The 144,179-nt window shown below is 39.0% G+C and overlaps 1 pseudogene; it reads right to left on the bottom strand.

Moving 5' to 3' along the window:
* Positions 1–31,915: 31,915 nt before the first annotated feature.
* On the bottom strand, positions 31,916–32,855 carry LOC149241315 (17.8 kDa class I heat shock protein pseudogene; annotated as a pseudogene).
* Between the last annotated feature and the right edge of the window lie 111,324 nt (positions 32,856–144,179).

Genomic DNA, 144,179 nt, shown 5'->3' with positions numbered 1-144,179 from the left:
CTTACAACAAGCTAAAACTCAAGAAAATCAGACCTTGTAAAATTTTAAGGAATTTTTCCTCAAATGATTATGAAGTGGAGCTTCCAAGCAATGTTGGTAGTTGACCAATTTTTAATGTTTCTGATTTGTATTCCTTTCAGGGAACATGAAAATTTTCAGATGATGAGTCTTCCAGTGAAGTAGATGATATTTTTGAATGGAAGAAATAACCACTCAAAGAAACTTTAAAGGAAATTGAAGGGCTATTAGATCAAAAAGTGATGAAGAAAACTAGAGGAAAAGAGCAATTTTAGTATTTGGTGAAGTGGAGAAATCAACCATTAGAGGATGCTACTTGGATGATTGTTCAAGAGATGTTCAAGCATTGCACAAATTTTCAAGAGATCGTAGACAATTTATTTCCCGTGCAGGAGCATATTACTCTTGAAATTGGAAAAAAAACAATTGAAATGTGGAAGAAATTAGATTCCTTTATTTTATTAATTAGTTTAAATATCAGAAAGGTTGGGTAGGAATGATGTTAGAAAAAAAAAAAAAAATTTATCCGCTTTTGTTGATATAGATGGAAGTAGTTTTTTAAGTTTAGAAAATAGATTAGATTTGTAGGAGGAAAAAATCTGAAGAAAGCAAAGACTTTTTTGAGAAAAACAGGGAGCTCAGATTCTTTTTGGAAAATTCCAACTCATCCAAATTTTAGTAATTTTTAAAAGATAGAAGAGGAATTAGATATATGATTATCTATGAATGTATGTACTCAATTTTTGCAATTTAGAAGAAAAAATAAAAACATATGTTATAAATTTGTTGGGGACACTATGAATGAGAAATGTAATTTGAAAGTGTAAATGAGTTCATGTTGCTTGTAGACTCTATCCATTAATCTTGTTGAAGGCCAGGTGATCTATTGTTGAATGTTAATTTTTCTGTGCTAATTTCAACTTCATATTTATAAACAAATGCTTGACAGTTGCTTCATGTGCATAGGTTTCCTTAGGGTGTTTGTGAATGCAAACAGGTAAATTTATCAAGTTTTATGTTCAGTTCATGAGAAAAATAACATGAAAAACAAGTTCTGAACAACAAAGATCAAAATGTACAACAAACCATCAATTTGAACACTTAACAAAGTGTTTTGATGTAGGCGTTCACATCTCCTGGGCTACATCTCCTTAGTCCAACTTCCATGCCTTGGGGCTCTGTATTAGCTCAATATGGAAAAAAATGTTGTCTACAATGCTCTATTGCTCTTGAAACCTACTTCAATGTGCTCAAAACATCCAAATTAGCTAGGAACACCATTTCCTGATCTCAATTTTGTCGAATTTTGCTACAATTATGGTCAAAATTGTTTTCCCTAGTAATCCTCCTCCAAAACTGGAGCAATTCTAGTTAACTCCACTAAAATAGAGTTACTTCCGAAAAAGGAGGGTCCACCAAAAAAATCGTCGAATTAAATTGGAGATTAATTAATTGTTAACTATGAATTAATCAAGCACTAATCCAAGATTAGCGCAAATACCGCATGTTTTGCAAAATTGTTAACTTGGAGGTTTATGAAGAGGAGTTCACATGTGATGGTTTAACTGGTGGTTAGGCACATTATCCGCATGGTTTCCTAACCATTAGCTAGTGGTTATGTTATGTGTGTTCACACCTAAATTATATTTTAATTGAGGAAGAATAGCCTCATGTTTATATCCATGTAGTCTATTACAATTTTTACACATGAATGTATGGAGGAAAAAAATATGATAGCCTTAATATCTTTGCGAACAATCTCCTAGAAACTATGGCCAGAGCCTAGCCTCAATACCATATTTTTTAAACATAAAACATAGAGTTTAATAAAGATTCTTGAGACACCATAGGGAAACATAGGTAGTCATACGAACCATGCCATTACAAAGAAGTTTAAATATTTATGCGAACCTAAGATAAAATGAAGTTTTAAACCCTCGCAAGAAATAAACCTCCAGTGAGCCATGATAGAACTCGATGCTCGCTAAGCGTACTTGTGACAAAATCTTAATGAGGTTAGTAATAGAACTAATACCCATATTTTTTTTAGAAAAGAGAAGTAGAATAACAATCATACTCGGATTTAGAAATTAATTGTGAGTAATGATAGTGAAATTTTTCATTCCTTCAATTAAACCCTAGTAAAGAAAAAACAAAATTTAATTAATTATTGATATTGGTGAGAAAGTGGAAGGAAAAGGTCTAAGGCATGTTGAAGTAGAGATATAGTTTCTTAAGAGAAATTTTACCTTGATTTGGCCCACCATAATAGTCTTTATGAAGGGATCAAAACAAACCTTTTTGACCATGATATTAGAGAACCCTCTTCAAGAATAAGAAAATGGTAACTTTTTCAATCAAACCAATAATGAAAAGTAAGGAGGGTACTAGAAATCTACATATGAATTCCTAATGGATCAAAACAAAGAATAATTGAGGTAAAAATTAAGATTTTCTTTCAAAAAATTTATGAGGGAGTAGATTTGGAGTCATACCACCCTCCTTACGATGGAAAACTAAGAAATATCTAGAGAAATTCAACCATTAAACTTGTAGGAAATCCCTCATGAATATTGTTGAATAGTGTTAGGGCTTAAACACAAGAAAAATAAAATAAAATTCAGAGCTTTATTTTTCTCAAGCATTGTAGCACAATGAGACTACAAGAGTGGTATTGGGTAGGGTAGTTACCCTAACCCATGCCCGAGCAATCCCTGCCATCCATTAATAAGGTGTAATCTCAATCGTAGAACTTTACAATTGGAGATAATACCATGAGCATTGTCGGGACCAAAGCCCATGTCAACTTCATGTGAAACTACCTAGTTGGCAACAAGCATGGTAGTAAACATGTGCATTGAATTATAAACAATATAAGCTTCGAAGTGTTAAAAAAATGACTATAAATTTATGAGACCCATTAATAAAAACCTTGCTTATAGGTATACATGGCTCCAAAAGGAATCACTATCGAAATTAAAATGCACTTCCCCCCCGATATATATGTATATATATGTATATATATGTATATATATATATATATATATATATATATATATATATATATATATATATATATATATATATATATATATATATCTTTGAAAGGGTTGTATGCCTATACTTTGATTGGGAAGGAACCTTCCTACTATTGGTGGAGTGTTGATCTTCTTACAACCCATTTGGGCACTTCATGCCCTCTGGTTGTTCTTAAATGTCAAGAGGTTGAATGGATAAGTCCCTCATATCAATGGACACATTCCTATTCAAAAAATCCTAATGTGACCATCAAAAACACAAGAAAGGGAATCTTGTTGTAAGCTCATGAAGGAAAGCACTAGAATATGATTCATAAAACTATGGCGGCGATGCCAAATTTTTATCGCAAGTCCAAGAATTTTCAGAACCACCATATTCGAGCTAGGGTCAAAACCTTTTGCAAACGGCTCATAAAATAGAGTTCGTGAAAAACCTTACCTCATAAACCATGCCTCATGACCATATCGTGCGATTGTGGAAGAATTCTCTTATGCCACAAGAAGGTTGACTTGATATCTAGGTCAATAGCCATATGACTGTAATGCATGATCAAGAGCTAAAGGTAGCATAATCAACCACTAAGGGTAAGTGATAGAAATAAATATCTAAGAGGAGGAATGGGATGTTGTTTCCTAGAGGTTATATTTGCGGAAGACAACAAGAGGTCACACAAGAGAAATATTGGACTGGCGAGGGTTGGGTTAGTATGGATGGGTTGGTAGCATGGAGTAGGCCACGATGATTCAAAGGTCATCCATTAGCTGAAAAAAGAGTTGATTCCCTACAAAAAGCTTATAGTGATGTGAGGAAGTTAAGGAGGGACACATTAGATAGGAAATATTGTAACACTTATTTGGGAAATTTATGTCCGATATTCTATCTCGTGAAGGTAGAAAGGTGCAGTGTTCATGGAAGATCACAGATGACTCAACACCAAGCTACTATGGCTAGATTAAGGCCACAAAAATGTGAAATATGAGGAAGATCTTATGGACCAATCAAAACCATCGACCGCACAGATGTATGGACCTATGATGACATGTAAGCCTATAGGTTAGCCCCGACAATTCAATAAAAAATGGTTTTAAATGGTGTGGAATGACTCAACCCACGACACAACGATTGTTCTAGCCACGTGGTGGTGCACTAGACAATGATTGAGTTATTAAGAGTGATTGTCCAATATTTCTTTTGCTTCTAAGTTAAGAAACCCTTTTTTGTGACTTACAAACCATTCAATTGTTTCCAATCTAAAATGTGAGGTTTTTCTCAAATATAATGCTTCAAAATAGTTACATTGAAAATATTACACATACTATGTAATATTTGTGGTAGAAGAAGCTGATATGCTCCACGTGATTTCTAGTGGTCCCACCAATTATTGGGGATTTTGGATTATTTCTTATACTTTATGGAAATTTTCATGTGTTTACTTGGTAGAAATATGTGATCCCACAAAACATATATACAATCCCTTTTATGCAATTTATTATATTTCTTAGCATGATCTTAAACTTCCTTCAATCTATTTTTAGATAAATATACTTGCTCTTGCATTTCATGCTTGACCTGACAGTGCAGAGGAACTCCTGCGGGGGAGGTGAAGATGTCCTTGTACTCCTCCATGACCTTGTCCATCTATAGTTGTCGAGTGGAAGGGCCCTATCTAGATGTCGTGGCCACCGTCTTCTTATTTCCTTGAGGGCATATCATCAAGAAAACAAATTTTCCGGTTTTGGAAATGAGCTTACTACATTGTTTTGCAGTAACCAAAGAGATGGCGGTAGGCGGTGCTACCTCCGTTATCCTGTACAACTTATTTCCCAAAGTAACAATAACAACACAGGGCCTTGATTCATACATAGCATGTCCCTTCCACAAGTATGGTTGTCCTTATAATACATCACAAACATCAAGGGGTGCAACATCACACAATACCTCATTCGTGAAGGGCTTGATGTTGTATGGAAGGCGAAACTGCTGGCTTACACGAAGATCCTGTCCTTAGTGTAGCCACCAGATGGTGTATGGTTGTGGATGTGCTATGGTTGGTAAGCCCAACCGCTTCACGACCTCTGGCGAAATGAGGTTCTTTTGGCTCCCACTATTGATAATGAACTGTAGCGGGGAGCCCTTTACCCACATCTAAGAGTGGAAGAGACGCTCCTCCTCCTCTAGATATTCGAGTTCCTCCTTCTGGATCTTCGTGGTGGCAACAATGGCATTGGGCTCCGCATCGATAATCTGCTTCCCTTTGTCACTCCCCTTGTTGGGTTCTAACTCAGATTCGGAACATGCATCTGATTTTGAAACCCTTAGCTCGACCACCAGTGACTGCTTGGCCCGACACTCATTTGTGTTGTGAGTGGAGCTCATATGGAACTCACACGACTTTCCTATGTCCTTTTTTAGCTTCGCAGCACTGTACTTTTCTTGCAGCTTTGGTGGGTTGTGCTGGGCTGCACCACCTTGGCTTTGTCCTTTGTTCTACGGTTTGGGGTCACCTTTCCCTTGCTTTGGATTCGTAGATCCAAAGTCTCGCTTCTTCTGTTTAAACTTTTGCTCGACCTTGATAGCATATCGGTATGCCATTCCGAGCGAGGAGATGTTCAAGAATTCTATTTCTTCTTGGATGTACTTGTGCAGGCAACTGCGGTATTTGAGTACCAAATGCTACTCTGAATCCTTGATACCTGACTTTGTGCAAAGGGTATGGAAAATATTGGTAAACTCTGACACGTCTTGGTCCCTTCCCTGCCGCAGCATGGTCCACTTTATGTATTGATCCTCATAGCTTCCGACAGGGTAGTACTTCTCCTTGATGGCAGTCTGGAATGAATTCTAAGTGGGTGCGGCTGAAAATAGTGAGGCCATACTTTCATCCTTCTGCACGCAGTAGGTTTCCCACCAATCCTTGATGTGGGTGCCAGCTTTGAGAAGAGTGAAAGTAATATTTTCCTGGCCGGAAAAGTCATGAATAGAAAAATAACCTTCTAACAGAATTAACCATTTATCTACGATGTTTGTATCTATCTGACCCTCAAATATGGGAATGTCCGTTATGAAACTAGCTAACAAAAGACAGAAAATATAGATCAACGCCTTAGAATTCAGCCTCTTCGAGGGGGCAACCTCCTTTACATTACATAAATAAAAAATTCTTCCATGATACAAATGACAAGACCTCCTTTCTATATATAGGAGTCTAAGGGGTCATAATATAATTAGAGCCGACATAACAATAATAATGTAAGGGCACAATAATAGCAATAGTGGGCTTCTATGGGGCACAATAATAACAATATGGGGACTACATGGGTACAACAATATAATAAGGGGGTTGTACTAATAACAATAAGGGGTTACAATAGTAGTATAGGGGCCTAACATGCCCCTCTCCTTCAAAAAGTGTTGTCCTCAATGCTTGAGTAGTTCTTGATGATTTTGTATAAAATTCTTGTCCTCCCATGTGGAATATTCAGCGGGTAAGTTCTTCCACTTGATGAGATACTCTGAAATTGATCAATTTCCTAGCTATCAGGTTCTTGTTTCTGTGACTGCTCTAAGTTCCAATATGATTTTTCCTTCCTCTTCAAGTTCTGCCAATATTGTTTGAATTGGGATATTCTGCAACTTTTTAATGAGTGGCCACACTTCTTTGTCCTTCTTCCATTCATCCGTTGCTTCGTTTATCCAATCTGGTTGGATAATAGAAATAGCACAAAAAATGCTTCCACATCCTCATCCTTTTTTGAGAGTGCATTTGCAACAAAATTTTGCTTCCATTTTCTATAGATGATGTGACAGTCATAACCCAACATATTTGTGACACATCTTTTCTGTTCTTCTAAAGATAATAGTTGTTCTAAAAAGTATTTAAGACTATCATGATCCATTTTTACCTTGAAGTGTCTTCCCATTTGGTAAGGTCGCCATTTCTTAAGTGCATATAGTATTGCCAACATTTCCTTCTCATAAATAGCTTGCTTGAGATGTAGCAGTAAAAATACCCAATCACCTACATCAAAACATTTTTCACTATGATGTTGATCTACCTATTATTTCATTTGATTTTGCACCAAAGTGGCGTTATCCTTTAAAAGTTGGAGAACTTGTTATTGATGCTCGATGTGATCTCTCACTGCTTGAACATTTTTCTTCTTGATATGTCCTTCTATATTTAAAGTTTTAGGAGTGGTAATTTCTTCCAATCCTTTACAAGATATGGTCGGATTCATTTCTTGATGCTTGATGTGATCTTTCACTTCTTGAACATTTTTCTTCTTGATATGCCTTTCTATATTGATAGTTTGAGGAGTGGTAATTCCAACAAATGAATTACATGATATGGTTGGATTCATTTCTTCTTTCTCGATGTGATATTTCACTTCTTGCACCTTTTTCTTCTTGATACGTCATTTTATCTTGAGAGTTTGAGGAGTGGTAATTCTTGCCAATGCTTTACAAGATATGGTCTGATTCATTTCTTCTTTCTCTAGGGTTGGGTCCTAGCGTATATCCTCTTCTTTTGATGTTTCTTGATCCTTTTCTTCCTCCTTTTCATACTCTATGTAAAATAATTTCTTCTCAGCACACTTATGACCTTTAGTGCATTTGTTATCACAATTGTAACAAAGCCCTTTTTCTCTTTTTTCTTCCAATTGTTGTGGTGTAAGCCTTGTAGGTTGTGGTAGGCTAGGAGAAGAAACACTTCCATAATTATAGTCATGAGTGGGGGTATTCCTTGTTTTCATAATTTCGCTTTCAATTTTTCTTGCCAACTCGAATGCCTCCTCCAATGAATTAGGTTCCCAAAAATGAACCTCATGTTGAACGTTATCCTTTAAAGTCCCTATGAAGACATCAATCTTTTGCTTCTCTAGAATATGATTTACCCTTCTATTCAGGTTTTGAAAGTCTTCAATGTGTTCTTCCATTGAACCCTTTTGTTTGAGATTTACCAATTGGCTAAAGAAGGAGTTTCTCTTTGTATCCTCATAATGTGCTATCATTTCCTCTGTGAAAATTGACCACGTGACAAGTGGTTTACGAGAACAAAGCCCTTTATACCATAAAAATTGATTCAGTTCTAAATAATTAGATGCAATACATACCTTTTGTAATAGTGGTACACCATGTAGATCAAAATATTTCTCCATCTGTAGTATCCAATTTACCAGATCCTTGCCATCAAACTTCCTCATCTCGCTTTTTCTTGATTTTAGGAGCTCGATTTTGAAACAACTATAACTTTGTACTTTCGGAACTTTAAGTTCTGAAATTGTGACCTACAGTAGCCCTCTATGTCCTCTTACCAATGACACCAGCCTGATCGAATTTAGATTCTCCAATAAAGAGTTATGCACAATCTCCCAAGATGACCTGATTATAGACCTTTTCAAAAGAGCTAACTTGTATGAAGTGCCACGTGTCACTATTTTGACCTTCAAGTCTAAAAAATATACACAGGAAACTACAGTCTGTCATTTTTCTGTAACTTCTTACGAAATTTCAATCCGATGCTCAGAGAGAAAGTTATGACGATTTTCCCCATGTCACCTGTTTGAAATGTAATTCAGGAGTCTGCAAAAAGACCAACTTCCTCAGATCATATCTCCGCAAATATGGCGCGAAAATCTTTGAAATTCAGACCCGAGGTTTAGTGCGATTTCGTCTAAAATGGGGTTTTTTTTGCTTGTGAAACGTTGTAGAAAAAAAGTTATAGTGAAAATTCCACGATGACCTATTTGGAGCACCGAAACCCTAGAATTCAAAGCTCTGATTCCAAATGTTATGAAACTAGCTCACAAAAAGATAGAAAAGATAGATCAACGCCTTAGAATTCAGCCTCTTCGAAGGGGCAACCTCCTTTACATTACACAAATGAATGATTCTTTGATGATACAAATGAAAAGACCTCCTTTCTATATATACGAGTCTAAGGGGTCATAATATAATCAGAGCCAACATAACAATAATAATGTAAGGGCACAATAATAAAAATAGTGGGCTTCTATGGGGCACAAGAGTAACAATATGGGCACTACATGGGTACATCAATATAATAAGGGGGTTGTACTAATAAAAATAATGGTTTACACTGGTAGTATAGGTGCCTAACAATGTCAAAGTTAACTTGTACCTTAAAGGGTGTGGTGCTTCTAGAGTAGCTGATGGAAGTAGATGTGTCGCCCCTGGGTAGCCGTTGAAGGATCTGGAAAAAGTTGCCCATCATTGCGTTACTTTGTCAATCAAGGGCCTCTTCAAGCAAGATTTTGATGGGATCTCCTGCCCCCTCGTATTTCTTTTCATCCGCCATGGGAGGCCGTCGGGATTTGCGAGGCTGGTCCTGCAAAGGTTCGACCAGTTCAAGCCCTAACTCCTTATATCCCGACCTCATTGGGGACATGAAAAGAAAGACAGAGAAAGAGCATACCGCTCTGATACCACTAATCCAGATTTAAACTGGAATGCAACAAATTACAGAGATAACCATAAATATAGATATGCAGCGGAAATAATATTTCATTTCATTATTGTAAAATACTGAAATATGCTTACAAACAGAAATTGAAATAAACTAGCTAGGGCGATGGTAGCTTATCTCTGAGAAGAGATGTGGTGGCTACATGCCTCTGAACTATGTTACAATGAGGCTTGAAGGCCTATTTATTGTTGAGAAACAATGGAAAACCTTAAACATCCAAAAACCTAACCCTAGAAGATGAAACGCCAAACTGTGGGCCCCGTTTGGGTAAATTGGTACATTAACTTCCCAGGATCGTAACTTTTGCATACGATCTTTGTTTGACGCGCACAATATCTTGTTAGAAAGATATATCTAAGAAATACAACTTTGGGAAGAGCAAGATCAGTCCATGGACCCATGTTGCTCCCAGTTTTCACAAAAACGTCGTTTAGGGCCTCAAAACGGCTCCGGAAGTTCAGGACCTGAAAAACTGCTAAAAATAGTAAACTATGCTATAATTAAGGAAACTAAAAAGCTGAAAGAAACAATGGTGGGGGTCCAAGTGGACTTGGCGGGTGGCCACCAATATCCACCTAGATCATGTGCGCACACAGATGTAGAGCCTTCCTTCTTACTCTCTGCGCTAATTCTCTAGACTCTTTCCATAGACCAAACTTGTTACTTGTCTTAGACATCCCTAAGACACACCTATTTATACAATTCCATGGTTCGCAGACCATGGGTAGTTCTTCAAAAAGCCGACTTAACTTACATAAAAGAGGGTAAAACCCTTTTTGACTCTTTAATTATCTACGCGCTCTGCGACCACAATTTGCAGAGACTTTACATTTCTTTACATAAAACTTGGGCTTTTGCCCCAAAATTGACCCAGGGGACCCCATCCCAATAGGCCCCCAACACAAAGATCGTGACTCACCCTCGAGTCACTCGGCTGGCGCGAAGATCTTGCTGTGAATATCCCCCAACTCCACTTGTGCAATTGCTACTTTAGCCACACTCTGCGTGGCTGCCTGCTTGATCTATTCTACCAACTACTCTGTGGCTGGTCCTGCACTGTCTTGCTTGATCTTTTGCTGCGTACTTTGCAAGTTCGCCAATTTTTCCTGAATATTGGTGGAGACTATGTAGGCCTCATTAAACCAAGGCCCTAATCTGGCCTTAAGGACTATCTCTTTCTTCTGCGCTTCTTGCACCTATGTAAGCAGCTGCTTAGCCTCCTGCAGCTTGGCGAGTCACTATGTTGTAGCAACGGTGCGCATCGTCGCCCTTACTTCGTCATATTGTTGTTGTAGCTCGTAGACCTCTGTATTTAATACCTGCAGGGTGGGATCTTCCTGTAGGGTAGTCACTACTTCCATGGCCTATTCGAACAACGTAATGCAGTCCACCATCGCGGCATCTATCGCAGCAACTCCATCCCTGACAGTGGCTTCACGCTGTTCCCTTACACCTAGCGAGGTTAAAGGCTGTGACTTCAGCTCCAGTTCCATTATCTTTATGTTTAGATGGAACTGAACTCTGGCCACCTCTCCCTTGGCATCCCACACGCCCGCAACAAGCTTTCTGATCTTTGCCTCTAGTGATTCCTCCTCAGGGATATGCAATTCTGGCACCCTCCTGTGTGCTTCTGCAACCACGACCGCTATTTGGGTGCTTTGTGCCAGAATTTTCTTCTTTGCTTCTAGAGCCTCTGTCTTTTCAAAAACCATTTTCTCATTGTTCACTCGATACTCACTTATGAGGTTAAGTGCGCGTTGTTCCTGTGCTCTTAGCTCCGCTGTCACACTTGACAACAGAGTGTGAAGGTACTCATCGGGGAGCGCAGCCAGGTTGAGGCCGATGTTCTTCAGAGAACTTACGAAGACCTTGTCATCCACTGCCTCCATGCTCAGGGATCCTTCTGGTAAGCGACTACCCAGAGATCTAATTATTAGACTATCTTTTTTTCCTGACTGGTCCCTGTTGCGAAGCTTGTTGGTGCAACGCTTACCTGCCCTGTGCCAACTTGGATCCTCCTAGTCCGGATCTGCATCTCGTGTAGATCCTTCTAAATGGTACTTAGCGCCTGTTGTTGCTACTTTTTGAACTGCTGTAGCAATTCCACTGTGGTATCGCACCTTATCTCCAATCTCATCAAGGTCGCCTTCTATTAGAGTGATTAGATCTAATAATGTCTTTGATGCTTTATAATTCTTACGGGGCCTTCCTTTTGCTAATCCGTGTACCTTTTTATTCGGAAGGCAGTTCTCTGATCCTCCTTACGCCATCGCCTTGCTCTGATTGGTCCTCTTCCTCTGTTTGGGGCGAAGGGGACTTACCACTCCGCTCGAGTCATGCTCTTCTTGTTCAATCTACTTCTTCGTGGCGCGCTTCTTTTCCACCCGGGCCTTCTCCTCGGCCTCTTTTTTATGATTCTCGGCCAACTACTAGACCTTCTGCTTTGTTGCTTCCTTATTTTTCTTGTCCACAGATTTGCTGGTGCCCGCGAACAGATTGGATGGAGTAGGCCAATATGTCGTCGAGTGCTTGATAGTTTCCTGGATAGCGTCATCCCTAGCCAAGTAAGGCAGATCAAACCATTTTTGTTGCGAATCCTTTCACGCCCTGATGTACACATGGTGTAAGTCTGCTTTAAACTCTGCGTATTCTGATAACTGTTCAAAGACATTTGGTGACAACCCTGGCTTCTGGTTGATGGCCATTCATAGGTTCACCTCCATCAGCACCCAAAATAATTTGGTCTCTGTGATGCGCGTGACATCCTTTGCTGTCTAGAGGGATGCAAATTGTGTAGCCTCCAACAATCCCTTATCCATGGGAGGAAACTAACTGTCCTTCGGTAGATCCCAAACGATGAGCACAATGGAGAGCAACAACCATACATAGTGGAATGTTTTGCTCTTGTCCTGAGCCTCGTGACAGTTTGCAAGGAACTCGCTACAGAGGTAGTGCGACTAATTGAACTGCACGCCCTCTTCATACTGTGAAGCCAATGAAATTACTGGCACCGGAACCTCATCCGCACGACATTTTCTCATGACTTTCCCAACTAGGATTTGTGTAGTAATTTTCACTGCGGGGTTGGTGATAGATGTGATAGAGTACCCGCGCGACTTCTTTACTAGCTTTAATTTTTCCTTCATATTCTCTGCGAGGTTGTGCTCACTCGTTTGTCCACCAAAATCCTTGGCCAGATTCAAGCCCGAGTGCGGTAAAAGCATGATGCGATGGATCAATATCTGTAATAGGGATTGGTGTGCCCAGCCACAAGCATCCGTCATGCACCAGGGTCAGAAATTGTTTGATAACAATGAGGTTGATGTTGGAGCGGGGGTAGTGGGGCACCCACAACAGGTTCAGCAACCCTGACTGATTCACTCCATGAATCCACTCCACAGGTTCCAACGCGGTGACATCGAATTCCTTATAATATACCTTCTTCATATAATTCTTTGTTGCAAGGTGGGGGAACCTTTTGTGGTCTACAAAATCCCAGTCTTCTAGCTTTAAATGGGAATCCGCGCCAAGCATGGACCTTCAAAGGTGATGTCTTTTAGCAGTAGTGGCGAATTTAGGAGGAATTTTCCTACATCTGGGTCCTTAGGGACCTTCACATTTTCCTTTCGCGGAGCGATATAATATGACAATTTGGAGATAGGCTCCACCCCCTCAGCATCTATATCCTCTGTGCCCTCTTCGGCCTCCAAATCTACCTCTTTCCCCTTATCCTTCATTGGTTGTTTTTCCTTCTTCTGGGCTTGGGTAGTAGTATGCTTCTTCGGTGACTCGCGCACTGGCATTGGCTTCTTTTGCTTGTATTTATTTGGTTTGGGGACTTCCTGCACCAGTGTAGGTTTCGGCCTAGGCGACCTTGGCGCCGTAGGCATAGTAGCTAGAGCCTCCATGCTCACAACCTCTGGAGCAGCTCCCTCAGAGGCAACAGTTCCCCTAGTGCTTACTGTTTCACCTGGTCCCGACATCGAGCTGAGAATGAACTGTTTGGTATCCTTAGGTAACCTGTCAAACACAGAGCTCGCAACTAAATCTGCAAAAAACTTGAGGATTCATAAACAATGGATAGCACAGTGAAAAAACTCTAAGGATGCGAAGTGTTCTCTACTGGATGGCCATGCTTAATTTATAGGTGAATTTGAATTCAAATTCGATCATTCACCTCAAAATTTGTCCATAAATGTTGATTTGGTGGTAGAGCTCCAAAGATTTCAGCCTTAAATGCCTTAAATGTCGCCTCGCCTCTCCTCTTAACCATCTTCTGGCAGTCAAATCATGAACAATGACTGTAATGGTCATTAACTGGCTTTGCTGCATGGTATCTCCCCTCAGAGCGTAGTTCCCTTCGTGCGCCTTCTAATGCTGTGATATTACCCCTTTTCACGTAGCCCCTCTGTCGCATAGTTCCACCAATTGGGCAGTGTAGTTTATAGTCCCGCGCTTCCTTGCAACTACCTAGAGCACTAAGACTGTCCTGCGATCATGTAGTCATTGGGCCATATCTCCTGTGTATGGCTTCAATCGGCTTCCATTTACCCTTCTCGGAAATGGATCTCCATTCAACTTCACGAGCTGAACTGCTCCACCATCTACAATTTCTTTGATGACATATGGTCCCAGCCAGTGCATCTGAAACTTCCCTAGAAACTTAACAAACTTACTGTCATATAATAAAACCAAATCATTTACCTTGAAGGTGTGCAGTTTGATGCATCGATCATGCCAAGCGTTTTCACGTTCCTTCTCAACCTGTTGATGGAATCCAGACAGAAATATATCTTCCTCGAGCTCCATTAGTTGCGCGAGCCGTTCTTATAAGGCTCCATGGTCCACCATTCCTATGAAAGCTGCTATGTGTAGACTAGGCACAATGTACTCCATAGGCATCACAACTTCTATGCCATAGACCAACCTAAAAGGTGTCTAACCAATAATCTTTTTAAAAGTAGTTATGTAAGCCCATAACACTGTCGGTAAACACAAGTCCCAATCATTCTATTGCGCATTGCAAACCTTTGTCAGCGCATTCTCCAATATCTTACTAAAATCCTCAATCATTCCATTGGCCAAAGGATGATATGGTGTACTTTTCTAATGTTAAACCTGGAACTCTTCTGTCAGCGCACTGATCGTTTCATTAAGAAAATGTGTACCGCGATCACTCATCAAAACCTTCAGGCAACCGAACCTAGTCAACACGTATTCACACAAAACCTTTGTCGTTGCTGCCCCTGTACAGTCCTTCACAAGCTGTGCCTTCGCCCATTTGGTCAAATATTCTGTCGCAGTGATGATATAACGTGCACCAGTTTTCTTGCCTGGGGGCTGAATTGGTCCTACAAAGTCAATTGCCCATTTCTCAAATGGCTGCAATGACACCTGCGGATTCAGAGGCAGCTCATCCCTTTGCAATGGCCTGCATGTTCTCTGATATGCATCGCATGCCCTACAATATGTTTTAGAGTCTTTATGCAGCGTCGACCACCACAACCCAATGCGTAAAATATTCTACGTTGTTGCTTTTCCTGCATAATTCCCTCCTGCATCTCCTCCATGAGCTTCAGCAAGGATACTGGTTCATTCAAAATTAGGCACATATCGTCGAAGTATCTCATCCGATCCCATTTTATACAAATGGCCCGCAATGACCGAGAATTCTACCGTGTGCACCACCAATTCTTTCTTTTGTTGACTGGTATATCCCTTTGGAGCCATCCCTGTAGTCAGGAAGTGGATAATATCCACGAAGTGATTATCCGCTATGCGAACCATGAATAACTGCATGTCAGGCATCCCTTCCTCCAAATTCGTAGGCTCCTCTCCTGTTTCAGTGTGTGACAGATGGTTTGGTCCCGCGTTTAATCTTCATGGCTTCACAATTACTTCAAAATCATATTCTTGAAACAACAGTAGCCATTTGCATATTCCGCCCCCCAACATAGGCTTATTGACTAGATACTTCAATGTAGAATGGTCTGTGTACATCTTGAAATGTCCGCCTAGCAGGTAATGTCTGAATTTTTGGAGTGTGTACACCATAGCCAACCCTTCGCACTCAGTTGTTGAATAATTATTTTAAGATTTCGACAGCTTTCTGCTTGCAAACGCTATAGGATGATTCATCTCCCCTTCTCCAGTCGGCGTTAGCACTACTCCTAACGCAATACACAAGGCATCAACATGCATGTAGAATTCCTTCTTCCAATCCGGGAATACCAGGATCGGCGCGGTGACCATTTTTTCCTTATACATCTAGACTGCGCTGGCATTCTTCATCCCAACAGAATGTAGCGTCCTTCTTCAATAACTTTTCCATAGGCGCGGTAATCTAGGCATAACTCTTGATGAATTTCTGATAGTATCCAATATGACCCAGTGTTGCGCGCAGCTATTTGACACTTCTTGGCGCCTCCAAATTAGCTATGACCACGATCTTAGCAGGGTCCACCATTAGTCCTTGCTTTCACACCACATGACCCAACAAAATTCTGAAAGGGACGCAGAACAAACATTTCTTTAGGTTTAGCGCAATTTGATACCTTCGGCATGTATCCAACATCAAGAGCAAACTAGTTTACATGGCGCTTGACTAGTCCAAACATTGTCCAGTCATCGAAATAGACCTCCAAGAATTTGTGAATGAACTCTTTGAACACTGTGATGACTACGCGAGAGAATATTGCTGGTGCATTCTTGAGTCCAAATGGCATTACTGTATACTGGAAACATCCCCACTCTGTCACGAAGGTGGTCTTACTCCTGTCTTCTACCGCGATCTTAATCTGATGGTATCCACAGAACCCATCAGTGAATGAGTACACTTCCTGTCCTCCCACATTGTCCAATACTTCATCAGTAAATGGTGTTAGAAAGGGATCATGGACATAGGCATCGTTAAGCTTTCTAAGATCTACGCAAATCCTTATTTCTTCCTTTTTCTTCTTTTCCTGAACTACCATTGGACTCACCCAATCAGACTCCTCCACAGGTTCAATAATACCTGCTTCAAGTATCTTGTCCAACTCCAAGCAGACCTTTTCCTTGTATTTGGGATTAAGGCGATATGGCCTCTGCTTAACAGGCTTCGTGTCCAGTTTCAAGGTAATCTTCATTACGCCCAAGTCTCCTATGATACCTTTCAGGTCTGAAAATTTTGTAGGGAACAAATCCTGACATTCGTGGAGCAGCTCAGTGACCTTATCTACTGTGGCATCATCCCAATAATCTCCAATCTTCACAAACTTCGGCTCCGCTTCTGTGCCAATGTTTACTTGCCTAGTTTTCAGTGGCACGGTGATGTCTGGATTCTCTATTTGCGGTCCCTAAACTTCGCAGTGGCCTTCCGCCTCTAGAATGTTAATATTCCATGGATCCTCATCGCCTCCTTCAGCAGTCACATTATAGCATTCCAGCGCATGACGCAACTGGGTGCTCCAATCTGGTTGAATCAATTCTGAAGGATCCTGCAGTATTTTGAAGATTGCTACCTTAACCTCCTGCAGCGCCTCATCAATGCTTTCGAACCCATCCTCAAAGCTGAATGTCATCAAAAGTCCTTCCCTTAAGACATCCCACTCCGCGATGTCGTGGCAGAGCTCTGTTTCCAGGTACCAATTCATAGGAATGATGTCCAAAGTGTGACAGAATATATGCACCCACTCTGGCTGCGGCTCCATTCCATAAACCTTAGTCCACTTTGCTAAATGATCGCGCAGATCATTTCTCCCATCATATTTCTCAGTTAGTCGAACTTTTGGGTGACCAAACTGCAATCTCATCATTCTTCGGTACTCATGCCATTCTTAAAAATTGTCCTTATGCATAACCCACCACCATGCGGGTGTATTGTGCAATACCAAATCCAGTGCTTGGAAGTGATGTTTCTCAGGTACTTCTCTTTCAAAGGCATCCAAGAACTTATCTACATCAGTTGAACCATCATAATAAGTAGATTTCTTACCTCTAATGGCACACAACACAACGACTTAGTCCTCATATTGTAGCGCAACGTAGATGCTTTGTGCAACCTATTCTGCCAATGCTCCAACTCTTCATATGAATATGATGTACAGGAACTTTCACTGTCCCATGAAATTCGTCCATTAGCTATCAGATTAACCCAGTCTTGATATCGCACTATTATTTTATAGATCTGGTCCAAATCATTGTCGCTTTCCTCATAATTGCAGGTTGACTCAGTATAGCACGGTCCAATGGTGCTACAACGCAGAGCAATTTTCTTTCAAATGACATTGTTTGCTTTTTGGAATTGATTACCCCATTCACTTCGATAGCCCAATCAATTCCCAGGAGTGCAGGGTGTGGATTGCTGTCATCAACAATCTCTATCACTTCAAAATCGGCTAGCGCATTCGCTCTTTCTATATCTATGGTCACTCCATGCAAATACCTCATAGGGATAATCTTCTGTTGATTTTCCATCCTTAATTGAATCGGAGACCACTGCAGCATAGGTCTCCCCATTCTTTCCCATGTCTATTTAGGCAAAACGTTCGCATCCGACCCTAGATCCAAAATAACTTGATCCATCTTATCGTCTCTTATTTGCGGAGTGAGCTTCATCTCACACCCTATTCTTGTCTTATGTTTGCCTATCTTTCTGACTGCACAGTGCCCTTCAGGAGAAGTTTCCTTACCAACACACTTATTTATTAGCTCTTGTAGCCCTTTTATAGCCTTGCTATCACGCAATAGCTTCATATAGATCTCCAAGAAGGTAGTAAGCATGGATGGGTCAATGTCTTCAGAAAGCTTGTCCTGACTTCATGAGGTAGAGGTCTCAGCGAAGCTTTTCTTTGCTTCCATGAATGTTTCCTTTGCGTGCTCTACATCAAACCCAACCTCCTTTTCTAGAGCCTTATGGATCCATCCAATTTCGTCAAGCTATTTCCCTTTATCATCACCAGTCATCATTCTACTTCGCAGCACAATATTCACATTGGGATCCTCCTCGCGAGGCTTGGCCCTCATCATCTTTAAATTTTGGGTAGTTTTTTGAGGCTGCGCCTTCTTCTCCTGCATCTTAGCTATCAATATAGGGCATTCTTCTATCACATAGTCAAACTGAGTATAATACCGGTATGACACACGTGTCTGGATCGTACACTTCGGCGGGTGATGTCTTGACACTCCACAATTATAGCAAATAATTTTCCCTCGACCTCTATCAAGTCCTCCTCCTAATCGGCCTCGTCTGTGCCGTTGACATCCTCCGCGCGCTCCACAACACCCTGATTCAGAGACTGATTTTTTGCTTGCATTCGATACGTAAGCATCATTTCCATCATCAATTCATAGCTATGACAGTTATGCTCATCGTGGCCCACCGATTTACAGAAATTACAGAATAATTGTTGCAGCATCTATACAAAATTCTGTAGAAAATGACAATTATTTGTAACATGTTTTCTAGCCACTTGACAAATAACACACCATAGCATGGGCCCTGTACTTGGTCCTGCTGAAGCTTCCTACCTTAGGGGCATTGGCCCTCCTCCTGTAATATAATTCACGAAGACAGGGCAGTGATCTTTATCATGCCCCTGGATTTTACATTTGAGGCACCAAAATTCTTCACACACCTCTGGCCGAGCCACTTTTTCCTTTTTCAAGCTCTGTAATTCCAAGCAGAGATTCTGCAATTCCACGTGAATCTTTTGAACTCCCAAAGAAGCATCTTGAATAGTCATTTCATGTAGTCGCATCGCAATTTCGAGGGCTTTTGCCTAGGTCCCTATCTTTTGATGCGATAAAGCAACGCTTAGGTGAGGCAGGAGCAAGGCTACAAACCATTCATGATGTTGACTATCCGTGAGATTCATATTAGCTTCGCAGATTTAGAACTTCAATCTTTGATCTAATTCCTAGGGCATTTCATTGCGCTTCATCATGATTTCCTTGAATCCAACCATTGATTGCGATTCAGACTTGGGCTTATCGAATTCTTTTTTCAGAGTAGTCTGAGTTTCTATTAATGATGCTAACGGGTTATCAGTGTAGTACTTAATGTACCATGTCAATGCGTGATCCTGCAAAGCGATAACCAACTGTGCCTTCTTTATATGATCATCTGTAATATTTTGTGCCATCCATACAGCCTTCACAACAAACCAAAATTGATCCCGATCCTCACTTCCCAAGCCCTTGAAAATGGGAAACTTCATGGTATTTGAAATGTTGAACAGTGGCAGAGGTGGTGGTGGTGTGGGTGAAGGTGTATGTTGTGGAGGTGAAGGTGGAGGTGGTGTGGGCGGATGAGGTATTCACGAAAAACCCTGCTTTATCAACTGTACAGCGCTTGACAGTGAGGCCTATACTGCTCCCTTGTCGTCACTCGAAGGAGGTTCTATCAATGGGTTGTATTTAGGACCTGCTCTCTCTTAATTTCTAAATATTCGTCCACTTCGTGTAGATCCAAACATAAAGGCAGTGGCATAACCTACTTTTCACACAAGAGTATTGTAATCCAAGTATTCAAAGATCTCAAATACTTACCTCACAGTCCCTTGAAAAAGCGTCGCTCTGCTTCACTGTAGCTAACTGAGGTATTGACTGCGAATTCTATCACAAATCCTCCTATAACTCGATCAAGACAGTGGTCAATAGCACGCGTGATCTTATCTTCAGAAGCTTCCAACCTCCGCACTAGCTCCGGGTTCCACACTATTGGACTGTCAAGCCTCCACCTTCCTTGGTCGTCTACCAATTTACTGATCCACTCGTACAGTTCAACTGAGAAGGTGCAGAAGAAAATTTCATGTATCTCTATGTACAGATATCTGTCCAACGACTGTGCTTTTGTGAGGCGTGGATTTATGTTCTCTTGCACCGCAAATTCGTGGATATTTCTATCCAACCACTTCTCAATTTTTTTCTTTGTCAAATTCTAATGATGTGATATCACACATCTCTTTATGTAAATCCTGGTCCTGGCAACGGAACCATTTGTTGGCTTAGGGGGTCTTGACCCAGGTTCAGAGTTAGTTGCGCCTAACAAATCCCTACACTACTGGCCCTTTCGGCATCAATCCGTGGAGCGCGGACTGAAGTCTCACCCGAAGCAGTATGGGGGGATGTTGGAACCAAGTTTTTTCACCCAGAGATCAACGTGATGTCATTTTGTGACCTAAATCTTCCTTTGCACAGATTGATAAGCCCTTATGGCTTATCAATGTAACTCCCTTTAATCAGCCTCTAGACCTCCACGAAGGTCTACGACTAGCTTTTACGGACCCTGAATAGGTGAATTAACTACTTACATGCATCCAAGATTATTTTTAACCTAGTATTTACTCAAATATACTTAAGTGTTTGATAATTCTAACATACAATGATATAATATTCGTGTAAACCCTTAACATCAATTGCGTTCATATAACAATATAGATCAAGTAAAGTCGCGCATTAATACAACATTATTTCATAAACCCATCATTCATCACAGCATAAAGCACATTTATACATAACAGAAGTAAATAGATGAAACATAGGAATTTCTATAACAATCTTCTTTATTGATATTCAGTGAATGCTTACAGACTCAAGACTTCCTTACACATTCAGCTGCATGGGTCCACGCACTCAGTTGCAGACTCTACTATAGGTCTTTGCACACACAGCTAGAGAGCCTTCCTTCTTACTCTGTGCACTAATTCTCTAGATTCTTTCCATAGACCAAAATTGTTACTTGCCTTAGACATCCCTAAGACACACCTATTTATACAATTCCATGGTTTGCGAACCATGGGTAGTTCTTCAAAATGCCGACTTAACTTACATAAAAGAGGGTAAAACCCTTTTTGACTTTTTAATTATCTATGCGCTTCACGAATACAATTTGTGGAGACTTTACATTCTTTACATAAAACTTGGGATTTTGCCCCAAAATTGACCCAGGGGACCCCATCCCAACACAAGCACAGGTGAAATGAAATGACTGGTTAATTCCATCAAAAGTCTCGTGCTCCTCATGATCAAGCAGAAGAATGGCACGAATCAAGAATCCTTTGCAGGCTGTGATGTGAAGCTAAAAGTTGAATTGGTTGATTTGGTCAATCAATATGGAGACATGTTTCAAGAACCAAAGGCACTACCACCAAAAAGTGGAATTTGGCATGAAATTCAACTAAAACAGCGTTGTCCACTCTCAAACATTGGTATGTATCGAATGTCAATTCAGGAAAGTTTAGAAATTAAAAAACAAGTCCATGAATTGTTAGATAAAGGAGTAATTCTTCCTTCTACTTTGCCATGTGGTTCACCAATTGTATTAGTACCCAAGAAATATGGAACCTAGCACATGTGTGTAGATTATCGAGCTTTAAATAAGATCACAATAAAGAATCGATACCCATTGCCCAGAATAGATGATTTGCTAGATCAGTTGAAAAATGAAAAGTATTTTACTAAATTAAACTTGAGAAGTGGATATCATCAAGTTAGAATAGTTGAGGAGGACATATGGAAGACTCCTTTTAAAACAAAACAATGATTATTTGAGTGGCTGGTTATGCCTTTTGATCTTTGTAATGCTCCATCTACATTCATGAGAGTTATGAATGATGTTTTAAGATCATTTTTTGATGAATTTGTAATTGTCTATTTAGATGATATTTTGATATTCAACAAATCACGAGAAGAGCATGTCAAGCATGTTAGGAAAGTTTTGGATATCATGAGAAAAGAAAAGTTTTTCTAAAGATGTCTAAATGTGAATTTGGGAAAACTTCCTTAGTGTATTTGGGCTACATAGTTGGAGGAGGTAAGCTAAAAATTGATCCCTCCAAAGTTTCGATCATTGTGAATTGTCCAATACTCAAATTAGTTACAGAAGTAAGGAGTTTTCTAGGAGTAGCGCAATATTGGAGGAAGTTCATTTCAAATGTCTCCTCCATAGTAGCTCCCCTACATGTGTTGACCAGCGTGAAGGTTGTCTTCTAGTGGGATGACAAACAACAAAAAGCATTTGATGATTTGAAACAAAAGATTAGTTCAACCCCAGTTTTGGCATTGCCAGATTTGAAACAACCCTTTGAAATACAGACATATGCAAGTGACTATGCCATGGGTGCAGTTCTTTTACAGCATGGTAATCTCATTTCATTTCATTCTAAGATTTTTAATGGTGTTGTTATAAACTATCGTACGTATGATAAAGAGCTTTACTCATTGGTACAAAGTATGAAGAAATGGAAGCATTATTTGATGGGAAAAGAAACCATTATTCACACCAATCATCAGCCTTTGCAACATTTGCAATCTCAAACCAAATTGCAACAGTCAAGGCACTTTCGTTGGATGGGATTTTTACAGCAATTCCACTTGGTAATGAGGTACAAGAAAGGTATATATAACATGGTTGCTGATATGCTTTCTAGACCGATTGTAAATGTAGCCATTTTACTCAAAAATAATTCTATTTTGCCTGAAATTTATGTTGAACAATACGCACAAGATGTTGATTTTCAAGAGGTATATTTAAACTTGATTCAAGGCCACCAAGTTGACGAATTAAACTACCATGTACATGATAATCTGTTATATCATTTGGAAAAACTTTGTGTTCCACAGGGAGAGAGAGTAAATGTCACAAGGGAAGTGCACACTTCTCTTATTGCTAGACATTTCAGTGTAAGTTAAACAATGACAAATATTCAGAAGTATTTTTATTGGCCTCGTATGCTTGAAAGCGTGTCACATTTTATAAGAGGTTGTTCATTGTGTGCAGCCAGTAAGCCTAGTAATATGAAACTAGGATTGTACACACCACTTCGAGTGCCTTCAATACCATGAGAAAGTGTTTCTATGGATTTCGTAGGAGGTCTTCCTTTGTCAAGGAAAGGTCATGATTATTTGTATGTAGTTATGGATAGATTTAGCAAGATGTGCATATTAATGGCTTGTAAAAAGCAAATTACAACTGAACAAACAACTCAACTTTTCTTTCAAAATGTATGAGTTCATTTTGGATTGCCTACTTCTATTGTAAGTGATCGTGATTCTTGATTTGTTGGGAATTTTTGGTCAAGTTTATGGAACTTGATGGACACCAGTTTGAAGAAACATACAACCTTCCATATGTAAACAGATAGTCATCTCTCAAACTGAAGTGGTAAACATGACAATAATTCATTTACTAAGAGGATATTGTAGCAAACATCATAAGTTGTGGGATGAAGCGTTGCATTATATTCAATATCACTACAGCCGAGCAAAACACTCTTATACTCTAACTTCGCCTTTTGAGGCATGTCTTGGGTATTTTCCTAAATCGCCTTTGGATTTCATATTTGAGAAAGATGCAGCTGTAGATGGACATAATGACATATACAAGGGAAATAAATTCATTGAGAAAATTCAGTTATTTCACCAAACAATTCAAGAACAACTAGAAAAGAGTCAAGGAAAGTATAAGGCAAGGCATGATAAGCATCGTGTGGATCATCAATTTCAATTAGGTGATTAATTTTTTCTATACACTAGCAAGGATAGGCTTCAAGGTGAAGGTAAAAAGCTTAAACCAATTGGTTATGGTCCATTTAAAATTCTAGAAAAAATTGGCAATAATGCTTTCATGCTTGATTTTCCTTCATATATGCAAATCTATTATGTTGTTAATGTTGAAAATTTGAAATTGTATGAACCTCCTTTGATTGAGGATTAAGGAGAGAATGTTCAAATTCCATCTATTGAAGAATTTTTTCCAGAATACCTTTATATGCTTCAACAAGACACTATACTTGATAGAAGGACAAGGACAACTAAAAAAGGAAATATTGATTATCTTCGAGTGGGTCTCAAAGGTACACATCCATCAAAGGCCAAATGGATTGAAGTGGGGAAGGTGAGGGAACGGTACCCTCATCTGTTCAAATAACTGAAAGTGATCCTTTTGGGGTCCAAAAGGCTTCCAGTGGGGAGGAGTGATCAGGTGCTTATAATTATGCTCAAAAATCAAAGTGTTACAATTTTGTCAAACTTAGTTTTAGATTGAAGAGCTAGTCATTCTGAATCCTACGGTGCAAATGACACTCGAATCTGATTTCGTATGCATAAGTTAGAGTAAGTCAAAGTTCTGGTTTGACTTGCCTATATGGCAAGATTGGGATGATGTGGCAAGTCTTTAGCGAATAAGGAGACACGAAGTGGCAACTCACCATTGGCCCTCACAAATCTCATATCATAGTTCTAGGTGGAAAAGGTGTCTCAAATTAGCCCTTGGTAGGTTGGGTTGCGATGCAATCAAATTGCAATCACAATCGGTGAAAGGGATCGACGAACCAGTATCGACACAGTTTAAGTTCCGGACGCGATATGTTATTGTGTTTCAGTTTTATGTTCTGGCGAGTCCGTGATATCGCATCACAAATGTTTCACTGTGTTAAAAATCCCATAGCCAATTATCGAATGCGACAAGTGATAAGACCCCAGACGCAATGGTTCTTTATGAAACAGTGTAATATTTCGTCAAGTCTGCCTATATCACATTGCAGTGTTCCGTCGCTAAAACAAGACCTTCCACCCGCTTGAACTCATCGATTATGATATGCGATAAGACCGACATGATATGGCCCATGGTGCGACAAAATTATTGCCCGGTTAGCGAATTTTGGGGCTAATTTGTAGTTTTTTGCCAGTATTGGAGCATTTTTTGGAACAAATAGTGGGAGAACTGGGAGAAGTCATAACTCCTTCAGTTATTATCTAGATTGAATTCAAAAATAGTCAATTCTAGTAGTTTTGGGCATTCTGAACTCATTGAGACAGCTTTCAGAGACATCTGAGCATTGTAAATACTCTTTTGATGTAGTTTGAGCATAATAGAAAGGCCCAAGCCATTGGAAAATGGGCCAAAGAGACGTAGCCCAGAAGGGGTGAACTCCTTTATTATGTTCTTTTTGTGTGTTGTATATTAATTTTATATATTTTTTGTTCAACATATGTTTTTATGTTAAATTGTTTATAACATTTACATAAGAAACTCTCATGGGAATCTGTTAATTGCAAAAGTTTTTGAATTCTTAAGCACTTGAAAAGAAAATGATAAGCATCTTGGGTTTATTTCTGAATGGGGAATTAGCACAACATTACTAATCTGCTCCAATTTAGATAAACCATCAAGGAGAAGTACTGCCTTGCCAGAAGCTATGAGGATAAATACATAAAGTGGACCACGTTGCGGTAGGGAAGGGACCAAGACGTGCTAGAGTTTACCAATATTTTTCATACCGTTCGCAAAAAGTTGGGTATCAAAGATTCTGACAGGCATTTGGTACTCAAATAACGTGGTTACCTACATAGGTACATCCAGGAAAAGATGGAGTTCCTGGACATATCCTCACTTGGCATGATGTACCGCTACGCTATCAAGATCGAGCATAAGTTTAAACAAAAGAAACGAGACTTTGGATCTACGAATTCGAATAACAAAGGACAAAGCCAAGGCGGGATGACCCAAGACAACCCGTCGAAGTTGTAAGAAAATAAAACCACGACAAAGTCAAAGAAGGTCACAAGAAAGTGGTGTGAGTTCTATAAGAGCCCCACTCACAACACAAGTGAGTGTCGGGCCAAGCAGTCGTTGGTGGCCGAGTTGAAGGCTTCAAAATCAGATGCATGTTTCGACCCTGAGTCACAACCCAACAAGAGGAATGACAAAGGGAAGCAGATTATTGATGCAAAGCCCAGGGCCATTGTTGCAACCACCAAGATCTAGAAGAATGAGCTCAAAGATCCAAAGGAGAGGGAGCATCTTTTCCACTCACAAATGTGGGTGAAGGGTTCGCCATTACAATTCATTGTCGACAGTGGTAACCAAAAGAACCTTATTTCAGCAAAAGTCATGAAGCAGCTGGGTTTATTGACCATACTAAACACGTAGACGTACAATATCAAGTGGCTTCACCAAGGACGATATCTCCTAGTCAGCCAGTAGTGTCACCTTCTTTACAACATCAAGTCCTTCACAAATGAGGTATTGTGTGATGTTTCTCCTCTCGAAGTTTATGATGTATTATTAGGACAACCATACTTATGGAAGTGACATGATGTATATGAATCTAGACCTCACTCTATGATTATTTATTTGGGTAATACGTTATACAAGATATCGAAGGTAGCCCCAACTACCGCCACCTATTTGATCTATGCTAAGAAATGGAGTAAGATCATCTCCAGAAGATTTGTTGTTAAATTTTATTTCTCTATCCAGAAAGATAGAGTTTGGACCCAAAATTTGGTGCCCTACAAGTAGTTAACCCATCTCGTAAACAAGTCATTGAGGATACAGAAAACTGGGAAAAAACAATGAACCCATCCTCTAAAAAGACTTTTGAAGATGCATGACACTCGAGGAAGGCAAAGAGCACATATTGGGACATTTTGCTTTATATTCCAAGTGGAATTTGGCTCATGATAAATTTCAATTTACCAATCCTATGCTTTTTTTTGGATAAAAGTTTTGTATTAAAAGCATTACGAGTATGGATGTCTTCGACTCTTTTAGTGTTATGTAATTGTTTTGTTGAAATTATTTCTATTTTGTAGTTTTATATGCTATGTGTTGTTCAAACAAGGTTTTGTTTTTCTCTGTGGTTATTATTTTTGTTTTCAAAAATTTAAAGATGGTGTTATTAGAGGTGGAATTGATCGTGAGGAGTTTTGATTTAAATTTTCTTCAAAAATTCATTGACAAGTGACTAAAGAATGAACTTTCTTTCATAATTTCAAGGGAAAAATAGAGCCATGATAGGCAAGGTTAATTTTGGCTAAATATCTAGAGTGATGGGACATTGAGATGCACAAGAACTAACTTAATGGAGGTAATGGACTCAAAGACTTTACAATGTTGAATATTGTTACACTAAATTCTTATTTTTTTAAGAGCAATTTGCTAATAGTTTAGCAAGGGATGGTGACACAAGATGGTAGGGAGAAATATGAGCCACAATGAGCCAGAAGAGCTAGCTAGAGTAGTAGAGGGAAAACCATCACTACATCTAATGACAAGTTTATATGAGAAAAATGATGAGTTGAGATAGTAGCTAGAGGCGAAGACTACTTTTGCTTATTTTGAGGTTCGACATGCTAGAGAATGCCTCCTCTCTTCCACCCCTTTTAAATACAGGTTTCTCCTAGTTGGGTATTTAGGTGCATCGAAAGAACAAAACCAAAAGGAATAGTTGGTTTTAAAGGCTATTTTGATTTATTCAATTTACAAACTATTATGAACAACCAATTGTCAATGATTAACCTTGAAAGGGGGCATGCTAATTATGGAGATGTTAATGTAATATTTTATGACATATTACACACAATGCAACCTTCAAGGAGAGCAAAAATAAGTACCTATAATGGTCATTTTCCATAGGAATATTCATTGTTAACAAAGTGTTTTACATAACACTACATATTATTAAAAAAAAAATAGTCTTAAAATGTGCTTATCAATTTTTATACCTATTGTGATAGTTAGAAAATTGAAATGATAAGTAAGTTTCTATGTGAAATTGAACTAACCCATAATCTTAAATACCAAACTCTTATATTATATTCCATGTTTTTTCATCTTTAAAATCAAAAAAACATAAAATAAAATTGAACTTCTAAAAATACTCTAAACCAAAAATTAGAAAAATTGGGAATAATAATCTAACAAATGAGGAGAACCTCCTGAAAAACAAATATATGTTAAACTTAAAAGACTTACAAATTCAAACTACTCAATTCAACTTTAAATTACTATTCTTCTTAAACAAGGAAAACTACATTAAAAAACAAATAAAACTATGTTACACTGCATTAATTTCAAACTATTTAATTTGATGCTAAATTACTATTATGTAATTATTGACTAATAGTAATTATTGACCAATTTTGAAAAAATACAATAAATGGAAAACTACAACAAATCACAATAGAAAAATACCAAATCATAATAGAAAAATACCAAAAATGCTCTGCAAAGCAAGGAAAGAAGAGCTACCCGCAACATATGCCTCTTTAAATAATAAGAAGTAAATTTATGCTTTCCCACCCTCTTTTTTACCTTCTTTGACGAGAAACCATCATAGCAAAGTCATTTTTCACTTTTATCTTAAGGTCATTTTTCACTTTTATCTTAATAGAAAGGGATAAGAAAACCCTCAACTTCAATGGTTATAATGTTTTATGTGCAGAAAAATTGACGAGGCAAGGATGTGAGGAGCATGAAGTTGTATAAAATATGGTGATTTTGAAGTGGTGTTTAACGCATATGCCTCTTTAAATAATAACAAGTAAATTTATGCTTTCCCACCCTCTCTTTTACCTTCTTTGACGAGAAACCTTGTTGAAACTAAATAAACATTTAAAAACTAGAGTACGATGAACCAATAACATCTTTGAAGTATTAATAGGCTCAAGCATTTTATTGGTTGACTGGGCTGTTTTTATATTGGATATTCCACTCCTTGGAGTTGGGGCTTTCCTTACAGATGGCATCAAATGGTTTGCCTCCTGTACCCGCATCCTGATCTACTCTAAATACGCTTTGGCGGTTATTGGTGCATTTCTTCTCTGCGTATTTTGCCGGGCGTTTGGTTCCGAACCAACAAAGGACAAGGAATATCTTAAACTCTGCATCTCTCGCTGTAATGCTTTTTTAAGGGTCGGTGACATATTTCTGAATTTTTTTGATCAGTGACTGCATCTTCAACAGATCATCTACTCTTTCGATAACGCATGAGGTTTGATTATAAAGAAACACAAATCAAACATCTTTCACTCTGCGGTGGAGGATGCGTAGGTGGAGGAGATTGCACACATCTTCGGGGTTTCACATGCTCCCGTGGATTCCTGCCTCACTTATTTGGGTTTTCGCATGAATCCAAATAAATGTTTAAATTCAGACTGGCAATGGCTCATGGACATCTTCGGCAAGAAAATAAATAATTGGATTCGCAAGTGGTTGTCCCATGGAGGCAGTCTTGTTTTTGTAAAATCTTTACTGCAGAACATTCCTGTATACTGGATGCATCTCTTTAGATTTCCCAGAGAGATCATCTCCCGCATTGATGCTATCATCACAAAATTTATATGTTTATGTGTTACGGAAGGTAAGAAGATACATTTAGTTAACATAGATAAACTTTATCCAGGAGGATAGAATTTGGAGGATGGGATATCAAAAAGACTGAATTGTTCGATTGGGCTCTACTGTCCATGAGCTTATGGTGGGTTATCTCTGGATGTGGCATTTGGAATGGACATCTTTATGGGAAAATACCTTAAATACAGAGACCCTATGGACTGGAGCAAACAGGGTAAAAGGCACAAAATCAGCATCATACATTTGGAGAAGTCTATTACTGACTAGGAAATGGTCAATTGAGAACCTTTGCTGGTCCATTGGCCCAGGGAGGAAGACCCTGCTTGGAAGGGATAGGGTTTATGGAATTGCTGGAGATCAAAACTTCCCCAGAGGTGTTACTGAACACTTAAACTCCAATATATCTCATGTTTCTTGCAGATCATGAAGGGTTGGGATCCCCTGGAACTTTTCCCCATTTGGATTACAGCAGACAATCTGGATCTCCATGGTGGTCAGGCAGAAATCTGGGACAGATACATCTTCCACTTATTCTTGGTTGGCATCACATTTAATGAAGAAGCAGACACGGTTTTCTGGTATGCCAACCCTACAAATGGTCATATTTCTGTTAAGGAAATTTTCAATCATATTTCCACATCTTGTAGGGGCTATGAGGACAAATGCTGGGTTTCAAAAGCATGGAAATGACATTTACCACAAAAGATTTTGCTATTCGGATGGTTTGTCCAGAGAAATAGAATTTTGACATGGGACAATCTCTGCAAATGGGGATTCCAGGGTCCGGGTAGATGCTTTTTATGCCATGAAATGGAAGAGAGTGCTCTACACCTTTTCATTGATTGTCCTGTTTCAAAAAGAACCTGGATATATGTCCTACAGATGCTGGAGATACATGAGAATCAAACATATAATTCAATTGAAGCATGGTTCAGATTTTGGTTCAATGGGCATATAGAAAACAGAACTATCCCTTTTCAGTTTTGTTGGGGATTGGGGAAGGGTCATTGTGCAATTTTTTTTGAGGACAGACCATTCAGCCATGTTCGGGTTGCTTCATACAATTGTGCCTCCTTCTTGGAGTACAGGAAAATTCTAACACCAAAGTCAAATAGGCATATTGCTTCCATGGATAACACACTCTCTTATCCTTCTGGTCATTTGCGGCATTATGATTACCATCAGCGGAAACTACTACTGGAAATCATAAGCCTTTGGGAGCCTTTTACTGCGCAAGATGGCTGAACCTCGAGAAAAGCATATATATATGGCAACTCATAAGTCACTAACTGGTTCAACAAAGGAACAGAATTCGCTCCTCCACTTATAGCCCCTGCATGGAGCGGATACACAAGTTTAAAGGTCTATTTCGAGCAGCAGACACACAAGTTTAAAGGTCTCTTCCGAGCAGCAGATACACAAGTTAAAAGGCCTCTTTCGAGCGGTTTCCTTCTCACATATTGAGAACATAACCTGTCTCCACAAAGTTATTAATATTTTTGTAGGTATAATTTCAGTGGTATATGTTATTATTAGATGTAACTAATAATATAATTTCTGTTATTATTGTAGCTATAATTTCTGTTTCTGTTTTCTTCAAAATTTATATATAAATATAAATTTGGAAGAAAACAGAAACTGAAATATCCTGTGCCATTCATCAATAAAACTATTCCTCAAAATATAAATGTCAAAGAACTATAACTCAAAATATAAATACCAAAGAAAACAGAAACAGAAACCAGACATATAGATATGTTTACGTAGACAGAAACAAAACATATAGGAATGCTTATGTAGGCTTTCTTAAATATACCAAGCTAAAAAGTGAACAAAAACCTTGAGTGAAATATGTTTTTATGCTAAGCTAAAGAATGCATAAAATTTTATATCATATATATTTGGAAAAACACATTTTAGAATGATTTAAATATAAAATTTGAGTATTTATAAAAATGTTACCAAATTCCTTTATTCTATTCAATGTAGAAATAGAATATGAAACATAGAGTTCTTCTAATTAGCTCTTCACTCGAAATTGGGAATCATCCAAACTCGATAAACATGCAACCAAACTGGGGGTGTTTTATGGTCCATATTGTTTGATAGCAGTGGAACATAGGAGTTTAAAAAAAAATGAAAACCTTTTACACAGAAAACATGCGAGCATTTTATGGTCCATATTGTTTGATAGCAGTGGAACATGTCAGTTCAAAAACAAAAATGAAAATCTTTTACAGAGCACATCAGAAGCCTGAACCTGCGTCTCCTTTTATTATATTATTGAAAAACATACAACACATACTACATACATACAAGCACATTGCAATCGATGGAATAACTCGGGATGGGAATGGATATGTTTATTCTATCAATTGGAGAACCGCTTCCTACACACATCTATACATTATGTAACCTTCCTCTACACCCACAGCAGGTCCACTATGACATCTTCATACAGCGAGAGAGGTCAACCAGAGATCTCGATGGATTTGGGTTGCGGAGGTTGGGGTTCAGGCTGCTTCGGCACTGTAACGGTCAGCACCCCGTTTTCCATGCTCGCCTTGATCTCTTCCACCTTCACATTCTCCGGCAGCCGGAAACGCCGAAGGAATTTTCCACGGGATCGCTCAATGCGGTGCCATTTGTCGTTCTTGTGCTCTTCTTCTTTGCTGCGCTCCCCGCTTATCTGCAGAACTCTTTGGCCCTCTTCCAACTCTATTTTCACCTCCTCTTTCTTCAAACCTGGAAGATCAGCTTTGAAAATGTGCGCCTCTGCCGTTTCCTTCCAGTCGATCTGAGTATTGGCTATGGCGGAAGTTTCCTTTACAAATTGGCCCGATGGTCCCCCGCTGGTCAGATCTGTGAATGCTTGGAAAGGATCCCATACTTCCAAAGAGAAGGGATCGAATGATCTCCTGCCTAAAAAGCTGGGAATTATCGACATTTTCAACTAGTAATGAATTACTGCAATATATGCGCTTGGAATGAATACAGAAAAACAACACTCTGATTTCTCAGTGTTTCGATTTCAAGATCGATCTTGGATTGTATCAGATGAGATGTTACTTTCTATTTTTTAAGACGAGGAGGAACCGTCTAGTCGACTCTGTAACACAGGTTCGAGATGATTCTCAAATGCTCGATACAGGTGTAAGCATTCTTACGGCAACATGTCAATTTTCACTTTGCCGTAATTGTAGTTGTTTCTCCAGAATCATCCAATGTAATTGTTTCTCCAGAACCATCTAGCCTCTCACATTGTTCAGGAAGTATGGCCTACGGTCATATGGCGGTCATATGGTATATGCTACATAATCTAGAAGAAACGATGTGGATGTCCGAATTGATGTAAATAAAAATGGGTTTTTTAAGTCAATTTTCACTTTGCCGTAATTGTAATTGTTTCTGGCCTACGGTCATATGGTATATGCTACATAATCTAGCAGAAACGATGTAGATGTCCGAATTGATGTAAATAAAAATGGGTTTTTTAAGTCAATTTTCACTTTGCCGTAATTGTAATTGTTTCTCCAGAACCATCTAGCCTCTGACACTGTTCAGGAAGTATGGCCTACGGTCATATGGTATATGCTACATAATCTAGAAGAAACGATGTGGATGTCCGAATTGATGTTAGATATGCAGAGGTGTAGCCCTGCCACATAGGGACGCGGGATCTGGCGCCTAATTCTTTCTCATTGAGTATTAAGAAAAAAAACAATAAATAAAAATGGTTTTTTAAATCAAATTTATTGAAAAAAACAAGTTGTGTATAGGAGTAGGTGTAAATATTTAACATATTGAGAGTTAATTCCATTAAAAATAATAAAAGATTAAAAGTAATATAGAACCAAATATGGTAAAAATGTTTTACTGTAATTTCAATTTATAATTACAATTTTATTTTTACGTAAGTGCTGAAGAAAACATAATTAATGGTGGGAAGTAACTCATGTAAGTATATTTTTTACATCTTATTTTTATCCATTTTTTATGCAAAGATTTGCTTAAATCATAGTAGGAAGTAACTAGCATTTGCACCTAATGTTGCAAAGGAAACGCCGTAAGGCATAGTGTGTGGAAGAATATTGAAATGTGAATGGGCTTTTTTGAAAGCAAGGGTCGATGATAATGAGTTTGAATTGAGGAAGCCATGCCGAAAACCCTATTCGGGGGTTAAAGTGGCTATGAAATGGAATAAAAGTAGTCATAAATAACCATTGAACTTGTTTAGATACCTTAAAGATTGCCTAGTTGAAGGTGAAGTTAAACAAATGAATTCACCATTGAACTTGTTTAGATACCTTAAAGATTGCCTAGTTGAAGGTGAAGTTAAACAAATGAATTCACGCGAACAACAACTGGGTATCCATATCAATATACAAAATTTTAAGGAGAGGTATGTTAATCTTTTCAAACAACATTCTAATGTATTTGCCTAGAAATATGAAGACCTTAAACCATATCACATTGTGATGAACTGAATCCCTGCCAGGATATATTCCTTATGACGCAAAGAAGTTACTGGTGGTTGATAAGGAGGTGAAAACAAATGCTTGGGCTCATGAAGGAGCTCTGTATTGTCCTCCAGCCCACACTATTCCTATGCCTATTATATTCCATGGCAACATCGTACACAGAGACATCTCTTGCTCATTACTCCTAGTATGGTAATATTGAATAACTCTGCCTGTGTCACAAACCATATAAAAATGGATTTCAGTTAGCTCCGTGGTCCTTGGAGAATAATAATATATACAACTTTCATCCATCATGGCCTCTCAACGGTCCAATTACTTAGCTAATTGCAGACCTATCTTGAAGCATTCTATATGATGCCACTTTTATTACAGGGATGCAGAAATTAGATTTTAGAATGGGAATTGTGCTTCAGCGTTATTTTCATTCAAGCGGCATTTGTGGCAGTTATGTCTTTTGGACAATTATGGTTATTCTAAATGGTAATGCTGTGTCAAGTAGTATGTGCTAGCATTTTTATTTTTATGATGAAAGTTGCATATTATGTCAGTTTAAACAAGCATAATCTGATTTTCATGCTACACTGCAATTTTTTTTATAGGCATTGAATTGTTTTTCTGCAGAGTATCCATAAGTCTGAATGCCCTAAAGAATTGGAGCCAGCAGACAGGAGGGTTCCAGTACATGTCAATCTGATCAAGAGGGATGAAGACTGTGCTGTATGTTTTCATTCCATTGCCCAATTCATGGCGTACTAGTTTTTCTAGTGTTATGGTGTTCATGCATGTGTTGTTATACTAATTGTGAAATGGGGGAATTTATTTGTTTCATACATTGTTTTTATGACATTTAAATTCGATAAAGATCAAATCACTGTCCTAGATATATTGTCTGTGTGTCAAACGTCAGTGGCTTTGCAGCTGTTGAATTTTTTTTTTCTGTTTTCTTAGGTGGTCCAATGCATGTTTTGAATGTAGGGAAGTCTGAAATTCTATTGACTGTCATTCAATGCGCTTAGGAAGTTCTGTTGTTGGAAAGTTTGATTGCGCTGCATTGAATTAAGCAAGGCTGAAACATTATTGTTGACGTTGTAGCTGTAGTTGTTCTGCATGTTGTTGAATCTCTTTGCAGGGTTGGTTTCATCGTCCCCATATGCTAAGGAGAGGGTCCTCTTGAGAGAATTGAATTTGTTGTCATTCTCCACTGCTAATTCTTCTTGTTTTGGGACAACTTCATATCGGCAATCGCTATTGTTGTCATTGTTATTGCTGAAATTGTTGTGAGAGAGGTTGGAGGACTGGACTTGAGGTAGTCTGCTGCTGTTTCCATTGCCATCCATGGCTTCATCGTTTAAAAAACCATCTATGAAAGGATTGTCACTCTCCAACAACCCAATGAAAGAGGTAATTTTGGGTAGTTGCAGTTTGTTTTGCTGATCAATATCAGGCAAAGAAGCCATCACTTCATCTGCACTTGGTGATTCATCTCGTTCTACCCCTTGTACTCTCTGAGAATTACCATTTTTCTTGTAAATTCGGCACAGCACCCAATCATCAAGCTAGAGAACAGAAGTGCCATCAAAATCAGCAATACCAATTTTAGTTGAATGAATCAATTCCTATTCATAAAGAATCAAAACACAAGAACTGTGAAAGGAAAATCATTCATATTGATCAATATTCAAGAAGGCATCACTTTGTAGGGTGTGTTATTTGTATTTACACAATTGATTTTTTTATTCAATCAACTATGCTATTCTCTGTGCTTTCGCTGGGTTCCTTCATCACCACCATCACTGGAAAATTCATTTCCCTCTTGAAGTATGAAACGAGTAGCAATTCCCAATTGATCTCACACTACCACCACAAAGACGCTGGCAATCTTGATATACAAATCGAACCACCCATCCTATCAAGCAATCCATGTAGTTCTCAATCTATAGCTTTGATAACCCAAAACTCAAATCTTTTATATCTAATATGCACAGAAATTTTCACATTAATATGTATGGATCTCATTCTAAGATCTTTACAGATCTGATATAGAGGTAAACCAGATTTTTCATACTATGACGAGCAATATTAGCAAGTCTTGGAGTCTCTCTTATGTAATGTCTCCTCCTTATTTGATAGAGTTGAAGCTGTATGAGCATCGACTGCACTGAAGGGATCATCCAATAGATAAATGTCAGCATCGTTATATACTGCTCTAGCCAACTGAATCCTTTGTTTTTGTCCTCCACTCATATTCAATCCTCTCTCCCCAATCTCTGTCATATCTCCATGAGAAAAACTCTCTATATCGTTGTCTAATGCACAAGCTTTTATTGCCTTCTTGTATTGAATTTTGTCTGTTGGTTTCCCATAGAGTATGTTATCTCTGACAGTACCACTCTGAATCCAAGTTGTTTGTGCCACGTAGGCAACATTGCCATATACTTCAATCTGCACGTAGTCCAATCAAAAAGTTTATGGAAGAATTTTTGTATATAGAAAGCAAAAAAGCTGCATCTACAATCTTGTTGAACTATGAAATGGTTACTTTTGCTCAAGAAGAGTAGTTAATGTTCAACTTACATCTCCTGAAATTTTTGGGATTTCTCCAAGAATTGTATATAGCAGAGCAGATTTCCCTGATCCCACCGAGCCACAAATTGCTACCTTTTCTCCAGTTTTAATGTGCATATTTATTCCCTTCAATGTTGGCTTTGTCAATGAAGATTATGGATCCCAGCTGAGTATGGCTTGATGAATTTCGATGGTATACTGGGATCCGGCAAGTGCTTTCCTCACAACAGAATCTGGTCTCAGCTTGTCATCTTGTAAGAACTTGTCCAGACGATCTAAGGAGACTTTAACCTAAATTAATATAGCCAAAACTTCAGGTAGCATTCTCATTGGATCTTGTATCACACGGAATGTTGTAAGCACTGTAAATATGGTTGTGGCAGTTAACGGTGGATCCCCTATGATAGCACACCCAACAAAAACTATAGATGAAGTAATGATGGGTGACATCCAGTAGAGTATGGTACCATATGTTCTATAAAATTGTGCTGAAGACAACCATTTGAACTCCATAGCTCGGAATTTTTCTATCAGCTCTTTAAATTTTTCTTCCCATGCTTGTAGTTTGATTATTTTCATACTATTAAGAATTTCAGATGTTATTCTGAGTCTTTCATCCTGTGCAGTCATGAACCCAGCTTGGCACTTCTGGAGGGTTTTGGCCAGAGGTTTGTTTAGAATGAGAGTAAGAATGATGATGAGAAAACCTGGAATAGCTGCCCATCCAACTGTGGCAAAAAGGATGCCAATTGCTACACATATTTGCAAAGGGACGGTCCAACCCCAATGCAACCACCACGGAAACTCTCCAAAACGATATGCATCTACAGCTATGTAGTTTACAATCTCACCAGTGGCATGTCCTCGTCTTCCTAGACTGGAGAGCCGAAGTTGTTTCTGATATACAACTGCCATCAAGGCCGAATGCATTCACATACCTGTGCGTCTGGAATTGAAGTATTTTTTTTTTGTTTGCTTAGGTGGTCCAATGCATGTTCTGAATGTACGGAAGTCTGAAATTCTGTTGACTATCATTCAATGCGCTTAGGAAGTTCTGTTGTTGGAAAGTTTGATTGGGCTGCATTGAATTAAGCAAGGCTGAAACATTATTGTTGACGTTGTAGCTGTAGTTGTTCTGCATGTTGTTGAATCTCTTTGCAGTGTTGGTTTCATCATCCCCATATGCTAAGGAGAGGGTCCTCTTGAGAGAATTGAATTTGTTGTCATTCTCCACTGCTAATTCTTCTTGTTTTAGGACAACTTCATATCGGCAATCGCTATTGTTGTCATTGGTATTGCTGAAATTGTTGTGAGAGAGGTTGGAGGACTGGACTTGAGGTAGTCTGCTGCTGTTTCCATTGCCATCCATGGCTTCATCGTTTAAAAAACCATCTATGAAAGGATCGTCACTCTCCAACAACCCACTGAAAGAGGCAATTTTGGGCAGTTGCAGTTTGTTTTGCTGATCAATATCAGGCAAAGAAGCCATCACTTCATCTGCACTTGGTGATTCATCTCATTCTACCCCTTGTACTCTCTAAGAATGACCATTTTTCTTGTAAATTCGGCACAACACCCAATCATCAAGCTGGAGAACAGAAGTGCCATCAAAATAAACAATACCAATTTTAGTTGAATGAATCAATTCCTATTCATAAAGAATCAAAACACAAGAACTGTGAAAGGAAAATCATTCATATTGATCAATATTCAAGAAGACATCACTTTGTAGGGTGTGTTATTTGTATTTACACAATTGATTTTTTTGTTCAATCAACTATGCTATTCTCTGTGCTTTTGTTGGGTTCCTTCATCACCACCATCATTGGGAAATTCATTTCCCTCTTGAAGTATGAAACGAGTAGCAATTCTCAATTGATCTAACACTACCACCACAAAGAAGCTAGTAATCCTGATATACAAATCGAACCACCCATCCTATCAAGAAATCCATGTAGTTCTCAATCTATAGCTTTGATAACCCAAAACTCAAATCTTTTATATCTAATATGCACAGAAATTTTCACATTAATATGTCTAGATCTCATTCTAAGATCTTTACAGATCTGATACAGAGGTAAACCAGATTTTTCATACTATGAAAAGCAATATTAGCAAGTCTTGGAGTCTCTCTTATGTAATGTCTCCTCCTTATTTGATAGAGTTGAAGTTGTATGAGCATCGACTGCACTGAAGGGATCATCCAATAGATAAATGTCAACATCATTATATACTGCTCTAGCCAACTAAATCCTCTGTTTTTTTCCTCCACTCATATTCAATCCTCCAAGCTTTTATTTCCTTCTTGTATTGATTTTTGTCCATTGGTTTCCCATAGAGTATATTATCTCTGACAGTACCACTCTGAATCCAAGCTGTTTGTGACACGTAGGCAACATTGCCATATACTTCAACCTGCACGTAGTCCAATCAAAAAGTTTATGGAAGAATTTCTGTATATAGTGTTAACACCCAGGTTGTTCCCTATGACTCCCAAGGGAATACGGCCGGGGTAACCACTAACCAATCTTTGGATCACTGTTTCTAGCCAAACTGTGATCAGAGAGGGCTCTCTCTTTATGATTTGTAACTGTTTATGATAGGGTTTTAGGCTAGCTATTATGCGATGGTTTTGTTTATGTTTTGGTTGATGAAACTCCTTTTAGATTCTAGTGATGTAGTTTTCAGAGAGGTTGAGTACCATTGGGCAATGGAGTCTGTGGCTATATGTGTTTGAAATTTTGAGATGAAAGATGGAACTTACAGGGCCATTTGAGTGTTTAATAGAACAGATTTTTGATTAAATGACTGGAAACAGGTAACACAAACAGTGAAAGCATTTAAGAATTTTCACTTATTGTCTATATATTTCCAACAGACAACTTTAAGAGGAGAAAGACGGAGGTCTCAGGGGCAAAAATTGAATCCCTGAGAATGCCTGTCACAGTAAAAGACACAGTTTTGAAATGCAGCAATTAAGAATTACAATTCTGTCACTGTATCTGAGGAAAATATGTATAATAGCTCAGTTTGAGTCCAGGGTAAACATGGTTAAATCCTGGAACTATCCTTTCACCTTGCTATCAAGTGTAATGCATTTGAACAACAAAAGAGAACAAAAGACTCGAAAACATATAACAAAGAGATGTGAGAATACTTGCTGTTTTATGCAACACCCTGGAATCCTGTAACATTCATCTTTCACCACAATACATCAAAGAACACCAAGCCTTGGAAATTCCATTCTTCCTTTGTATTACTTCTCTGAAAATATTACAACGAACAAGAGCTCTTCAAAAGAAAATTGCAACAACCCCTTCAACTGCTGTGAAGGGTGAATATATACTTGCGGTGATTTACAAAATATCTGAGTTCTGAGTTATCCCAGATTTTACATTCTTACCAACTACTTAAGATATTAAGATCAAAATTTAATGCAGCATTGATTACAGAGTACAGGCATTTTAATGCTCTGTCAGAAGATATTTTAGCCTTTGGGAACAGCTAAGTCGATCGAGATATTCTGAATAAATGCTGGAAGATCTGTCTTTAAGGCTTTGTACGCTGTATCCTGGACTTGTCACCTGTGATTGTGACTGTTGCTTGTGGTGAGTCAATGGTCCTGCTGAGTTGGCTCAGCCTCTGCCTCTTCTCTGTAGATATCTTTCTTCAAAATTGTGCCTGCGCATGTATGCTTATTTGCCTGTAGAAATGGCGTTACTGATTCTGGCCTGACAAAACTGTCTGTGTCAAATTTCTCCAGGCATCCTGTGTGGGCAGTTGGTGTGCTAAGATTGCCCCTAGAGTTTCATCTGCTTCTGTGAATTTGAAGAAGTTAGGTGGTGTATCAAACAGATGGTCAACTTCATTCATGAGGAAAAACAGGTTCTCCACCCTGTCATACATACTCTGCCCGGTGGCTGGCCCTGGCTCTGCTGAAGTGCTGGGTGGTTGTGCAATCTCTGCTACTGCCTGGGCATCAATTCTCTTATTGTAATTCTCTAGGGTGAGCAGTCTTCCTACACTGCTTAAAATGCTGGGGAGGCCTCTGTTCTGTAGTGCCACGAACTTTTCCAGGAATCTGTTGATTTCAGTTTGCATATCCTGTGTCCTCCTCTCCAGTGTTCCAACCAAGTTCCTCAATGTAATGACTCTTTTGGCTACAGCAATTGTTTCTGTCCTGTTGGTGATTCCCATGACAGCTAATTGAGAGCTAGTCTTATAGTTCAGAGTATTGATTATCCTAGTAGCAGCTTCTGGCATGTGTCCAAGGCTTGCCCTGGCCCTCTGTATTTCTCTGTTTGCTTTAGTGATGAGCACCATTTGCTCATCCATGGTCTCAATATATTGCCACTGGTTGGCAATGGACCTCCCAATATTGCTCCATAGCACTGCTTTCATTTCAGCTGTCACCTTTTCTAGTGCAAGCTCCTTCTCTAGTTCAGCAATTCTCCTCTTAAGAGCTTTTACCTCTCTGTCCTTGGCTGCCTCATTCTGTTTGCTCTTGTCAAACCTTTCATTTACCTTAGTCAAGGTTTTCTTAAGCTCATCCAGCTCTTTCATTTGAGATTCCATGGCTTGGATCTCAGCTTGCAGCTTTTGCATGTCTAAACTAGCAGCCTGTTCTGATGTTGTAGTTGTTGCTGCTGTGGATGGTGCTGTAGCTTCTGTTTGCTGAGGAGGAGGAGTAATCTTTGGAGGGGTTTCCTCAAGATTTATTATGACAGGAGGAGGCTGGGAGGGTTGGCCCTCTTCTCTTTGCTTCAGGGTTTCTTGCAGTGCTGCCTTTGCAGCTTCAGTTTGTCCTAGCTGGTCCTGAGTCCTGACCAGCTCTTTGTATAAGGACACCAGCAGATCTGTAGCATCCTTTTCTTGCCTTTGCTGGGCAACTTCATCTGTTTGTGGATGGATGGTGGCCGGGAGTTTGATTTTCTTTCTTAGGGCTGCCATGTCTGCATCCCTTATCTTCAGGAGTTCTTGGATGCCTTTGACATCTTTAGGGTCATGCCCTATCTCTATAATTACCTCTTCCAAGGACTTGATCCTATTGTCCTTGGCTTGTGATGATGCTCTTTCTAACTCCAGCTGAGAAGCTGTGTTATCCAGGCTGCTCTTTAGTTTATAGTTTTCCAATGTCTCATCTGCCAGGGAGGCATACACCATTTCACCAGTCTGCTTATGTAGTTCAATCTTGTCCATGGGGTGTATGTCTTTGGCAAGAACCTCCATGTTGGTTCTTAGATAGTCTGAGGTGGACTGAGGCTGCAAAGTTGTAGGCATGAAGTGGCTCATTATCATTTTGCCTTCACTCACATCGAAAGCAGACATGAGTCTCTGCTGGTTGCTAGGAGCTAGGTTCAACAAGTGATCGTACAGCTGCACTTTTATTGGATCACTCCTCCTCTTGATGTCAATGAATTGCTGTTTTATACTTGACTGCCCTTTTCTAGTTTGACCGGAGGAGCTGACCTCTCCTCCCATAGTCATGTCATGTCCTCGCTGAGATGAGCTGGCCGAAAGTTCTCCACTGGGCGGGCCCATGCCCATGGCTTGCCTTACTGCTATGTCCTCCTCTTGGGAGTCATTCAGTCTTTGTCTCTTCTCTCCTCTGATGAAGGATGAGGTGTGGGGGGTCTCTCTTTCCCTTTTCTTGGTCACATCCTCCTTCTGTGGTGTTTGGAGGACTGAGGTGTCTACATTGGTGTCTGTCCTGGGAGGCACCTCTGTTTGGGGCTGCTGTTCAGTGTTACTAGGTAAATCTGTCCCCTTTTCCTGCTGCAAGGGCTGCTGTTCACTGGACTGTGCTTTTTCTTGTTGCTGCTCCAGTTCTTGCTGTTCCATTTCTTCTTGCTGCTGTAGCAAGGTGTCAACTTGTTCCTCTGTCAATACAGGTGGCTGTTCCACCTGTTTACCTTTGTCTTTGCCTGCTGCCTGGGATGTCTTCTCAGTGGTTTGCTGCTGTGCTGCTGAAGATCTAGCAGCTGTTCCAATTTGCTTTCTGTAGGAGAGGGGCACCTGTCCACAAGTTTCCAAGTCAGTTTCTTTTTGCACATTCCTAGCTTCTTTCTCAAGTAGTTCTACCTCAGTGAGTTGTTCTACTAGTGTACCCTCTTCCCAATCTAGTGCATTGGCATACTGTTCAATTTCAGGTTGTCTTTTATGTGCATAGTTGCCCAATTTGTATCTAATTCTCCTGAGGGAGATAGAATGATTGGGGTCATAAGGAATCCACTCAAAACTGGTCTGCAATCTGAGGCCTTCCAGGATGCTGTGTGCCTCTTTCCACCCTTCCTCTTTCTTGTTATACAGGAAGGAACCTAGCTGACTTCTTACCTTCAATTGTGACTTCTTGTTTCTACTCTGAAAGTGAAGGTAATCTGAGTTCCCAAACTGCCTGAAATACTCTAAGGCAAAAAGCCTCATGGGGACATACCTTGGAAATCTAAATGGGTTCAATTCACAGCCATATATCCTAATGACTGTGTGGTTCTGGTAGAAGTACCAGTTGCCAATATTGTAAGATTTGTTCAAATGTAGAATCCTCTTCATTTCATCGGTTAATCTAGGAGGAGGAGTACCTTGCAGCGCTGTTAGGGCTGGATGAACAAATAAATCAATAAACTCACAGTATGTATAGGGTGATACTGAGGTAAAATGAAAAACAGAGGTCCAGAAAACAACTGATCTTGGGCTTCCTTGGGCATTGAGTGGCCTCAAAGGAACAGAGAAGGTAGCTGGCTGATAGAAAAGGAATAAATGATATATATAGGAGGAGTACCTGAACAGTCTCTCCCTTTTCAAATTCATGAACTGATCATGGATTTTCTCTGCTATGTAAGTTGCATAATCATACTGCACAGCTGGAGGCTTACCAGGGGCAAATATGGACAGCATTGCCATTATGCTTTCATCTACATCTTCCAGCCCCCTGAATCCTAGGACATAGCCAATTAGATCCACCAACATTCTGCCCAACTCATTCAGACAATGGTACCCAATAGGAGGGGTTCTGACTGTTTCAGAGCCTGGTGTGACAAACAGTTGGTTGATTTTGACAATCTGGTCACTGGACAGCTTGATCCCTGTGTTAATCAGATTCTGCATGGACAGAGGGGTCAATTTCTTGGCTGTATTGAAGTGCAGCATCTGGTTTATGCTCTCTGGGGTGATCTGGAACAGGACTAGGCCTGTGGGGCTCATGACTGCTCTTTGGCTGGGGTCATAGCATTCCTGGCAGCTATAAATAAGCTCTGGCATTGGATTGACTTGGGGAAGGTTGTATATGGGCAAGTTTGACTCCCAAATCCCCAAGATATCTGCCCCACTGAGGTGCTGGGCTCTTAATTCATTCAACATTAGCACATTGTACTTGGTTCCCATGGGGAACCAATCCAGCATTTGGTAGTCCATGTCCCCCAGGGCTTTCCATGCTAATTCCTGGTGAGGGGCATTGATAGGCTTAATATTCAGTGCAATGGGGGTCTCCATAGCTCTTCAAGTTGCAATAATTGTAGGTAGACAGGTGGAATAGTAAAACACAGTCTGGAGGCAGTTTTCTGTGGAAACAGTTGAGGTTTTGAGTATTCAAGGGGAATTCTCTCAATAGCAATTGAAATACTACTGGAGTCTAGTGACAGAACCTCTCTGTGGTCTAACTGAACTCTCCAACCGGGTGAATTATGTCTATTAGGAATTCTGCTGGGAAAACGCAGAATTACAGAGGTTATATGCGAATTGCAGGTTTCTAAAGCTCTGCCGGTGTTTCTTGGCCCTCACAATGACAATGGTGGATGAATGGAGGGAAATGAACGGTGTAAATATCGTTTTTATGGTTCTATTATCCCTCTGAGCAAATCTGAGCTTAATGAAGGTCGTATGGAGGGCGAAATGGTCTAAATACCTGTAATTCGACGAGCAGAGGTTGAAACACAGGTGCACAGTTGCTTTTTGAGGAGGTCGCCCGGGCTAATCGACTGGTTGGCGAAAATTTGAGTTCAAACGGTCATGCAGAGCGTTCAGCAGAAATCACAGTAAAATGGTAAAAACACGGGTAAAATTGGTAAATATGGGTTATTTTAGCAATTTGGCGCTTTTTCCTGCTGACGTCAGCATGACGTCATTGGTGGGTCATGGTGAGGTGACGTCAGCTGACGTCATCGGGCGACGTGGCAGTGGGTGATTGGTCAAGGGGGCGGCGAGGTGGCAGCCCAGTCAGCAGTGAGGTGGGCCAATAGGAGAGGCAGGTACGAGCAGGCAAGGACGTGGCGGCGAGTCAGCGGCGGGTAGGTGGCGGTTAAAGTGCAGCGGTCACGGTTAAAGCCTTAACCGCCGCGGTTTCTCGGGGCGGTTTAGGTACGGCGCAGGGGCTGTCAGAGCGGGCTCCGAGATGGTTCATTGCTCGACGCGTGGAGGAGGCGTGACAAGGCGCAACGTCACTTTCCCGGAAGTTAACGTGCAGCCACGGGAAGCGCTCCGATATTGCTGTGGGCCGTCGGATCTGATGGGCTTGATCCGACGGCTGGCGGAGGGGAAACATGCGCCTTTAATACTGCGGGCGGAAAAATCAAACTTTATGGGTTTTATGTGGGTTTTTGCAAATGTTTTGGCTCAACCACAATGCGGTAGGATTGGGAAACGTGCCAGAGGCGGGCATTAACCTTTGCAAAGGTTTTATGGGCAAAATGGGTTTGGAAAGGGGGTTTTAGCAATGCAGAGGTGATTTGAGGGCAAATTAACTTGCAGCAAAGGGGAAAAAGGGTGGAATAGGTTCACCAAGGTGGCCAGATGCCATTTGGTCCCTTTTGAGAAATACACGGCTATTATGCCTAGGGGAGGGAATATACATAAGATTTGGGGTTTTATACACCTTAGTGTTAATACTATTAGGGGTGGGGTAAGATAAGGGAGGTTATATAGTAGAATTAGGAGTTAATATGAATGAAGGAGGGGAATTAGAAAGGGGGTGTTAGTGATGGACTAGAGAGGGAAAGAAAAGAAGTTAGTGATGCTCTTTGCTGTAATTTCATGGAATTCACCACTTTGTTTGCTGATAGATTTGTTGCCTTGGCAAGAGACCTATTGATGCCTGAGTAATGGTGATCATATTCTTTCTGCAACCACAACTGCCTACCCAACTATTTGCCTAGCATTTTTTGTTTCTTCTTGGAGGGGCACTTGGACTTGCAACCCTCAATTGCCTTTTCTTTTCTTTGGCTTTTTCCTTTTCTCTCTATCTACTTCTACCCTTATGTCTTCCAAGGTCCCAGATTAAACTTTTGGGAACCTTTGCTTCTCTACCTGAACTACTTGTCTGCCAAGATTAAGCTGTTTGGACAGACCTCTTTCTCTATTCTACAACTCAAAATTGAAACATGGCATGATCCAGATTAGACTGTTGAATCATCCACAAAATTTGAAATAAGGTCCTCAATACTTGAAACACTTTACCCAGCTCTTGCTTTCTAGCAAATATGGGATCTTTGGATACCAGAGCAGAGCATATTTGGCTTTTCTCTTGCCAATCATGAAATATGAAACCTATTACTATAGGTATCCAACAGTGGCTCCACATGGGGATGGTTTTTCTTTTGAAAGACCAAGAACAGCAGGTCAGATTGCCTTGTTCCTTGACTGCCCATCTTTGTCTTTGAAACCTGCTGCATATAATCTGTCAAAATTGTGTGCCTTTTCTTGGAGAACCTCTGATTCTATCTGCCTGTTGCTGCTAGGTGCAGCATTTGGGAAAAACTTCTTTATACAATTTAAATCAAAAAGGAATATGTACAACTGCATATATACAATGAACCTCTGAATTTCTATCATAGTGAACAGTCAAAATAGTGCTTCAGCATCCTGCCATTGACAGGACCTTCATCCATTTCAGTCACAGTCAAACTTTTTAGGAAGTAGGTGTTATTACCTTGTACTGCTTGGACAGAAAATGGTCCTTTCCATAAAGAATCAAACTTCCCATGTTTTCCTTTCTCTTCTCTTCTTGCATCCCACTTTAGAACTTTGTCCCCCACATTGAAATCTTCCGCTTTGGTTCGTCTATCAAAGGCCTTTTTCAGTTTCTCTTGTAGTATCTGCACTCTGCTGAAAACTTGTTCTCTGGTCTGTTGTAGACAAATTATCTGGTTAATCCTTCTTTGCATGTCATTTGGCTCTGCTTGGCTTTCTTGTAGGAGTTTCATAACCGGCACTCCTAGTGATGAAGGAAACCTGGCCTCTAATCCATAGACTAACTCATATGGGCTGGTCCCAATTGATCTTTTAGTGGTTAATCTGTCTGCCCATAAAGCATTTACTAGTTTCTTATGCCAGTTCTTTTTGTTCTCTTCCAGCACTTTCTTTATGATGTTTATCAGGCTTTTGTTTGATGATTCAGCAAGGCCATTTCCTTGAGGATAGTAAGCTGTAGAATGGCCCAAAGTAATGTGAAATTTATGGCAGAAGTTCACCATCTTCTTGGATCTGAAGGCAGCAGCATTGTCTGTTATTATCTTGTCTGGGCAGCCAAATCTAGCCAGTATATTGTTTTCCAAAAATTGAATGATTACTGAATCATTTGCTTGTCTGCATGGGGCAGCTTCAATCCACTTGGTGAAGTAGTCTGTTGCTGTCAAGATCCATCTGTGTTGTCCTGAAGATGAGGGATGAATTTCTCCAATGAAATCCAAGCCCCATTGTTGAAAAGGTCTCTCTGTTGCAATGGGCCTCAAAGGAAGTGGCAGCAACTGTCTTTTGCCTTCAAACAGTTGGCACTTGTGGCATGATGTTGTGAATTTCTTCACATCGGAGAACATAGTGGGCCAGTAATAACCAGCCCTTAATATCTTGTCTACAGTGGACTTCCAGTACAAATGTCCACCACAGTCTCCAGCATGGAATTCTTGCATGATATTGTCAGTTTCACTCTCAAGAAGACAGTGCAGCAAAATACCTTCATGGTTTTTCCAGAGTAGATTCTCATCTATCACACAAAATTTAGATGTTTTCATTTTTAGGAACCTAGACTTAGTTCTGGACAGTCCTGGGGGAGCACACAGGTTTTGTAACACATAACAGATATCAGAATACCAAGGAGATTGTTCAAAGGCTACATTGATCTTTGGAGTCGCCAGCTCTGTTTCACTGTCCAGTTGGTTGATATCTAAGGCTTGGAAATTTGCTTCTGTCATTAACTTGGCCAAACCTTGCCCTTTTATCAGCTTTGTAGGCTTTATTTCAATGTCAAATTCAAGTATATTCGCAATCCATTTTCCTCTTCTTCCCTCTAAGTTTTCTTGTGTGAGGATGTCTTTGACAATAGGACTTGGTACATAAGCCACAACATGGGAGTAAAGGATGTAAATCCTAAAGTCTTTGATAGCTTTGATTAAGGCATAGGCTTGTTTCTCCATTATTTGGTACTTTAGGGGGGCATCTCTAAGAGCTCTGCTGAAAAAAGCAATGGGCTTTTCATTCCCTTGGTCATCTTTCTGTAATAAAACAGCAGCAATAGTATGTTGGGAGGCAAAGGAGAAAATGATGAAGTCTCTGTCAAACTGAGGATTAGTTAACACTGGGGTTTGAGTCAAAGCCAATTTTATACTTTCAAAAGCTTGTTTTGCTTCAACAGTCCATTTGACCTTTGAATCTTTCTTTAGCATATTGTTTAGTAATCTGATTAACTCTGCTAAATTTGGGATAAACCTTCTCAAAAAGTTGATTTTTCCTAAGAATCCTTGCAGCTCCTTGATATTCCTTGGGTGAGGCATTTGTAGGATAGCTTGTATCCTATCTGGATCAATTCTTATGCCATCTTTCGAAATGATGTGTCCTAAAAGTTTCCCTTCTTCCAAGCCAAATAATGACTTCTTGGGGTTTAAGGAAATACCATATTTTCTGCATGTTATGAAGATTTGTCTTAAATGTTTCAAGTGTTCTTGGTCAGATTTTGAAAAGGGTGTAAGATCATCTAAGTAAATGACCAAGAAGTCATGAATTTCCTTTGCAAAAGCAATGTCCATTGCTCTTTGAAACGTTGCCCCTGCATTTTTCAATCCAAAGGGCATCTTCACATACTTGAAAGTGCCCCATGGGGTAGTAAATGCAGTCTTGTCTTGATCATCAGGGTGTACCAGGATTTGATTGAAACCTGAGAAACCATCCAACAATGATATTCTTGAGGCTCCTACTACTCTTTGAAGGATGTGGTCCATTTTGGGTAAGGGGTAGTTGTCTTTGAGTGACACTAGGTTCAAATTCCTTAAGTCTACACAAAGTCTAATCTCACCAGTTTTCTTTCTTGTAGGGACCAAATTTGAAATCCACTCAGAAAACCTGATTGGTGCTATGATACCAGCTTTGAACATTTTTTGTAATTCCTTTTCAATGGAAGGAAGAAGCACAGGATTGATTCTTCTCAATTTCTGTTTGAATGGTTTTTGATTAGGCTTGAGGGGAATGGTGTGCTGGATAACAGAGGTATCATAAGACTTCAAGTCCTCATAACCCCAGGCAAAGACATCTTGGAACTCTTTAAAGAGATCAATATATTTGGGTTTTTGGTCAGGGGGCAAAGCAGCAGATAGCTTTATTATTTTAGGCTTGTCAGCGGTACCAATGTTACATTCTTCAATTGTTGCATCTAATGGCTGCATCTTTGGTTTCCTGGGGACATCATTTGAGTCAAAAATATCCTCTAGTGGGGTAAGACCTGCTGGAAGAAGATTGTCTTTGAGTTGTATGATTTCATCTTCAGCGTTGCTCAGCTCTTCACAGTCAATTTGGTGAATTTGCTGAATGTTTTCTTTGTTGAAAATGGTTGGACTGAGTAGTTGTTTGGCTGTTCTAGGTGACATTGGGTGGGCAGACTGTTGAAACTGTAATTGTGATTGACTTGCTCCATCAACTATTTGAGATTGACTTGCTGTCTCAAGGTCAATATTTAATCCTGTAAACTCTTGTTGCAAGGTTAAAAAGTTGTTTATTTGCCTGTCATTCTCAAATACTTGCCACTCTTTGACATTGTTTGGAATAGAAGGCCTATATTTGACCTCTGCTGTGAAACAATTGTTGGGTTGTAGTGGGAATTTGAAGGTGCTGGCAAATGTTGCCAAGCTGTGAGCATGGAGATTGTGGCCCCTTGGAATCTTTGTGAGAACAAACTCGGAGAAAGTTTCTAGTATTTCAATTACAGCAGACCTATAGGACCTTAATCTTTTGTCATTGGTGACAAAATCCCCTTTTACTTGTTGAATTACTAGATCAGAGTCCCCCATGATTGAGAGGCTATGTGCTTGTAATGATTTTGCAATCTTGAGACCTAGTAGCAGAGCTTCATATTCTGCCATGTTGTTAGTGCATTTAAAGTTCAATCTATAAGCCCGGCCTTGTGCACAGGCTTTCTCTTTGTTATGTATCCATACTCCAGCTCCTGCCCCTAACTTGTTAACTGAGCCATCAAACTCTAGGACCCACAGACTATCTTGCTGGTCAGGAGATTTTAAATTCTTTTCATGGGATGGCAGTGTGAGCATGAGTTGAGGTTTCTTTTCCCATTTGTCTCCTAGGATAATTTCATCATTTATTTGACAATTTTTGATAACTAAAGGAGGGTTAATGGGCATTGTTGGGCTAATTGAAATTTGGCAGGAGCCACTTGTTTGATCAATGTTTTGTTCTTGTATGGGTGTTTCGGTCTTAATGTCATTGTTTGAGGAGCTTGTGCTGTCATTGAAGAGGATGAAGGAGTCTATGTCTGAATGGACAGCATATATTGGGAAATTTTGAGGCTTTTCTTCACTGCTGACCATATATTTCATGAGTGTTTCCCTATAAAGTCTTTTTGGTTGCCCAAATACAGAAATGGTTGCATATGACATGTCCAATTGCAGGGAGCCTTGGAGTTTGGCTCCCCATGATCTTGATAAGAGCATCCCATATTTGGGTGGGATATCAGCAACAACAACATCCATTAAAATGGTTTTGTTGGGAAATTGAACCAAGGACACACATAAATCCTTAATTAGGCCCAAGCATTTGACTTGACTAGAATCAAAAGAAAACAGGTCTTTGTATGGTCTTGTGATGTCTAAGTTTAACCTTTCCATGACCGCTTTTGGCATAAGGTTGTGAGAGGCACCTGAGTCAAACATTGCATTATGCAGTATTTTATCATGAACATGCAAGCTGACATAAAAAGGTAAAACCCCTGTGACTACTGTTTTTCCATCTACCTCTGGGCCAAACAGTAATTCTGGAGTGTCATCTAGCACATTTACATCATCTTTGTTGTTGGTGAGCTGAAGGGATTTTTTGATCTGTTGCTTATATATGTCATGCTTGGCTAGCTCTGAAAGGGGAATTGCTATCTTTAACTTGCCAATCTCTGTTCCTAGGTCAAAGGGTTTATCCACCTGAATTTTAGAGTCACGGATAGCAGTCCTTTCTCTGTTCATTGAATCTTCTTGTTGGATTTCATCTTGATTTTGGAACCTGCCCCTCATGCCCATGACTTGAGGGGTAATGTTCGGATTTGGGTGGGAGGATGAGGTTGCCGTGGGCTGTTGTGGTGTGGACAGTAGTTCAGTGACCTCCTCAACCACTACTTCCTTTGCAGGCAAGTTTGTTTTGTCATTAGGTTCAGTGACTAAGGTTTCTTTAGATTGCTGTTTCTCCTTTACCTTCTCAGGCTGATTTGCATTTACAGTCCGACTTCTTAGTTTGTATTGTTTATGGACTTCATAGACAGCAGTATCATACCCTTGTTTAAAGTCAAAAGACTCTCCTGATTGTGTTTGGAATGTTTTGTTTTCATCCTCCTCATGGTCTTCTTGTGTTAAGAAAACATGGCTTTTACCATCCAGACCTATTAAGTTGATGTCAGGATCTTCATTGAGCTGATTAGCTGAGGAAGTTTCTGCATAATTTTCTTGAAAAGGGGGTCTGATATCTTGGTCAGCACCTGTCTTCCTATATTGGGGTTCTGTGTTCTCCTAAAATTTGGGTTTCTAGGAGGATTGTTTTGTGGTGCCTCCCATGATGACTTTCTTTCAACTGATTCCACTCTTTCACCTAGTCTTTTCATGCTGTTTAGTATTGCATCCAACTTTTGATCAAAGCCTGAGGGCTCTTCTTTGAAACCAACCTTCTTTTCAAGCTTTGCCCTGTTTCTTTTGGCAATTAGGTTGGCCTCTACAGTGACTGCAACTCTTTGGGCTTCTGCAAGGGTTGGAGGGTCTCTTTCTCTCAACTGATAGGCCATATCAGAATCAAAACCATCAGGGAAGTTATAAAGGGCCAAATCAGGAGGGGGCCTTAAGTTCTGGGGGATAGCATTGTATATGTTGTTAAACCTAGCACAATACTCCAAAACCGTTTCTTGGGGACCTCTTTTAATAGTGTTATATTCACCAAGTATATGGTGCGGATCTCTCTTTTTCTCCCATCTGTTGGTAAATTCCTGGTATAGAACTTCAGGGGTTGCAATGGAATTTGCATTTAAGGATCTAAACCAAGTTCTGACATCCCCAGTTAAGCTTTGAACAAAAATTCTCATCCTAACACTGTCATCATCTATTTCATAGGTCTCAAAGTGGTCTTGCATCTTTTTAGCATGCTGGATGGCTGTCAAAGGGCCATGGGAGTCAAAAAATGAGAGTCTAGTTTGGTAGTCTTGGGGTAGAGCTGGAGCATTGGCTGGTATCTGCAGAGGTGCATATCTGTTAGCCATGTTTATGGGATTTATAGGGTTAATAGGAACAAATGGGACAACAGGGATTACAGGTATAACCGGGTTAAGAGGATGGGTAATAAGTGGGGAACTGGTTGAGGGAGTGTGTACAGATGGTGAAGATGGAAGGAGAGGACTTTGAGAGGTTGATGGTGAACTGGGGGAATTGGGTGTGGAACGGAAAAGAACTTTGCAAGGAGTTGGAATGAGGATAGGTTGGTCTAAACTTATATCTGAATCAGCAAGCTTTTCCTGCTTTAGCTGTCTCCTTATGTTCTTTGGTATGATATTTGGATTATCAACAATGATGGGTTGATCAGGGTCAGGGTTTGCCCTAGTGTGCCTTGGGTTTCTTTTGGGAGCCAGCTTCTAAGTATTCTTTAGAACTTTATACAGAAAGTTTTGTATGTACAAGGACTAGGTAAGAATTCTGGAATGACTATATATTTCTCAAAGCTAAGATGAAGATTCCCTAGTTAGCTCTTCCCTAAAGCTGTCCCTGTGTTTACAGAAACAGTCCTAAGGCCTCTTGGCTAGTTTCAGGCTTGATGGTAGCTTTTGAAAATAGATAGTAATTGAAAAAATCTTAAGTCCCCAGCGGAGTCGCCAATTATGTTAACACCCAGGTTGTTCCCTATGACTCCCAAGGGAATACGGCCGGGGTAACCACTAACCAATCTTTGGATCACTGTTTCTAGCCAAACTGTGATCAGAGAGGGCTCTCTCTTTATGATTTGTAACTGTTTATGATAGGGTTTTAGGCTAGCTATTATGCACTGGTTTTGTTTATGTTTTGGTTGATGAAACTCCTTTTAGATTCTAGTGATGTAGTTTTCAGAGAGGTTGAGTACCATTGGGCAATGGAGTCTGTGGCTATATGTGTTTGAAATTTTGAGATGAAAGATGGAACTTACAGGGCCATTTGAGTGTTTAATAGAACAGATTTTTGATTAAATGACTGGAAACAGGTAACACAAACAGTGAAAGCATTTAAGAATTTTCACTTATTGTCTATATATTTCCAACAGACAAATTTAAGAGGAGAAAGACGGAGGTCTCAGGGGCAAAAATTGAATCCCTGAGAATGCCTGTCACAGTAAAAGACACAGTTTTGAAATGCAGCAATTAAGAATTACAATTCTGTCACTGTATCTGAGGAAAACATGTATAATAGCTCAGTTTGAGTCCAGGGTAAACATGGTTAAATCCTGGAACTATCCTTTCACCTTGCTATCAAGTGTAATACATTTGAACAACAAAAGAGAACAAAAGACTCGAAAACATATAACAAAGAGATTTGAGAATACTTGCTGTTTTATGCAACACCCTGGAATCCTGTAACATTCATCTTTCACCACAATACATCAAAGAACACCAAGCCTTGGAAATTCCATTCTTCCTTTGTATTACTTCTCTGAAAATATTACAACGAACAAGAGCTCTTCAAAAGAAAATTGCAACAACCTGTGAAGGGTGAATATATACTTGCGGTGATTTACAAAATATCTGAGTTCTGAGTTATCTCAGATTTTACATTCTTACCAACTACTTAAGATATTAAGATCAAAATTTAATGCAGCATTGATTACAGAGTACAGGCATTTTAATGCTCTGTCAGAAGATATTTTAGCCTTTGGGAACAGCTAAGTCGGTCGAGATATTCTGAATAAATGCTGGAAGATCTGTCTTTAAGGCTTTGTACGCTGTATCCTGGACTTGTCACCTGTGATTGTGACTGTTGCTTGTGGTGAGTCAATGGTCCTGCTGAGTTGGCTCAGCCTCTGCCTCTTCTCTGTAGATATCTTTCTTCAAAATTGTGCCTGCGCATGTATGCTTATTTGCCTGTAGAAATGGCGTTACTGATTCTGGCCTGACAAAACTGTCTGTGTCAAATTTCTCCAGGCATCCTGTGTGGGCAGTTGGTGTGCTAAGATTGCCCCTAGAGTTTCATCTGCTTCTGTGAATTTGAAGAAGTTAGGTGGTGTATCAAACAGATGGTCAACTTCATTCATGAGGAAAAACAGGTTCTCCACCCTGTCATACATACTCTGCCCGGTGGCTGGCCCTGGCTCTGCTGAAGTGCTGGGTGGTTGTGCAATCTCTGCTACTGCCTGGGCATCAATTCTCTTATTGTAATTCTCTAGGGTGAGCAGTCTTCCTACACTGCTTAAAATGCTGGGGAGGCCTCTGTTCTGTAGTGCCACGAACTTTTCCAGGAATCTGTTGATTTCAGTTTGCATATCCTGTGTCCTCCTCTCCAGTGTTCCAACCAAGTTCCTCAATGTAATGACTCTTTTGGCTACAGCAATTGTTTCTGTCCTGTTGGTGATTCCCATGACAGCTAATTGAGAGCTAGTCTTATAGTTCAGAGTATTGATTATCCTAGTAGCAGCTTCTGGCATGTGTCCAAGGCTTGCCCTGGCCCTCTGTATTTCTCTGTTTGCTTTAGTGATGAGCACCATTTGCTCATCCATGGTCTCAATATATTGCCACTGGTTGGCAATGGACCTCCCAATATTGCTCCATAGCACTGCTTTCATTTCAGCTGTCACCTTTTCTAGTGCAAGCTCCTTCTCTAGTTCAGCAATTCTCCTCTTAAGAGCTTTTACCTCTCTGTCCTTGGCTGCCTCATTCTGTTTGCTCTTGTCAAACCTTTCATTTACCTTAGTCAAGGTTTTCTTAAGCTCATCCAGCTCTTTCATTTGAGATTCCATGGCTTGGATCTCAGCTTGCAGCTTTTGCATGTCTAAACTAGCAGCCTGTTCTGATGTTGTAGTTGTTGCTGCTGTGGATGGTGCTGTAGCTTCTGTTTGCTGAGGAGGAGGAGTAATCTTTGGAGGGGTTTCCTCAAGATTTATTATGACAGGAGGAGGCTGGGAGGGTTGGCCCTCTTCTCTTTGCTTCAGGGTTTCTTGCAGTGCTGCCTTTGCAGCTTCAGTTTGTCCTAGCTGGTCCTGAGTCCTGACCAGCTCTTTGTATAAGGACACCAGCAGATCTGTAGCATCCTTTTCTTGCCTTTGCTGGGCAACTTCATCTGTTTGTGGATGGATGGTGGCCGGGAGTTTGATTTTCTTTCTTAGGGCTGCCATGTCTGCATCCCTTATCTTCAGGAGTTCTTGGATGCCTTTGACATCTTTAGGGTCATGCCCTATCTCTATAATTACCTCTTCCAAGGACTTGATCCTATTGTCCTTGGCTTGTGATGATGCTCTTTCTAACTCCAGCTGAGAAGCTGTGTTATCCAGGCTGCTCTTTAGTTTATAGTTTTCCAATGTCTCATCTGCCAGGGAGGCATACACCATTTCACCAGTCTGCTTATGTAGTTCAATCTTGTCCATGGGGTGTATGTCTTTGGCAAGAACCTCCATGTTGGTTCTTAGATAGTCTGAGGTGGACTGAGGCTGCAAAGTTGTAGGCATGAAGTGGCTCATTATCATTTTGCCTTCACTCACATCGAAAGCAGACATGAGTCTCTGCTGGTTGCTAGGAGCTAGGTTCAACAAGTGATCGTACAGCTGCACTTTTATTGGATCACTCCTCCTCTTGATGTCAATGAATTGCTGTTTTATACTTGACTGCCCTTTTCTAGTTTGACCGGAGGAGCTGACCTCTCCTCCCATAGTCATGTCATGTCCTCGCTGAGATGAGCTGGCCGAAAGTTCTCCACTGGGCGGGCCCATACCCATGGCTTGCCTTACTGCTATGTCCTCCTCTTGGGAGTCATTCAGTCTTTGTCTCTTCTCTCCTCTGATGAAGGATGAGGTGTGGGGGGTCTCTCTTTCCCTTTTCCTGGTCACATCCTCCTTCTGTGGTGTTTGGAGGACTGAGGTGTCTACATTGGTGTCTGTCCTGGGAGGCACCTCTGTTTGGGGCTGCTGTTCAGTGTTACTAGGTAAATCTGTCCCCTTTTCCTGCTGCAAGGGCTGCTGTTCACTGGACTGTGCTTTTTCTTGTTGCTGCTCCAGTTCTTGCTGTTCCATTTCTTCTTGCTGCTGTAGCAAGGTGTCAACTTGTTCCTCTGTCAATACAGGTGGCTGTTCCACCTGTTTACCTTTGTCTTTGCCTGCTGCCTGGGATGTCTTCTCAGTGGTTTGCTGCTGTGCTGCTGAAGATCTAGCAGCTGTTCCAATTTGCTTTCTGTAGGAGAGGGGCACCTGTCCACAAGTTTCCAAGTCAGTTTCTTTTTGCACATTCCTAGCTTCTTTCTCCAGTAGTTCTACCTCAGTGAGTTGTTCTACTAGTGTACCCTCTTCCCAATCTAGTGCATTGGCATACTGTTCAATTTCAGGTTGTCTTTTATGTGCATAGTTGCCCAATTTGTATCTAATTCTCCTGAGGGAGATAGAATGATTGGGGTCATAAGGAATCCACTCAAAACTGGTCTGCAATCTGAGGCCTTCCAGGATGCTGTGTGCCTCTTTCCACCCTTCCTCTTTCTTGTTATACAGGAAGGAACCTAGCTGACTTCTTACCTTCAATTGTGACTTCTTGTTTCTACTCTGAAAGTGAAGGTAATCTGAGTTCCCAAACTGCCTGAAATACTCTAAGGCAAAAAGCCTCATGGGGACATACCTTGGCAATCTAAATGGGTTCAATTCACAGCCATATATCCTAATGACTGTGTGGTTCTGGTAGAAGTACCAGTTGCCAATATTGTAAGATTTGTTCAAATGTAGAATCCTCTTCATTTCATCGGTTAATCTAGGAGGAGGAGTACCTTGCAGCGCTGTTAGGGCTGGATGAACAAATAAATCAATAAACTCACAGTATGTATAGGGTGATACTGAGGTAAAATGAAAAACAGAGGTCCAGAAAACAACTGATCTTGGGCTTCCTTGGGCATTGAGTGGCCTCAAAGGAACAGAGAAGGTAGCTGGCTGATAGAAAAGGAATAAATGATATATATAGGAGGAGTACCTGAACAGTCTCTCCCTTTTCAAATTCATGAACTGATCATGGATTTTCTCTGCTATGTAAGTTGCATAATCATACTGCACAGCTGGAGGCTTACCAGGGGCAAATATGGACAGCATTGCCATTATGCTTTCATCTACATCTTCCAGCCCCCTGAATCCTAGGACATAGCCAATTAGATCCACCAACATTCTGCCCAACTCATTCAGACAATGGTACCCAATAGGAGGGGTTCTGACTGTTTCAGAGCCTGGTGTGACAAACAGTTGGTTGATTTTGACAATCTGGTCACTGGACAGCTTGATCCCTGTGTTAATCAGATTCTGCATGGACAGAGGGGTCAATTTCTTGGCTGTATTGAAGTGCAGCATCTGGTTTATGCTCTCTGGGGTGATCTGGAACAGGACTAGGCCTGTGGGGCTCATGACTGCTCTTTGGCTGGGGTCATAGCATTCCTGGCAGCTATAAATAAGCTCTGGCATTGGATTGACTTGGGGAAGGTTGTATATGGGCAAGTTTGACTCCCAAATCCCCAAGATATCTGCCCCACTGAGGTGCTGGGCTCTTAATTCATTCAACATTAGCACATTGTACTTGGTTCCCATGGGGAACCAATCCAGCATTTGGTAGTCCATGTCCCCCAGGGCTTTCCATGCTAATTCCTGGTGAGGGGCATTGATAGGCTTAATATTCAGTGCAATGGGGGTCTCCATAGCTCTTCAAGTTGCAATAATTGTAGGTAGACAGGTGGAATAGTAAAACACAGTCTGGAGGCAGTTTTCTGTGGAAACAGTTGAGGTTTTGAGTATTCAAGGGGAATTCTCTCAATAGCAATTGAAATACTACTGGAGTCTAGTGACAAAACCTCTCTGTGGTCTAACTGAACTCTCCAACCGGGTGAATTATGTCTATTAGGAATTCTGCTGGGAAAACACAGAATTACAGAGGTTATATGCGAATTGCAGGTTTCTAAAGCTCTGCCGGTGTTTCTTGGCCCTCACAATGACAATGGTGGATGAATGGAGGGAAATGAACGGTGTAAATATCGTTTTTATGGTTCTATTATCCCTCTGAGCAAATCTGAGCTTAATGAAGGTCGTATGGAGGGCGAAATGGTCTAAATACCTGTAATTCGACGAGCAGAGGTTGAAACACAGGTGCACAGTTGCTTTTTGAGGAGGTCGCCCGGGCTAATCGACTGGTTGGCGAAAATTTGAGTTCAAACGGTCGTGCAGAGCGTTCAGCAGAAATCACAGTAAAATGGTAAAAACACGGGTAAAATTGGTAAATATGGGTTATTTTAGCAATTTGGCGCTTTTTCCTGCTGACGTCAGCATGACGTCATTGGTGGGTCATGGTGAGGTGACGTCAGCTGACGTCATCGGGCGACGTGGCAGTGGGTGATTGGTCAAGGGGGCGGCGAGGTGGCAGCCCAGTCAGCAGTGAGGTGGGCCAATAGGAGAGGCAGGTACGAGCAGGCAAGGACGTGGCGGCGAGTCAGCAGCGGGTAGGTGGCGGTTAAAGTGCAGCGGTCACTGTTAAAGCCTTAACCGCCGCGGTTTCTCGGGGCGGTTTAGGTACGGCGCAGGGCTGTTAGAGCGGGCTCCGAGATGGTTCATTGCTCGACGCGTGGAGGAGGCGTGACAAGGCGCAACGTCACTTTCCCGGAAGTTAACGTGCAGCCACGGGAAGCGCTCCGATATTGCTGTGGGCCGTCGGATCTGATGGGCCAGATCCGACGGCTGGCGGAGGGGAAACATGCGCCTTTAATACTGCGGGCGGAAAAATCAAACTTTATGGGTTTTATGTGGGTTTTTGCAAATGTTTTGGCTCAACCACAATGCGGTAGGATTGGGAAACGTGCCAGAGGCGGGCATTAACCTTTGCAAAGGTTTTATGGGCAAAATGGGTTTGGAAAGGGGGTTTTAGCAATGCAGAGGTGATTTGAGGGCAAATTAACTTGCAGCAAAGGGGAAAAAGGGTGGAATAGGTTCACCAAGGTGGCCAGATGCCATTTGGTCCCTTTTGAGAAATACACGGCTATTATGCCTAGGGGAGGGAATATACATAAGATTTGGGGTTTTATACACCTTAGTGTTAATACTATTAGGGGTGGGGTAAGATAAGGGAGGTTATATAGTAGAATCAGGGGTTAATATGAATGAAGGAGGGGAATTAGAAAGGGGGTGTTAGTGATGGACTAGAGAGGGAAAGAAAAGAAGTTAGTGATGCTCTTTGCTGTAATTTCATGGAATTCACCACTTTGTTTGCTGATAGATTTGTTGCCTTGGCAAGAGACCTATTGATGCCTGAGTAATGGTGATCATATTCTTTCTGCAACCACAACTGCCTACCCAACTATTTGCCTAGCATTTTTTGTTTCTTCTTGGAGGGGCACTTGGACTTGCAACCCTCAATTGCCTTTTCTTTTCTTTGGCTTTTTCCTTTTCTCTCTATCTACTTCTACCCTTATGTCTTCCAAGGTCCCAGATTAAACTTTTGGGAACCTTTGCTTCTCTACCTGAACTACTTGTCTGCCAAGATTAAGCTGTTTGGACAGACCTCTTTCTCTATTCTACAACTCAAAATTGAAACATGGCATGATCCAGATTAGACTGTTGAATCATCCACAAAATTTGAAATAAGGTCCTCAATACTTGAAACACTTTACCCAGCTCTTGCTTTCTAGCAAATATGGGATCTTTGGATACCAGAGCAGAGCATATTTGGCTTTTCTCTTGCCAATCATGAAATATGAAACCTATTACTATAGGTATCCAACATATAGAAAGCAAAAAAGTTGCATCTACTATCTTGTTGAACTATGAAACGGTTACTTTTGCTCAAGAAGAGTAGTTAATGTTCAACTTCCATCTCCTGAAATTTTTGGGATTTCTCCAAGAATTGTATATAGCAGAGACCAGATTTTTCATACTATGACAAGCAATATTAGCAAGTCTTGGAGTCTCTCTTATGTAATGTCTCCTCCTTATTTGATAGAGTTGAAGCTGTATGAGCATCGACTACACTGAAGGGATCATCCAATAGATAAATGTCAACATCGTTATATACTGCTCTAGCCAACTGAATCCTCTGTTTTTGTCCTCCACTCATATTCAATCCTCCAAGCTTTTATTGCCTTCTTGTATTGATTTTTGTCCATTGGTTTCCCATAGAGTATGTTATCTCTGACAGTACCACTCTGAATCCAAGCTGTTTGTGCCACGTAGGCAACATTGCCATATACTTCAACCTGCACGTAGTCCAATCAAAAAGTTTATGGAAGAATTTTTGTATATAGAAAGCAAAAAAGCTGCATCTACAATCTTGTTGAACTACGAAATGGTTACTTTTGCTCAAGAAGAGTAGTTAATGTTCAACTTACATCTCCTGAAATTTTTGGGATTTCTCCAAGAATTGTATATAGCAGAGGAGATTTCCCTGATCCCACTGAGCCACAAATTGCTACCTTTTCTCCAGTTTTAATGTGCAGATTTATTCCCTTCAATGTTGGCTTTGTCAATGAAGATTTTGGATCCCAGCTGAGTATGGCTTGATGAATTTTGATGGTATACTGGAATCCGGCAAGTGCTTTCCTCACAACAGAATCTGGTCTCAGCTCATTATCTTGTAAGAACTTGTCCAGATGATCTAAGGAGACTTTAACCTGAATTAATATAGCCAAAACTTCAGGTAGCATTCTCATTGGATCTTGTATCACACGGAATGTTGCAAGCACTGTAAATATGGTTGTGGCAGTTAACGGTGGATCCCCTATGATAGCACACCCGGTAAAAACTATAGATGCAGTAATGATGGGTGACATCCAGTAGAGTATGGTACCATATGTTCTATTAAACTATGTTGAAGACAACCATTTGAACTCCATAGCTCGGAGATTTTCTATCAGCTCTTTAAATTTTTCTTCCCATGCTTTGTAGTTTGATTATTTTCATACTATTAAGAATTTCAAATGTTATTCTGAGTCTTTCATCCTGTGCAGTCATGAACTCAGCTTGGCACTCCTGGAGGGTTTTGGCCAGAGGTTTGTTTAGAATAAGAGTAAGAATGATGATGAGCAATCCTGGAATAGCTGCCCATCCAACTGTGGCAAAAAGGATGCCAATTGCTACACATATTTGCAAAGGGACGGTCCAACCCCAATGCAGCCACCACGGAAACTCTCCAAAACGATATGCATCTACAGCTATGTAGTTTACAATCTCACCAGTGGCATGTCTTCGTCTTCCTAGACTGGACACCTGAAGTTGTTTCTGATATACAGCTGCCATACAAAGTCCAAAAGTATCCCAATTTTTCCCTTTTGCATGGGCTGCAGTTGGAGAAAGCTTTCAGCATCAGTGGCCATTTCATTCTGTTAAGATTTAAATAGAATTTTTTTTGTAGATTGTAGCAGACCTGATACTTTTCTCTATAAATCTTTACAACATTAGCATGTGAAAGCAGCAAATTGTGTGCAACAATGTTGGGTTCTGTCGCAGAATTTCCTGTTGTGCAGTTCCCAAATGGAGCAGAGCACCTTCTAGGAGAAAAAATGTCATTGTCATAACGAAGAGCAGCAACAACCCGTGGCTCATTGAATGTCATCTAGTATTTCACCCTGTCACCAAAGGTTTTGAAGCAAAACTCTGCAAATTTTGCATAGCCCTCACTATGCAACAAAAAATGATATGTATGTCATTATTACTACCATGGAAAGTATCGGAAGCTGGAAATTATGAGATGGGTTTTGAATTACATGCTCTGTATCAGTGTTAATGAAATATAGATAACTGACACAACTCCAGAATTTAGCAACCCTTCATAGGTTGTTTCAAGCACTTCCGATAAATCTTAGTGATAAAGATTTGCATAGGGCGTGATACCCAAAAATGAAATGAAATTTTACAACAGCGGCTAGTGAAGGCCAAACGGTAACACTGTAACACTGAGAGAACTTTTATATAAAATTCATAACAATGATAAAGCCATAGTCACAGAAAATAGATTGAATTGAAGAAATTACAACAATAAGAAACATATGCAATGTTTTTATTACAGGACTTAAGTGGATATAAGCCACAAGAAACACACAAGAATGCACCACTCTACATGACAGAATCTGGGATTTTAGTAATGAATGCGAACAGGCGATACCAATTAGTTGTCATCCAACACGCCATACCCACAAGAAGTATTGTAAGTCATAATGATAAAAATTGCAGAGGGCATGATATCTAAAAATGAAGTCAAATTTTCGCGATAACAGCTAGTGAAGGCCAAAGGCTAACAATGTAAATGTCATAAGAACAAGAGGGCCTTAGTTACAGATAACACTTTGAATTGCATAAATTGCAACAATGAGAAACACATGCAATGGTTTCTATTATACACAACTTCAATGGAAACAGACCATAATCACAGGAATGCACTAGTCTACACCACAAAAACCAAGGTTTTAGCCATGAACACAAACAGGCTATACCAATCAGTAGTCATCCAACTGGCCATACCCATAGGAAGTATTGTACAACATAAATCACAAACTGCAGAGATTAAATGTTTCCTTCCCAGAAATCCATGAATACAAATATGCCAGAATCTCAGGAATCATAGATCACAAACTACAGAGATTTGAGTTCATGCGAATAAAGGTAAGCCATCAATACAAATATGCCAGAATCTCAAGAATCATAGACCACAAATTATTTGAACCACAGACTTCCATTTTAAATGATATACAAGCATTGAGCAAAGACACAAGAAATATTGTAGAACATGGACAAGGATGTAGTAAGACACACTGAACACCAACATGATAGAACTTTTTAAAGTTGGTATAACTAAACCTAACGGGACAACTGCATTAGAACATAGATTGCAAGAAGCATGAATAAAACAAAGCAACGGATGATACAAAATAAGAATAAGCCGCCAGAACTACAATTCTTCCTATCACAACGATTAGGAGACTACTGGAATCCCCCGTTTTACATTTTGAAAATTCAAAAAATGCAATAGCTGAAGGAATTTGTATCAGACGCTAGCACAATTACCTCTTTTAAGAAGGTAGTTAATGAGATTATTTTAATATTGGACACCCTTGTAATTGATCCAACTTGCTCCTTCTGCATCATCAAATACACACAACTTCAGAAACACGGTTATAAATCATAGATCCATAAACTATACTTCAGGGATCCGTTCTATATTTTTAACAGTTATAGGCTTTAACGTAAGTAAATTAGATATTTAACTTATCAATTTAATACAGTCAAAATCTTTCATTCATATATTAAGTTTGGACAACGATCAAAACCTGAGTATCTGCCTACTTGGAAAACTCCTAGACCAGGTTATCGAGAAACTATAGGCATCCATGTTCATATTTACCATCAACTCTACGTCGCTCTGTGAAACAAATATTTGCGGTTAAATTTCCACATTTAAATAACTCAAGACAGAAACAAATTTTTTCCTACAAAATCTTCTTCCATTGAAAAAACCATAAATTTTATCATTTGAATTCTCATGAAAAAAAGTCCAAAATGGACAAATGGTAGAAGATGCATATACCTTATAAAGATGGTACTCATCCACCATAACATCGGCAGTGACATTGTTAGCTACAATCCCTGAAAAGAAAAGCCCAAACACCCCTAAAATCTGAAAACCCTGAATGTGTGAAAAACATTATGGTGCAGGGATATGATTGATCCAATGATACCAACTTAGTTGTGAAAAAATGCATACCTAGTTGACGGATAAAATTATCCCAAATGTTCGGCCCTCGTCCATCGGACTTGGCAACTCCTTCCACCTGGTAAGTCCCAGATCCATAAACTATACTTCAAGGGACCATTCTATATTTTTGAAAGTTATTTGTACGCTGAAGCAAAAGCTGGAATTTAATGTAAGTAACTTAAATATTTAACTTATAAATTTAATACAGTCAAAATCTTTCATTCATATATCAAATTTGAACAGCGATCAAAACCCAAGTATCTTCCTACTTGGAAAAGTCCTAGACCAGGATATCGAGAAACTGTAGGCATCCATTTTCATATTTACCATCAACTCTACATCGCTCTGTGAAACAAATATTTGCGGTTAAATTTCCACATTTAAATAACTCATGATAGAAACAACATTTTTCCTACAAAATTTTCTTCCATTGAAAAAACCATAAACTTTATTATTTGAATTCTCATGAAACAAAAAAGCCAAAATGGACAAATGGTAGAAGAAGCATATACCTTATAAAGATGGTATTCATCCACCATAATATCGTCAGTGACATTGTTAGCTACAATCCCTGAAAAGAAAAGATCAAACACCCCTAAAATCTGAAAAACCTGAATGTGTGAAAAACATTACAGTGCAGGGATATGATTGATCCAACGAAGCCAAATTAGTTGTGAAAAAATGCATACCTGGTTGACGGATAAAATTAACCCAAATGTTCGGTCGTCCTCCATCGGACTCGGCAGCTTCTTCCACCTGGTAAGTCGAAGTCGTCGTTCCGAACACAAAACCCTTGGTAAAACTGGCTCTAGTCAACCCGCCAGTGTCAACCTCTTGACTTGGTTGCCATACAAAGTGCTCAGTAATGCAGAGATTTATATAAAGGAAAAGAAAGATAATCATCGTTCCCATCTCCATTTCGGTCACTTAGCTCACACTCTGAGTGTGTTTTCGTGTATTTTAATTCGATAAAAAAACAGACAGTGCACAACTATGTTGTGGAGCATGTAGCCAACAAAGAGAGATTGGAAACTATGATTACTGGCATATGTTGTGGTTGATTTTCTCACCTATATTTGACTGGGAATGGCCAAATCCTATTACTGTACGTGGAGCCTATATTTGCCTGGGAATGGTCAAATCCTATTACTGTACTTGGAGCTTGCACTGTGGTTTGAATGTGATCAACCCACATGCAACGGACTGATCGCGCCATCATGGGTGGTCGGTGTTCAGCATTTGGGTGTGTATTGCATGTGCATATATATATATATATAGCATGGAGAATAAGCTTTGTGATTGTGATTGTGGTTATGTTATGTAACCTTCTGCTAGTTTCAAGGTATATACTTTGTCAGGAGAAAACATGTAGTGAAGGCAAAATAGCCAATTTATGCTCTCTCTAATAACAGGGACCCTTGTTAGGTCAATTTGATTCGGTTCAAGTCAAGGTCTGTTCACTCACGTTCTGCTAGTTTCCAAGTACATACTTTGTCGGGTTTCCATGTACATACTTTGTTGGGAGAAAACATGTAGTGAAGGAAAAATAACCAATTTATGCTCTCTCTAATAACAGGGACCCCTGTTAGATCAATTTGATTGGGTTCAAGTCAAGGTCTGTTCACTCAGGGATTTCATCTTACCATTCACTGTAGGGGTGGCTAATTGTTCATCTTTTTGTGCCCTTGCATCAATATTCGCACGAATAAAGGTAGCAGTGTACCATAAACTCAAAGCATGCCTAACGCTGTTCTGCTTAGCTAAACAATGCACTACAAGCAGGTGAACCCTGACTTCAACATCTACAATTGTAGCTAAAACATTGATCTCAATTATTTGGGATGCAATCACAGCTCTGTACTCACCTCTCGTGAGGATAGGAAGACTTGACAGGAGTAGCTACGAAAATATAAGTGTCCATCAATTCCCAGATTGATATGCGATGGTTTGACTTTTTGATCTGATCTTTCTAGTGTATGCATGTAATAACTCCACAGAGCTGGTGTATGCATGCAATAACTCCACAGAGTTTGGGTGCAGGATCATTTCTTGGCAAACGCCACCTTCCCACCTCCCCCTGCTTTGTCTCATTGTAATGCAATTTATATGCAAGGAGACTTCGAATTTTCCAGCCGCAATGTGAGTGCATAATGTTGTAATTAAAAACAAAAAGAGAAAAGAAATCTCGTTGGCCTCCAGAAATACGGTCATGTTAAATAAAACTAAAATGAAAAGTGTTGGAGCAATGCTCGATGTCTTTGAAATCAAAGCAAGTCAAAATCATCAATGTTGAACTTGGAAAGAGAAAGGTGATTTTAGAAGAATGGATGACACAGAATTTGTTGGAAAGCTGAAGAAACAGGACAGATGCCCAGTAAAGGAGGGAGACCTAGCAATCATGTCAAGATGGGGTTTTGTCAAATGAGGAGCTCAAGAAGAGTGTATAGCTCCCAAAATTCTGGCTAGGAGTGGTATCGTTTTGTTTGTTGGCAGCTAATGATAAAATTCTATCTCAAGTACCAATAAGGAAGGGATGCTTCCAAGAGCTAAGAGCTAAACAGATGCGTGGAGGAAAGAGAAGGAAACCTAGATAGGATCCTGCATGATAACAATCACAAAACACTCGCTCAAACAGAGACAGAGATGGACAATATTATGTCAAGAGAAACACAACATGCGAGTAGAGTTCCATATGCTGAAACCATAAGCTCGGGAGCCTGTGTAGATCACGTGGGGATACTAAGGCGTACATCTTAAATATCTCCTTGTCATCGACTTAACGCATTAGACCACTCATTGTGCCTCGCTTTGTATTTCCTTCTCCAATGATGATTAATTTGATCAAGGGGTTTCCATGCCTCTCAAATGCTCTCAAGTGCCATGATGGATGGACTCCAACCTCCAATGATTCATGAAAGATACTTGATTCCTTAATTGAACCCGGTTGAGTTTAGAGTCCCCTTCCAAGTTTATGCTTGGTGATGCAAATTTATGGACGCTTTAGTTCCTTCTTGGCGGGTTAGCCTATATTCCCTATAGCAGCAGAGGATGGTTCTTCCGTGTGTTTTCTAATTACAAACCCAAAACCTGCATTGCCAGGGCAACCCCTCGAAGAACCCATGAAAATGGATTTTAGAATGGAGACTTTTGCAACCGGACATACTTTCACTGGAATTCTGGGATTTACAGCGTGAAATGTAAGTTTTCGATTCCGGAGAAACACTTCACTTATCATCCAAGCTAACGGTGGAAGAGTAAACAACATTGTCACAGATATTTGGCTCAGCGATATTACCTGCATTGGAAACCAAAAATCCAATATCAAATTGATTTTGTTCATCTTGAAAGAAAGGGAAAAGACCAAAGTTCCAAAGTTTCATGTCTATGTTCCCACCCAGTTTGGATGATGTTCAAAGTGCCATTTGCCTTCGCCCAAAATGACTTCATCAATCCTGTATTTGTGGAGAAAATGCAGAAACAGGGTAACCATAATTCCTAGTTTTAAAAGGAGTCATTGACAGCTATTTGGAACAGTGAATGCGAGTGTGAGTGCCACGGAGACCGAGACCGATGGGCAACTTGTGAGAAAAAGGACTTGGTCATGTTGCAGTTTTCATTGTTGTTTGTGGTTTCGAGTTTTAATTGTTGTAACAGCAACAGCCCTTGGAGGTTGTAAGTAATGCAATTTCCATTACCAGGATAACTAATAAAAGGGAAAACCTGTTGTGTCTGTTTCTTTAGATTGTTGAGCGCATGCTTCAGTTTGTGTCTGAACTTCCCAATGAACTGTCCGTGGCGTTGTGGGCAGGGGTGATCTTTGTCCAATCACCCTTGCACCAAATAGAGTCAATATACCTCATAAGCACGGCATCTAGATCATTACCCCACTCAAAATGGTAACTTCACATTCCTGTCATCAACCATTTTTACGCTTCCTGTCCAAAATATGTGTATTCACAACAGCCAAAAGTTTATCCTTTACACTTAGTTGGCTTATAATACCCATGTGAGCTTCAAAATATGACATTACTATTCTGCAAATGTGCAATGGGTATATCCCATTAGCTTATAATACCCGTGTGGGCTTCAAAATATGACATTATAACAGCTAGGACAGCATTTGAAATTCTCAAATTCTCTTCCTTTTTTGGTTCAAGCATGTCAGCGTTTTTAAATACATGTGAATGAATCTGGACCCCAAGAAATACATGTTGAGTCAGAAAGTCTTGTGGTTTTCTTTATGTTCTTCTGCATTTACATGCTGCTCTGTTCTCTTTTTCTCTTCCAGTATAAAGGACTTACATTCCCAGTCTGTTTTGTCTCCTATATCTTTTACTCTATTTCAGATTTAATAAGCTGTACAATATCAATAGCAAAATATCACAGAGGTTCTATCAACCTATATTGTGAGCTATCTGGTGCATTATACTTGTCTACTATCAGAAAACAGTAGCTGGATTCCTATTATGTAACATGGAGCTGGCATTTTGTTCCATTTGATTCAAAAGTTTCAAATTCAACTTGCCATAAAATCTTATCTAATTATTTATTAACCTACATGTTTGAAACCACCATACCTAGTAGCCTAAAGAATTTCTTGGTGAATTCATTGTCATCAAAATGGATTCGCTGGCTCGAAGGTATGCTCCCATGAGTCGAGATCACATTCCAGGTTTCCCAAATAAAATTCCTAAGGTAGATTGGCAAAGGAATTTGCCTATGTTTAAAGATGATGATAGGAATGATGCTGCTTTACATCTAGTTAGATTTCACATGCATATTCGCAAGTTGAAGGTTGATTTTCCTAAAGACTGCTTGATGAAGATATTCATGGTCACTCTGGAAGGTGAAGCGTGATCTTGGTATGAAAGTTTGTCACCTGCTTGTATTTACTGTTTAAAAGATTTTCATACCATGTTCTTTGAAAGGTATAAAGAATCTTATCCATCCTTAATATTAGTTCAGAACTGTTGCAAACATGTTTTTTGTTTTATTGAAAATCTTGAGAGAATTTATGAAGATGATGACTTCATGGACGATGAGATCATGGAAGCCCTATATGAAAATCCATTTCAATAGCATAAAGAGAGCTTAGAGGATACTTGTCAAGATGCTCAGGAAAATTTGCAGTAGGTTCAATATCTTAGTACAACTGAAAATGATGGAAGACGAGGTCTTATTTTAGATCTGATCATAGCAAAAGACAGTATGCAGGAAAATCAAGTTCCAATTTCAGATTGTGATAAAGTCAAGTTGGCTATTCCAGATCTAGATTCAGATCGTGATGATGAAGAAATCATTGAAGCCTTCTTTGATTCTTTCCCTCAAAAACAGTCTCAAAAAGCCAGTCACTTCATTACACAAGATCATAATTAGCATACAATAGCTTCATCTTTGCTTGAATATGAAGGAATTTTGCATCTTGATAGTCAATAGGAATCATATGAAATGAATTAGCAGTCTGAGGAAAATTTATATACTCCTTAGCTTGAAATTAAAGAAGACAATTACTGTAGAAAACAAAAGGTAATTTTTCCTCTATTTGAAGATGAGATAGATCAACTCTTGAAAGGTCAAGTTATAGCCCAAGCTAAAGCAGGTTTGTAGTGTTCACATCGTTAAGAAGGTGTAGGTGAAGCTTCTTCCACTTTTGAAAATGAGGACAGTCTTGAAATTAGATTTATAGATCAACGAACAAATATTGTTTTCCTTCATGAAAATGATAAGGTTGTCATGTTTGATAATCTTGAAGATTGTTTTCTGTTTAAGAAAGGCTTAGACTATGAAATTGAGGAGTATGAGCCTGAGAGAGACAGTATGCCAGAATTCAAGTTAGAATTTCTCATGGTCGAGGAATTTACAACCAACACTCAGATAGTAGAAGCTTATACTGCTCTATGCCTTCCTATCAATCAACAACCAATTGTTCTTTTAGATCAGAATGAAGGGAGTACTTGTGTTTTTACTGCTGGATCTCAAGACAAGCTAGTGCTTGAGGATTTATAAGACGAGGAGGAACCGTCTAGTCGACTGTATAACACAAGAGGTTCGAGATGATTCTCAATGCTCGCAAGAGGATACAGGTGTAAGCATTCTTACAGCAACATGTCAATTTTCACTTTGTCGTATTATTGTTATTCGACCCTACCCATCCAGAATCATCCAATGTAATTGTTTCTCCAGAACCATCTAGCCTCTCACATTGTTCAGGAAGTATGGCCTACGGTCATATGGTATTTGCTACACAATCTAGAAGAAACGATGTGGATGTCCGAATTGATGTTAGATATGCAGAGGTGTAGCCCTGCCACATAGGGACGCGGGATCTGACGCCTAATTCTCTCTCATTGAGTATTAAAAAAAAAACAATAAATAAAAATGGTTTTTTTAAATCAAATTTATTGAAGAAAACAAATTGTGCATAGGAGTAGGTGTAAATATTTAACCTATTCAGAGTTAATTCAATTAAAAATAATAAAAGATTAAAAGTAATATAGAACCGAGTATGATGGAAATGTTTTAGTGTAATTTTAATTTATAATTACAATTTTATTCTTACATAAGTGCTGAAGAAAACACAATTAATGGTGGGAAGTAACTCATGTAAGTATATTTTTTACATCTTATTTTTATCCATTTTTTATGCAAAGATTTGCTTAAATCACGCTCGGAAGTAATTAATAGTAGATATGTTATTTAATTGAGTATAAGTTATTTTCAAGTATTTTATTTCTGGATATTTTCTCGCTTAAAAATAAAACATCATTACACAAATATCTAAAAATCATACATGAGTATTGCAACTATATGCATAAATTGTGGCATCTACATGGCATTATATTGTGCAAACACCTTCAAACTATGGTCTAATCAAATGTTGGTAAATTTTTTTAATAATATTGAAAAATAAATATTTATTTTTTAAAGTTAAACATTATAATTTGTAAACAATTTGCATTGGTCAATGTTAAACTAATAGGAATCAACAGACATATTGATCTTGGTAGGGACTAATAAGAACTAGTAATGATTCCAAAATGATATTTAAATTTAATTAATAAACACATAAAAACTTAATAATGCAACAATAAACTATAACAAGTTTCTTAACCATGGATATTATTAACTTGTAAATAGGTTTTGTTACAATACCATGGGCCAATAGCATGGCTTATCAATACCACAAAAGTCTCGTTTCACAATAAAAAATTACATATGACATTGATTACATAAAGTGAAAATTCTCCATCATATGGATAGGGGGTGTGTGAGGGTGATGGAGAGAGAGGGGAGTGTAAGAGAGAGGGAGAGAGAGGAAGGAAGAGAGAGAGAGGAAGGAAGAGAGAGAAGGGGAGAGGGGGAGGAAAGAACAAAGACATAGAGAGATAGAGGTAGAGAGTTGAGAGGGAGTGACAAGGGAGAGAGAGGGAGAGAGAATGCGAGGAGAGAGAGAGAAGGAGAGGAGAGAGAGAAAGGGATGAGAGAGAGAGAGAGACAAAGATATGGTTTATTTTAAGAGAATTTTATATAACATGGTATAACTATATTATTTTAATTTTTTTTAATATTATAATAAATTTGTAAATGTAAAAGTCAAATCAAATAAAAATAATAGATTTTTTTTATATAGGTTATATTAGCACATGTTATATTTGGAATTATGTTTGAGGTGAGGTGGTTTTTTTTTTTAGAGTAATGGGATTGGTGGAGGAGTTCACTATTCTACAGTGGAGAGGATCTTAAATATTGGGATAGTGTAGTTGTGTTTATGTACACACAAGTATGTGATCAATAATGAAGATAGGCTATATGGGTTATGGTGAGAAGGTGATTTCAAGCTTGTTTGTCCATCTATCGTGCTAGGGAGAAAGGAATAAGCCAAGTCTTTCGCTGCAAAAGGATTGGCTTGGTGTTGGCTTTGGGAAAGTTGAAGTGATGAGAGGACCGTCGATATCATTTTATAGCTAATTCTAGGTATCCATGTATTTGGAAGGAAAATTTTTCATCTTGGCTATGTATTCCATCTGTTGGGGGTATGCATTGTGCTGGAGAGGAGGGCTCTTAGTTACTAGACAATAACAAAGAGAGGAGGTGTAATCATAGTTGTAAGATGAATCTCCTTAGGCATCCCTTGTTCCTTCCTCGAGTCCTTGTGTTCAACGTTTGTCGTGTTCTTCTAGGTAACTCTTTATTTAAATATACAATTCTCTGCCAACTTCTATCTTGGATTTCTGTTTGAATTCTAGAGTAGGCTTAGAGGTGTTTATGTTTGGTTTGGGTTGTATTAAAGTTCTTTAAATTTCACATGTGGTCTGGCATCCCTCTACTTTGGCAAGCCTATTGTTATGAAGCCCTCATTCCACTCCATTCGTTGTCACCGTTCTTCATGTGGTTTGTTCTTCCTATCCCTACGGTTAACTCTAACCCTCCTATTTCCTTATCTCCTTAACTTGCATCTGGTTAGGACTTTGCAACATAGTCACTTTCAGGTCTCTGTCATGAAGGGGGTGGTTATGGACCCCAGGGACATAACTGGTCCCAACAACAAGCTTGAGAGGCTGTTGCAATCTACCACTCAACGTACCCCCTTGAAACTCGAAATGAGGTTCACTAATTGGAATCCATAGAAACTATAGAATGATAAGCTTTCTTGGACTCTTAAATCCTTAAAGATGTTTCCAATTGGATTCTCGAATCTGGACACACTAAGGGAAGAACAAAAAAATACTTACATACCTTATCAATGCATTGGCAAATGAAGACCTTGTTGGGAAGGGTACTAAAGGACAGAAAAGAAGAACGATCTAATATATTTTCCAGTCTCAAGGATGTCAAACAAGTTCAAAGAAATCAAAAGGTTTGTTTAGAAAGAATGGATGCACAACTGATCCATATCAAGTTCCACCTCCAATGTGATCCTAATCCTCAAGCTCCTCCAAGATAAAGTACTAAAGACTTCACATCCGTCACCTATGAATCTTGATTTTCAACGTGTTAATTTACAATATTTAGTTTTATGCTACTGTAGTTGTAATCATGTTATAACTGTTAAAACTCTTAGAATTTTGGACAAATTACTCAAATGGTAGGTGGAAAAAATTATTTGGTTTCCCATTAGACAGATTGAGACCACCTACACAGTGACATGGTTAGGTTAGTTTATGGAATGATGTATTTGATTTGCATGTTTTTTCTAGGAAATACATTATTAACTTACATAAAAGGAGATATATTTGGAATTATGATATATTTATGTTGGTTTTTAATATGTTATGTTCTAATTCCATGTTGAGTATGAAAGAAATTACACATTTGTATCACACTCAGTAACATGCTTTTCAAATTTGAAATTAAGATTGATTTACATCAATTCTTAATATGCTATATGCCAAATCCGCATTAAACACGAAATAAATTTTAGTATGTCCCTCATAATAAGCAACAAATCATTCAAATATTTTAACCATATGAAATTTTTTACTTTCAATTGCTTTATCCCCACACACACATATGTTATTGAAGTATTTCACTTTATTCACAAAAATATAGTTTTTTTTTTCATGTAACATATTTAAATGTCATATCTCTTGATGTATGTATATACTATAATTAATATATAAAAGATCTATTTTAACTTTATATTTATCATGGGTTGATAGAGATAAAATTTTGATCTAGTTCCACTCATGATAGATTTGGACTTATGATGTACTTAAGTTGGTTCTCAATATGGGACATCTCAACTCCATATTAAGAATTTAATGCATTACAAACCTCCTTCGTACTACAAAGTAAAAATCACCTATGGACAAAGTAAGTTTTTCTTTTACTTTTAGTTGCTTATTCTTCTCGTATATATTGAAAGTTGATATAAAATTAATTCACTTGAGGTGGCCATGAAAATATTTTATTTGTGGCTTAACATTATCTTTGTTTTGTTATTAATATTTTTTCTAAATGTCATAGAGTCCATATACAATTATATTACTAAACGTGGATATTTAAATATTTTATTTATAGCTGACTAATATTTATTTTGGATGTTACATGTTATCTTCATGTTGAAGGAAAAAAGGTTTTTATTTTTATTTTTATTTTTATTTTTCATATATATATGTCAACTGAGTTTAGCTTGGGTGGTTGGGCAGGATACTTGTTATCCTCCTCGCCTAGGTTCAAGTCTGGTAAGTTGACATGTTGTTGCTCCGGAATAAAGTAACTTTGTCACTCTTAAATGAGTCTATATTGAGGGTTGACCTAATACCAGAAACCTCTCTCTTTCCTTCAGACTGAGAGGGAAGTTGACTTTCTTTCTTGGAAAGTACCTAATGCCCAAAAATTTCGTCAATTTTGGTTCTCTTGGGTGGTTGAGCATAATGGTTGTTATCTGGCCCAGCCAAGTTGAAATCCCTTCTTCTGACATGTTGAGTTATAATTCCTTGATGAATATTATTGTAAACTCATAAGTGAGTATACCTATGTGATAGCTTGGTACCGACATCATCACTTTAGTTCTCGGGCTTGGAGAGAGGAAGATTTCATTCCTTGGTAACATATATATAAGGAGTTGATCAAAAACAATCTTAAAAACTAGAATTATCTCTCTATCTTGACTAGTGCTAAGAAGAAAATTAACATTTCCCATATATGAACTAATTCTCATGAGCTTCATAGTGAAACAAGGCACCGGTCTATTCCCAAAACACATTGAGACAAAAGAGTTTGTCACCTTTGCGACACTGAGAGGGTTGAAGATGAAAATAACTTTCTCGTAGATTACCCAACTCTTACTCACATTCGTCCTAATTTTCAAAATATTTTGTGGACTACCAACCTTATTGACTTGCTAAGTCAACAAAACTACAATGACCTAGGAACACTCCTCTCCCTTCTTTTCGATCATAGAAATAACATGTTAAATAATCTCAATTAATCTCTTGCTTTCTTAAGGTCCAATAGACCATATTGGTCTTAGTGGACGTTAATCATCATCATCATCATCATCATATATATATATGGAAAAAAAATATTTATAATAGTTAGGAATGAATATACATATTGTGGTCCAAAAATGGACTAGGGAAGACTTTTCCTCTCCCATAAGTACTACTTCTCCACGATTCTTTCACACTTTCTTAAATTTCTTCAAAATGAAATTGTAGTGTCATATAATCCACAAAAATCTACACATGTGCTTCAAATTTAAATAAAAATAGTTATTCAGTTCTTCATCTGACCTCTTTCAACAATCCTAAAAGAAAAATTAGAATTGGAACTCCATTGAGTAAAATTACACCCCATCATGAAACTCATGAATACTTAAAGCACAGAGGGGGAGTGAAAAATCGTCAACTTTACAATCAAGCTAATTGAAAATGTGATAGAATGAAATTCATTTGAAGAATAGATCAGTTCTTGCAAATTTATAGCAAAGGGTCTAGACAAATGTGTTAGTGTCAGTCTTTGAAGCCTTCCACTAGTGATCAAACATGCTCCTACAAAGTGGTCTTAGGGTGTCAAAGTCAAATTTTGTCATTTCAGTGAGTCTTCAAGTAAAATTTGGTCACTAGGTATTAGGTCTAGGATTTGTTTTCACTCCTTTCAAAGTTTTCCAAGTATTGGTCCATGTCACCATTCGAAAGAGTGTACCATCATTAACAGAGTTGTCATCATTATTTCATGTTCCAATGGGTCATTTTACACCTTGTTTGTGCTTCAGTTGTGCTCAGATAAGGCTCATTTCCCTCTCCTAAGGTTTTTGTTTCTGAGCAATACAAAATGAATTTGGAAAAAGTGAGAGAGGTTTTTGTCCATAATAGGCCAAGGAAGAAAAAAATCAGTCACTTTTTACACAGGTCTCATGGCTTAAAACAAATGTCAAAAATACAGTCGCTACAAGAGAGTTGTTGCACCTCTGGAGTGACCTTGGTAAAATCAATTTTTCTCTTGTATGAAATGACAAAATGACTTGCTTGATGAGTCAAATGATAAGTAGACACAAATAGCTTTCCAATGAGCTATCATGAGCTCAATTTTGAGTTCAGGAACACCTTCAAAAGTTGACTGCAACAACACTCTGCATTTGGGCAGCCTCATTCTGCACATTTTGACTAGTCTTGGGAGATTTGACTTTTGACAGGGTACATGAACTCCAAATTGAAAAATTCAAGATGTTCTGCAAATTAGACTCGACAGGATTTCCAACGAGCTATCACATGCCCAATTTTGACATCGGTAAGGCTGTCAAAAGTGAGTTTGAAGTTGGCGCTACGCACCAGAGGCCGGCGCTACGCTTTTCACTGGAAGACTTTTTGGAGAAATGGCTTGTACATTTCGATTCAGCATGCATCAAACCCAAAAAAATCTCAGCAATTTTGGAGCAAAAATTGGTCACCAAAAGGTCAAAAAACTATCAAAAAGTGACCTCTCTACCTCTTTTTGGATACACAGAAGTAGCCTTGGGAGATTTCACTTTTGAGGGGGCAAATGACCTCCAAATGCACAAATTCAAGATGTTCCAGAAACTAGATAGGAAGATCTTTCCAATGAAATATCGTGGGCTCAATTTGGCTAAGGGGAAGGCCTCCAAAAGTAGCTGTGAAGTGGTGTTACGCACCTAGCCAGTGGCACTACGCACCTAGCCAGTGGCACTACGCATAGAGCTAGTTTGCTCAAAAATCCAAATTTCGCCTAGTTTTTCTACAAATTGACTTTTTCTCTCATCTTGGATGAATTTATGATTGTAAATGATGCTATGCTATGTAAATGTAATTGTGAAATGACCTTAGAGGGTAGATTCATCATTTTGAGGTGGTTTGGGGGTAAATAACTAAGTTTCCATACTTATAGAGGCAAGCTGTTCCATTCCCTATATTCTTGCTCTTAGTTGGGAAATGGTTGAAACTGCCCTTCTTTTCATGGATTCGACCCCTGAAGGTCAGGATCAGTTGTTTGATGCCTATATTATGTATTTTCTTCCTTATTTGTAAAGGTTGGACTCTCTTGAATGCTCTGAGCTACATTGTACATCTTTACAACAGTTTGGCAAGGAAATAAACCAGGATTTGCAGCTATTTTTGTGGGATACTTGTGGTAAAGTGTTTTTGCATAGTTTCTTCTTCTGTTATTATTTTTTCTCATGTGTTATTTGTGCCACAATCTTATTCATTCTTCTAACTAAATGAAATCAAGATAGATAGGTAGAATACATTGCTTACAGTGCTCTGCCTTGGGAATCCGTTTAGTTTTTTATGTTTTCTACTATTTGAAAAGGACTCATGATATTTGCATGCCCTCCTCAGCTCCTCACCAGTCTTAGACCTACCATCTCACTCAATTTCATGTGCTTAAACACCTACTTACCTCGCCCCACAAAACACCTTGCATTCCTGACTTGATTTCTCGGACCCAAAGCTGCCTGCTCCATTTGATCCGGCAACAAAACCATAAAAATCAACCAAAACACCCTAGAGCTACTATACCTAGCCTAAAATCTATATTTGATTCAGTCATCTCAACTGAGATTGACAAGGAGAAAGCCCTCTCTCGACCTGGTAGGGCTAGCTACTAGGTTAAGGTTGGTTTGTGGTTATCCTAGGATTACCTCCCTTCAGCCTGAGGTCAATCTAGGCTCTAACATAGTGGTGACCATACTGGGGATCGTAGTTTTATGTTCCTCAGTAAAATGTATCAAGTTTAGATCTGATTGTTGATGGTGGACAACGATCAGACACCGGAAGGCTGAAATCATTCACCTGGTGACTCTAGTGTCAAAAAATCCCAAGCTTCAGAATTTTTATGGCAACTCTACTCTTCAAGAACTAGTAGCCTAAAGAATTTCTTGGTGAATTCATTGTTATCAAAATGGATTCGCTGGCTTGAAGGTATGCTCCCATGAGCCGAGATCACATTCCAGGTTTCCCAAATAAAATTCCTAAGGTAGATTGGCAAAGGAATTTGCCTATGTTTAAAGATGATGATAGGAATGATGCTGCTTTACATCTGGTTAGATTTCACATGCATATTCACAAGTTGAAGGTTGATTTTCCTGAAGACTGCTTGATGAAGATATTCATGGCCACTCTGGAAGGTGAAGCCCGATCTTGGTATGAAAGTTTGTCACCTGCTTGTATTTACTGTTTAAAAGATTTTCATACCATGTTCTTTGAAAGGTATAAAGAATCTTATCCATCCTTAATATTAGTTCAGAACTGTTGCAAACATGTTTATAGTTTTATTGAAAATCTTGAGAGAATTTATGAAGATGATGACTTCATGGACGATGAGATCATGGAAGCCCTATATGAAAATCCATTTCAACAGCGTAAAGAGAGCTTAGAGGATACTTGTCAAGATGCTCAAGAAAATTTGTAGTAGGTTCAAGATCTTAGTACAACTGAAAATGATGGAAGACAAGGTCTTATTTCAAATTTGATCATAGCAGAAGACAGTATGCAAGAAAATCAAGTTCCAATTTCAGATTGTGATAAAGTCAAGTTGGCTATTCCAAATCTAGATTCAGATCGTGATGATGAAGAAGATTCAGATCGTGATGATGAAGAAGTCATTGAAGCCTTCTTTGATTCTTTCCTTCAAAAACAGTCTAAAAAAGCCAGTCACTTCGTTACACAAGATCATAATCAGCATACAATAGCTTCATCTTTGCTTGAAGATGAAGGAATTTTGCATCTTGATAGTCAATAGGAATCATATGAAATGAATTAGTAGTCTAAGGAAAATTTATATACTCCTTTGCTTAAAATTAAAGAAGACAATTACTGTAGAAAACAAAAGGTACTTTTTCCTCTATTTGAAGATGAGATAGATCAACTCCTGAAAGGTCAAGTTACAGCCCAAGCTAATGCAAGTTTGCAGTGTTCACATTGTCAAGAAGGTGTAGGTGAAGCTTCTTCCACTTTTGAAAATGAGGACAGTATTGAAATTAGATTTATAGATCAACGAACAAATATTGTTTTCCTTCATGAAAATGATAAGGTTGTCATGTTTGATAATCTTGAAGATTGTTTTTTGTTTAAGAAAGGCTTAGACTATGAAATTGAGGAGTATGAGCCTGAGAGAGACAGTATGCCAGAATTCAAGTTAGAATTTCTCATGGTCGAGGAATTTACAGCCAAAACTCAAATAGTAGAAGCTTATACTGCTATATGCCTTCCTATCAATCAACAACCAACTGTTCTTTCAGATCAGAATGAAGGGAGTACTTGTATTTTTGCTATTGGATCTCAAGACAAGCTAGTGCTTCAGGATTTTCAAGATCCCTTCAGCATTCTTTTGCAAGCATTAGAAAAGATGAATGTTGCCTGGTTCGTTAGCATAAGCCTTGGTTTCAGTTGTTATTGTGAGTTTCCTACATGTACATCATTCTACCTGCTTAGAGAAAGTGAGAGCAAAATTTTAGTAAGTAGCCATTTGCTGGATTGGTTACATTGGAAGGCCCACTTCACATGATTGTACATATTTCATCAGTAGGCAGGTGGTTTTCATCATGATTTGAAGCCCTCAAATCTCGATGGTCTGCTTCCATTGAAAAGCTTTGTAAGTACTTGTTTTAGCTAAGTAAGTCTTGAGTCATTTTTTCAGTCATTTTCAAGATAGTTTTAGAGTCAGTTTGTGTTGTCAAGTCATCAATTTGAGTGTTTTTTTGACTCCATGCCCAATGGATAAGGCTACTTGGTCTACAGTGTTATTGGCACCTCCAAGGAGCTACCATCCCCAGTGGAGCCAATGTTAGTGTTAGCTTTGAAGCCTTCCACTAGCGATCAAACATTCTCTTACAAAGTGGTCTTAGGGTGTCAAAGTCAAATTTTGTCATTTTAGTGAGTCTTCAAGTAAAATTTGGTCACTAGGTATTAGGTCTAGGATTTGTTTTCACTCCTTTCAAAATTTTCCAAGTATTGGTCCATGTCACCATTCGAAAGAGTGTACCATTATTAATAGAGTTGTCATCATTATTTCATGTTCCAATGGGTCATTTTACACCTTGTTTGTGATTCAATTGTGCTCAGGTAAGGCTCATTTCCCTCTCTTAGGGTTTTTGTTTCTGAGCAAGAAAAAATGAATTTGGAAACAATGAGAGAGGTTTTTTTCCAAAATATGCCAAGGAAGAAAAAACTCCTTCAATTTTTACACAGGTGTCATGGTTTTATAGAAATGTCAAAAATACAGTCGCTACAAGAGAGTTGCTGCACCTCTGGAGTGACCTTGGTAACATAAATTTTTCTCCTATATGGGATGACCAAATGATTTGATTGATGAGTCAACTGATAATTAGACAAAAATATCTTTCCAATGAGCTATCATGAGCTCAATTTGGAGTTCAATAACACCTTCAAAAGTTGACTGCAACAGCACTCTGCATTTGGGAAGCCTCATTCTGCACATTTTGACCAGTCTTGGGAGATTTGACTTTTGACAGGGTACATGAACTCCAAATTGAAAAATTTAAGATGTTATGGAAAGTATACTCGACAGGCTTTCCAATGAGCTATCACACGCCCAATTTTGACATTGGGAAGGCTGTTAAAAGTGAGTTTGAAGTTGGCACTACACACTAGAGGTCGGCGCTACGCTTTTCACTGGAAGACTTTTTGGAGAAATGGCTTGTGCATTTGGATTCAGCATGATGAGAGCATCAAACCCATAAAATATCAGCAATTGTGGAGCAAAAATTGGTCACCAAAAGGTCAAAAAACCATCAAAAAGTGACCTCTCTACTTCTTTTTGGACACACAGAAGCAGCCTTAGGAGATTTCACTTTTGAGGGGGCAAATTACCTCCAAATGAAAAAATTCAAGATGTTCCAGAAACTAGACAGGAATACCTTTCCAATGAGCTATCTTTGGCTCAATTTGGCTAAGGGGAAGGCCTCCAAAAGTAGTTGTGAAGTGGCGTTATGCACTTGGCCAGTGGCGCTACGCATAGAGCCAGTTTGCTCAAAAATCCAAATATCGCCTAGTTTTTCTACAAATTGACTTTTTCTCTCATCTAGGATGAATTTATGATTGTATATGATGCTATGCTATGTAAATGTAATTTTAAAACGACCTTAGAGGGTAGATTCATCATTTTGAGGTGTTTTGAGGGTAAATGAATCAGTTTCCATACTTATAGAGGTAAGCTGTTCCACTGCCTATATTCTTGTTCTTAGTTGGGAAATGGTTGAAACTACCCCTCTTCTCATGGATTCGACCCCTGAAGGTCAGGATGAGTTTTTTGATTCCTATATTATGTATTTTCTTCCTTATTTGTAAAGGTTGGACTCTCTTGGATGCTATGAGCTACATTGTACATCTTTACAACAGTTTGGCAAGGAAATAAACTAGGATTTGTAGCTATTTTTGTGGGATACTTGTGGTAAAGTGTTTTTGCATAGTTTCTTCTTCTGTTATTAGCTTTTCTCATGTATTATGTGTGCCACAATCTTATTCATTCTTCTAACTAAATGAAATCAAGATAGATAGGTATAATACATTGTTTACAGTGCTTTGCCTTAGGAATCCATTTAGTTTTTGATGTTTTCTACTGTTTGAAAAGGACTCATGATCTTTGCATGCCATCCTTAGCTCCTCACCAGTATTAAACCTACCATCTCACATAATTACAAGTGCTTAAATACCTACCTACCTCCCCCCACAGAACACCCTGCATTCCTGACTTGATTTCTCGGACCCAAAGCTGTGTGCTCCATTTGATCCAACAACAAAACCATCAAAATCAACAAAAAAACCCTAGAGCTACTATACCTAGCCTAAAATCTATATTTGATTTAGTCATCTCAACTGAGATTGACAAGGAAAGAGCCCTCTTCCGACCTGGTAGGGCTAGTTACCAATTTAATCTTGGTTTGTGGTTATCCTAGGATTACCTCCCTTCAGCCTGAGGTCAATCTAGGCTTTAACAGAATGTTCACCACAAAGATTTTTTTAGAGGCTCGATCAATGAAAAGCTTCGAATCTCCCGTTACCTTTAACTTTTTTACCCTCGTCTCTATTATGACCATTAAAAGAGTCCTTAAAGATATGAACTCAACTCTGTTGCGTGAGCTTCTACCAAGAGAGTACCAAATAAGTTGGTAATGACTAATATTTACATAATTGTTATTGGGAAAACTAGTGTCTATTCAGAGCTGCTAGTCCCACTAAGACAGGTAGCTATCTTAGAAAAAAACAGATTAATGTTACTTGTGTTTTCCTTTATGAGAGATAGATGAGAGAGAAGCAGAGAGTACCAACCTCAGTCTTTCGCTTGGCTCCTTGCTTGTTTCTTCCCTCCTTTGATAGAGATTTGCCACTCCTTCCTTACTTGCCCCCCTGAAAGAACACCTGTAGAGTCAAAGCAGCATAATACCATCAAAGCATAGAGATCTATAACCATAAACAATATAGGATCAGATGTATATTAACCATACAAATGCATATATCAATACAAGATTCAGAGATATACAAGAATATGGAGGAAAACTCAAATAGATTTACTGATAGAAGTAGTAGAAGAGAGGATTACAACCCATTGGTTTGACCCAACACCATCCTTCCAGCATGAAAGCCCTATTCACTTCATGTAAAGCTTAGATCACCCAACAATACAGTGTTGCACAGAGAAACCAACAGCACTTCCTTACAAAATACAAAGTTCCAGCCTCTGGATCTCTAGGATGAGGGATCCATATATAGATGTTTGCAGGTGGATGAGCCAGCTTCTGGGATTTTGATTAGTGTCATCTCTATGATAGTTCTTGGTTCCACTTGGAGATTTCATGATCTCTTACTCATCCCTGGAGAATTCAGAGAGGCAAGTGTCAAATGGGCAGTTTCTAGAAGATTCTCTTGGTTTCCACCTAGCCAACTGCCTCTGCCATTTGTCTACTCCCGCTCATTGCACCCTACAGAAGGGTTTTTCAGTATACATCGCACTTTTTTCATGTGGCAGGTGAGATGCATCGCACCCTTAGCACTGGGTAGTCTGTATGGTCCTGTTTTGACCAGTTCTGAGTAGTTTTTCAGGGAGAACTTCTGGGAGATGATGTAATCAGTTGACCTTGCTCCTTTAGGGTATGAAACAACAGTTTTAAGGACTTAGAAGCCCTTGGTTTATGGACATATTTGATTGGGGTTGCAGTGCCCAAATATGTCTATAACATTTGCCCCCTAAAGCATGAGGATGTAAATCTTCTGATGTCGGGTAAAATGCTTTATCATGAGGATTCGAGGTTTTTCGAACCGAAAGGTGACCTGTAATAAGATACAATACAATACATTATCTTCATAATATTTTCATGATCTAGCTGAGGCGGGCATTCCCATGCTCAGCTTTATAAATTCATTTTCATGTACATAGGACAGACAACCGTCTGTGTGGCAGACTGATGATTCTGGTAGAGCCATCATCCCTTAGCTTGGATGATTATCTGTGCAGCTATGATGTACATTCGATGTTTTTATTTTCCTGAATATATCGCAGCTCGGATGGATGAAACTAGATCCGGGGTCTTCAAAACTCATTCAATCTTTGCTCGAAGTACAAGTCGATCCATGTGAAAAGATGTTCTGATGTCAAACACGGAAATACATCACCTAATTACTAGCCAATGATGTAAGCTGTTAACAGGCGTGAGAGGAATCACTGATAATGATGATGACCCTCAAGGTACTGTAGTACAATTCACTTGGTGTGAATACATGAGTCGATGTCGAACACCATGAAAATATTTCGATCAAATGCCATTAACGTAAACCTATCGCCGGAAGTGAGAAACTTGCCATTGAGGCATGCAAGCTTCAAAGTACTGAAAGGGTTGTTCCTAAGATGACTTCTTGGATAATGAGCTGATGTTGACAAGAAGTGACCCGTCGTAGAAGGGCCTTAATGAATCCCACATCTATGACACGAAACAGAGCAAATGATTTTGTGGAGGTGAAAACGATATGATGATACAAGGTTCAGGGTGGCAGTCATGAAAGAATGAAGCGTGAAGGTATTGCAGCGGATGAGACATAAACTGGGTTGGCGAATTCTCTGAGCGACTTCTCTTGAACATATTGGCGACACTGAAATGGATTGGTAGCGTTATCCCCAAAAATTGATAGTAAAGAGGACCAATGGTGATATGACCAGTGAACGGAATAACCCAACCCGACTTAATCATGGTGATGGAGTGAAAGTGTCATGTTCAAGAGTGACTTGCTACCAATAAAGTTTCTTCAAGTTTTCTTCCCAATTTTTCCCTAGTCATTGCTGACCAGTACCTCTTTATTTTTGTCAAGCTTGAGGAGGATAACATATGCTTGTTCTATAATTTTCCCTTCGGGCAAACCTGTCGCTATGTTTTAATGAGCCAGTGACAGTGAAACTTGCTCTTGTCTGCATGGACAATTTTGTCGCTATTGTTTTAACGAGTTTAACGACAACGATAACTCGGTTCTTTTCAATTTTAGAGAGTCTGAAAAGAGACAGAAAGGAAAGTAATATTCCTTTTTCGCAATGTAATCCCTTAAGTTCGAGAAAGTGTTAAATAATACGAAAGGGATGACTTTTAGATAGTTTTAACGAGCCGAACAAGACAAGTGCTCGATCTTTTTGTGTAATAATCCCTCAGGTCCAAAAATATTAAAATCTAGTGGAGGGATGGCACTTCCGATCATTTTAACGAGCTGGAGAGGCCAATTTCTCGGCAATCTTTTCATATTTTACAAGTCAGATGAAAAGAGCTTAAAGGAAACTCGTTTTTTGAGGAACGAGTGATGTTTTTGGATAGCAGCTGGTTTCGGTAAGGTTTGGAACTTTTCAATCATGGCAGTGTAAAGAAGGTGGCTAATAGGATCACTCGTCACAACTGTTCCTCAAAAGGGGTAAACAATCAAATGGAGGCGTATGATCGGCTAAAAGAGAGTGGAGGTGATGGTAAGAACACGGCCAAGGTTTAAAAGCTGATAATTATACGATCGCAATGGTTATTTACCGAAGGTAGGTTCATTTTTTAATGAGCTTAAACTCTAGTGGAACATATGCTCATTGCTAGGTTTATTTTTTATCGAGCTTGAACTTTGCGTAAAACTACTCATGATAATTGTCAGAGACGTTCGATTCACCGTTAACACTATGTTCCCTTGACAGTCGTACTACTATTTCATTTGAATTTGGGATTGTTGGAGCTTTGGAGGTGCTTTTCCCCCTCGATTTTCATCAGCTGATTTTGGGAGATTCTGCGGACGATTTTCGGCGCCGTCTAGACCAGGTAGGTGCTAAACCTGAGCTCTTCAATTGCATTCTTTCCTTTATGAATTCTGAGCATTTTTTCCTACTTTTCTGAGCCTCTGGGTTTTGAGCATTTCGTTTTTTCCCCATCGCACCTAGTACACATCGAAAGGTGCGATGCATACTAGGCTGGCCATTGGCCAGTCAGTATGCATCCCACCCAATACACAGCTAGGGTGCAATGGGCGCAAGAAGGAAAGTTTTTGCACTGATTTTTCATGGAAATTTTTCGTGTTTTTCGCCAAATCAGGATCCTAATTCTTCTCTTGTTTGTTTTTCAGAGATCCATTGGAGAAAAATGGTTGTTACATGGCGTGAACATGAGCATGAAGAAGAGGAAATGGTTGCCTTACATGATCCAGGTACGGTAACTGCATTGCAGAACTATGGCTTGCTCAAGATCCTCCGCATATCTAGCATGAGACAACAAATCAACTTGTTGCAATATTTCTTCGATGCATGGGATCCTACCAACCAAGTTTTCCATATTAGAGGCAAATCCATCCCTTTGACTGTTGAGGACATCTACTTTTTGATGGGTTTATCGAGGCGTGGTGCCCGTCTCTCACTATCAAGTTCTGCTCGTGGGGGTGAATCCATGAGGGATTATATTCACCGATACTGTAGAGATGGATCTCAGCCAAGCAGGGATGGTAAGATCAGTATCCGAGATGTCACTGGCTGGTCCTTGAGGACTATATTATTCACCTTTGCTAGATTGGCTGGTAGCATGGCCCTTCACTTGGCCAATAGGTCCTATATGCAGTACGCCTTGGAATGCCTTGAACCAAAGGTATTCAACTGGTGTGATGCAGTACTTCTAGTGATAAAAGAACAACTTACCAAGGTGAAAAACGAAAGATCCAAGAACTTTGGTTATGGTTCTATTCTGATCGCTTTCGCCTTGGAGAAGATCCCACTGATGCAGCCATAGTACATTTCACTTGGCCTACCACCATCGACTGAGCCACAGATATAGAAATGGGTTGACCTTATGGCCAGGTATGCTGGTCAATCGCAGGTTTCTTTATCTGATGCCTTCTTCGAGTGGTTCAACCATTAGCAGATGGTTTATGTCGAGTATCCATATGCCGGGATGGATTTCCGGGGTGACCTAGATTTGGTGCTGCCGGCTGGCGAGTAGTGGGGTGTCATAGGTAAAAATCTCTGACCATATCTCTGTTTATTGCTTTTATAATGTTCTTGTGATTTTTCCTTTTATATTATCAAGACTAATCAAAACTCATGTGCGTGTAGATATGGGACCAGTGCGACCAGCAGTGCGCCCGAGAGTAGCAGCTGTCATTCCAGTGGGAGAGGCTATAGGGAGGGCTGTCCTTCATGATCTGGACGTAGCCGAGACCCTTGCAGTATTGCAGGATCAGATCGAGGGTCTCACCCTTGGTATTCAGGATGTGAGGACTGACGAGTTGCCTCTGAGATTACAACACCATACCACTGGCGTGCCGAGCCGATGGACTAGGCTCTTACGTATGATTACACAGGCAGTGACTTGTTATCACCAACATCATTAGTCTAGGGTGCCCCCTTGAATTTTTGAGTTTTTGGGTCATATGACCAATTTTTTCGTGGACACAGAACACTATGTACAAAATATAAACAATTAAATATATTTTTGATTTTCGGAGCTTCATTTTGGTTTAAGTTATATGATCCAGATGCAAATATTGATGAAATTCTTTTCTTTTATAAATGTTGCAAATGTTTATCTAACACATAATTTTCTAATGAATCAGTTAATGTGTTTAAGTTTATGGAAATGTGTTGATATTGAATAGAATCGAACTGCCTTTCCAAAATCTTGACCCTTAGGAACATACGATAGATTGTTGGATTCCGAACGGAATAGATGCCGGTAAGTTGTAGAATGACAAGTTGTGAGTCTAGCCTGACGACAAGTTGGCGTATGCCATGTGCGATGGCATCAAAGAGGAGCTATATCGGCGCACTGTATTCAACGATGTTGTTCGTTGATCGACCAATACATACCCCTCTGAAACTCACTAACTCACCGCTTGGATGAAAGATGGCCCAGGCTGCAGAAGATAGGTTCCGCGTATTACGAATCGCTTCGTCAGCGTATCCAACAAATGATTCCAATAGGTTTGACATCTGCAACAAATGCAAAAGTGGATTACCTAACCAAAACAATCACTCTTAACGAAAACAAAAATGTAACAAAAGCATATGAAGCGGTTACTACGCTTAGTCAAGCATAGTAATGCTTAAGGTACAACCCGTTTTGGGGTTGCAACAGTGGAATCCCATCGTAATCTACTAGCTCATAGGCTCCTTTTGCTAATACACGTTTAACAATATAGGGACCCATCCACAAAGACTGGAACTTACCTGCTCCCAATTTATCGGATTCCTGATCGTAAAGCAAGACCAGGTCACCTTCTGAGAAGACACGGGGTTTGACATTTTTGTCAAATTGCGCCTTGAATTGTTTCTTATGTGTTTTGTTAGCCAAGGTAGCATCACGATGGGTTTCATCCAGTTGGATTAATTCCAAGAAACGAGCCTCTTCCTCTGAAGTTCCGGGGAGAAGGTTGACTGTGAGCTTGAGAGACGAAATTTCGCACTGAACTGGTAATATCGCTTCCAGACCATACACTAGCTGAAAGGGTGTAAATCCGGTTGCATTTCTTACCGATGTCTGGTATGCCCATAGGGCCGAGTACAGGATTAGGTTCCAACTCCGTTTATGGACTCCAATCATCCTTTGCAGCATGTGCTTCAGGACTTTGTTGATTGCTTCAACTTGCCCGTTAGCTTGCGGATAATACGGAGTAGAGCTGTCGTGGGACAATCCTAATTTGGAAACCAATTCTACCATCATGTGATTGTGGAAATGCGATCCATGATCTAAGACTATAGCTTGTGGAACATCGAATCTGGAGACTACATGATTGAAAAAGAAAAGAGCAGCCATTTCATCGTCGTTGTTTAATGTAGGCATCGCCTCAGCCCATTTCGTAAAATAGTCAACTGCGACTATGATATACCCATGCCCCCTGGCTGAGGTGGGGTTACATGTCATGAAATCTATGCCCCATTTTGTGAATGGCCCAACAACAACTATTGGATACAGAGGTGTGGGTGGTATTCTGTTTTTGCGGTCGAAGATTTGACAAGCATGGCAACTTCTGACTGCGGTTATGAAATCTTTGAACATTGTTGGCCTGAAGTAGCCTTCTCGTAAGATCTTTTGTGCCGTGGCGTAACCAAATTTATGCCCCCCAAACGCGCCTGAATGACAATCGTTTAGGACTTTTTTGGCCTCCTTATGGGTGAGGTACCTTCGCAGAATTGTATCGATACCACGACGGTAAAGTGTATCACCGACGATCATGTAGTATTTTTCTTGGTATCGAGTATGTCGTTGTTCTAAGCGAGAGGTATTAGGCCTATATGTTTGGGTTTTGAGATAGATGATTATATCTCCATACCACAGATCGCTTGAAGATATCAGAAACAAAGATTCATCCATGATTGTTGCTTTGGATGTTGAATTGTTGGACAACGATGGGAAGTCGCATAGTAACTTCGTGAAAACTAGAGATTTCTTTGATTTGGATTTTACGAATTCTGAATCAAACTCTTGCAAAATTTCCATCCATTTCGAATATTTGTCCCCAAGAAACTGTCGCGACAAGATGTAAGTCATGGGGTTGCAATCTGACAAAATGGTAGTTTTACGAAAGAGGATATAGTGTAGAAATCTTTGTACTACTTGAACAGCTGCGGGAGCCAACTTTTCAACATAGGAGTACTTGCTTCTTGTATCATTTAAGTTTCGACTTAAATAATAGACAGGATGTTCGATTCCATTGTCTTCTTGAACTAAAACCATTGCGATGGTCGTATCTGCCGTGGCCAGATACAGGTTAAAGTCTTTTTGATAATTAGGAGCGTACATTAATGATGCTTTTATTAAGGATTCCTTTAGAGCATCAAAGGAAGCTTGCACAACCTAATCCTAGTTGAAGGGCACTTCTTTTTTCAATAGACGTGTATAACCTTTAGCAAGTTCGGCGTAATTTGGAATGAACCTCCTCAGAAAGTTTGCTTTCCTTTGGAATTTCTGAATCTGAAGCAAATTTGAAGGTGGAGGCATATCGATGATTGCCTGAACCTTACATGGGTTGAGTCGAATCCCGTCCTCTGAAACCACAAAGCCAAGTAAACAACTAGAACTGACACAAAACACACATTTGTGCAGATTGAGTTGTATTTTGTAGTGTCGGCAACGTAGAAAAATAGCTCTCAAGTGATGCGGATGATCAGTCCTCTTTCACGAATTATCCGAAAGATCGCCGAGATATGGTTGAACGATGTTCTTGATGTCATGGAATGCGTAATTCATAGCCCTCTGAAAAGTTTCCCCTACATTCTTTAAACCAAAAGGTAGTTTTCGGTACGCGAATGTGCCCCACGGACAAATAAATGCAGTCTTTGACTGGTCCTGTGGGCGGATATTTATTTGATTATACCCAGAAAATCCATCCATAAATGAAAAGATTTCGCATCCGGTGCATTCATCAATTATCTGGTCGATGAAGGGCGTAGGGTAGTTGTCCTTTGGACAAGCTTGATTTACATCCCTGTAATCGATGCACACTCTAATCGTTCCTTACTTTTTCATCACAGGAACAATGTTTGATACCCAATCAGTTAGAGGAACCAGGTAAATGAAACCAGCATGGAGAATTTTTTCAACTTCTGCCTTGATGGCAGCGGCTTTCTTTGGGTGCACCTGCCGAAGTCGTTGTCGTACCGGTTTGACATCTTGATACATCTTAATTTCGTGTTCAACTATGCTCGAGTCAATGCCTGGCATTTCTTCATATGACCATGCAAAGACATCTCTGAACTCGCAAAAGAGAGCGTAATATACTTCCAGTTCTGAAGAAGAACAAGATTTTCCAACATGAATATTCTCTACAACATCTGGTTTGATCGAGATATTTATGGCGATAGTTTCTTCAATATTGGACAGATTTCACTCGGAATCCACTGTATTTACAATATTTGATAGAAAATCAAAAACTGAGGGATGATTAAAGTCGCTGGAACAATCTTCGTTGTAATTCGGAAGATGGGAACGATGGTGGTAATCTTCCCATGGTGCCTCTCCTATCATCATCGATTGAACAATTCCTTCGTCTGTAGAATGTACATGCGACCAAGGATCTGAAGAGGTGCCATATTCCTTAGACCTATCTACCCAAACGCTTGATGAGTGTTGATTTGGGTTTGCTGCCTAGGCCGAGAACATTGATTGCTACAATATTTCTATGGGGCTTGGAGGCAATACCTGGTGATGATCCATGTTAACATCATGTTCGGGAACCCTCTAAATAGAGGATACCATATTGCAGGTTCCCACCGTGGCCACTTCCGCCAGATTGTTTGGAGGCGGTAGGGAAAAAGTACCCATCAATATAGGGTCTTTTAGCAGGCCTACTCCGATATTTTGAAGCGATTGAGAGCTTCCATGGATCATCGAGATGCTTCCCGTAACTTGTGAACTGTTGGGGAGAAAGGTTTGTTGGTCGACGATTGTAATTCCTCCTTGAAAAGGAAATGCAATATTTCTAAAATATGTTGACACAACAACTGCCATAGCATAAATCCAGGGCCTTCCCAGTAGGATGTTGTAATCGAGGTTTCCATCGATAACTTCAACATCAATTTCTACTGTTTTGCCCCCCAGTTCAACTTGCAAGTTACTTAAAATCCCGTATGGAGTGTATGTCCATCCATCAAATGCTTTTAACGTCGTTGACGATCGTGACAAGGGTGGTGAGCCTAAAGTTTTCCAGCAACTCATTGACATAATACATGTAGATGCCCCCTCATCAATAAACAGTTTTGTTGAGGGCTTTCACTTGAATGAGGAAAGCGAGTTGAGCTGGTAACTGAGGTTCATATCCTTTATGGTTAAAGGCCACAAGATTGGAATCCGCTGGGTCAATCCCACCTATCACTGATAATAGAGCCTGCTTTTGGGAGGGGCAATTTTGTAGTACTTCAAGTGTCGACATAGTGGACGGCGATTGGGCTAGGTCCTCTACTATATTATAATTCTGTGCTGCTCTGGCACAAGGATTAAATGTCGATTTGTGTACTACTCCCTTTGGCGCTTTATTGTTAGCTCAAGAATGATGGGCGACACAACTTTGGTCGAAGTTGTTGTCGAACTACTAGGTTGATCAGTAGCCTTGTTGTTCGACAACTGTGGATTCCCGTAATCTTTATTCCTTGTCGATATCAAAGCATCATTTTGCTATTTCGAAATGGACAACATAAGCACTTGGGATGGGGAAGCATTGTCGCAAGCAACTAGATTGGTTTCTAGGTTTGGAAATGGATCAGTCAATATCGTTGAGGTTTTTGAGTTCTTGAAGAATTTCTTAATCTCAACTTTATGTGGACAATCTCTCATCCAATGATCCTCATCGCATATCTGACACCCCGAAGGAGGTTTCCTTTGCCCAGAAGGGTTTGTGGAAGATTTTTCAGGAGACAAATCCTCCTTTTTCTTCTTTTTTCTTTTCCCTTTCTTCTTGCCCCCTGGTTGCTTTGGTTCCTTGCCCTTGTCAGTCGACATGGCATTAACCTCCGAGGCAAGAAGTTCTTCATTTTGTTATCGGGAAAACTAGTGTCTATTCAGAGCTGCTAGTCCCACTAAGACAGGTAGCTATCTTAGAAACAAACAAATTAAAGTTACTTGGGTTTTCCTTTATGAGAGATAGATGAGAGAGAAGCAGAGAGTACCAACCTTAGTCTTTCGCTTGGCTCCTTGCTTGTTTCCTCCCTCCTTTGACAGAGATTCGCTACTCCTTCCTTACTTGTCCCACTTCAAAGAACACCTGTAGAGTCAAAGCAACATAATACCATCAAAGCATAGAGATATATAACCATAAACAATATAGGATCAGATGTATATTAACCATACAAATGCATATATCAATACAAGATTCAGAGATATACAAGAATATGGAGGAAAACTCAAATAGATTTATTGATAGAAGTAGTAGAAGAGAGGATTACAACCCATTGGTCTAACCCAATGCCATCCTCCCAGCATGAAAGCCCTCTTCACCTCATTAAAAGCTTAGATCACCCAACAATACAATGTTGCACAGAGAAACCAACAACACTTCCTTACAAAATACAAAGTTCCAGCCTCTGGATCTCTAGGATGAGGGATCCATATATAGATGTTTGCAGGTGGGTGAGTCAGCTTCTGGGATTTTGATTAGTGTCATCTCTTTGATAATTCTTGGTTCCACTTGGATATTTCATGATCTCTTATTCATCCCTGGGCGAATTCAAAGAGGCAAGTGTCAAATGGGCAGTTTCTAGAAGATTCTCTGGGTTTCCACCTAGCCAACTGCCTCTGCCATTTGTCTGCTCTCGCTCATCGCACCCTAAAGAAGGGCTTTTCAGTATGCATCACACTTTTTGCATGTGGAAAGTGAGATGCATCACACCCTTAGCACTGGGCAGTCTGTATGGTCATGTTTTGACCAATTCTGAGTAGTTTTTCAGGGAGAACTTCTGGGAGATGATGTAATCAGTTGACCTTGCTCCTTTAGGGTATGAAACAACACTTTTAGGGACTTAGAAGCCATTGGTTTATGGACATATGTGATTGGGGTTGCAGTGCCCAAATATGTCTATAACAATAATGAACAATACCTACCATGTAGCTAAGGAGATGAGCCTAGCTAGATCCATTAAAAAAAAAAAACTAGGGAATGACATTATTAGAAACATTAGAATTATTTATTTAGGAACAATCCTAAATTCCTTAGAGAGCTTGGTTATCCACAGATTCTTCACATTTTTGACCAATATATTACCATGTTCATTCATAAAGGGTATTTTTAAATTGCGAAAAATAGAGTCAATAAGTGTAGGTATTAGGGTGGGGGTGAGTTACACGTATTAGGGGTATAAAATGGGGTATTTTCTAATGTTACTTTCCAAGAATAGAAGACTAGATAACTAATTTAATTATTTAATGTCACATATAAGGTGATATTGAGTATTTAAATTAACAAAAGTGATTATTAAGTGTCTTAAAAAGTAATTAAAGAATAAACCTTATAAAAAGTGACTTTCTTAAAAGAAGGAAAATGAGCCATTATTTTTAGAAGACCCATGGTATTGACTTGTGGTACTATAATAGTCATCACAATAAAAGGAAACAAGGATCATTTGAAGACATGATGATTTGGATTGTTGTGAGTCAAATTTGGGAGCTCTAGTAGATTATCATGTGAGGGGAAATCATTTTATGGTTCCGAGTTTCTATATTGAACTATACATCATAGCTAGTGGTGATTAGTCTTAGTGGTGAAATATTCTACCATAGCTATTGAAGAGGGAGAACCACTTCATGTTCTTCAACAATGCTCATCAGGAGAAAAGAGAAGGTCATGTTCTACCATAGCACATCACTTGAGGAGGTTGAATTTATGAAGGTTGATTTCGATTGAGGTAGTTGCTGGGGTCTGAAGGTTGCATGGAATCCAAAAAAAAGCAATAGAGTTTTTGGTACTAGGTTATCCTAAGAATTATTGATGAAATCCCCTATCAAGATTATTTATTAAATAAATTGGGTTTTTCCTTATTTTCTCTCAAATTTTCGGAATTGATAATTTAAAGGCTGATAATTTTATTTGTTTCTAGAAATTTTTTTATGCTGTATGTTCATTGAAGAAATTGCTCAGAATTTATCATAATTTAAAATGGATATTCCAACAAATTATTTGTTTAATTTTCAATTTAATTTGCTGAGGTTTTACGAGAAACGTTCTTGAAGGAATTTGTCAGTATTGAATGTTTAAAGAGAGATATTGTAGTGGTATCAATGTTTGTTTTCTTGCCAACCTGAAGGTTTTTAATTAAGAAGTGTTGTAATAGGATTGTGCCAAAATTTTTGGTGAAATCCATATCTACACAGGATTTAAATTGTGGAATTGGAACCAGACCTGAGTTTAGCAATGCTAGAGATCAAGAAGCCCCCAACTCAAGAATCACATGAGGCCAAATAAAAAAAATATGAAGGGTCGAGCCCCATCATTGGGTCTAACATATTTTATGTGTTATGGAGAGGGTTCAAGGAAAATTCAACCAAGACGGGGGATTCTCGACCTGATCTATTTTCATGACCTAGTACCAGAGCATGAAGGTGTATACAATAATGATTCATTGAAGTCTTAACAATTCCATATTGTGTCCGTCATTGAGGAAGGAAGACCAGGCTTGATTACAATTAAGGGTGTTGAGGGTAATGTTTAAGGAGGGGCTTATTTGAACCTTTGGAGGACCAAGCCCAATTTAATTAACCCTTGGCCAATCATTTTTTCAATAAAGGGAGTTGAGTGAATTCACCAATCAAGGATCGAGATGTAACTACTGTCTAGTAAGATCACTTAGTGCTAAATCAAATTGCATTGAGTAATTGTGTAAGGGTTTGCATAGTTCAACCTATGGAGGCTGAGAGTTTCTAGCCACATTCTTTAGGTTGGTGGGTCGAGCTCTGTAATATGGATCACTAGAAACATAGGTGTAAAAGAATAAGGGCACTTTAGGAATGTATTAATAGTAAAAATGTTACAGTAGGCCAAGTTTATTGTATAAGTCGTAAACTTTAGGAAGAATTGGTCAGTTAATACAGGGGATGAGTTGTTGGGAAAAGATCACCATATTATGGTTCTTCAAATTTCGTGAGAACAACATACCAAATGATGCCTTGGGTTTCTAGTGCTTCCTTTAAAGACTGAGATAAAAAAGAAAGGGAATCATCACCAGGTTGTAGCAGACCTTTTCAAAGGAACACTAGGTTCCCTTGATTTTATGTACAACCCTAATATCCATTAAATAAATTTGTTTGAGTCTATAATGTTTAAGTTCCTTGCACCAATATTATATTGACATGCATATAATTGAAAGGTCATCCTTGTTACAATCATCATTAAATGGGTTGATTAGTTTTGCAAATTGTTTAGGCTTTCCACGTGTCCCTTTGACATTCTTTGAGTATGAAAAATGCTTATAACATGTGATGAATACTATATTTTTAGGGGTTACATATACAAATTGGAAAAATATATGTGTTTTTTCTATCTTAATGGGATTTAGTAGTAGAAGGTAGAGTCCATATTTCTTTGAGAACAAATTCAATGACTTGTTGGTCGATTGTTGGGAAGATGGAGTATTTGTAGCATCTTTTTATTACAGAAGACAAGCTAGGTTAGGGGTCTCCATCGAAAGAAACCCTCCTTATCTCATTGGAGAAGGTGACAAAATGTTTACAAAAGTTGAATCAAACACCTTCCCAATTAATGAAAGTAGGTATGGTTTCAACTGTAACTCACTTGGGTGAACAAAAGTTGTTGAAACATGAAGATAAGGAGGTAATACTTGCTGTTGCACATTATTTAAGTGAGATTCTAAGGGTGACAACACCAAAAAATCCATATAAGGATGATAAAATGCGAGAGGTCTTGCATGTGATCATCCAGAGTTTTTGTGAGCTAAGTGACATTCGATGTCCTTTTGTTAGTTAAAGGACTAAGGCTCTAGAGTTTATTGCAAAGGTAAAATCATGTGTCATCATGCTTGATTTCAACTGTGGTAATCTCATTTTGTATATATTTCATCACTTCCTTGATACTATCAGTAAAGACCCAGACCTAGCCATCCAAGATCACATAAAAGTGATCATGATTACCATTATTGATGAAAGTGACAAGTTTTCCCAACCCATCATGTCCTTGTTAGCGGTTGTACTAAAACAACAATAGGATATTTCTATAGCTACTTACAACTTATTACACAATATTGCTAGACAATGTGAAAGGAATTTGAAACTTCACTTGTCTGACAAGGAGTTGGTTCAAGCAGAGGAAAGGGATGAAGGGGTTACCGCCATAGTTGAGGATGATAGTACAACTTCACATATCTTTTCTATAGGGATTCCAAGTAAGATACATACTTGAAAATAAATAAAGAGGGGCTTTCCAACAATAAAGGAGAGAACCAAGGCACTAAAGGACACAACAATACAATTAGACAGGGAACTTGAGGCATTGAAGGTTAGGAGAGATAGGAAAATTGCTAATATTATTTGTATTGGGAGGAGTTAGAGTTGTTAGTGGGGCAACAACAAAATTCCACTCTTAAATTGTGGATTATCTCTCTTAGGTCATACATAGACTAGACATGTAGCAATAAAGGTGCACCTAAGTATATTTTTAAGTCACACATAGATGATTTAAGGAGTGGCATTGATAGAAGGTATCAAACTTGCAAATTTCTTTGACAAGAAGACAAGCATATTGGGATGCAAGCAGGGTTTTAGCATTTGGGAATCCTAGTTATAATTAGAGTAGCAAAACATCAACATGGTGGCATTTTTCAGGGATTGTTGATGCTTAGTGGAAAATATATTCTCTAGGAGATCATGGACTCTAGAGATGTTATGGTTATGATTGACATACCATATTACAAAAGTCCATGTCAGTTGGATTGGAGAGAGGTTATGAGTTGGTATCCCACTGAGTGGATGACACTTCCAACGAGGGGTATAGCACAGTAATAACCCTTGGATGTTGGAAATGATATACTCCTTATTTGGTAGTGGGATCTAGGTGGATCATCCCATCATATGGAAGAGTTTGACTACCCTATTTGGTAGTGGGATCCAGGTGGATCATTCCATCATATAGAAAGGTTGGACCAAGAAAGAGAACATAACTAGGAGGAATATGAGGATCACGAGGTGTTCTACACTTCAAACTTGTGAGGAATTTTTGGGTAGAATGGCCTATATCTTTGCAGTATGATAGATGGTGACTAGGATGTGGAGTTTAGCAACACTAAGATGATATAACAGATATGCGTTGAAGCCTTCCACATACTTTTTGGGATCTAGGAATTTTTAGGTTGGATGTATTGCTTCACCTGGGATAAGAAGTAGCAATAGTTACATGGTTTCATCATGCAACAAGAGTTGAGTAGTTAATTCATTAGAGTTAGTTGGGATCTAGGAATTGGTATTAACATTCAGATTCTAAACTCCATGTAGCTCACAAGGAATCTAAAGTTCCATATTATAATTGCTTGGGGATAAGAAATCTTAGGAAGGGAGGATTGTAATGTTCCTTTATGAGAATAGAAGACAAGCTAACTAATTTAATTATTTAGTGTCATATCTAAGGTGATATTGAGTAATTAAATTAATCAAAGTGATTATGAAGTGACTTAAAAATTAATTAAACAAGAAAACTTATAAAAAATTCACTTTATTAAAATAAGGAAAAGGACCCATGGTATATTGATAGCCATCAAAATATAAGGAAGGTAGGGGATCATTTGAATATATGATGATTTAGATTATTGTGAGTTGGATTTGGGAGCTCTAATAGCTTACTATGTGAGGGGAAACCCATGTATATTTGCGAGTTTTGGTGTCAAACTATACACCCTAGCTGGTGGTGATTAGTTTCAGTGGTGAAAGATTCCATTGTAGCCATTCAAGAGGGAGAACCACTCCAAGTTCTTCAATAATGCTTACCAGGAGAAAAGAGGAGGTTGTGTTCTATCATAGAACATCACTAGAGGGGTTGTGTTCTGTCATAGAAAATCACTAGAGGCAACTGAATTTATGAAGGATAAATTATATTGAGGCAATTACTAGAGTTTGAAGGTCTCTTGTAATCCAAAAGAAACCAACAAATTTTTTTGTACCATCCTGAAAATTGTTGATGTAGTCCCCTCTCAAGATTATTTAATAAATAAATTGGGTATTTTTCCTTAATTTCTCTCCAATTTTCTGAATTGGTAATTTAAAGGTCATGCATTTTATTTGTTTCTAGCAATTTATTTATGGTGTATTTCATTGAATAAATTGTCCATAAATTATCATAATTAAAAAAAGGATATTTCCAGCAAATTGTTTATTTAATTTGCTTTTGTTGGAAATAGTATGGAATATTTAAAGGGGATATTACATATTTAGTAAAAATAGGGGATATCTATTAAAAATGTGGGTTATTTATAATAAAAATATGTATGAAAAGGGGGTTCAAAAAAAGATTGGGTGGGTGGGGGAGAGAGTTTACCAATAACTAGTGAGATTAGGAGTATTCTTTAATATACCATGAATGTAAGTGCTATGACACAAGTCAACTAAGTTGATACCTTGTGTGATAATCATACATACTGTAAATTCAAGAGGAAGCTCCTTATCTCTAAAAATAATGGAATTTCACAGACAGCATAAACCATAAACAAACAAAATAATGAAGGATTCCAATAATTTATCATACATTTCTACTAGCCAATCTCGATGAAATTCTCGAATCTCTGGTTTGACCAAGATTCCTTCTAGTTGAATTCAACAAATAAGGAACTTAGCGTGTGCTTTGCCTATGGAAAAGTAATGAAAATATTTATTTTGTACAACGAACACCTATTGGGGCTAATTCGTCCCCTCTTTTATCCAATTTCCCAACTTAGGAGCATGTTGTATGAGGCCAAACACATATTTATTTTTCACTTCAAAGGAACATTCAATTGCCATCATATGGTCCACCAACATTTTGCATATTTACATATTGTGTAAAAAACACACACAGAGGGAGCTGAGATGGGGAAGTAATTATTAACATTGAATTGAGCCCTAGGAAAAGAGGGGAACCCATTGAGTAATTCTGTAAAAGAGGCTTGCTCAGTGATATCGTATGGAGAGTGTGGCTTTTGAAATATAAAAGGAAATAATTATGGTGAATACATATAGTACAATTTCTATGAATAGAATTGTGCATTCATAGGCTGAATTATTATTATGAACCTAATTTTATATATGTTGGTGTTATATTCATTATATTTATTATGAAATAGTTAATTATATATATAACACCCATCTATCTATTTAACTTTAAGAGCCTGCATGAGACTATATATGTATACAACTTACAAAGTTATATAATTATATTTTATTTTATGTAGATTATAGTACATTTAGGATATATATATATATATATATATATATATATATATATAGAGAGAGAGAGAGAGAGAGAGAGAGAGAGAGAGAGAGAGAATCCTAGTTTATTTAGAAGAAGAAGAATCTAGATAATTAGTAGCTAGAAAGCACAAAACATATTTTCCAAATGTTGAAGCTACTCTAATTTGGGATTTTTCTTAAACTTATATAGTTGAATCCATTGCGATTACCATGGACCACTTCACACTATCTTCATAATGACATTCACAGAAAAATAGTTACAACTTTTTACAGTCCTCGCACTTTAAAGTTTGTATTTGTATTTCTTGTACATAATATTTTAATGAAATTATTTATTATTATACTTACTTCTCTCCTCCGACTCATGTGTCTCTTACACACACACATGCAAACACACATATAAACTTAAATACATTGTACAAATTTATTGGAACTCATTTATACATATATAATACCCTTGTGTGACTAGTTTTGTCTTTTTCGACATTTTTTACTTTTATAACATTATATATATATAAATATTTGGTAAGGATGCATTTTAATTTCGGCAGTGATTCCCTTTGGAACCATGCATACCTATAAGAAAGGATTTTTCTAATGGGTATCATAAATTTATAGTCATTGTTCTAAAACTTCGAAGCTTATATTGTTTATAATTCAATGCACATGTTTACTACCATGCTTGTTGCTAACTAGGTAGTTTCACATGAAGTTGAAATGGGCTTTGGTCCTCATAATGCTCATTGTATTATCTCCAATTGTAAAGTTATACAATTGAGATTACACCATATTAATGGATGGAAGGGATTGCTTGAGTAAGGGTTAGGGTAACTACCCTACCCAATACCACTCTTGTAGTCTCATTGTGCTACAGTGGTTGAGCAAAACAAAGATATGAATTTTATTTTATTTTTCTCATGTTTAAGCTCTAACACTATTCAACAACATTCATGAGGGGTTTCCTACAAGTTTCATGCTTGAATTTTGACGCTAGACTAAGCTGACTTTGCCGACAGTATGCAGATAAAATGCATAATCTATTTTGTCCCAGGAATTTTAATTTCCCTGCCTAGTCAAACCTTCACAAATTAAGGCTTTAGGCTTAATTAAATCTCATGTGGAAACGTTCTATTTGACTATCCATAGTTTGAGCCTCAATTAACCTTTGAGCGAAACTTTACTCAATATTCATAAACTTTGGTTAGTTATTTAATCTTATTACTTAACCCTCTAGTTGATTTCCACCTCCCCGCTAGTTCTTAATCATACCATGGTCTTAGACTTTGGTTACACCCGACTTAAATATTTTAATTCACTTTATTTCTATTATAACCTCATATAATAGAAATATACCAATAACCCACTTAACTTTACCTTTCCACCTTCCCACGACCTTTGCACATTTTCCAATGCTCACCTTTATCGTGTTCACCCTCCACCGTTGATTTCACTCCACCAGATCAACGGTTGTTGCACGATCTCCATTCATCCTCCATAACTCAAACAAACTTAACTTGCGTTGATAACCACATCGGGTCCGCTCAAAATGATAACCTGCACGCACTTTTCCGTGCGATTACCGTCCAATCCATCAACCCATGGATGGTCCTGATCACCGGATCTCAACAAGATTTAACCCCGCTGCATAAACTCTCATCGGGTCTGTTTTTCAAAGATTCCTCCGCACTTGCTTAGCACGAGATATCTTTTCGATCACCAATTCAACGGACGACTCGATCACCTCTGGACTTCAACTCAATTAGTTCTCGGTTCATATCTTCACCGGGTCCGTTTTCTGGAAACCACTTACAGTTTTGAGGCCGCGCGAAAACCACTTCCGCTTAAGGAAACCACTCCTCTATTCCGCTAGCACTTGGGTTTAATCTCCACCATTCATCTCTTTTACTTTATGTTGCACGACTTAATCTTGGTCGCCCATCGCCTTCAACCTCGTTCGTTGATCTTATAGATCCAATGACTCCTGTGCATCGTCGCTTCATTTCTTTGTCCTTCCCTTTACTTCATTTTTATGCTATTTCTTAGTGTTCTTTTGTGGTTTCGGTTTTCTCCAAGGTTTCGAGTCTTTAGTTGTTTTGCAACACAACTCCCTCTCGGACTTACTCCGTGTACTCTTAAACACATTCACTCCTAAACCTCAACTGTGATCCTTCAAATGGATTCAAGCGATCCAACACGATCCTTCATCCTCACACTACTCTGTGTTCTTCCCGAACTCCACCTGCATACATATGCTATGCAAAAACTCTAATCTACACAGAATTCATAACTCCATTAATCAATACACACCACACAATTTAGAATCCAATTCTCTGTATTGATAAATAATATTTACATAAGAGTCTCTCTCTCTATGGCCTAATTTTCTAATCAGTAGCCTCTATTTTCCTACCTGCCCGTAGGCTTACAGTCGATCCTATCTAACTCTCGAACTAATTCCTAGTTAGGTAACCTCTAATTAGCTAACCCCTAACTAGCTAATCCCTTTCTATGCCTTTTAAGCTTACATTTATACAAAAGGATTCTATAACCAATTCCTGGTTTAGATCCATAAATTTCTCAACAAAAATTCTAAAATCTCTTCTTTATCCCTAAGGCTCCTCCTTAGTTCCTCAAATCATGAAACCAACTCCTAAGCTAAGATTTAAAACTGATTCCCAAATCTTTCAACTATCCTAAATCTCTCATGTTCTCCAACATTCGATAACATTTACAAATATGCCTCACAATACTTAATTAATTCCTATTCTCATTAAAATCATAAAAAGCCTAAATAATTACATTAAGTTAACACTTAGGAAACCAACTTCCTTAAAACACAAGACCCCCTATGTCTACTAAAATACAATGATTTTTCTGAGCTGAATGCTCTTGCATCAAATTTCACTAGAGATTGCTTAGTTTTCCATCATAGGGAGGGTGGTATGACTTGAAATCTACTCCCTCATAAAATTGTTGAAAGAAAATCTTAATTTTTACCTCAATTATTCATTGTTTCGATCCATTAGGAATTCATATGTAGATTTCTAGTACCCTCCTTACTTTTCATTATTGGTTTGATTGACAAAGTTACCATTTTCTTCTTTTTGAAGAGGGTTCTCTAATATCATGGTCAAAAAGGTTTGTTTTGATCCCTTCATAAAGACTATTATGGTGGGCCAAATCAAAGTAAAATTTCTCTTGACAAACTATGTCTCTACTTTGACATGCCTTAGGCATTTTCATTCCACTTTCTCACCAATATCAATAATTAATTAAATTTTATTTTTTATTTACTATGGTTTAATGGCAGGAATGAAAAATTTCACTTTCATTACTCACAAGTAATTTCTAAACCCGAGTATGATAGCTATTCTCCTTCTCTTTTCTAAAAAAAATATGGGTATTAGTTCTATTACTAACCTCATTCATATTTTGTCACAAGTACACTTAGCGAGCATCGAGGTCTATCATGGCTCACGAGATGTTTATTTATTGTGAGGGCTTAAAACTTCATTTTATCTTAGGTTCTCATAAATATTTAAACTTCTTTGTAATTCCATGGTTTCTACGACTACCTATGTTTCCCTATGGTGTGTCAAGACTCTTTCTTAAACTCTATCTTTTATGTTTAAAAAAAAATGGTAGCGAGGCTTGGCTCTCACCATAGTTTCTAGGAGATTGTGTGTAGAGATATTAAGGTTATTGTATTTTTTTCCTCCATACATTCATGTGTAAAAATTGTAATAAACTACATGGATATAAACATGAGGGTATTCTTCCTCGATTAAACTATAATTCAGGTGTAAATTTTAATGTCTTCAAGCCTCAATCGGGCCAAGGGTTTTACTAAAAACTTCTCTTCCTTATGTGGATAATATAATATTTGATTGATTTTTAGTATAGCAATTACATCACCTTTTTATGAGCTTTTGGTTGAAACCGTGACATTATTTTAAATGAAAGAAAGACTCTCCTTATGATAGGGGAAAATAACAACATACATATTTTTGGGTTATCAACTAGGAGTGTATTTGCTCTCCTTTTCTACAATGTTAAAAGACAATATTAACTGCTCATATTTTTTGGTTAAACTCAATGTTGTTTTATTTAAAAACAATGATGCCACCTTCTTGTTTATTGATATTTATATGTGTGCATGTTATTGGAAGTAATGCTTCCATGACTTCCAAGTTGTTGTGAGTTGTAATTGTGTGAGTTTCTAAGTTAATAGTTGTACTAGCTATTTTCAGTAATCTAGATCCTCCATTCTCAGATCTAGAAGTATCATGTATTCCTATATATGTAATGTATGTGAGATCAATACAAATATAGTGTGTTTGGTGTTGTGTGTTTAATCACTCTATTTTCTCTCTCTCAATTTTTCTATCACATGTTCTCTTTCTACTATGGAAATGCCTTATTTCCATCAAGGTCTGATATCCCCTGGTTTAACATTTTCTCTCTTGTAAATAGATGTAAATATCTTAAAATGGATGAGAAAGGGACACATGTTCCTTTCCTTAAGGTAGGAGGTTGCTTGAGGAAATTGCTATTATTAATTATCAGTATTGGCTGATTGAAAAATGTAAATGAGTTTATTATGTATTGAATTCACTTGAAAGGGGAAAGACAGATCCATGTGTCCTTTAGCTCAAAACACAAGAAAAGAAAAGGACAAATTAATAGGAGCATGGCTTGTGCTGTCAAGTCGTTGACCATTATGAAAACCTTGGAAGCAAGGTAGTTACTCTATTTTTTGGAAGAAAAGTAATTAACCAATTTTAATACATGCCTTCTCACTCTCTCACAAAGAGATACTAGGAAGAATGAATTGTAAAGAATGAAACATCTAGTATATTGTGTAAAAAAACACACACGGAGCTGAGATGGGGAAGTAATATTTAACATTGAATTGAGCCCTAGGAAAAGAGGGGAACCCATTGAGTAATTCTGTAAAAGAGGCTTGCTTAGTGATATCGTATGGAGAGTGTGGCTTAGCTATAAGGCTGGAGAACCCATTGGAAGCTTGTGGTTTGATGAACCTATTGGACTTAAGGTTGATGAACCACCAATAGTTGCCTTGGGAATAAATATTTGGTGCATGACTCACTAAGGAATCATGTGGAGTAGTGATTTATTTACCCATACACAACCTAACCACAAAATAACATTCCTCATAGTGGACTCTCTTCTCTTGAAAGTGAGGTAGAGTTATTTGTATTTTGAAATGTTGAGAATGTGCGTGGGCACTCCGTGTTCTAATGGGTGTAACTAGGGGATCAAGGCAGCGTGGCCTTGTAGCATCATGTTTTAGCTAATCCTTTAGTTTAAATCCTCAACAACACCACACCTCAAGCTTGGAAATCACACTTAGGGGTGACAAATGCATGTGAGAACTGACTGCAATTTGTCTATGGTTGGGTGGAGAGTTGTTGTCTTGAAATAAATCTCCCATTTTAGTATAAACTAAATATAAGTGATTTTAAATGCATTCCTTCTTATTTAATTTTGGCTAAGCTATTAAATTAGTTTTATATTTATTGTGTAAATGGTTCATCAATTTACTGTGATTATAATGGTAAAACTACAATGAATGTGTACCTTCTTGTTGTGGTATTACACTAACATTCTTTATGAAAAACGATATATATATATATATATATATATATATATATATATATATATATATATATATACATACATATACATATACATATACATATACATATACATATACATACATGTATGTATGTATGTATGTATGTATATCGTTTTTCATAAAGAATGTTAGTGTAATACCACAAAAAGATGGTTTTATGCCTATACTTTGATTGGGAAGGAACCTTCCTACTACTGGTGGAGTGTTGATCTCCTTACAACCCATTTGGGCACTTCATTCCCTCTGGTTTTTCTTATATCTTGATAGATTGAATGGATAAGTCCCTCTTATCAATGGACAAGTTCCTATTCAACACATCCTAATGTGGCCATCAGAAACACAAGAAATGGAATCTTGTTGTAAGCTCACAAAGGAAAGCACTAGAATATGCTTCATAAAACTATAAAAACGATGCCAAAATTTTATCGCAAGTCCAAGAATTTTCAGAACCACCATATCTGAGCAAGGTCCAAAACCTTTCACAAATGGCTCATAATGTAGAGTTCACAAAAAACCTTACCTCATAAACCATGCCTCATGACCTTATCATGTGATTGTGGCATGATTCTCTTAGGCCGCAAGAAGGTTGACTTGATATCCAGGTCAATAGCCATATGATTATAATGCAAGATCAAGAGCTAAAGCTAGCATGATCAACCACTAAGGCTAAGTGAGAGAAATAAATAGCTAAGAGGAGGAATGGGATGTTGTTTCCTAAAGGTTCTATCCGTGGAAGACCAAAATAAGTCACACAAGAGAATATTGCAGGGTTGGTAGCATGGAGTAGGCCAGGATGATTGATAGGTCGTCCATTAACTGACAGAAGAGTTGATTCCTAACAAAAAGCTTATAGCGATGCAAGGAAGTTAAGGAGGGATGCATTAGATAAGAGATATTTCAACACTTAATTGGGACATTTATGTCCTATATTCTATCTCGCGAAGGTAGAAAGGTGCATTGTTCATGGGAGAGCCCGAATGACTCAACACCAAGCTACTATGGTTGGAGCAAGGCCACAAAAATGTGAAATATGAGCAAGAGCTTATGGAGTAATCGAAACCATCTACTGCACAGAGGTATGGACCTATGAGGACTTCTACACCACTAAATGTCTCAACAAACGCTTTACAAGGAGATCAACACATCTAGCATCATCGATGTGTATTCTGGCCACTCCCAGAAGCGGATTTCTTTACCAGAGTAGGTTCGATATTATGTTCTTTATCACCCAATTCTTTCAATGCTTCGTCCTTAGCATCCAATACACCTATAATCCACTTATATATTAACTCAGTAATTCATAGTCCTTATAATTGGTGGTCGTCCTCAAGTACAATTGTTTCGTTCACTGTCATCATCTTTCTCAACAGCGTCACACCACTAAACGTCTCAATAGACGCTGTACAAGGAGATCAACACGTCTAGCGTCGTCGATGTGTATTCTGGCCCCTCCCAGAAGTGGATTGCTTTACCAGAGTAGGTCCGATATTCTGTTCGAGCAAGTTGGGTTCTTTGTCACCCAATTCTTTCAATGCTTCCTCCTTAGCATCCAGTGCCACGTTATCTTCTATCTCATCTCCCCACAAAGTACACGTAATGTTGCATATTTTGCAGGGTTTCCCTGGTTTTCGCATTTCAGAATGTTGGCAAAAGTGTTCATATTCGGACGTAATGGTCTGTCGGCAAAGGTAACACATTAGGGTTCTACACCTAGCACACTTCAAACTGTTGCATCCATCCGTCTTTACCATCTCAGCCTTGCAAGTTTTACATTCTCTTACAATGGCCTTTGTCATCCTCTCTTCCACTTTTCTACGATGAGCAGTCTCAGATATATTTTCATTCTCTTCGCACAGTAATGGCAGGTGACTCGGCTCCTTGCACTGGATGCATGAAGACTTCAAACAATTTGGGTTTGGACATTCCATAACTTGTACACACTTGTCCACTTCACATGGAATGCCGCAAAATGGACAATAAACCAGGTTTTCCAGTTTGGCATGAATTATAGCATCTTGGGCTTGGCGGGATTCATATCTTTCAATGAGATCATTCGGAACAGCCCTCCGAATCTCACAGAAAGGAATTGGCTTTTTTCCTTGCCAAACATGATGTATACACTTAGTGGATAATTGCCTTGCTTCTATATACACGGGATTTGGGGTAATTAGAAAAGCGCACTACGTTATTATCATCCATGAAAATCAAATTAATTTGATGGATATCAAATTAATCTCTCCTATTTTTTTTAGGAATAGATTGGAAAAAAAAAGGTTTTAATAAGTTTTACATTATTATTATGTTATTATTATGGGAATTTACTATTATAGATTATTAAATAAATATTATGTTTAAGTGTTTACAATTTTATTAACGATTTAGGCCAATAATACAACAATATATAGAAGTGTTCACACAAATCAAAATGCAATTAGCTATTCTAATGACAAATGAAGTATTTTATCTCAAATTTAATTTTGGATAACTAGTTATTTTTAACTTTGATTTTTTTTTTGTATTTGCTCTCAAATTTAGTTTTGGATAATTAGTTATGTTCAACTTTCATTTTTTTTTTGTTGTTTTGTTTCAATTAAACTCTCTTACAAATCTTTTATCTGTGTTTTCAAGATTGCAAAAAAAGTTCAAAGACTCCCTAGTTTCTAGTACTCTCAATATCCTAGCCCTATTTCCATGTATAATCTTAATCCTTGGAACCTTGTCTCAACCAAAGACTTCTCCCAATTGACTTCAAAGCATTAAATTCACTAGCTCTTCACCCTAAAACCCAAATTAATGGCTTCGCTAAAATTAAATTCACAAACAAATTATGATACAATCTCATGTATTAAAACCTCAAGTTACATCCAAAGAATTGTATAAGTCAATCTAGGTATGAATCTAAAGATCTCCTTGTAGAGAACTCCCCTCCATCATACCCAAATATCATTACCTTAAGAAAGTGTGGTATATGTGACCATGTCTCTTTCTATGCACTCAAAAAATCTCCTAGCTTCCTTTTGACTAACAACTCCTAGAGTACACACTAGCCTACAAAAGGTATATGCATGGATGGAAACTAAGAGAACCTCAAGGTGAAAGGAAGTGGAGTGGATTATCTGACATTGTAATGTAAATAATAGAACAATGGTTAATGCTAAAGGAAGATGTAATGGTCCTATCAAGCTGAAAAGGTAGATAAGTATTACAAACTAAAACAACCAAAATAGCATATGATTATGGGATTCATAGGGATGATGATATCAATCATTGGCTTGTGTGTAAAGGAAAAAATATTCTCTGGTCAAAAAATGTGGAGGTTATGCTATGAGCAATTTGAGGGATGACTACATATACAAGATGTCTATGATAACTTGGATACATGGATGGAAAAGTTACATCTTTATCATGAACCATTAAGTGCACTTAAGAAAACTATTATCACCATTATAGATTTGTTCCATTGGGTTATTAAATAAAGCACAAAATTATAGAGCCAAAGTTGGGGTTGTTCCTACCTTTTATATGACTTCATATTTAGTGGATGACATATATGCCACTATTATCTTTCCTAGAATTAGCTAGAGTTGGGACATGTGAGGTTCCTTGTGTGTGTATTTCCAAATGACATGGGAAAAAAACCACAAGAAATTTTATACCTAATTGTATGAGTTCTTCATGGCACCATTATATAGATTAATATTTTGTAATAAATTTTGCATGTTGAGAAATGTTACAATCAAATTGATTAAAATATTGGCAAGTCCTATCTACAATAGGATTATTCCTATTTAATAATTTATGGGTTAACTACTTCACCCCATCCCCTACCCAAATAAGCCAATAATGGGTGAGATTACTTTTATTAGGATTTAATGCATGGCTAGACTCACCTTTAAAGAATACAACTTATACCTTGGACATTGTGGATTCTTCAATTCTTAAGTAGGTAAGTAGGAAACCAAGGCTATTCATGAGGAATAGATTTAATTATTTGGACATTCATATGAGAAATGGTATGATAAAATTCTTTATGATAATGTTGTAGTTGGGATGATGTAAAGAAAAGGATAAAATACAAATATTTTTCTTCTTTCCATAGTATGTCACCTAATGAGCAAATGAAATAATAAAGTGATAATTTGAGGAAGATGAAATAATAAATAGAAGAACAAATATGATGAAGACAAGTTTAGGAGAAAAGAGAAAGTCAAAAATCCAAAAAAAAAGAGGAAATAAGGAAAGAAGAAGAAGAAGAACACATAACAATGACGAAGAAGAAGATGTCTATAAATCTAAGAAAGAATTGGAACATAAAAAAACAAGTTAAACAAGAAAAGATGAAAAGGGGAGAGGAATGAAATTAAAGGAAGAAACCAAGAAAGAGGAGAATGTGGATAATGAAGCAAATAATTATAATCTAAGAATAAGTTACTAAATGGAATGTTGATTGAATTAAGGATTTTGTGATCCATATCAAGTTCTGAACATGCTAGCTACTCGTGCACTGAGAATATCTGATGAAAGGAACCTAGATAAAGAGAAATCCCATCTCCTTAATGTTTTTGCTAATAATGGGTATAGCAGGCACTAAGGTATGAAATCTTTCTTAAAGCTAGCAAAGGTGCCAAGGTTAAGAAAGACCCAAAATATCAAATATCTGGGGTGCATCTCCTTTTCATCTAGGGGACCACTGACAAGATTTTGAGAATCCTTAGGAAGCATAATGTTCCCTCAACCTTTAGACCCTTTAACACCATTCATAGCTTCCTAGGATCAGTAAAAGACCCGGTTGACCCTAGGGACACGAAAGGTGTTTATGTTATCCCATGTTCGTGCGGGACCCCCTATGTTGGTAAAACTGGGTGCTCTATTAATTAGAGGATTCATGACCATGTAGCTGACATCAAACATGGGAGGTCTTAGTCTTCGTCCCTGGTGGATCACGCGGAGAAGACGAAACATCATATATGTATTGAGGAGGCCCAGGTTATAGCTAAGATTGCTCATTTTCATCATCGTAAGTTTAGGGAGGCCATAGAAATTGAAAAAAGGCTAAGAAATCTCAATAGGGATGACGACTGGAAGATTAGCACCTGTTGAATCCCTGCCCTTTCCTCTTAGCCCCCCCCATTCTTTCCTTCTTCATTATTTTGGTGTTTTTATGGTTTTAAACCCTCGTCTTCCGTATTGTTTATAATATCTCTTTGTTCCCCGTGCTTCTGATTTTTGTTTTCCTTTATTGTTTGTTGCTCACTTCCTTTTTTTTTTCATTTTTCGCTAATATTATTAAGGCTTTTTTTTTGCTTATATTTTATTTAGCTTTAAATCATAAATAAATAGATGATAACACTTTCCTTATTATTTTTATTAGGTTAAATTTCTTCGTTTAACACACACACACACACACATATATATATACAAATAAACAATATTTAAACATAACTGTTGAGTCAAATTATAGGCTTATTATTTTATTAACATAAATCATCAACCTAGGGTAGGTAAACTTGTGAGATGTTGCGCAAAATATATGCAGGCTTAACACTGTGAGTGTTGATTAATCTAACTAGTCAATCATCCAAAACTAATGACTCTTTCCTGCATCAATCATTTAGCAGCAAAGGCTATAGAGTGGATCAAACATCCCTCTAGAACCATTTAGTATTGCCGATGATGATTAGGAAAAGATACAAAAATCACACTTACAACAAACTCAGAAATTCACTCAAAATTATAAATCAAATCTTAATTAAATGAATTCCACACATTAACATGAAACTAGTTCATTCAATCATTTGCTGCTGATATATCAGAAAGAGTACATTAGCTATAAGAACAAATTATTATTACATAACATAAATAAAATGCATAAACACTAAACTATGGGAGTTGTGAGAAAAGGGGGCCCTCCCTTACTCACAACCCCTTCAAATTAGAAGAGCTTGCTCAATGAAATAGACAAAACATATAATATTGTATTAATCTGAAAAGATACAGTCGAGTACAATTTGATATACAGTATCAGCTAAAACCAACCCAACAACCCCCTATCATATAAACTAGAACAAAATTTATACAATTACAAAAGCCCATATATGGCTCGAAGTAAGGAAGACTACTAATCTAAGCCATCGGCTAACAGTCCTATTACAAAATATCAAATTTAGCCATACTGGGTCTAATCCATGACTGAAAGCATGGATTAGATGAAATTCGTTACATGGCTGTAGCTTTCCCCCAAATGGACAACAAGAGAAGGTTTATGAATCTGGGTGTTATCGTTGGCAAATCTAAAATAACCAATAGGACATCATCCATATGTGATAGATTCCCCACAAAACCCATGTCCCGGATCGTTTGTAGGAAATAGGATCACATAAGTTGTTTGTGGGAAATGCGGGTTTGTTTTCGAATCAAAACAAATATGCACAATAACTCTATATTAGTTGGCATAATAATTAAATAAAGAACAACTAGTTATAAGGAATTCTTAAGGTTAAGGTAAAAGACGCTTTTTCATGTTCATTTGCATACCTTCACCATATGACACCCTTTTGGCAAAAACCTAAGGATTCTAACCGAAATAGGCATAATAGGGGTTAAAGATAGTTCAAAATGGGAGAGGTAAAGTCTAGAAAAGGGTGTCAAAATTGGGCAAAACCAAGCCCCAACATCTCCCCCACACCTAGCTTCTTGCATGCCCCTTATGCAAGAAAAAATGTTGCATCTTCCCCAAAAAAGAAAAATGAAAAGGAAATCATTCCTTATCCTAAGCTACAACTACTGCATCCAACTGATTTGCTACCTTTGCCAACTGGTCCAACTAGTTACCACTGGATTCTGCAAGAATTTGACCCTTGTATAATTCATTCTTCTTTTTCAGATGATCGATCCTAGCCTACTTATTTTTCATAATTCAGGCCGCTTTCTGAACCCACTCCTCATGTTCTTTTTGTATACGCAGGTTGTTCTCCTTCAGGGTCTCGTTTTCCTTTCTCAATGCTCTTTCTGAAATGGTGATATTGGTGATTATTTCTTCCAATTCCTGTAGAGACCGTCTCTTTTGGGGAGTTACTTCCCCTTCCTAATGTCCTTGGAGGGACTGAGGGGAACCAAGGTCCTCCTCTGCTTGTTGTTCTCCTGTTGTGTCGTTCCCCCTTCCATGCAATGGGGAGTCTTAGAAGGACATTGCTTCTTCGCCGATGAACTCAGCTGACTCTATCTTTTCTTTACCTTTGGGTGGGCTGTGATGTTTCTCCTTCTTCTTGTATGGTGTCTCAGGAAACACTTCTACATCTGTAGTATCCTTTATAGCCAGTTGAACATCCTAGCTTCTGGTAAATCTTTTTGCAGAGGTGGAAGTGTCATTCTTCGACTTAGGTTGTTTGCCCACAGTCTCCCCTGTCACCACCACTTCTTTGTCCCTTTATTCCTCCTTCGTTTGTAGCCCAAGGGTTCGAGGCTTCTTCTTCTTTGGTTTTTCTACAGGCTTCTTCTCGGTGGGCTTCGAAGAATCAAGGTCATCCCTTCCTTCCTTCTTTACCAGTGACCCATGAGTCCGTGGCTTCTTCTGGTTTCTCTTCTATAGACTTTGAAGGGTCAGATTTTTTCTCTTCCACTTTTTCCTTTATCTGTAGCCCACATGTCCACGAATTTTTCTTCGGTTTCTCTGCTGGTGCTTCCTCCATGGATTCTGAGGAATCATAATCCTCATTTTCTGCAAAGTAATTTTCGGCCAGGAACTCCTCCCATGTTCGCATCTTGTCTTTCAAAACCTATGCAAGGATGATTTTCACCAGCCCATGGTGATAGATATTTTCCTCTAAATTGACCCCCCCATCCTTGGTGGTTGTCGACATCTTCATCAAAGACATTCTCAAGTAATATGAGAAATTTAACGGCTTGTCATGAAAATGGGTGAGAAGCTGAATATGAAACAAGAATGCAAGACCAAAGTGACCTTTACACATGATATATTTCTGCAGGAAAAACAATAAGTTCTAGTACTTACTTTTCAAGAAATCTTGTGAAATTACCTTACTCTAGTTGGGGTGCAAATGCCCTTTACGGAGGAAAGACGTGCACAATCCCTTGTTGAAACGTTGGTTTTTAAGCTAGTGTTCTCCCAGCTGTGGAATTCTGCATGCCCGTGCTACCAAACCCTCGGTCAACCTGAATTGGACATCCCCAACTTGAGCCTTATCACCATTCAGATTCAAGGTGAAAGACTTTGTTACTTCCAAATTGTGGCCGCTAAATCGTTGGAAAAATGGTAGCCACCCTGCTTTTTCCAATCTCGCCTTACTACGAGGGTCGGTGTGGTGAAGTAAAATTATAAGTGCAGACACAAAAAAATTCCTCTAGCCCAATAATGGGTCTAGCCACAACAGATACATTCTATGGAAGATTTCTTTAGGTTAGAACAAATCAAGAGGTCTTACCTCTTGGTACGCTTATCTCATTTTATGATGTCCTTGCTTGCTCGCTCCAACTATCTCTCGCTTCCATCTTCAAGCACCTAAAACAAGTAAACAACAGTAGACAACAAACGTGATGATAGAAAAATTGTAATTCAACCTACTTAAAAAGTCAAGAAACATTAAGCCATGAATATGTAAGATGAAAAATAATGTAGGAAATCAATCAATAGTTGCATATATTAATATCAAAGAGAGATTACAACCATTTTTCTTAACGTTGCAGTCCTCCTCTGACAAGACTAGGTTCCCACACACTTTTCTAGCATTCCATGATGGCCTCAATCCAAAATAGTTTTAAGGATCTTCCCATTAGGCTTCACTCCAAACCAATCACACTTATACCTCACACAACTAGATAGCTACAACTTAGAATAGCTTGTTGTTTACTCCAAACCAAAATAACACTAAAACACCAACATTAACACTCCAACGCTAACACTAGCTTGTGCTTGGGAAGAAGGGAGGTTTATGTACGATGAAAGGATGGGAGATGGACCCTCTTCTCATGGGAGAAGGGCTTATCCCTTGAGGTAGTTCCATAATTATAGGGGAAAGGAGCCCAAACTGACATCCTTGACCCCATTCGACCAAACCATTTAGCAGACTTCCATTACGAAGCTTCTAGAGTTGGAAGATTCGGCTCCTAATTTAAAAAACTTTCCATAACAGTGCTAGGGATAGTGCTAATCTCTGCACATCAGCGCAGGGGAGACAAAGGTCATTAGCACTGGTCTTGTAAACTAGGCAAAATAGAAGTTTCAGGGGAAATGGTGTAAAAGGGAATTGATCTGCTCATGAACAGGGACACAATGGGAGTTTCTTCATGAAGACAAAGCATGTGGGGTTAACTGTAGAGGTCCTCTAGGATCAAGGAATGGGGAGTACAGGGACAATGACAAAATGCTGTGTAACAGATGCCCCCTAAAGCGTGAAGGTTGAGCTAGAGTGAGGGATGAAATGTTTTATGAATCAGTGCGTGGAACCGTAGTCTGCTGTTGGAAAACCTGCAAGAAAGTACAGATACATATACATAACTGAGAACTCTGTCAAATGATACATGAATCATGGCATGGATGTAGCCATCTAGAGAATGATCATGTAGATGGATCCAGGTATGGGTGCAACCATCCATTAAAGAGGATCATAATGAAACGAAGATATGGTCGCAACCATCCAATAATGAGAAGGATCACATATGATAACTCATGGTTTGGTCGCAGCCAGCCTTCTGAAAAAGACATGCATATCAACAAAACCATGTCACATCACTTCGCAACCTAGACTTTTGTGATCTGAGTCCAGGGTCTTGCGCTCCAACACGACCTAATCAAAGTACAAATTCTAACATGTGAATATATGTGTTGATGTTGAACAAGCTAGAAAGTCGCTTGATTACCAGCCAATGATATAAAATGTTAACAAGCGCGAGAGAAACTACCAACAATGAAAATGGTCCTCAAGGTACTATCATCACAATCCACAGAATGTGAATAGAGGAACTGAAGTCGAACACCCATGAAGTCACTCGATCGATAGCCAATGATGTGTACGAAGAACTTGCCATTAGGGCATGCAAGCTCTAAGGTACCAGAAAAGAGTCTCTCAGTCAACTTCTCGGATAATGAGCTGAAGTCAACGGAAAGCGACCGTGTCGAAGGAGGGCCATAATGTTTCCCACATCATCGACACAAGATGAAAGGATGCAAAATGATTTTGGATGATACAGAGAAACAGAGGTAAGTGTAACTGCAGAAGGACAACTCTTAAACATATCGGCGACACAACTGGAAGTTTGGCAGCTTTTGGATCCATAGGATCGGTGGTCATGAGGACATGGCAGAGATCAAATGGAGTGAAAAAATGAATGGCCAAAACCCATGAAGGTCAACGATACAAAGGAGGATATCCCAACCTGACATGAAACAAAGAGTGTCATGTTCAAGAGTGAGCTGCCGACACAACTGATAGATTTCCAAATTTTCCCCCACCATTTCTGGTAGGTACCCCAATTATTTTTTAATCGCAAACTTGAAGGGGATAGCATATGCTTGCACTGTAAGTTCATCCTTAAGATGAATCCGACCTATAAGTTTAACGAGCCCTAGGAAGGACAAACTCATGTTTGTCATGGTGACAAATCCGATGTCATTTAATAGTTTAATGAGTCTGACAAAGGTGTAACTTGGCATCTTTTTCATGTTTAGAGAGTTTGAAAAAGACACGTAAAAGAAAACTCCACATGGTCCATTTTCGTACATTTGTGTCTCTCGAGCCCGAAAATGTAGAAAACAATGCTTGAGAGAACTGGTTGACCATTTCAGTCAAGGAGTACGTTTTTTGTAAATAGTGGCTCCCAACCCAAAAAAGGGGTAAACTTATACGGGGCACACGACTTTTTGCATCCATTAACGAGTTTGAAATGACAAGGGCTCGGCCATATTTTCGTTTTTAAAGGGTTGGAAAAGAGCTTGAAAACTGACCCCCCATTTTATTTTCTTTTACGAGCCAAAAGGGAAAAACACTCAGAAATCTTTTTGTACGAGTTTAACAAGTTGAGAAAAGAGCTGAAACGTGACTCGTCATCGTCATTGAACATCCATCATCTGTCATTGCACAAATAAGGTAAAGTGTATTATCGAGTTCTTAAGGCAAAATAGGTCAAAATATTTACAAAAACTTGATATTTTCATGAAAAAATGAATAAAAAGGGGAAAAGTAAATATATTTTTACCATTTACCATTTTTCTTTTGTTGTGAAAACTTTTTACTCACTTTTGCCCTAATTGTTTCGGAGAAGATTGCGGGAGATCTAGGAGGTCAATCGATGAGCCGCCAGTTCCAGGTAACAGCTAAAACCCTGAACTCCATTTTCATGTCCTTTATTTATGTTTTTAACCATTTTTTTAGTTTTTTGAGGGGGTTTAAAAAAAAAATCGCTGTCAGTCGGTGCAATTTCCGAGCACGGAATCGTGCCGTTCGAGGGTGATTAACAAATCTAGCCACACCAATCGACGCAATTATTTTTAAAACAGGCGCACCAGCACTGTGAATAGGGAAAAACCCTATTTTCTCAAAAATTCGTCGTTTAAACTTAAATTTTATGGGTCAAGGATGATTGTTGGCTCAAATTAATGGCTTTTGCAAGAAAGAATCACTGAAAATGGTGGACTGGAAAGAATGAGAACATGAGGATGTTGACACCCAGGCAATGAATGACCCAAATTGCCTGGAATATTTGAGGGCTTATGGGCTCCTCAAATTCTTTCTCACGTCAGGGATGCGAGCCTAACCCAAGTTTCTTTGATACCTGATTAGTCCTTGGGACATTAATTAGGATATTTTTGTCATTGGTGACCAAGAGCTGGAGTTGGAAACTTTAGATATATACTTAATCACTGGACTATCCCGTAGAGGGGAACCAGTAAACTTATGGGTCACTACCGATTGGAGCAAGCATATCTTCCTTGCTTTCCGAACACTACCGTGAGGCCCTAAAATCCAAAAGTGGGAAGATAAAGATTTCCATTGTTCGAGATTTGACATTGAGAGTGCTTTTGTTGACTATCAACATAATGGCGAGGTCCCAGGTGGAACATGAGACTAACAAGTCGAAGTTCCTTTATGCTATTGACTACACAACTCCTATGATCTTCAACTGGGTAGAGGTCATGAAGATGAACATCAAGTGCTAGTTGTCCAAAGACAAGGCGGGGATTCTGAACCAATTTTGCTTTGGATCTGTACTTGTGACCTTCTTCTTGGAACGAGTACCACTGTTCCAGTATCAACTGACTGAGGTAGATCCTCCTATGCCATGCGATCCACAGATGGCTTGCTGGAGTCGTTTGATGCCCAGGATCACTGGGGGTCAACACATGTCATACCAACCTGCATTCTTTTCATGGCTACGATGACAGAAAATCGTCATGGAGGACTGGCCATACAGTGGCACTGACTTCCATGGAGATCCAGATATGCCCTTACTAGATGGAGAGGATTTCGATGATGAAGGTAAAAAATCAACTTTTTAATTTTGAGATTTTTAATTATTTTTGGTATATATGTGCTTATAACATTTCTCTTGTTAATGCAGACGTTGGACCAGAGCGGCCTACTGGGATGTCCCCAATAGCTAGGCACATCCCCCACCCTATTGATGTTGTTGCTCCTTATTAGGAAGGGAGTGACAACAAGGAGAAGATTGCAAGGAACCCTGAGGCGTTGATTCGTGGCATCCCAGAGTATGCTCGGGTAGGAGACATTCCTCGTCAGTACCAGAGACACACAGTGGGAGTCTTGGATCGGATTTGCCGATTGCTGACTTGTGTTGCACGAGCTGTATCATGCTACCACGATCACCATGTTGATTAGTTCCTAGGTCCAGCATTTACATTTTTTTAGGCCTGCGTGCCACGGATATATGAGGCCTGCGAACCACTGATGTTATTTTGGACACACATTATTTTTTGAGGTTCTGATGTATCAAACATTATCACCATATATATATATATATATATGTTGTATTTTCCTGTCTACTATGGTACAAATGGTTTGTTTTATCTTTTACATGTTTCCTAAATGTCTATCCAACACATGATTAACTAATGCATATGTCAATGTATTCATGCTTCTAGGAATATGATGATATGTAATGTAATCAAAATTCCTTTCCAATAGATGGATACACAGATAAATTCTCAATATTTTAGGGTTTCTGATGGAATATTGCTCGTTGAGTTGAAGGATGACAAGCTGTGAATCCAGATTGACAACCAGTTCTCTGATTCCTAGAGCGATGGCTTCTGACAACAGTTCAATGACCACGCTGTATTCAACAAGGTTGTTGTTTGTGCAACCTAGACAGATACCTTGAAGGTCAATCAACTCACCATTACGGTCATAAATAGCCCATGCCGTGGACGATAAGTTCCGGGTACTACGACAAGCACCATCAGTGAAACCAATGTGGGGAGTCGCAGACATCTGCAAAGCAAGAAAAGCATAGTAAACAGGAAAGTTGTACGAAAACTATCACACAAAACCACGCTACAAAAAAATGAATCACACACTAATGTACACAAGTAATCATGTAAGATGACCTAAGCATAGTACTTCTTGAGGGAGTCCATGCTGGGACTCGAGTAATCAATCAACACAGATGAACACTGGAGTTTTACCATTTTCATGATGAGTAAACATCGGCTCGGCCAAATAATAGAGTAAAACTCATATAAGGCTTTGCCCCTATGCCCCTTGGGCGAAGGAGGGTTACGAGTCAGGGGACAACCCCATTGCAATAATGGGAAATCGGTAAAAACTTGGGGAGGGAGAAAAATCCTGAATCCATGAAGGGATAAAGGTTCCCTCAGTTGAAAGATCTTGACCATGTCAAGATAAACTGACACATCAATAGACAACTGAGAAGAAAAGTTCTTGAGACACATGGACATGACCATCGGGCAAGGCAGGAATGAGGAAAGATGATGAAAATTAGTCCAAGGTGGATCCTCGAGAGGCATGAAGTCCATGATACCTTCATCAGCAAGGAAGGTCTCGGCTAAGGGATCAGGTGATTCCAAAGCGCCAAGCCACAGGGATTGAGAGTACGTATCAAGAGAGATCTTCGACATAAAATAATTAGAGGATGCAAAACTCGAAGCCGAAACAATTTCCACGTAATTGATGTCGTCGGGACTAAGCGGCATAACCTCGCCCCAAGTTTCAACAAGATATGGTGAAGGTGTGACCCAAGGATTAGATTTGACCGAGATAATGTTGATAGAGGCAACATGAGGAGGTGGGAGTGGAAAAATTCCAATTAAGGCAGAATCTTTGAAAAGACTTACCCCCACACTCTCATAGGGAGCACCGGTGTCCTTGACGTATGGAACATTTCCATTTGAGGAGGAAGAGGCAAAGAAAGACATCCAATCAACAGTGAAAATCTTCCCTTGATGGGGAAAACGAATCACTCAAAATAAAGAGGAAGCCACGACATGCATGGCATGGGTCCAACTTCGGCTGAGTAGAAGATTATAATTGAGATTGGCGTCAACAATTTCTACTTCGACTTGCACTGTCTTGCCTTCCAGTGTGATGGCAAGGTTAGGTAAGACACTGAAGGGTCATGAATCATGCCCATCGAAAGCTTCCAAAGTGTTTGGAGATTGGTTCAATGCAAGAGAACCAATAGCCTTCCAACATGCAGTCGACATGATGCAAGTGGAAGCACCTTCATCGATGACAGTCTGGTGGATGGTTTTCTCATTGATGATTACCTAAATAAGAAAGGAAATCTAATGAGGAAGCCATAGAACATGGTTCTCTAGATCAAAACATATCAAATTGGAATCGGTGGGATTGATGCCCCCGATAGCTGACAACAAAGATTTTTACTGCGATGGGTAGCTTTGGAGTACCTCAAGAGCTGACATGGTTGACGGCGCCTGAGCCAAATCCTCAACAATATTGTAGTGTTGAGCAACTCAAGCATTGGAATTATACGAGGATTTCCACAACACACCTCGAGAGGGTGGCCGTATAGCGGAATCAGGGTTAGGGCACTCAATATGAAGAGGGCCAGAACTAGGGGTAGAAGAAGAAGATATGTCTTCTTTCTCTTTCCCAGCTACTGAAGCAAGAGTTTGATAGTATTTCGACCTAGTAGCCACATTAATAGGCGTACTCATCATGAACACTTGAGATCCGGAGGAAGCAGATTGGGGTTGGTCTACCATTTGGGTCTACTGAGACAGAAACGACTCTTTGAGGATAGCGAGGGTCCCTTTGAGCAAGCGACTAACTTCGGATCGTCGGGGACAATCCTTAGTGTAGTGATCTTCCTCACTAATGAGGCAAGGATACTTAAGTTTCCATTGCGAAGAGTCACTAGCAGATGATTTGGGAGGACCCTGTTTCGGGGCATCGACTTTAGCTTTGCCTTTTACTTTCTTATTCCCTTTTGAGGATTTGTCCGCTGCAGTGGACTCAACAGCATCGACCTTTGAGGTTTTTCTAGGGCCAGGTGGATTCTGGGATGAACTATTAGGAATAACATTTGAGACTAACTTCTGTGTGGAAGAAGATTTAGCAGGGGTCTGGGATATTGAAACAATAACTCCATCAACGGGAGGTAGAACTGGTGACTTTGATACTGCGGGATTGGATGATAGTCATAGAACATTGGGTAATAACTCGTACAAAGTGCCAGATTAAGAGTAGACTAGATCCAAGTATTGGGCATGAGCGATGTCCTGTTCTTCAGTGACATGTCCACCCATAGCTATATCACGAGAAATCGGGGCCACGAATGATTTGGTGAACCATTGTGTGAGCAACTAATCAACAATCTCAAATTTGATCAGGTGACCTCTACGTCTCCATTCATGGATGTGATCAGAGATGTGTGTCGTAGTATCTTGATTAAGCGATGTGAGCAAATAGGTGCCAATTTCATAGCGAACCGACAACTGAAAATTTGTGATGAAAGCCATGGATAAAGAGTTAAAGTCATGGTAAGTACTTCAAGGTAGCTCAATGTACCACTTCGCTGCAGCACTTGTGAGGGTATGTTGAAAAAGATGGAGACGAATGGAATCGTCCACGTATGAGTTCGACAAGCACCAGAGGTGATATCTCATCACATGGGCCTGATGATCTTCTTTAGCTTTCCCATCGAACTTTGGACAATCGCTTGGTATCTTGGACGGCACTGGAGGCCAGTGTGGAGAATTAAGGATCAGATCATTCATAAGGTGAGATACATTTGGCAACTCGAGTGTAGCCAAGAATGGAAATTGGGTGTTAAAAGGCATGGGAGGTCGATAAGCGGGTCCATATAGAGGAGCCCATCCCTACTGGTAAGGATTTTGGCCCCACAGTGGGGGATTTTGGCCATATGGCATCTGAGGCTGCCCCCATTGTGGATTACCTTGACCATAGGGAGGATTTTGACCGTGAATACCTTGGAACTGTCTGGCCATAGGTTGTTGATAAGGAACGTAGAGGTTGAAAGGCTGTTGAGCCTGTTGACCTTGGACATATGGATATGGGACCTGTTTTCCTTGAACATATGGGTTTTGGACCTGTTGTCCCTGAACAAGAGGGTTTTGGACCTACTGTCCTTAGACATAAGGTTGATACACTTGTTGCCCTTGGACATAGGGATTCTGTACCTGCTGCCCTTGACCAAAAGGATTTTGAACCTAGTGACCTAAGGTATTAGGGTTTTGTACATGATGCCCTTGGCCAGTAGGATTCTAGACCTTTTGACCTAGGACATGAAGATTTTGAGCCTCCTATTATAGGAATTGACCTTGACCCTACCCCTGCAAGGGTTGACCTTGTTGATATGTATACAAGGGTTGCTGCTTCCCTGGTTGGTTTTTTTGTTGCAAGGGTTGACCTTGCGGTTGAAACATTTTGTCCTTGGGGCTGCAAAGGTTGGCCCTGTGAGGACATGGGTTGAGAGGTGTGCAGAGCATATTGCATCTGTTGGTGCACGGTTTGCTGCAATGGTTGCAATGGTTGACCTTGCGGTTGTTGTAGTTGACCTTGTTGCAAGATCATTTGCCCTTGCGGTTGCTGGAGAGTCCTTGCTGCAAGAAAGGTTTCCCATGTTGTTGTAGAGGCTGTCCTTGTTGTTGCAAGGGTACTTGAACAGTGCCCAAGAAATTTCCGAACTGAATCTAGCCATAGCCAGGCTGGATGTACTGCCCAGATTGGAGGGTGTAAGGTTGATTAACCATTCCTTGAGAACCATATGGAACGTAAGGATTTTGGTATTGGACTTGAGCCCCATAGGGCTGCTAATACTGAACATTGCTCGATCTAGATGGACCAATGGGATTCTGAACCTATTGGTACTAGACATTGCTTGATCCAGTAGGATCAACAGGGTTATGAATAATACCAGAAGAAGGTTGGTTTATACCAAGCATGTGAGCTTCTCACATTAGTGGCACCTGACACCATAGAAACATTCAGGTTCTGCCCCCTAGGCAGTGGCAAAACCTGGCCACTGACTAGAGGGACAGAGGAACTGACAAAGACATTCTTTGAAACTGTCGGTTGTGCCTGACGAGTAACTGGGATTAATGATACAAGAGTATTTAGAATGGTGGGTTGCACTGGGACTGAGGTAATAACTAGTTGGAAATTCGTTTTCATAACGAACGGACCTGAAGTAGGCATGGCACCTGATGTCCAAATAGGGTTATGGTAAAGTGATGAGGCACTAGGTGTACCTGAAACCAACTGTGCCAAAGACACATAGTTGGGTGGAAAATTGGCGGGAATACCCTCCAAAAAGGGAAAACCCTTAGGAGGAAAAGGCAACTATTCCCCCTCAACACTGTGTGGAGTAGAAACTTCGGACTCATCCAAAGATGTGACTGGAGCATCACCTTCAGGTTCCATGTCTAAAAATAAACGACGACGAATGGCCAAATGAGTACGAGGGGATAATTCCAAAGGAGTACCCGGCTAGTTGTACGGACTATAAGGCCGCTACGGTGATATCACAATAGGGTCAAACAGAGGCTTCAGAGGGTAGATAACCAGTCTAAGATGACCATCGGTGGTCGGTGAGTTCTCTAGAGTTTGAACGGGATTGTTCGGAGATTCCAAGCCAAAATCAGTAGATGATCTAGTATGGAAAGTAGGTGGAGGACGAGATGACAAAGGTTGAATGATCAGAACAATTCCAAGTTCAACACCTTGGTCCTCAAGTGACTCTAGTAACTTAGGAAATGACTCCTCAGACAATCTTTGAGATGGAGGAGAGGAAGAGGAACTGGGTGAACCAGATGGTTCAGCCACGATGACCTTGTATTGACCGATAAAACAATTAACTTCAAGGCTTTAAAATGTTCTTTTAAGGAAACTCGCGATTTGGTCTCATAAGAAACTAACAGGGTGTTTTTGGATCATGGACAATCAATTATTAAGATGCATAAAAGACTGGTGCTCTTTCATTTTTTAAGAGTCGAGAAAGAAACAAAGATGACTCTATTACTTTCGATTAGAAACGAGCTCGAAAGGACAAGTTCTCGGATGATCATTTAAGTTTAATGAGTCAAAAAGATCAAATGAATACTTTGGATGATCTAGGTAAACAGGATTACCAGGGAACTGTGAATTGCAGAATACCTCCTGGTGAACCAAGAAGTACGAGAAGGCAAACTCCCCGAATGTTGTGTTCGGTGTATCACGTTTGCAAGGTAGCCGACTCGGCTTCCTAAGGATAAAAGGATTGCAGCCTAGAGGGGTCTCCTGTTATATACTTGATGGTACGGGGAGCATAAATCCGTAGTAGCGCTGTCTAATGCTGAAGCTAATGACAATTGCTAGGTTTAAAGACGCTGGAACACGTCTCTAGCCTAGACCTTCTAGATATGATCGTTAATGTCAAATGTGCCTTAGGTTAATTTAATTCATTTTAAATTTTATCTTGAGTTATGTTTTAGTTTTCAGGTCTTAGCAATGAGACTCGAAACACCTTAAATGCAACTAAATGAGACAAGACCTTTTCAATTCGATGAAATTCCTACACTAGATAGGGTAGAAACTACTCAATCAAATGCAAACAATCAAGCAATTGAAAATGAAATGATCTTTCAGTACCTTACTTTAAAAAAAAATAAACTAATGAAAAATGCATTCCAATTCCTAATTTCCTGACAACCACTTATCTCTTAGTCCATTCAAAAGCAAAATAGTTCTCTTCCTTTTCAAATGCCGATGCAATTCTAGTCTTTTAATGATGCAAGTTATCGTAGCACAACGATGCAACAAGCTAGCATTTCATACTTTTTCATGAAACAACGAAATAAACTTTTTGCATATAATCTTTCTGTGAAAAATTTCTCGAGACAATAAGCTCTTCAAGTAGATGAACACATGACAAGCAATGTAATCCATGCCAGGAAAAAATTGTTTAGGCAAGTAAACGAAAACTTTTCAAAGTTGTGTAAAAGAGGTCAAAGTCATAAAAGGACCAAAAACGAAATGCAAGGAGTAAGTACACCTACAAGTCGACTCAATAAGCTTACAAACCGTTGAATGGATGACAAACTAGATGCCCTAGTGTGGCTGACCACCCAATGACTCAATCGATCAAGCAGAAAGATGATAAGTCAACAAGCAAACAAAACCAAATGAAAAGTAGCTTTCTAATCAGGGATAAAATGGTCCAAAAGGCTTACGGGGTCAAAACCACAAGAGAAGAACACACTGGCCAAGATTGGGGTCATGCCCTAATATTCACTTATAGGCATCGATGCGACTGCCTAACTAATAAGAAGCGCTAGAGGTTGGTCGACGCAATTGTTTCTCAATGACTTGCGCTGATTAGTGTGACTGTCAGTGAATTAAGCGCGCTGATCGAGGGAGCTAAGGAAAAAATAAAAAATTTAGAAACAGGGACTAGATCTGCTAATATGAATTTTAGACTCAGGCTAGTAAGCAGGAGAAAAGAAACAGAACCAAAGGGAAAAAGTGGAACTAGAAAAGTTCTGACGAAATCATGAAATCCAAGACAAACAAAAGGATTGGGATCCCAATCGGAGTCGCCAATTTGTGGTGAAGTAAAATTATAAGTGTAGACACAAACAAATTCCTCTAGCCCAATAATGGGTCTAGCCACAATAGATACATTCTATGGAAGATTTCCTTAGGTTAGAACCAATCAAGAGGGCCTACCTCTTGGTACGCTTATCTCATTTGATGATGTCCTTGCTTGCTCGCTCTAGCTATCTCTCGCTTCCTTCTTCAAGCACCTAAAACAAGTAAACAACAGCAGACAACAAACATGATAATAGACAAATTTTAATTCAACCTACTTAACAAGTCAAGAAACATTAAGCCATGAATCTGTAAGATGAAAAATCATGTAGGAAATCAATTGATAGTTGCATATATTAATATCAAGGAGAGATTACAACCATTTGTCTTGACGTTGCAATCCTCCTCTGACAAGACTAAGTTCCCACACACTTCTGCTAGCATTCCATGATGGCCTCAATCCACAATAGTTTTAAGGCTATTCCATTTAGGCTTCACTCCAAACCAAATCACACTTCTCCCTCACACAACTAGATAGCTACAACTTAGAATAGCTTGCTATTTACTCCAAACCAAAATAGCACTAGCACACCAACATTAACACTCCAACACTAACACTAGCTTGTGCTTGGGAAGAAGGGAGGTTTATATAGGATGAATGGATGGGAGATGGATCCTATTCTCATGGGAGAAGGGCTTATCCCTTGAGGTAGTTCCATCATTATAGGGGAAAGGAGCCCAAACTGACATCCTCGACCCCATCCGACCAAACCATTTACCAGACTTCCGTTACGAAGCTTCTAGAGCTAGAAGCTTCGACTCCTAATTTAAAAAACTTTCCATAATAGGACCGATGTGACTGGAACACAACTCAGTCACTCCGGTCGATGCTAGGGATAGTGCTAATCTTTGCACATCGGCGCGGGGGAGATAAAGGTCATTAGCGCCGGTCTTGTAAACTGGGCAAAACAAAAGTTTCAGGGGAAATGGTGCAAAAGGGAATTGATATGCTCATGAAGAGGGACATAATGGGAGTTTCTTCATGAAGGCAAAGCATGTGGGGTTCACTATAGAGGTCCTCCAGGATCGAGGAACGGGGAGTACATGGATAGTGACAAAACGTTGTGTAACAGTCGGGTTCCAGCAACTCAATCCTTTGCAGCTTGAGGCGAACGAGGGCATACAATTTCGACATGGTGAAAAACTGGAAGACAGGACGCATGCACTTTTTTGAAAATATTGGGTTAATATTTTGCAAAGGATTTGCACGACAAGGGAGGGCTTATTATAGAAAGTTATCAAAAAGCATGGGATTTTTGAGCATGTCAGAATCATGGCGATCGGGCGTGGAGCTTGACTTATAATGCACTAGGTTACGACTGCGTTTTTCCGCAAGGGTGACCATAACCAAAAAAATCATACAAATGTTAAAAATTAAAGTGTTAATTACCCTTTACCTCAAGTGTCCTGTCGCCGACTGTACTTTACCATTCTTACCTTCCAACGGTCTAGTCCTTTGGATGACGCATGCCTGTCCTTGAGATGATAACCCACTTAATAGTTAAATCAGATATATGACCTCATAATTCATGACCTCGACTAGTAATTAAAATCTGTCAGTAATTTAAATAATTTAAGTTAATGCTTTGTCTATGGTTTTTATTTTTCAAAAAATCAGGTTGTCACTGAAGGAAGTGGAACTGTGACTGTTGAGCCTTCTGTAGGAAATGGAATTGTGACTGCTAAGCCTTCTATAGGAAATCGAACCATGACTCGTGGAACTTATGTAGTAAATCAGACCATGACTTGCGAAGCTTCTGCAAGAAATTAGACCATGACTTGCGGAGCTTCTACAGGAAATCGAACCATCAATTAACACTTCTCCCTCATTTGTGTATAGTTCACTGCACATGAATAAAGGTGTTGATGTCGAATGTGAAATGAGCTCATTAGATTACCAGCCATTTAGGTTAGTTGTTAACTAATGTGAGGCCCATCACCTTTAATGAGAGCGAGGACCAAGGTACCCTGATGCATCCTATCGAGTGTGAATTAATGAGTTCTTGTTGAACCCCCCTGTAGGATCCAGTAGTCAAGGAGCCATAGTGATTACCCATTACTAGTGGTGAGATAGGCTTTCATTAGGGCATACAAGCTTCAACACATAATAAGACTCTGATCTTGCACCCAGATAACTTGCTCATGTCAATGGGCCAAGATTGTTGGAAGGAGGGTCTTAAGAAATCCTACACCAGTCCAACACGAGAAATTCAGGATTAACTGAAAACAAAATTTATTGAGAGGATCCTAAAGGTCCTACTGACCTGTAATTTTAACAAGCCCAAGGTAGGCCATGCTTGCCAGATTTCAATTTTAGAGAGTCTGAAACACTTGGAAAAGAAGACTCTGAGGGGGCTCCTTTTCTGTAACTAGTCCATTGGGCCCCGGAAAAAGGAATAAACCTATACCCAATAGAGATTCCTCTCATGTTTTACCAAGCACGAGGAGGAACAAAGTGAGCTCATTGTGTCAAGAGGAAATCAGGAAGATATAGTGGAAGGAATGACTCCTTCTCTCACCATCTCCAGCTCTCTTTTCTTCACAATATCTTCCAAAAATTACCCCTTGGATTTGGGTTTTTGATATAACTTACGTCTGTGCCCATTCACCAAGAAGGTAACATTCCCATAATCAATGGTTTTAACCCGAATAGATCCATTATCAAAATAATTATCAATTTCATAGGGGCCAAACCAATGTGTGTTAAATTTTCCTTTAAAGTTCTTAAATTTTGAATCATACAGCAATGCCCAGTCTCCCTCTTTGAACTGCTTCTTTTTAATGTATCTGTCGTGCCATTTATCCCTTTGTTGCTGGATCAAGTTAGTTTGTTGAAAAGCATCTTGCCTAATCTCCAACTCATTGAGCTACAGGATTCTCTGCTACTGAGCTTCGTCAAGGTCCATACCCAAATCTGCTGCCATCTTAAAAGTCCTAACCTAAAATTCAATGGGCAATAAAACTCACTTTCCATACACGAATTCATATGGAGAAAATACAATGGTATTTCTCCATGTTATCATGTAGGCCCACAATGCTTGAGGAAGTCTGTCAGGCCAATTATTCTGATCCAAATTTAAACAGGAACACAACAAATTACAGATATAACAATAAATATAGAGATGCAGCAAAAATAATACTTCATTTCATTAATGTAAAATACTAAAATATGCTTACAAACAGAAATGGAAAGAAACCAACTAGGGTGATGGTAACTTATCTCTGATAAGATATGTGGCGGTTACATGCCTTTGAAATGTGTTACAATGAGGCTCGAAGGCCTAATTATTGTTGAGAAACAATGGAAAACCCTAAACATCTAAAAACCTAACCCTAGGAGATGAAACGCTAAACTGTAGGCCCCGTTTGGGAAAATTAGTACATCAATTTCCCGGGGTCGTAACTATGGCAAACGATCTCTGTTTGACACGCACCATAGCTCATAGAAATATCTATCTGAAGACTACAACTTTGGGAAGAGAAACATGGGTCATGGACCCATGTTGCTCCCATGTTTCCCAAAAAATGTCGTTTAGGGCCTCAAAACGACTCTGGAAGTTCAGGACCTAAAAAACTGCTAAAAATAGTAAATTATGCTACAATTAAGGAAATTGAAAAACTGAAAGAGACAGTTGTGGGGGTCCAAGTGGGATAGTTGGGTGGCCACCAAGATCCACTTAGATCATTCCTCCCCTATTAGGAAGCAATGGTCCCCATTGCATTGAGTTCCTCCATTTGCTGAACTTGGTCCCTAGTGAACTGTTCTACAATCTCTGATGTGTCCAGCAATTGTGGGAAGCATGGTAGAGGGAAATCCACATTGAACACTCGGTGTAAGCAAAGGAATGGGGAATTTTGTCCTCCAAATCATTGTTCCCACAACCTTGGTATTGGTGTAAGGATCATGTCACTTCTTGTACTTGTCATTTTTCAAAATGGAGCGGTGATATTTTGACCCATTGGGTAGAGGTGCTCTAGGAGTCAAATTGAATGAATGCTTGACCTAATAGTGCAATGGTGTCCCTGTGGGTGAGGAGAAGATGTTCCTATCTACTTTCATGACCATATCCATCTACTACTGCTGCTGCGTGGAGGAACCCTTCGCAGGGGTCATGGATGTGGCGACGATCTTCCCCTTACTTTGGGAGTGAACCAGACAGAAAATGAATTTCCTAGTTTGGGAGATGATCCTACTGCATTTCGTAGTAGTGATCAAAGAGGTGGAAGTAGGTGGGGGTACCTTCGGTATCTTGTATAATGAATTACCCAAAGAAAGAGGTGGCGGTAGGTGGGGGTACCTTCGGTATCTTGTATAATGAATTACCCAAAGAAATAATAACAGCGTGAGGCCTTGACTCATACACAACATGTCGCCTCCACAAGTATGGCTGGCCTAATAGTACATCACAAACATCCAGAGGTGCAACATCACAAAATACCTCATCTGTGAAGGGCTTGATGCTGTAGGGAAGGCGACACTGTTGGAAAACTCGGAGATCTCGTCTTTGGTGAAGCCACCCGATACTATACGGCCACGGGTGTGGTGTAGTCAGTAGCCCCAACTGCTTCACGACCTTTACTGAAATGAGGTTCTTTTGGCTACCACTGTCGACAATGAACTGCAGTGGCGAACCCTTCTCCCACATCTATGAGTGGAAAAGGTGCTCTCCCTCCTCTGGATCTTCAGGCTTATTCTTCTAGACCTTGGTGGTGGTAATAGTGGCGTTGGGCTCCGCATCAATGATCTGCTTCCCTTTTCCATTCCCCTTGTCGGGTTCTGACTCAGGGTCAGAACATGGATATAATTCTGAAGCCTTCAACTCGGCCACCAACGACTGCTTGGTCTGACACTCACTTGTGTTGTGAGTGGGGCTCTTATGGAACTCACACCACTTTCCTGTGTCCTTCTTCAACTTCATGGTGTTGTTATTTTCTTGTGGCTTTGACGAGTTGTCTTGGGTTGCCTCATCTTGGCTTTGTCCTTGGTTTTGCAGTTTAGCCTTTCCCTTGCTTCAGATTTATAGATCCAAAGTCTCTCTTCTTCTGTTTAAATTTTTGCTCGATGTTAACAGTGTATCGGTATGTCGTGCCGAGCAAGGAGATGTTCAGGAACTCCACATCATCCTAGATGTATCTGTGTATGCAGCTGTAGTATTTGAGTACCAAATGCAGCTTAGAATCCTTGATACCCAACTGTGTGTGAAAGGTATGAAAAATGTTTGTGAACTCCAGCACATCTTGGTCCCTTCCCTACCATAGCGTGGTCCACTTTATGTATTTGTCCTCATAGCTTTTGATAGGGTAGTACTTCTCCTTGATGGCATCTTGGAATGAATTCCAAGTGGGTGCAGTTGAAAACAGTGAGGCCATATTTTCATCCTTCTGTTCGGAGTAGGTTTCCCACCAGTCCTTGACGTGGGGGGCTACTTTGAGAAGAGTGAAAATAATCTTTTCCCGACTAGAAAAATCATGAACAGAAAAATACCCTTGTAGCAGATTTAACAATTTATCTACGGCATATGCATCCATCTGATCCTTGAATATGGGGATTTCAAAATTAACTTGTACCTTAAAGGGTGTGGCATTTCCAAAGTAGTTGTTGGAAGCCAATGCATCACCTCTGGGTAGCCGTTGAAGGATCTGGGCAAAGTTGTCCATCATAGCGTTCCTTTGTCTCTCAAGGGCTTCTTCGAGCAAGATTTTGATAGGATCTCCTGCCCCCTCATCTTTCTTTTCATTCACCATGGGAGGCCATCGGGGTTTGTGAGGTTGGTATTGCAAAGGTTCGACCAATTCAAGCCCTAACTCCTTATATCCCGACCTTGTTGGGGACATGCAAAGAAAGACAGGGAAAGAGTAGACCGCTCTGATGCCACTGATCCGGATTTAAACAAGAACACAATAAATTATAGATATAACCATAAATACAGAGATGCAACAGAAATAATACTTCATTTCATTAATGTAAAATACTGAAATATGCTTAGAAATAGAAGTGGAAATAAACTAGCTAGGGCGATGGTAGCTTATCTCTGAGAAGAGATGTGGCGGCTACATGCCTCTAAACTGTGTTACAATGAGGCTCGAAGGCCTATTTATTGTTGAGAAATAATGGAAAACCCTAAACATCCAAAAAATTAACCCTAGGAGATGAAACACCAAACTGTGGGCCCCATTTGGGTAAATTGGTACATCAATTTCCCGAGGTTGTAACTTTGGCATACAATCTCCATTTGATGCGCACCATAGCTTGTTAGAAATATCTATCCTAGAACTACAACTTTGGGAGGAGCAAGATCTACCCAATTTTCCAAAAAAACATCATTTAGGGCCTCAAAACAGCTTCAGAAGTTCAGGACCCGTAAAACTACTAAAAATAGTAAATTGTGCTACAATTAAGGAAGCTAAAAAACTGAAAGAGACAATTGTGGGGGTCCAAGTGGGATAGGTGGGTGGCCACCAACATTCACTTGGATCACCTTTTTATGTAATTGCATTGCCTTGGTAAGGATTGTCTCCAACACCTTATTTGTTGATTCCACTTGCCCATTGGCCTGTGGATGATAAGGGGTGGAATTCCGGTGAGTAATTTGATATTTTTGCATAGTTCCCTGCATAAGATTTGACACAAATTGAGTACCTTCATCAGTGACTATTTCTCTAGGTACCCCAAATCTTACAAAAATATCAGAAAAAAGAAAATCTACCACTACTTTCTCTGTTGCTCTAGGTAGTGCTCTTGCCTCCACCCACTTTGTAACATAATCAGTACAAACTAAAATATACTTCTTACCTTTGGACATAGGGTCGATGGTACCTACAAAATCAAGAGCCAATGTTATGAAACCAACTCACAAAAAGATAGAAAAGAGAGATCAACGCCTTAGAATTCAGCCTCTTCGAGGGGGCAACCTCCTTTACATTACACAAATGAACAATTCTTGGATGATACAAATGAAAAGACCTCCTTTCTATATATAGGAGTCTATGGGGTCATAACATAATCAGAGCCGACATAACAATAATAATGTAAGGGCACAATAATAACAATAGTGGGCTTCTATGGGGCACAATAGCAACAATATGGGCACTACATGGGTACATCAATATAATAAGTGGGTTGTACTAATAACAATAAGGGGTTACACTAGTAGTACAGGGGCCTAACATGCCCCTCTCCTTCAAAAAGAGTTGTCCTCAACGCTTGAGTAGTTCTTGATGCTTCTGTATAAAATTCTTGTCCTCCCATGTGGAATCTTCAGCGGGTAAGTTCTTCCACTTGATGAGATACTCTAAAATTGATTGATTTCGTAGCAGTCAAGTTCTTGTTTCTGTGACTGCTCTAGGTTCCAATATGATTTTTCCTTCCTCTTCAATTTTTGGCAATATTGTTTGAATTGGGATCTTTTGAAACTTTTGAATAAGTGGCCATACTTCTTCGTCCTTCTTCCATTCATCCCTTGTTTACCCAATCTGGTTGGATAATAGAAATAGCACAAAACAATGCTTCCACATCCTCATCCTTGAAGAGTCTTCCCATTCGGTAAGGTCGCCATTTTTTAAGTGCATGTGGTATTGCCAACATTTCCTTCTCATAATTAGCTTGCTTGAGATGTAGTAGTAAAAATACCCAATCACCTACATCAAAACATTTTTCACTACGATGTTGATCTACATGTTGTTTCATTCGATTTTGCACCGAAGTGGCATTATCCTTTAAAAGTTGGAGAACTTGTTGTTGATGCTCGATGTGATCTTTCACTGCTTGAACCTTTTTCTTCTTGATATGTCCTTCTATCTCTAGAGTTTTAGGCGTGGTAATTTCTTCCAATCCTTTACAAGATATGGTCGGATTCATTTCTTGATGCTCAATGTGATCTTTCACTTCTTGAACATTTTTCTTCTTGATATGTCCTTCTATCTTGATAGTTTGAGGAGTGGTAATTTCGACCAATGAATTACAAGATATGGTTGGATTCATTTCTTCTTTCTCGATGTGATCTTTCACTTCTTGCACCTTTTTCTTCTTGATATGTCCTTCTATCTTGAGAGTTTGAGGAGTGGTAATTCTTGCCAATGCTTTACAAGATATGGTCTGATTCATTTCTTCTTTCTCTGGGGTGGGGTCCTGGCATATATCTTCTTCTTTTGATGTTTCCTGATCCTTTTCTTCCTCCTTTTCATATTCTATGTAAAATAATTTCTTCTCATTACACTCATGACCTTTAGTGCATTTGCTATCGCAATTGTAACAAAGCCCTTTTTCTCTTTTTTCTTCCAATTGTTGTGGTGTAACCCTTGTAGGTTGTGGAAGGCTAGGAGAAACAACACTTCCATCTTTATAGTGGTGAGGGGTATGCTTCATGATTTCGATAATTTTGCTTTCCAATATGTCACAAAGCCCTTTTACTCTTTCCAATTGTTGTGGTGTTGCTCTAAAGAAGGTGTTGCTCTTTGTATCCTCATAATGTGTTATCATTTCCTCCGTGAAAATTGACCATGTAACAAGTTGTTTACGAGAAAAAATCCCTTCATACCATAAAAATTGATCTGGTTCTAAATATGAAGATGCAATACATACATTTTGTAACAGTGGTACACCATGTAGATCAAAATATTGCTCCATCTGAAGTATCCAATTTACCGGATCCTTGCCATCAAACTTTTTCATCTTGCTTTTTCTTGATTTTAGGAGCTCGATCTTGAAACGACTATAACTCTATGCTTTCAGATCTTTAAGTTTTGAAATTGTGATCTCTAGTAGCCCTTTGTTTCCTCTTTCTAATGCCACCAGTCTGATCCCAATTGGATTATCCAAGGAAGAGTTATGTCAAATCTCCCACAGTGACTTGATTATAGACTAGTTCAGTAGAGCGAAATTGTATGGCGTGCCACGAGTCACTGTTTCAACCTTTGGATCTGAAAAATACATACAAGAAACTACAGTTCGTCCTCTTTCTGTACCTTCTTACAAAATTTCAATCTGATCCCCAGAGAGAAAGTTATGACGATTTTCCCCGGGTCACCTATTTGGAATGTAATTCAGGAGTCTGCAGAAAGACCAACTTCCTCAGATCATATCTCCGCAAATATAGCGCGAAAAGCTATGAAATTCAGTCCCGAGGTTCAGTGAGATTTCTTCTCAAATGTTTTTTTTGAAACTTTTGAAACGTCGCAGAAAAAAAGTTATAGCGAAAATGCCACGATGACCTGTTTGGAACAGCGAAGCCCTAGAATCCAAAGCTCTGATACCAAATGGTATGAAACTTACTCACAAAAAGCTAGAAAAGAGAGATCAACACCTTAGAATTTAGCCTCTTCGAGGGGGCAACCTCCTTTACATTACACAAATGAACAATTCTTGGATGATACAAATGAAAAGACCTCCTTTCTATATATAGGAGTCTAAGGGGTCATAACATAATCAGAGCCGACATAACAATAATAATGTAAGGGCACAATAGTAACAATATGGGCACTACATGGGTACATCAATATAATAAGTGGGTTGTACTAATAACAATAAGGGGTTACACTAGTAGTACAGGGGCCTAACAACCCACCTCTCAAAAGGTTCTATAAGAACCTATGGCTATAAAGGCATCTCGTCTGATTGTATAGGTTGCCCCATTCTCTGGCATCTGTCACACTTTCGGACATATTCTCTTGCATCTTTGAAAAGACTTGGCCAATAGTAACCTGAGCGAAGGATCTTGTAAGCCACCCGTTTGTTTGTAAATTTCCCTCCACACGGTTCATCGTGACAGGCTCTCAAAATGTCATAGATCTCATCTTCCCTGACACACCTAGGGATAATCAAATCAGGTCCAGTGAAAAAAAGATCTCCCCTAATCCAAGAGTAATCAACACTGTTCCTAATAAGTCTATTTTTCTGATTAGATGAAAAGTAAGGAGGCAACTTTCCTGTAGCAAGGTAATTGGCCATGTCTACAAACCAAGGTGTTTTAAAAAAAGTAGAAAACAAATTTTCATCACGAAAGCTATCATTAATAGGAACATCCTCACCTGCATGGTTGATTCTAGACAAGAAATTAGCGACCTGAATTTCTTTTCTAGGCCTATCTAATATCGTGATGTCAAATTCCTGTAGCAACAAAAGCCACCTAGTAATCTTTCCATTAGTAATTGGTTTATTCATGAGATATCGAATGGTAGAGTGATCGGTGTGTACAAAAAATTCATAGCCCGTGATGTAATGTCTAAATTTATTAATAGCCTAAATCACAACAATAAATTCTTTTTCAGTTATTGTGTAATTCAGTTCTACAAGAGTTAAATTTTTACTAACATAATAAATAACATGGGTCACATGATCCTCCTTTTGTCCCAGTACTTCTCCTATGGCTGAATTAGAGGCATCAGTGGAGATATGAAAAGGCAATTTCAAATCTGGGCCTCTCAAGGCTGGTGCTGAAGAAATTTTTTCCTTGAGTGTATCAAATGCAGCTTGACACTCATCATCCCAATGAAATTCAACTTCTTTAGTCAATAATTTAAATAATGGAGAGGCTACTTTTGTAAAATTTTCAACAAACCTTCTATAGTAGCTTGCATGTCCAAGGAAACTTTGGACTCCCTTCTGATTGGTTGGTGGGGGCAGCTTTGCAATGACTTCAATCTTTGTTGAATCAACTTTAATTCCTGCAGCAGAAACATGATGACCCAAAACAATACCTTCATTCATAATCATAAAACATTTTTCATTACTTAATGAGAGATTAGTTTCTCTACATCTCTGCAAAAATTTCTCAATATTATGTAAATCTTCTTCAAAAGTATCACCCATGACTGTAAAGTCATCCATATAAACCTCTACGCAATCATGCAAAAGATCAGAGAAAATACCAAGGATCGCCCACTGGAATGTGGCTAGTGCGTTGCATAGACCAAATGGTAATACCCTATATGCATAAGTGCCCTAGATTTGGATGTACCTGTTGTACCCATCTAGGAAGGAAAAATATGTTTTTCCTGCCAAAGTGTCTAGCACTTGGTCTATAAAAGGCAACAGAAAGTGATGTTTCAAGGTAGCCTTGTTTAGTTCCCTGTAATCCACACACACTTGCCATTTACCATTCTTCTTGGGGACAATAACCAATAGAGATACCCACTGGCTATCCGAGATAGGATAGATGAACCCTACATTTAACAATTTCTGCAAGTCATCTTTCACAATTTCCCTTAAAGCAGGGTTCATCCTCCTTTGTGGCTATCTCACAGGCTTGGCTTTTTCTTCTATATAAATATGATGAATGCATGTGTCTGGGTGAATGCCTCTCATATATGTGTATTCCCAAGAAAAAGCGTCTGAATTTTTTTTCAATTCTTGAATTAACTATTTTTCCTATTTAGGGTTTAAGGCAAAATTAGTATTCAAAGGTTTTTCAGGAAAAAATTTGACTACCTTACTCACCCATTCAGTCATGAAATATCCAGAAATGTAGATAATAAGGCTGAATGTAGTTCAGCTGTTGTACTATGCTCATGAAAAACCTACATATTAGTAATGAAATCTAAATTATGAATAGATTGCCCTTCTTCTTGCTGCAAAAAATCAAGATTAGAAATACAACAATTTATCAAATTTTCTTTTGAATTTTCTTTAAGGCTCATGGCTTGGGCGATTGTCAAAATTGGCCGGGTACATTCTGAATCATGCTCTTCTTCTTCAACCCGATGTGTATTTTTTTATCTTAAGAGAGGTTGAGCAGGAGGATACAACTTAATGTTCTTTGTATCAATCCCATGGGTGATGGTCATGTTTCTAGACCTACACCCTATATAAGCATTTGTCGTGGCTAACCATGTTCTCCCCAAGATCAAAGGATTCCCTCCTAAGTTGGTTTTGGGTTGAAGAACATAAAAATATGCAGGGTACTTCCAAGAATCGAATGAGATGACAATGTCTTATAATACCCCCTCTAGCTTTACCTTAGACCTGTCGGCTAGCTCTAACATGGTAGGAGTAGGCAATAGGTCAAAGGTTCCTATTCTAGATAAGGTCTCCATAGTCATCACATTAATGGCTGCACCCAAATCAATTGAAGTGATTTTTATAGGTTGTCCATTGATAAAGGTGGTAACCATAGGGATTCCAAGGTCTACATATTTTTGAGTAACAAATCTGGTAGACATTAAACTTGAAATCTTTCCACCTACTTGAATTGTATAGAGTTCTCTCTTTTGCCTTTTGTCAGGCGGAAAGAGTCGATTGTGTGGACACAACCAACCTCCCTAGGAGCCTAAGACTCTCTAGTGACAAACAAGACAAACAAGAACAATCCTTCTCTAAACATGCATTTACTATATAAGAAATCAAGTGTTTAGATCCTACCTGTAGTCCAACGCTGTTGTAGCAGTCCAGCTCCGCTGATCCGGATGAGCTCCTCCTTCCCTTTGAAACCTGCATCCACTAACAATCAAACGATTAAATAGCACTTGATAATCTCATAGAATAAAACATATTTAACACATAGACCAAGGAGTACATGAAACAACTCATAAATAACAAGTTATTGAGAAGAATGGACTCATTTGCATTAATAGGTAACAAAAGGAACAAATACAACCTGAGCCTTGGTGTTGTGCAAGTCCCTCCCAGGGTCCATCGAGAGTTCTCCTTTACTTTGACAAAGCTCACCCACTTCTAAATAGAACAAGCAAAGATGGCAATCTCTCCTCGCATGCTTCTAAATGGGAGTCCTAATTCCAGCAGCATCTACCCTTAGAAATGTTTAGCTTCCAACCTCTCCTCCTTCTGGCCCAATGCCTGTATTTATAGTGCTCAAGAGGAAGTTAATCAGGTCCACCATCAATGGGATAATCCCCTCTTTGGATGGGATAGCTCCCTTATTGATGGGATAAGTTCCTCTTTGGTAGGGGTACATGAACCATCTGGAGGCGCTCAATACACGTCGAACAACCTTCTAGAATGCTCTAGAAATGACCACAAGTAACTTTTTAAAGATGAAACTTGCGCATTTTGACCTTTACAGGGGGACGCACCTACCCCTTTACATACAGAGCGTCCAAGGATGCAGCTTTTGTGAACATTGGGTGCGTACCCGCAGGTAAGGTTGAGAGAACCTGCATACCCAGAGATAAATACATTTATAAAGACTTTCTCTCTTTTTTGAGTTTGACATGGAGAGCAGAGGCATAAGACTTGCCTAAGAGGATAGCATGACTCTTGATAGAGACATACTAACTGTAAATAGCCATGGTGACATTTTTTAGTGTAACAGATTGCCCCATAAAGTGCGAAGCCTGTAATAGATTAGGGTTTTGTATTATCTAGGAAGGGTGAAGCGCTTTATCATTTCAAGGATTATCTCGTGGAGATCCTGGTCAGAACCTGCAATTTTCAACACAAAATACATGTATAAGATTATATCATCACTGAGGTAGGCATTCCCATACTCAGATCAAAACTTTAACTAACAGACTAACTACTCTGATACAGGAATGATCTTGCAGTACATCATTCACAGACTTTTGTAGACACAGTATGGGCGCAGCCATCTGTTTATAATTAGTCTACTTAGATAATGAATACAAAACTCCTCGCAGCCTGGATGGTGGAAATTAGATCCAGGGTATTCATTTCTACTCCCCGAATTGGTACGATTCTAGCCATGTGAATAAATGAGTTGATGTCGAACATGGTAGAAACCACTTGATTACCAGTCGATGATGTAAACTGTTAACAAGTGTGAGAGAGACCACCAGTAATGTCAATGGTTCTCAAAGTACCCAGTACAATCCATGAGATGTGAATGAATGAGTTGATGTCGAACATTTCACGGAGTCCTTTGATCGAAAGTCAATGATGTAAACTGACGTCAAAGGCGAGAAACCTGCCATTGATGCATGCAGACTTCAAGGTACTGACAATTTCTAAGTCATCTCTCTAGATAATGTGTTGATGTCGATAGAAAGCGACCCGTTGCAGGCAAGCCCACAACACGAAATCATTGTTCAAGTTGAAGAAATGTTGCTGTAAGGACTGACTTAGGGATGGTCAAATGGATGACAAGTTTTTTGCAGATGAAAGTTTTATTTGCAGACCTCTTGAACACATAACGACACGACAGATGGCTTGGTGATAAACGACTCAAAGTTAATCCCCGGAACCTGGCTGAAGACTTTCAAAGAGGTTTGATCAACTGTGAGGTAAAGGATTTCCCAACCCAGGTGAACGAAAAGTGTCATGTTCAAGAGTGGTAATAAAGTTTCTTCTGAGACAAAAGATAACAAATAGGCTCATTCTTCTCTCTTTTCCCCCACCATTTCTGGCAAGTACCTCTTTATTTTTTACAAGCTTGAGGAGGATAACATATGCTTGATTGTAAGCTCATCCTTCGGATGAGTCCAACTTAGTTTAGATTCGGACCCTAAGAAGGAGTGGTCCGTTCCTATTTGTAATTGAACAGGTCCTTTACTGTCAAATTTTAACGAGTCCAGTATAGGAGAAACTCGGCGTTTTTCATTTTTAGAGAGTCTGAAAAAACTAAAGAAGACTCCACGGTGAACTTTTTCGTAAATTTGTGTCTCCCAAGCCCAAAAAAGTATAAAATAATACTTGAGAGAACCGCTTAGTCTTGCGACCAAGGAGTACTTTCATGATTAGTGCCTCTGACCTGAAAAGTAAAAAGCGATCAAGGACACGTCGTTTTATTTCCAATATCGAGTTTGAAACGACAAAAACTCGGCAATCTTTTCCTGTTTTTACGGTCAGAAAAGAGCTATAAGGGGACCGTCTTTTAATTCTATTTTAACGAGTGTAAAAGAAACGCTCGGCAATCTTTTCATGTTTTAGGAGTCTGAAAAGGGCTTAAAAGAGAACTCCAAGGTTTCACTTTTTCGTAAGTTTTAACGAGTTCGAAAAAATGATAAAAATGTACTCATGGTTTTCACTTTTTCGTAAGTTTTAATGAGTTCGAAAAAAATGATAAAAATGCACTCATATGACCGACTTTCAATTTAATTTACGAGCAGGAAAAGACGGAAAGAACTCGGCATTTTCATTTGTTTTACGAGAATGAAAGATAGCAAAATAATCTCGGGATTTTCATGAGTTTAACGAGTCTTGAAAATAACTGAAATTGACTCGAGATAGGCTTCATTTTTACAAAAGCTTGAAACAGAGAAAAACTATGCTTCAGAGTAGTTTCATTTTTTCACAAGCTTGAAACAGAGAGAAAACTGTGCTTGATGCCCCCTAAGCATAACTGCTAGAGCGCATGCTCCCCAGCTTCCTTTCATTCAACTAGTTGGATGAAATGAAGGTTGAGTTACGAGATCATTTGAAAGACTCGACCTAAAACTGTAAGAAAATTATGCAAAACACCGAAATACTAACCTAAATATACAACTTAACATTTACGAGATCTAGTCAATCTCTCGATTCAAGTAGAGGAGGGTTTGTTTCATTTTTTAATGAGCTTGACACAGGAAAAGAACTATGCTCAGATTCGGTTTCATGTTTACGCAAGCTTGAAACGAAAAACTATGCTTGTTATAAGTTCACATGCCCCCAGCATAATGACGCAAACGAGGTACATGCCCCCCAAGCTTCATTTCGTTCAATGAGGTGGATGGAATGAAGCTTTACTTTCAAGATCTGAGAAAGACTCGTGGGAGATGTTTCATTTTTTAGTGAGGTTGACACAGGAAAAGAACTATCCTCAAAACCCTTATTTCATTTTTTAAACGAGCTTGACACAAGATAAGGAACTATGCTCATAACTACTCTCTACAATCTACCTAACAAAAAACTTTAGTCTAAAAACCTTGATTCATTTTTTTAACGAGCTTGATGCAAGACAAGGAACTATGCTCGAAAATCCTTGATTCATTTTTTAATGAGCTTGACACAAGACAAGGAACTATGCTCATGACTACTCTCTACAATCTACCTACTTAACCTACCCTTGTTTCATTGTTAACGAGCTTGACACAAGACAAGGAACTATGCTCAAAAAGTTCGCATGCCCCCAGTTTAATGATGCAAAACGAGGTACATGCCCCTCAGGCTTCATTGCATTCAACCAGATAGATGGAATGAAGGTTTACTTTCAATATCTAACTTGAAAAGGGAGTTGTTTCATTTTTAAGGAGGTTGACACAAGAAAAGAACTATCCTCATATCTGATTCATTTTTTAACAAGGTTGACTCAGTAACAGGAACTATCCTCATAACCCTGATTCATTTTTTAACGAAGTTGACTCAGTAATAGGAACTATCCTCATAACCCTACTTTCTACAATCTACCTACATATCCTAAAATCTACCTGATTCATTTTTTAATGAGGTTGACTCAGTAAAAGAACTATCCTCATGCTAGCCTGATTCATTTTTTAATGAGGTTGATACAGGAAAAAACTATCCTCGTACTCACTGATTCATTTTTTAACGAGGTTGACACAGTAAAAGGAACTTTCCTCACGGCAGCCTGTTTCATTTTTTAACGAGGTTGATACAGGAAAAAACTATCCTCGTACAAGCCTGTTTCATTTTTTAACGAGGTTGATACAGGAAAAACTATCCTCGTAACATCCAATTTCATTTTTTAACGAGGTTGAGAGAGGAACAAACTATCCTCGAGGACACCTGTTTCATTTTTTAACGAGGTTGGCACAGGAAAAGGAACTGTCCTCGCAACATTGATCATGGCTTCCAACTGGAAGAAAGACATGTCAATGGGCACACCTTGATCATGGCTTCCAAGAGGTCTTCATCAGAAGGAAGAATACTTCTTTGGAAGGAACACATATCAAGGGACTCAAAAGGGATAAGAACATCGTGTTCAAGTAATCCCATAGAGTTTTCCATGTCAATTACCGGATCTAAATCAAAGGAAGGTGAGCAAACAGTGAGATGCTCACTTACATCGGTAACTGAAAACATGGGACCAGTTGCCACATAATTAACCCGTGGCAGGGTAGATACCACTTTAGAATCAAGAACATTTAGGGGTGTCATATTATTGGTAGTTGAGACAAGACTAGGGAACGAAAGCTGGTCTACAGTCACAATATTTCCATTGTGAGGGAAAGACATCACGCGAAAGAGTGTCGATACGACAGCTTTCATTGCATAAACATAGTCTCGCCCAAGGAGTAAATTGAAATCCAAGGGACCTCGAACTACCATAAGATCAATACAGACAGTTTTACCTTCCAAGGTAATAGAAAACTTAGGAAGGATCCCTAAAGGTTCACTAATGGTTCTGTTAAAAGCTTTCAGATTCTGCGTAATAGGCGCAAGTTGAGGGGAACCCAAAGCTTTCCAAACAGTTGAGGATAAAATACTAACAGAAGCACCCTCATCTACCTGAGTACGATGTATGTCCCTACCACCAGCCTTGATAATGATTTGGAAAGGGATGGAGGAAGACGAGGTTCTGTCAGTCTATTCCAATCAAAGGAAAAGACCTCAGTGCTTGGAGGGGGTTCTATAGAAACCGGTGAAATGCCCCCTGGCGTAGAAGAATCTGATGTAACAAGAAGAACCTGAGCGGTATGAAGTTCACTCTCTAAAGGGAAAGTGGGATCGACCGAATGTGAAATTGAATCGACCACTTGATCAACTAATTGATCATCAACCTGAGTGACATGAGTTTCACTCTCCAATGGAAGAGTGTGATTGACTGTACTTGAAATTAGATCAATAACTCCGTCAGTTGACGGTAGGTTGGGAGAAAGTTTACGGTAACCAGTTGGAAATTCTTGCTGTGGAACAGTAAGGTTTTCCAACAATGTTGAGGCTTCATCCATGTGAGGGCAAATGTGAGTTTGATGACTCCCTTTGCATAACTTACAAGGAAACCTAACTTTACTCTTTTTCCCAGGAACCTGACTATCACTGGTTGATGGATTAATGGAAAGTTGATGAGTTTTTTCTGACCATACTTCCAAGACCTTTGGAATACCAGGACAATTGACAAGGACATGGTCACCCTTACAAAGCCTGCAAGGGTATTTGGGTTTACGATGCATGTCGGAATTTTCCTCAACACAACCAACACTTATAGCCATGGTTGGTTGGTTGACTTCTTTCTTATCTTGCTTCTTCTTCTTCTTGTTCTTCTTCCCTTTCTTCTTCTTCTTAGCCTCCTGGTTACTAGCATCAAGGCTTTTACCAGGCGAAGAGGAAGAAATGGAGGAAGAAAAATTAGGTGAAGAAGGTAAAGGGTCAACAGAAGGTTGGTGATGTTGAGATGGTGAACTCTGTTGAGGTGAAGCATCCGGTTGAGATGGAACAATTGGAGTATTTTGGGCCAACGAAGTTGAAAATAACCATATCGGTAAACCTATTGTAAATCCAGGTAATGACAAAGTAGCCATATAAGGAGGACCAACATTTCCAAAGTAAGGAAAAGTACTAGGATTCTCATTAGGAGGGGTTCCTAGGTTGATAAATTCCGGAACATTTGCCATTATATTCAACTTCAGTGAATTTTATTAACAAATTTAAAACTAAAATTAACAATTCACAATTCACACCTAACAATTAAAATTCACAATTCACACCTATGGTCTCTAAAAGTAAAAACAAACAAATTAACACGCGCTATCAAATCTATGAGTCAAACCATACACAAACAGTAACCTTCCGGACCGAAAACACTAGTTGGGGATGAAATCCAACATCGCATAATTCAGTACAGAAGTGGCGGGTGGAACAGTTACCCCGGCAACCTGCTTAATGAATAGACTGGACCAAGTTCCTCCACTTTAACCGTCTCGAGTGAAGTGAACCCCCCAGAAAATCCAAGTGAGTCTAGCTGACGTCTGCTCCAGGTACAGTGGGATCTTCCCTCCACCGTCACCTCGGTAGAATCCTAAAGATAATGGTCACTAAGGTTACCAACTGCAACAAATGCACCTGGGGGAACAGTCTACACTCCGACAGCACGCAAGGGCAGAGTATCAAGCTCAATCCCCTTGCCGGTTCC

Source organism: Pinus tabuliformis, chromosome 8 (assembly GCF_031772625.1).
Source record: "Pinus tabuliformis cultivar Carrire ecotype Pingquan chromosome 8, CPIR1, whole genome shotgun sequence".
Classification (NCBI taxonomy): domain Eukaryota; kingdom Viridiplantae; phylum Streptophyta; class Pinopsida; order Pinales; family Pinaceae; genus Pinus; species Pinus tabuliformis.
The sequence above is the reverse complement of the archived record's forward strand: the minus strand, read 5'-3'. Positions and strand labels throughout refer to the sequence as shown.